Raw genomic sequence first — 137,405 nt, forward strand, 5'->3', positions numbered from 1 at the left:
GTAACTCAGGGAGTTGCCTTATCCGATTGTCACGGAGCACCAATTCCTGAAGTTGAGGCAATCTTCGGAAAGCATCCTTGTGGATATCTGATATGAAGTTTGCAGTCAAATCAATCCTCTTTAAATTGTCTGTCATAGAAATAAGATACAATAGACTTATAAGAATTATTCCTTATAATTCCTTATTTCCTGAAATTTAAAAAAAAAACCCTGCCTGTGTCATTCTTTATGCATCTTTCAGTGAAAGACTTCAAAGTTGAGTTTTAAAATTTCTGTGTGTTTTGGGAAACTTACAAATTATTATAGTTTGGAAAAATGACACTTAAAGGGAAATAAACATATTTTCTACTACCTTGTTCAACATTTATTTATTTCAACACTTTCCTATATGAAAGAAATTTGATATATTGACTTCTTTATAAAATGCACTCAAACACTTTGTCAATTTAAAAAAAACCCAAAATTAAATTGAATATTTGGGGGGGTTTATTACTTTTTTAAAGTAATAAATCTTTTCTAAAGATGATTGCAAGTAACAGCAAAAAGATCAATGATCATTGTAATTTATCATAATTCAGAAGTTTGACAGAGAATCTGCATCTAATGTATGGACCTTTGTGCTCTAAAGTAGCAAAATGCACGTGCATTTATGTGTGAAATTTCCCATAATCAAACATTATATAAAATAGATCACTATATATCTGGTTGATATGAGCCAGAAATAATCAAAATTAAAGCTGATTTCAATAACACTGCTATCCATACTTAAGTTAGCAAAGTCATTTCTGCTGATCTTCTTGATTCTGTTATAGCGTGAATAGAAATACGTGGTTTTCTTAGGCAATGGTGGAACAGCAAGAAGCTCACGATCATCACAGTAGACTGTGGTCCCTAGGCACGTACACAAAAGGCAAGTGGGAAGATCTATCAAGGAATTTAAAAGAAAATACTTTGTTAGAAAGGACATGAATAAAAAATCATACTAAATTACTACAATGAAATGCTCACATAAGCAGCTAATGATCAGTCTTTGTCTATGGTAAAGTTCACTTCCCATTCTGCTTTGATCACCAAATCATATCGTTGCAACACTAAAGTGATTAAATTATTTTTAAAATTAATTTATTTTTCTCCCTGTGCCTAGAATAACAATTAATTTGTTCTAATAAATTGTTTCTCAAACTATAATAGAATATTTGGTGACAGCAACCAGCCAGAAGTTGATTTCCCCTTAAGCTAGCAGATACATACTCCCATCTAGATGGGGGAATAATAGCTGATGAATGATATTTTCTACTTAATCTGTCTCTCTCTGTCACTCTTTTTCTCTCCTCCCTCTCCCTTTTTATATTTCTTTCTACCCCTCTCTCTCCCCCCCTCACATTTACTATTAAATAAAATCCATGCTATTGACTTTGGTATATGGCCTCATTTACACTTCAATTCAGGCAGAGGCATCCCTCTAACAATTTTAATAATTGGATTGTAACACTTGTGACACTGACTTTTTGATACATCTTTTATGAGTATATTGTGAGTATAAATCAGCATATGTGTTTATCAGCTTTTAATCCCATAGAAATACTTTTCTGTTTCATGTTTTCCACCTCCTTGTAGCAGATGGGGTGGTTTGCTCTTGTTATTTATAGGATAGTAGGAGAATTCAGGAATATGAAGATGTTTTTCTTGCAGATTAGTTTTTTCTCCAGGTCAAATTTGGCTACATGAGAGATGTGCCTTCTTAATCTGCCCCATTACCTGTAGGTTATTGAGGTGCCATTTGAGGCAAGATTAAAGAATCAGTAACCAGAGTACTCTTTTATTTTTATGTGATAATCTCTACTTGGACATCCAGGAATACAATTTCCCTAGAGATAAGGATCTTTTCATGCTTTCCCTAACTTTCTCCACAGGACAGATTAAACTGGCTGCAGAGAGTAGGTCTGGTACAGGGAAAAAATAATTCACACCTTGAACTATTCTGGCAAATCTAGACCTAAATGAATACGTAGTTAAGGATGGCTGCTATTTTTTCATAATATTGCAACATAGTACCACAATATGGGGAAAGGGTTTCACCCTGTCCTATTTTTGATCTTGGAGGAGTGGTATTTTTCACCAATGTCTGGTAGACACTGAAAAAAACCAGAGGTAGGGGAAGAATTCAAAAAGTTATCAATAAGAAAAATGAGCATGGCTTAGTGTTACTGAGCCTTGTAGTCTTTTATTCAGTACTAGGCCAATAGCAGCAACCTCTGACAGGAAAGTATGTTGCTAAAAAAAGGAAGACAAAAGAGAAATCTGATTTGATATATTACTGCCTTGAGCATTTCTTTAGTTGATGCACTACTTGATTTGCATTTAGTACTCAAAAATACAATGCAGATACAGAATTCATCATATATAATATTTACAGGATATAAGCAAAATCTTCTAATTTTCAAAATTGAAAAGTATGGGCCTTTTTTTTTTCTTTTTTCTGGAATCTCCTTGGAAGTTCTCATTCCATTTTGATTTGTTTTGACAGTGTATATTTTTGCCTGGTCAAGCTTACTTGTAGCATGTACCAAAATAAGACTATGAATTATTAACTTCACTGAACGCACAATTTTGGAAGCAAGAACTCTGTCTGGGTTTTATGTTTGGAGCTGGTTTGTTGTTTTTTTGGGTTTTTTTTTTTTTTCATTTAATTTTTCTTCTATGGCACTCAGCTGTAGTGTTGGGCATAGTAGAAAGTAGGATTTTCCTGTTACTGTATGTTGATCACCATACAACACAAAGATCCCTCACAGAAATTGATAACTATAGTGAACTTTACCTACTATAATTTAGAGGAGCTTCTGACAAATGCCAAAAATTGCAGTGCAAAAACTGTGGGGAGAGGGATGGATTATGTTTCACAATTTTAATTGTCCTGCAAGATTTATAAAGTTTTATTCCAGTATAGATAGTCAGAAGAACTGAAAATTGTCTCCACTAAAAAGTTCTAAGTAGCTTCCTTTCTTTCAGTTTTTCAGTTTATAGCTTTCATGGTCAAAAATTTTTCAACATTTTAATTATACTTTGTATGAATACATTTATAAAAAACATGTCACAAATCATTATAAGTGAAGGCAGTTGATAATGATATTGAAATGTAAGACAGAAAAACAAGTACTGGTAGCATTGCCAACCATCAGCAAATTTTCAAGTTGTAAATCTTCACTGGCACAGTTGTTTTCACAGTGAAATAATAAGGAAATCTTTTGGTTAGGCACCTTTCTGACTTGGGAGGATTCAAGATAGGCATGTTGTATCTTTCTTCAGTAAGAGACATACAGAAATTATGTACTTCTTTTTCAGTAAAAAAGAAAATAAAATTAGCTTACTCAAAATCAACGCTACACACAAAAACATTTCCCTTGTCTACTAACCATCTTGAGTCTGGGGTCCAAGAACCCCTGACCCCTGTGCTGAAGACCCGTCAATTAATTTTGGTGTTGATGCTTCATCCTCAGTTTCTTCTGTCAATGGTGCAGAAGAATAACTGTCTTGAATTACAGAAGGTAGTTTTGTCCCAATATCTGTCTAGGGAAAATAAAAAAGAATTGTTACTGTTTACTTCCCTTGGAAGCTGTTCCTCTTCCAGTTATTCATATTCTCCCACTAGAGGTCGCATTTTTTCTGAGATTTAGTGCTTGAGCTACATTTTATCCGAGGGCTATAATGAATTCTGATGGTATATAAGCAATTTATGAAAATCCAACATACTGTTCACTTTTTAGCTCAGTGTTTTGAGTGGCTTTTATGTATGCAACATACATGCACATACTTCACATGCATATACTTCATTACTGAGAATATATATTAGCAAAATTATTTTTCCATATTTATTTAAAGATAAATTAATTTGTGATAAAATTGATAAAATGTTGTGAAAAATGAAAATTTGCTACGAAATATCAAAAAGGTGCAAGTCATTTACCATAAAATTTTGAATTGTACCATCATAAATCCAAATCCAGTGTAGGTGTGCAGGCTCTGCTTAGAACACTAACATGATTTAAAAATATTACTAAATAATTCTGAACTCCAACTTTACATACAACTTTCTAATATGTGCAAGACTCTGGTTAACTTCATTCATTAGTAGCTGTATTATGTAGTATAAAAAAAAAGGGATATAGATAAAAATATTGCATAAAACATTGGTTTTAAAACACTTATAAAATTTGGAAGATCCTTGCATGGAACTAGAAAGCTTATTTTTTTTGTCCTTCACTCAACAAAACTAATCAAAGCAGTAAATTTTGACAGGTTAAATCTAATTCTAAAAATGTATTCTGTTGATTTTCCTATATGACAATTTAGGATAAAAATTAATATGTAGCAATTTTCCTGTATCACATCACCTCTCATAAATAGAGTATTGCAGACTTGCCAGGCTTGTTGCAGAGGGGTCTGTGCTAGCAAAGAGGCAGAGTTGTTTTCTGTAATCATCAGATGTAGTTGTGGGATCTTGGCAAGTTACTTTCCCACCATATCTTTATTTCCCCATGTGTAATAATATTGTTCAGCTGAGTCAGAGCCTCTTTTGAAAGTGCACTCTTTATTCTTCAAATCCAAAACAATTAATTAGTGTCATTATAAAGTTTTGCACATGTGAGGTGCTGTTAAAAATGTAGGCAATACATTTAACCCTGCGGGTGCTGCACCCCTGTACTGCAGTTAGCACTCCTTAGCTTTTTCTAAGGCACAGCCAAATATAGGAATTTTGTCACAGTACCATTATTCCAATTGCAAAGGCACCAAAGCCCAAAATTCTGCTTTAGTTTTCATCCACTTCAGCTTTCTAGCAAAACATCACCACAAAACTCTTGAATCCTGAGTTTTTCACCAGACCAAGCATCTCCTTTTTTGACCCCATCCCACAGCTACTGCTTTCTTTGCTGTCTCCATGAAGAACTAGTTGTAGAAATCAATCACAATAGTGTTCATAAGTTCTAATTGTAAAAGACAGATAAAAAGTAATTGCATCCAGACTGGCCAAATAGTTAGAATTTTTAAAAATTGATTTTGTGTGTAGACTATAGAAGTTAAAGGAACTAAACCACATAACATCTGGATTCCAAGCACAGGCAGATCTTTGCCATATTTGATCCCTATTTGAATCTCTTTGTATGTGTATATATATTTAATATGTAACCAGCAGCTCAAGGGATGTGATTCTGCCCTTCTACTCTGTTCTTGTGAGACTCCACCTGTAGTACTGTATCCAGCACTGGAGACTCCAGCACAAGGAGGACATGGGCCTGTGTGGAGCAAGTCCAGAGGAGAGCCAAGAAGATGAAGACAGGCTGAGAGAGTTGGGGTTCTTCAGCCCAGAGAAAAGAAGACCTTATAGTAGCTCTTCAGTGCCTAAAGGGGACCTACAAGAAAGCTGAAGAGAGACTTTTTAGAAGGACATGTAGTGATAGGACAAGGGGGAATGGCTTGAGGCTGAAACTTTTATATATTATTAAATTCCTTACTGTGAGGGTACTGAGGCATTGGAAATGGTTGCCCAGAGAAGTTATGGATTCCTATGCTCAAGGCAAGGTTGGATCGGGCTTTGAGCAACCTGGGCTATTTCAAAGTATCCCTGTCCATGACATGGGGGTTGGAAGTAGAAGATCTTGGTCCCTTCCAACACAAACAATTCTAGGGTTCTATGAACTGTGAAAATTTCAGAAAAAAAACAATTTACATCTCATAACAGACTATCTTGCAGCATAGCTATATATAATTACAAGCAATATTAAGCATTAGGATCCTGGGTTGCCTTAGAACATCTAAATAACTACCTAAAATCTAATTCTTTTGTATATAAATAATTTGGTTTAGGCTATATAATGGCAATAGGTTCAAATATTTTATATTAATTAGTTTTGCTGAAGACAGAGAACATGAAAGCAATAAAAAAACCAGTAAGCACTCTAAACCACACAGGCTCAGATTTTGACTAAGAACATTTTAGGTTTTCTGTATATTCTTTAGTTATATTCTACTACGCCACAGATGCTATTACTAATTAGAGTTTATGGATAAAAATGCCCCAGTACAGTTACCAAGATCATAACCTCACAAAATACAAGGTAATCAAATGAGCATTTGATGACCTTCAGCTGAACTAAGTAACCTGAGTTGATGTAAGAATAAGGATGTCCCTTGTCCTTTTGTGCAGACAAATACACAATGTTACCATCTGTAGCATTGACAGTAGACAGCTTAACCAGGAATGGACTTGGGGACAAATCAAAAGAAGGCTTTGGGAACAAAGGAAGTGGGACAGCTGTTCTCCAAATGGAGGAAGCCTAGAGGGAGAGATACATTCCAGACTTTTATTGACCCAGGTTAGTGCTGCACTAAAGTTCTTGCACATGCTGTCTACCTCTTCACCAGATTTGTGGAAATTAGATAAGAATCCCTCTTCTGAACTTTGGAATTAAATCCAGAGATTTAAGATCTGTTAATGTCTTTATATGCAACTTTTGTTCTATTGAAAGTAATATTCTCTAGAAGAGTATTTTCAAGATAGGCTTTGTAAATAGGCTTCAGACCAAAGATAATTTTCCTTTCACTTGTGATGAAGTTTGGGTCATCTACACTGACTGCATATTTGGGACATGCTTTATGGAACTTACAATTTTGGGATTTGTCATTTACTTTATGCTTTCTGAGGGTTCTTAGTTGATTAATCACTGCAGCTGTTGGGTAGCAAAGCAGAGGTGTTAACCTCTAGTACTTCCATTTCTACAGTTATCTCTTTCTTATTGTAGGATGTTACCTGGAATTGCAGATACACAGTTAAAAGTCTCCCAGCAGTTTCCCTGCAAATGCACTATGTCTGGGGTTTAGGGGAACTGTTCCAAGTAGTTAGCATTATCTATTCTGTCTCCTGCAGTCATGAGTGTCATAAGAAAACAAAAATTATTGATGTTAACTTAATGATGTTACAATTTTTATACTTGTAACAGAGTAGGAGTTCACTGATATATGTGTTTTGCATACCAGACCCAGAGCATGAGCGCTGTTTTCTTGCTGTACATAACTTGGATTTGAACCAGTGACCTAAAGGTAAAAGTCTGTTTCCCATTATTGGTCATCTGATCCATGCAGCTTTGTATCTTTTACAAGTTTGATAAATCATGCAAAATTGTAACAAGACAAAGATGTTTCTTGGACTATTTGCTGTACAGAATAATCCCTCATTTTCCAGATGTTTGTTTATTTTTGGAAACCGGACTTTGCTAAAAAAAATTAAAAATTGAAACATAAATTATTGTATATCACTTAATGGCATTATTTTCCATAGGGTTTTTTGGAGGGAGGTCAGAGCCTGGAATTAGGCAGGGAGTGGACTTGTATTTCATCTGGTACTTCAAGAAATATTCTTTGTGAAAAATCACAAAGCAGGAAGAACATTATACAGAAATACAATAAAGTATGTTTCTCTTTGCCAATAGCTACAAGTCTTCAAATAATAATCTGCCTTCCAAGACAGTTTTAATACACAGCATAAGAAAAAACTGAAGCGGTATCATGTCACCTATCTTTAGCCATCTGTGTGGTTAATAGTTACCCTACTCTGTCTTTGGAATCAATCAAGAGATTTAGAGAATACCAGTGCAGATTAATCCTAGAGCATACCAAAGGATAGTGATATCTTTCCTAAGATTACATGGAGTACCTACTTTTTTCCCCATCCTATATTTATCCAATGCGACTCCATTTTCTAATGAAAGTTCTTAGTGGGGCTGACCAATTCAGAGGCACTTTGAGACCAGGAAGTCACAAAAGCCAAGAATGCAGAAATCAGAACACACCAGTAAGTGATAAAATGCAATTTTATTACTGGTAAATCCAGTTTGCAACTTGCCATCCATAGGCTGGGCATTTAGTTTATATTAGCATCACTTCACAGTCAGTACAGAAAGAGACAAAACTTCTTAAAAGGGGCTCCAGACATTGGCTATAGAAATCAATTTTAGGGTGGGCTCTTCAGTTATCTGTATCTCACCACTGACAGTAAAATAGGCAAGACAAACAAAAGACTAGGAGAGGCTCAGGAGTTTATTTTATGTATCTTTTTTATGTGTCTATTTTATGTCTACATCTTTTAGGATCAAAGCTGATGTATTACATGTGATAAGTTTAAATCCACGGGAGAATCTGAAGTGTGTTCTGTTCCAGTGTTTATTTTACGGCAAAAAATACATTTAATACACAAAAATTCAAAACTTAAAAAGAGGCATTTTAACCTTGAAGGGACAGTTGTTCCACACACTGACCCATCAAAAGGAACTGGTTTCTCCCATAGCTGTTTTGAAAATACCAATACTTACAAGACAATGTCTAATTATGGTAGAAATTATTCATAGAGTCACAGAATGTTTTGGGTTGGATGGGACCATAAAAATCGTCTATTTCCAACCCCCTTGCCACAGGCAGGAAGGTTTGCTTTCCTTTTCAAAAGTGGCCTAAACTTATTCTTGAAATTTGCATTTAAAGACTTATTTTCTATCTTAAAAAGAAATTGAATTGTTAGTCACTGCAGACAAGTGATTAACAAGAGGTATAGTCAAAACCTTTCTGAAAAACTAGAAAAATTCCTATTTGGGGATAAAGCTTCAAATGATAAGTTTGATTCTCTGATCGACTGTGTGGCTGACTTGTACATGACTTGTACCAATTAATAGTTTTTTTTCAAAATGTATATGATGTTCTGAAAAGTCATTGTATATCCACTTTGAAATCTCTTATTTAATTAAATACCAACCACCAAGACAGGAATGTGTAATCCTCTCCCAACTCTGCAGAATGGCAAGAGTGACTTCTTGTTCAAGCATGGCTCCTCTTTATGTGTGTTATGCCAACAGGAGAGACGGTTTTGTCTCTTAAATCTCTGGATTGTGTATACACACAGGCATGAGCAAATATGTGTGTGGAACTCTAGTTCTGAGCTTGTGCAGGCACCAAAATGCCCTATTATTAGTTTGAGTCAAATTCAACAAACTATCGACTAATGCTAATCAAAAGGCATCAAATATTAGACTTTCACTGTGTTTCTTTCAGAATATTTTGTGGATCATATTTTACAGCTCACCTCTTTTGTGTAAACAGACCCAGACCAACCTGTATTTAACTCCCTCACTTTTCTGCTTATTCAGTGCTAGGCAAACCATTCTTGCTTTTCAGCCTCACTGATAGCCTATCTTAGCAATGAAAATATTTTTTCTGATGCTCCTATATTTTTACTTCTTATTTTTCTAACTTAGTTTTTGCTACCTAAAGAAAAATTAACTGATTATATTTAACAGGCACTGTGATATGTGATATGGCAGTGCCATTTTCTTAAGCAGTAGTAGCTGATATATATAAGAATTTCTCTCCACAATTTGTTTTTCTCACACATTTTCCAAACAAAGTTTTAGTTTCAAAGAGGGAAAAAGTTAGAAGCTCACACAATAATTCCTTTGAGAGTCTGGCTTGATTTTATTAATTTTAAAGAAGGAAATCTCTCTTTGTATATGCGTTCAGAGCAGTTGGCCACTTGACTGTGGCCTCTGGACCCTACCATGATATAAATATTAATTCAAAATACTAATGAACTCTAAAGAAAAGGGGAGATACATCAGCTCATGTTTATACTGTTACTGTCTGTTTCAGAAGATAAATCCAACACAAAGCTTGTACACTACGGTGACATTTCTTTGCCACAGCTTTCTCCTTGAGGACCTTGGAATTCTTTCCTTGATAATAGGCTTTTCTTTTACATTGCCTTTTTTAGCCATTATCTATGAAAGATACTGCTATCTTAATGTCTCTATGCACATTTTATTTCTGAGTGATATATTACTTTAAGTTTTTCCAGTAATAATTTCCATTTGGATGCAAAACATTAGCTAGGTCTTCTGTGTCTCACTAACCTGGGATCTTGGAAACCATAGATTTTATAATCTATAATGTCACCTAACACATGACAATGCATAGCTTTGATTGAGGATTCAATACAATTCTCACAAGTAATTCACAGCTACAATTACTTGCCCCCTGCAAATATTTGCATTAAAAAAATATTCCATGTATACATACGGAACCTTTCCCAACCTTAAGATTATTCCAGAATCTATGATGAAAATGGACTTCAAGTGAAGAATATCAAGAGCCATTATCTAGAAACGTTTTCAGAAAAATGTTTTCAATCCAATGAAGAGTGTGTTTATATGCACATATGCACTCTACACAAAAAACAATACTTCCAGAGTATGAGAATTAGCAAAGAAGTCATGAAGTTGGACTCAGTCACTCTTCGTGAACTGCATTAAGACGAAATTCTCATACTAAGCCTGGAACAGTTGTCTAGGGTTCATTAAAAGTTACTTGAGGAAGATAGGTGTATGGGGTCAGGCTGGGATGGAATTAACTTTCCCCATGGCATTGCTCAGTGCTGTGCTTTGTGTTTTCAGCTGAAAAGGTGTTGATAATGCACCAGTGCTCAGTGACTGCTGAGCAGTGCTGGCACAGAACCAAGACTGTCTCTCCAGCATTCCCCTCTCACCAGTATGGCAGGGGTGGTCAAGATCTCAGGAGGGGATAGAACCAGGGCAGGTGACCCAAGGAGCAAAGGGATATTCAATATGGCATCTGGTCAGCAATAAGAGCTGAGAGAAAGGAGGCAGTGAGGGTTGGGGGTGGGCTTTATTATTAAGGTGTTTGTCATCAGGAGCACCTGCTACAGGTACTCAAGTCCTACTTCCCTGGAAGTGTTTGGCCCTCACCTGCTGATGGGAAGTAGAGAATAAATATTTTGTTTCCCTTTGGTTCTCCATGCAACCTTTGTTTTTCTTCATTAAACTGCCTACATGTCAACACAATTTTTTAACCTTAATTTCTTCCCTTGTATGTCTGAGAAGGGGGAGTGAGAAAGCACTTTGATGGTCACCTTTGTAGCCAGCTAAGATCAACCCACCTCAATACATATCCCAAGAGAATGATTCGTTCACTTGTTTTAGAGCATGGTATGGGGATGCCAAGCCTAATTTTAACCAGGTAGAATGAGTGGAAAGGATCCCTTTCTAATTACCTTCAGGTCTTTCCACACTTTGGTGATTACACATTGAATGTGTGATTACAGTACCTAATAGTCTAGAAAAGGACATGCTGACACAGTTGCTTTAGTTTAACTCCTTGAGGTGCACAGGTTAATTTCTACTTCAATTCACATTGAAATTAAAAGGACTAGCACACAATGCATCTGAAGTACTAGAACTGGTCAGTCTCCTGGACCTTCTGCTAATCAGTTGGATACACAACCTTGGTAAAGTTTGCATTTTGCCAATGAGTCTAAAAATGGATTAAATACAATGACTTCTATTTGAACATAGCTGAATTTTCAAATCTTAAATTGAGGACAGCAACAGAAAATGCTATTTGAGTTTTTTTCTCCACTGTTTCAGAAGCCTGAAGACATGATTCAGAGCTCTCTAAAGGGAAATTCCAGTCTTAAAGAGTTACTGCACACAGGCTAGATCTGTTGAAGGCCTGCTGTTTATCTGGGTCTCTGTGGTATTGCTCATCATGTAAACTATGCATAATAAAAACTAACCTGTGACCTTGAATAAATATTGAATTTTACACATAGACCCACTTGTGTTGTTCACATCATTATGATAACAAGATTTTAAGCAGTAAAGTCATAACCACAATCAAGGAATCAAATGTATTCTGCTTAAAACTTGCATGGCATCAGTACTATCAGTGATTAAAATATAACTTGCAAGACTGACATGCCCTATCAAATAGTACACTGACATGTCTATAAAATTTGCTTGATTCCTACAGCACTGACCACTCATATCTCCTGGGATATGAGGAACTATGAATGCTTAGGATTCTCTTGGGTGGTAAATGGTATTAGGAATGTAAGCAAAAAAAAAAAAAGATTTTGGCTAAATATCTAAACATCTATGAAAAAAAGGCTCTCACAGGGAGGTCCATCCATATGCAAAACAAAATTCTGTTCAACTGCTGTGATGGATGAACTTCACCTGATGAATTTTAAAAAGACTGTCTGAAGAGCTCAGTAATGGAAGATAATCTTGCTCTGGAAAAGAAGCTTACCATTTTACCCTGACTCTGCCTATTCCACGCCTTCTAAAAAAACAACCTGTGTTGGGATCTCTCATATCTTTTCTTGTTGGGTGCAACATCAGTCATCCCGAATTTCCTTTCAGCTGGGAAAGAACACCCATCTTAACCCATTGCTTTATCTCTATCCTTCATTCAGAAGCTTGGAAAGGGCCACCCCATGTTTTGGTGTTATAGGACCTCACAGAGAGCACAGCACAGGAGAATCCCACCTACCATTAAATGCATTACTAAGAAATCTGTTGTTTGAATGAGAAAAACTCAGTGATGAGGCACATTCAAAATAACTTCTCCCATTTCCGGGAAGGAAGTAGTTTCTGTAGGAATGATAAAGACTTCACTTCTAAGAGCAAAGAGGGACAGAAACTGTTGTATATTAATCAATGTGAAATAGAGTACAGCGACGAAAATTGGTAGTGACTTTATCAGGAAAATGAGCTCAAACAGAATCAAGTAGAGCACAAGAGTGGCACAAGGGAAAGGTAAGGAAAGGCCAAAGGCAAAGTTCCTTACAGCAAAGTTCTTCTCAATCCCTCTTAGATTGAAAATTTATTTCCTACAAATTATAAGGTTCTGATCTTAGTGCTAACTTTAAGATTATTTTTATCTCTTCAGTTCTTCTATTTTGGAATATAGTTATTCTTAAATTATCTCTGTCCTTTGATTTTAAAGCTTTGATTTTAAAGACAATGTGAAATTTCTATTTCACATTGATGAAAGACTAGCTCCTGTCCCTCCTGCTGTAATCATGAATCTTTCAAAGGATTGTATTTTCATGAATTATGCATTGTTATGTGAAAAAGCATTAAAACATTATGTATAAAAATGAAAATACCATATTATTTAAATGTTATATTTTTTAATCAACTTCTATCACACAAAATCCTGGATCACAGAGTGCTTATATTACCTTCAGGGAAGTTGTACCAGTGTCTAATCAGCAGGGTGAGAAAAAAAATTATTGTAGCCTTTTAGTAACTGTAAAGAAATAAAGGATTGTAAAAGAGGAAGGAAGCACTTAAGCCAACAAAGTGGAATTCCTTGCTTCTACAGGAACAAATATCTTATGGGCTCATACTGTATCAGAATTTCAACAGTTTTTTTTCAGTAATTTTTCTTAATTTCCAGTGTTTAAATTCAAATGCTTTCCCTTTCTTTTTTGTTCCTTCTGCCACTTTCCTAACAGCAAAAGAAAACATTAGCATTTATAGCCTGACACACTTGTAGTGAACATAAACCTAAGGAAACAGAATTTTACAACCTCATTTAATGGGAAATGTTGGAAATCTTGTCTCAACTGGCTCCATGCATCACCCAGACAGGTAAATTACTATGATGATCTCCAACAGAATTTGTGGAATTGCATGGAGACCTGAGGAAAGCATGATACCTTTCACTTACTCTAAAAGATTACCACAAATAAAACCCAAAACAATTAGAATATATTTTGGCTGTGTTTGTAGGTTAGGGAAAAAGTGAATGAACTGCAAAGGCAATTGAAACCACATAAGTAGATTTGTCAGATAAGTATTTTCATGGCAAAGAAAAACTGATCAGTAACTACTGCATTTATACACTTTGGAAAGACAGAAAAGATAAAGTTCTAATTACCTCTACTTGGTCAGACTGCTTGTTTTCATCATAGGCAAATGGATGAAGCAGCTCTCCAAATGGTATGTCATAGAATTCGGAATCATAAATTATTGTATCACTGATAGGGGCAGCTCCAACAGACTCAAAGATAAAAAATCCCAGAAAAATATTTACAAAGGTCTGCATTTTGTTTTCTTTTCTGAAAGAGAAGAAAATGGACAGATTGTAGATACTCTAGTACTGACAAGGAATCAATGACAATTTACTGTCACAAATACAGTACTTGTATATAAAATCCACAATATTTCTGATGAATAATTCATATTTATTTATGGTGACTCAGTAGTTTAATCTGGTTTTCTTCATGAAAAGTCCCTGGAGCTGAGAATTTTTCATACTGCTTTGGCCATACTCATAGTTATATAATTTAGAAAAGACTTATGGAATTTTATTGGTGTAAAAATAAACATCTGAATGATATTTTTACCCTTTCATCTAGCTTCACCTATTTTCATTGCAATTAGATATGAACTTTTGAGAAACTAGAGAAAAGGTAAATTATTATATTACTTATCACAAAAAATAGTCTTTTGTAATGTATAACAATGTAATATTACATCTCTCCTCCATCATAAAAAACACTAAACAGAATCAAACAAACAAACAAAACCACCACACAGTTAGAAAACATCAGAAACTCTGTCATCTCTGGATAAGCATAATCAAAACACTTTTCACCCGTTAGTTGTTTTGTCAGAACATAATTTTACTTGGTGTGGCACATCTGGACCATACTTTTGCAAAGGTCTTGGAAGCAAAATAAAAGTAATATGTGTCTTCCATCGCCCTGTGGACAGTAGTGCCAGTACTCTGAATTCCTTCGTTATTCGATCAACACCTTTTATAAAGTAGTGAGAAATTGTGGTGTGGTGAATTCACCTGTTCTCCTTGGAAAATAAAATTGTAAAACTGAATTACCACCCATTTAAAGTTCTCTAAAATTGAATTTTCACCTATTTAAAGTTCCAGAATTTTGTAAAATTGTAGAAAATTCATGCTAAGCTTGAGCACTAGTGTTTTCCTTGTAAATGATGCATTCACTGTTATCATATAAGATGCCTGACACAAGGCTCTATTCAGTGTTCTTTACTTACATCTTTATTTATCTACAGCTCACATTAATTTCACCAAAAGCACAGTGATGATGAGCAATGCATAAGTCTAATAAACTGTATTCCTTATGTGATGCCATGATAAATACTCTTAAATATTTAATTTCAAAATTGTAGCTACTTATAATAAAGTACAAGAAATATATGAGGCTTTTTTTTAATGTATGTACTGGGCAACAAGCTGAATTTTAGCTTCATGAAAAGAGGTCTTTATAAAGTGGGTTTAGGCATGAGGATATGAAATTCCTCTGGGGATGGTCAGTAACACAAGGCGTTCATTTTTCTCTCATTTTCTTTATTCAGAAAGACTTCAGCTGCTGTTGGAAGAAGCAAGAGTCACTGGGTCTTCTCTTTGAGAAAGCTTAGATGAATTTCACCTTTCAGTATTAGCTTCCAATATTACTAAAAGTATTCTGCTTTATTAAAAAAAAAAAAGTAAAATAAAATAGAAACGCAATCAGTTTCTGAAGTATGCTAGAATTAGCGGGTTTTTGTCGGTCTTTATGTTTCCTGCTGCCTATTTTTGACAGAATTGGTTTTGGTCTTGCTTTTCCTTTCCATGTCATTTATCTCAGATGATTCAGCTGTAGAGGGTGTTATCTATCAATCCAAAATATAGTATTAAAATAATGGTGTAATTTTGGTGTAATGGTGTAATTTTTCCTCTGAATAAACAATTCTTAAATAAAAAATCGTTCACAATGCAAAATTGTTTTCATGTCACAACTCCTAAAAATAAAAGATTTTTAAAGGGTATAAGGCTTGATAGGTATCAATTTTTGCATATATAGGGACAAAATCTGCAAATATCTGTGAAAAAAAAAAAGTTTGCCTATGGTTATATTATCTGCACTAATTTGCAGGGTTTGCATATCTCTATTTCCCTTTCATGTAATATATTGGAATTCACTGTAGAAATATTGGCATCTGCAGTAGCTGTAAGATCAAATATTTTGATGAAGATTATGTACACCTCTCACAGGAAGGAACTAAGACATATCCAGGGAAAAATAAATAGTCTCCAGAATCTGCAAGCTTTGAATCAGTATTAAGCATGATAAAATAAAACAAATACTAGTATTTCCAGCGATAAAAATTCAACTAAGAGAGAAGTGCCAAAACTTACCTTTAGCTTCCACTGTCTCAAATGGGATGGAGCTACTCAGAATGCAGAGCCAGTGCTATTAGACCCTGACCAATGGCAGTAGCATTCTGCAGCTGTGGGAGGTAGCACAGCTTCTACCCTCAGCTGAAGACCTCAGCCCAGGGAGTTTCTCAGACTTCAAACACCTTTAATATACGATTTTGCTGAACTGAATTTTTGGAATGTCAAACAAAGATTTGTTGTAAGGAAATGGCATTTATTTCACATGACAGTTTTTTACCCCTTCCTCTCAAATTTCTTGCTACTCCTACCAATATGGCAATAACACTCTCATTTGTACTCTGAAACAACTTTTTTGTATTACCTGATAAACTACAAATACAAATTTGTCAGTGTCCAAAACCAAGGCTTAAGCAAATTGAGTTATATATTAATATTTTCCCTATATGTAACATCTCTATTTTGTGACTTATACATGATAATGTTTAATAAATTTCCATCAACTGCAGGTATTATCTGGTATGTATTCAGAGGTACCCCCCCCTTAATTTTCTGTAAGTACTTATGAAGCAATGCTCATATAATATACTCTTTCCAGTGTTTTCCTTCTGAGAGGAAATGCCACTTTCTTAATAGATATGAACCTCTGTCATAGGCTGCAAATGATGGGCATACACTCTAGTATGGGCATACACTTCTACTACACCAGAAAAAAGTTTCACTATATTAGCATGTCTAGCTATCTCTTTTCCTATATGATTGTGTTTTCTTTATTATCAGTTCCTACTTAATTCTGTACTTTTATATCATCAGTATTTGTACAACATCCACTTTTTCCTCTGAATATTTTCATAATTTTTCCAACTCTTCAATAAAATATGCCTTCGAATACTGTCAATGTCCAATATTAACAAAAGAACCTCTCCTGTATCTCTGGAGGGGTGTAAGATTCATGTATAAGGCTCCAATGTGCTAAGGAAAATTTATTCCCTTTGCTTTATGTAACTTCCACAGCACCTTTTTTTTTTTTTCCCAATAAGGCCATCCTAGTGGACAAAATTTGCATAAGGCACTGAAAGCACATGAAGAATTTTAAGCCACGTGCCTTGTGGCAAGAATCCAAGATGTTTGACCAATAGGTCAAAGGGTAGAAGAGCAATAGCTCTGTTAGCAGATAGTAGAGGTTACGGTGTTGTAGGACATACTAAATAGCTCAAGGTATCATGTGCTATTTTGGCAATTGAGTCAAGTCTGCAGTGGCTTTTAGTAATATGACCACTCTTGGATGACAGATTTCTTTCTTAGGAAGGTTTAACATTAATTGCTTCTATGAAAGGTCTTAAATCATTAAATCAGGTATTTTTAATTTCTTTTTTCACTGTCTTACCCATTGCAAAAGCATCTTCTTCCATGAAAAATCAGGGCAGTAAGTACAGTGAAAACACCACACTATTGTGTCCTGTTGCTCTTCTCTTTCTTCAGATCAGTAGCCTCAGTTTACTCTTTAATTTAGTGATCTAGTTGCTTGCAATGCCTGTGTATGCTCCTTCCTGACAACAAAGCAAACATCTGTACCTGCTGGAGCAAAAATTTGTCATTCACCTTCCTAGTGCTACTGATAATTGTTATGCTGCTCCATTTGCAAGTAGGTAACATTATTTCACTTTTCAGTATAGTATTTTCTGCTGTACTTGGTTATTCTGCTAAATCCTCACTTCCAATGTGTCTCCTTCATTTACAAAACATATTCTCTCTAGTCAGGTCCAATATTCATTGCTTTCACTTGTGCAAAAGATGCCAATTTTTTATTTTTTTATTGAAGGAAAATTCATATCTGTAACAAGCTATTAATATAATTATTAATGTTTATCTTCATTCTTACACAACTAAATAGATTTAGGTCCTGAAACCTTTGTATCTGTAGGTTTGCTTTTTTTGTTTTATAATACCAGTGAAGTTCAAACCACTTTGTGTCTGGATCTTAACTTTGATTTTAGTGGCATACTGTATTCCTGTGAGAATACAACATGCTTTGCTGGCCTTGTTTTCCAGAAACACTAAGCAAGTAAAATTAATTGAAGGCAAATGTTAACTTACAAATATTGGATTTTTATTTTTTGTTAAAGCTAGGGAAACTAGCTCTAGGAAATCTGAAAACTAGGAAATCTGAAAAAGAATATATTTTATATAAAGAATGTTAGAAGCTTACAGGAATGATGGTTTGCTAAGCACACAAATAAAACAGTTTTGTTTGTTTTGGTTTATGCTTTAAAGAGCAAGAATTTGGAGATTGAGTGGTGTATCTACAGGGGACATGCCTTAGTTGATGCCAAAATTAATGTTTGGCAATTTGTTTGAGCTTGGATGACAGAAGTCCTGACGCTAGCAATCCTGGACCAGATAGAAACCCAAGAGACCAACAAAAAAAAGAAAAAAAAAATATAAAAGAAAAAAAAAGACTACTTAGAGGTCTTGTGGCATTGCTGAGCAAAACCCGAAGCTTAAAAAGCTCACAGAAAATTTGTGCTTGAGTTAGAAACTGATTCAGATCACTGCTTGTATTTTCTGAATCCTGTTATCACAGAAGATAATGAAATTCCTGAGACTGACAAAAGGACATTTGAGAGTGAGCTTTTCATGCCCTCTAATTAGTCCCTTCACTGACACTTGGGCTTTTTCCAGGTCCTCTGGCCTTGTGCAGTATAAGTTACTGTCTTGTGAACTTCCTCAGCTGTCTTTAAATCTTGCTGTTTGACTTAGTTGGGCTTGATTAAAAGCTCACTGAAGTTAATAGAGAGTTCCATCACATTCAGTGGTTTTTGGGGCACTGCTTAAACTGGAAGCATACCCAGCTGTGACCATTGCCTAACACATTCCTAGGCAGAATGCATTCCCACTGCATAATTTCTGGCAGTAGTAAATGAATTAATTTATTCCCCTGTTTTTTTGAGAGGGCTTTGTTTCCATTTCAGTTCTCCCAGTTTTTGGAGGTGCAATGACTCCTAAGGGTGTTCTTGAACTCAGTGCCAAAGCCTCAGGGTCATCCTATTTTTGTTTTTCAAAAGCTTTGATTATAAAGCACTGAACCTTTGATTCAGACTGTCAACATTCACTCATTATAATTTTTTCATTGCTTTCTTTTCTTTCAGGCCTCACAGATTCATCCCCAGGAACTTATGATAAGAAAAAAAATGTGTGAAAAAAATGCTACCTTTGTCATAAAATAAAAAATCCTGTCTGAATCTCATAAAGAGCTTGGGTATTGTACCAACTTTCCCTCTTGTCAGCTTCTTGACCTGCTAGTCTGAACAGAAGCAGAGGTCTTCAGTCTACTGTGACAGCTCTGGAAAATTCTTGTACTGATTTTTAACAAGAGTATGTCCAGAATTGAAAGGAGTGACAGGAGAATCCCAAAATTAATTTTGTTGTTTCATTTTGGCACTTGGCCAAAAGATTCTCCTTGTCTGAAGCTATAGTGTAAGAGTAATAAAGCAAAGTTAACATGTTGATGTATTCCCATCTAGAACAGTAGTAACAAAATAAAAGATCGCCTTCTCCTGGGCCAGGGACCAGTCCTACATAAGAGGGGAGGTAATAAATGAGTGTTCCTGTAGTGGTGACAGTAAGTTCAACTGTTGAGTTGCACAGTCTCTTAAAAGTCACATTCAGTTTCCTCCAAATTTTTCATGTTCTGTGACCAAAAAAGTATCTGTCAGATGAACAAAATTGGGTCACCCATATTGTGTGACAGAGACAATTGTGTTTTGGTCAGAAGTGGGAGGTCCATGAATATTAATTTCTCAAAATATGCTATGACTCATGAGCTTGTTAATGTTAGTATGAGGAAGCAAATGAATGTTTGTTTTCTTTGAGTTTACTGTAGACAAGTAACTGCAAAGTAGATGTAACTCCTTCTAGAGACACTATAAATTCTTTGGAAAGACATGTATTATTGTGAATTTAAAAAAAATAAATTAGGATTTAAAATATGACTTTTCAAACAATATCTTTTTACCTACACATATGTACCTTTACCTAATTCAAATTCATTGGTTTTGGTTTTCTAAATAAAAGCAGTATTTAGTATTCCAGATTAGGCCCACTGAATGAAGAATTTTACTACAGTGCATACCAAAGAGCACTGGATCAAGCATCTTTGACATGCTACTTCTCCCAGTCATTTAATATGAAAATCCTCCAACATTTTCACCGATGTTGCATGATGTACCAGTGTGTCTGCTTCATGTCCAAATAAAAGCTTTTCTCACCTTGTTTTTGTTGACTTTATTATTTCCTGCATCATTATTTATCATTCATTTTCCAATCTCAAATCTGTGGTCAGAATTATACTGAACAAAGGAAAAGCACAATGTGACATTCTGGAATCATTGAAGATCAGTTCAATCAGTTTCAGGGCTAAAATTCAGGCCAGCATTTTAGACTGATTCCTTCTGCAGTACTGAACACTCTTGACTGTTTTGTTTGTTTGTTTGTTTGTTTGTTCTGTAGGCATAGGAAGAGGATGGAGAGGTAGGAATCTGCTTTAATAGATCCCTTGCCTGTCTCAGTATCACTTGCATTTCATGAATTGCTGGACTGTGGAATTTTGTTCACCCTAGGGCCCTGGGAAAAGAAGAGCATCATATGAACCTCGCTGGGACTGGGGAACAAAGGCTGGATAGCAGAAAAACAAATATCTCAGAGAGCAGGAGAAAGGAAGGAAATCATGCGTCTGCAGAAGGGATTAGCATTTCCATTTTGCTCATCAAAGTTAAAAGAAGTATAAAAGAAGGATTTAGCGTGCTCCAACTGTTCCATCCTCTGTGCAAATTAGCATAAACAGCAGGGAAAAGAGAGTTAAACAGAAAATGTGAGATAGCTACAACTGTTTTTGCTAGCAAAGTCTTGTTTAGATTTAATTATTTCTGCATAAACAGTGAATGCAAAGCAATAAAAAGAAACTTTTTAGTGAGTCACAGAAATAACTACCCTTTACGTAGAGATCTACTCAAGTGTCTCATGTTTGCCTGATTTTTTGTTCTTGATAGCAGATTCCTTTTCAATTCACATACTCTTAAAGTCTGTTATTCTTTTCCTCTATGTGTACTTTAATTTTCACCTCTTACATCCATGGTTGATGCAGGCAGATAGCATATGACTTTTTCTCTGTCCTTCAAATATATATTGCTGCTTTTTTTTGTACTGTCTGTCCAGCTGTTTAGTTTTGGATGTGGGGGTTTTTCAGTTGGTTTTTTTTTGGTTGGTCAGGGTTTTTTAAATCTTTCAGAAAAAAAAAGCATGATAATTTTAAATTTGTCAGATGTATGCTTGAACCATCTAATATTGCTTACTAGCAGTAAAATTTCAGAATATTTTCATGCAGTCTGGTCTACCAGACTGATGAATTTCTAAATGAGCATTCAGAGTATTATTTCCTTCCATGTGGAAAGATCATATCTATAGAGTCTCTGATACATCATTGCATTCAGTATGCTTGGAATTTCTTAGTTGTTAAGAAAAAGCATTCTTTTCAACAAAGACCATGCACATTTACAGTAGAATCAAAAATCCATAATTATATCAACAGGAATGGATGGCTCTCACTTTACTTTCAGAAAGGGTGATTTAGAACCTTCAATATCTGCTTCTGAAATTACTAAACTTTGTTGCAAACTGTAAGCAAGATCCAAAACGTGTTACTTTCAATTGCCTAAAGCCAGGCTTGATATAAAATTCAAAGATCCTCCTTAAATACATTGCTAATTTTATATCTCTAACATTTTTTGTATAATAAGCCCATAAGTTAAATACATCATAGCATGTTATTCACTGTTTCTGTATGATATGAATTTTAAAGTAGATTAAAAACTTGTCAGATTGTTACTATATATTGTATACAAATAAACCATATTGTTAGCCTAGAAAAGCACTTTGGAAATCAGAGAAGTTCAATTATTCAAATTCCGCTAAAACAGGTCTGAAATACAGTTCATAATAAATTATGTTCCTTGCATTGCTTTTTATGTGATTAAAAAGTATCAAGATAATATATATTTTTGAAGGATATTTAGTAATTTTGGCTTTGAAACAACTGGGAGGTAATACTGAAATATAATCTAAATTGATGTTGGTGCCAAAGATAAAAATTTTCCCTGTTCCATGCAAATATGCATGTGAGAGAAGGAAAGATGATTTTTTTCTGAAGATTTTTCAGAGAAATCTTAATGGGTCAATTTTTTCTACCTTGTTTCTACTGCTTTAATACTTTTGAAATGACTTGGGTTACAACACACCTGGGCTGGTCTGTCGCGTACGTGCATGCACACAGATATTTGCAGCTTATACCAGAGCTCATTAATGAAGGAAGTTTCAGGAATTCCCAGTGAGGCCAAAGGCAGGAGTCAGAGTTTCAGGCTCACATATTTGGATTCTATTCCACTCACATTTAACAGACCGTCATTCTTCTAAAACCAAATTTACAATTTGCTGTTTAGGAGGTATAATTTGCATCAGTTTTGAGAAAGAGCAGGGAAAGAAATTGCTGTTCTTTCTTTAATCATGGTTGAATATAAGATAGTACTGCTGAGTATGCAAGCATGTGGTGTTGCAAAATGGTTTTTATTAGCATACAGAGACATTGTCTGCTGCTCCAGCCCAGCCTGTGGACTGGTGGTGTTAGACCCTTTCAGGAAAATGCAGTTCCTGGCCCCAGAGATGGAAAATTTCAGTGTGTTTTTGCTTAGCTAAACAAGTACAGTTCAGAGCTGGGTTATCATATTTATCTCTAGAAGACGAATTATATTTTCCTTGGGATTGAAAAATAAAACAGAAACAAAGTTCAATAAGACAAGGACTTGGAATTCAGTAGAGCACAAGCTTTGTGTTGTATGTTAACATACCCATTTGTTCAAATGAATCTGTGAACACTGTTATACTACACTTACTTCATGGATAGAGAATAGAAAAGATTTTATGTAGCATAGTGTCCTCAATATCCTAAGAAAATTTGAAATTGATGTAATGAATTAAAGTTGGTTTTCTCATTTAACATAAATATTTCCCAGTTTCCTATGAAGTTTGAATACGAAATTGTATGCGTACTCTTAGGTTTGCATTTTATATTACATATATTGCAGTGGTTTATGTCCTCTATATGTGTTTACCAAATGTTAAAAAATGTTTATAAAAAGTTGGCATGATCATTTGCATTTGACTGCCTTCAACATTTGCAACATAAAGATGCTCTCTGCTATTATTGAATTTGTTACAAAATGCATGGATAATAATAGCTTGAAGTATCATAAATCTTATAACAGTACAACTCACTAGCAAGTAATTCTCACACAGAGTGATCAAAAAACTTATAATTCCTCCAGACTGTAGAATACAATCTGGGAATTATTAGTGCAGTGCATAAACTAGTCATTTTGAGACTTTGCTCAGTCACCAGTGTGTCAGACATGCAGTTAGAATTCATGTTCTCAAAATATCAGTTGCACCCTTCAATGCCATATATGCATTGTCTCCTTTTGATTGTTCTAGCAGGAGCCAGGGTAGTGGCTCTGAGGACTTGGATCTCAAGGTAAGCTCTACTGACCTTAATTTACATTGCTCTGATCTAGTATATTGGAAATATATTCATTCTCTTAATCTCTTATGGAATCAATTATTGAGTATGGGTCCTGTTAGATGATCCACCTCTGACTATAACACAGAATTTCAGGCTCTATCCAGCTTTTGGATGCTTCAACTTACAAAGCTGAAGGTACAGAAGGAGTGGTGGCACACAGTGGGTGCATGGGAGGTGGGTGCAGTGCTCAGGGAACACGGGGCAGAAGTGGAGGAGCCAGTTGCACAGAGTGAGACAGACACAGCTGGCGTGGGCCAGGGCTAACCACAGCCTGACTGCAGGACCTCTGGCACTGTAAATAAGAGACACATCACCCTTCAGCCAATAGTTCTGTTTATTTGGTTTGAATTTCTCCTTTAAACTGTTTCTGTTCCGAGTAGATGTGGGAACATGTCCTTTGAGACACTAATATAAAAAGAATGTGAAAATCTTGGTTTTTCTCATAGGATTTAAGGAAAACGATTAATTAGCTTTAGTTCTTAGAAAGACTATGGATTTATTTATTACCAATAAATAATGTGGCTGTGAACAAGAATTAAAGATGTTTTTGATCAGACCTTCATTTATAAAAATAAAATGTTTGGAAAACATCTTTAAAAAGTTTGGAGAAAATATCAACACATCAGTTCAGCAAAAGTGCAGGTTGCTATGAACAAGACAATGAAAGAAACTATAATTTGTTAATGAGCAGCAAGTGAATTTCCCTGCTATTTTATGGGTCAGGCAGTCATATTTTTAAAATGATGATATCCAAGAAAAATACTGAAGATAATACTCTGTGCTTATGTGTGTGGTTGAACTGAAGTATTAAAACATTGCTTTTCATCTCTATTTGAAATATAGGTGGCATTTTCCAAAAGTGTTTTTCTAATTTATGCACACACACACACACACACACACACACACACACGTATCCTGGTATCTTCCAAAGATCTCAAGACAGTGTGATCAAATGGCCTTTCAACTTTTGATTAGTGGCATTGCCTTTTAGGAGGTTTCTTTGTTGTGTTTCATTGTGTTGCCTGCATAATGTGTCATTGACCCTCATTGCTTAAAATCAGTATTTACTCAGCTCACCATCTGCATCAATTTACCATGTGGTCTGCTCTGCAAACTCCCTCATCTCTCTGTTGCTGTTAACAGAAACAAGACCAGAACAGGGTCATGAAAGGCCTGCCAATCCACCACCATCAATACCTGTTTTCACACAAAGCTCTACTGATGAATGTGTGAAGGAATCATTCATGGGGAAGATTCAGCTTGTGCAAGTTTCCTGAAGTCTGTAAACCCAGATTAATCTGGATTCATCCAGTTTTAGATTAAGGGAATAACTCCAACTCTGTGCAGAGAAAAATTCTACATCCAGGCACACAGGAAACAGTGTTAAATTTCATTGTATAAATGCTGCTTTCTTTTTGTTTCTGTCCTTTGATGAGCAATGCAGTGATTATAGTGTTGTTTGCCCAGATGTCCACAGTTATTTTGCTGATTCCTTTGGTAGTTAGCTAGTCCACTGTAAGTAACTGGGGAAAAAATTATCTGCTGGCACCATGGCAAAAGGCCTTCTGTCAGCCATATATAAATTCAGGTGGAAACTTTAAAGTTTCCTAACTGTAAGAGCAGAAGAGGAATTGTCCTATGATGGTGAAAAGCCTTTGGTCTTTTTAGTGTAAAATCATAAAAATGTGTTAATTAGATTATGTGATAACAAGTAATGGAGATTTTTGCTCCAAATGAAAAGGGTGTACATGGAGATCAGAAAGGGTTCTTTTAGTATCTGGGGAAAAGGAGTAAGTGGGAATATTCAGCTATAGCCTGTCATAGTCAAAATGGCAGGTAAGGAGTATTTGAAACTGGGTATTTATAATCTATGAAGTGTATCTGAATGACCATGTACAAGGAGAGAAGGGGAAAAAAAAAGAATTGCTGTACTGGAGATCAGAAGGAAGATATTTTAATAGCAGAACTTTATAAAAACACTGACAAGAACTCTGCTATACAGGTATACAAAACAGCATAGTGTGTAGTGCAAATATTCACACCATAGAATTGTGGTATCCACAAGAGGAGTGGGTGAGATATTAGTATCATTTAGGAAGACACATAGATGACATTGTGGAGAACTGTGAAGGAAAAGAGTAAGCTCCATTTCCCCCATTTAAAATTCCATTTTCTTTAATAGAGTTGTCAGCAGGAGACTGGGGAATCCCTACCACAGAGGCTAAAGATCAAGTAGTGTGAATCAATAATCTTGTCCAAGGAAAATGAGCAAAGGAAGATCAGCAAGGAGTGGAAGAGATTGAGGGAAGGACTAAGAGCTACAGAAAAATGACCTGAGAAATAAGAGGATACCCAGTAACTGATGTTGCTGTTTAACCCATAAATAAGATGCAGAACGACCTCTTTTTCACATAATCATTTCCTGGAAGGAAAAAAGACATTCTAGGTATGCAAAGATGTAAGTGTTCACCTCATTTGAAATTTCTAGAATTCATAGATTTTCTTTGCCTTAGTAAATTCTGAGGGACACAGCTGCAGCTGGTGAAAAACATCAAATTTTCCTGTCAGAGTGCAGATTAATGAAAGTTGAGGAGTGAACATTTTATGGTGGCTTAATGATAGCTAATACATAAGTATGATAGGCCAAAACTAATTAAAGAACAGTGCAGTGTGACTTGTAAAACTACATTACTGAAGTAAAGCCATCTCTGAGGTAAATCACTTGGAGCCTGTGGTGAGCTTAGTCTGCTGGCAAAAGTCATTGCTTTCATTTACACCTCCGAAACCCCATTAACAAAGGCAGATTTTGGCCCATGTGCTACTTTAAATAGAATTCAAGGGCAGTTAATAAGTCAGACATGTCTATCATTAAAAAGAATCCTGCTGAGGAGACCAGTCAGCTTTGGTTGCTACTCTATAATGCCAGTGACTGTCACTGTATCAGCTGCTACAGAGAAAGGGTTGTTCCTGAAGGACTTAATGCAAGAGCATTTGAAATGGCTTCATTTCATTATGTCTGGAATTTTATATCATTGAATAAAGATAATAAAGGGAGCAAAGGAGAACTCCATAATACATAGTCTGAGAAGAATAACCAAAGGCAACAAAAACTTTCCCTTTGGCAGTTAGTTTTTTTTCCCTTTTACTCCATGAAACATGAGAACTTTCATTATATAAAACTGTGCTTTCTTCTGAATTTTTCCTTTAGGTTTGCCAGTGAGAGATGATGATTTAATTCTTTCCAGATATTCAGTTGATTTAATATAATTTCTTTCATGTGGAACAAAAGGGGATAAATGGGCACAGATCCTAGAATATCTATTCTTTTTCACAAATCCTTAAGGGTACATTTCATGGAATCACAACATATTTTTGGCACTCGATTCTTGAAATAATTACATGGTGTTTGATTATAAGGCTGTTTATTGGTGTTTGTCCTGTGTGTTTACCCTGTTTTTTTTCTTTTTTTTAATGGACTGTGATGTATGCTTGAATTAGAAATACTATTAAAACAGATATATTTGCATAAGAAACCCTCTTGTCCAGGTTCTCTAGACACAGCTGTTACTTTTGCAAACCCAGAAGCTTTCGTATACTTCATTCTCATTTCATTTCTCTTGGATTATTTCCAGAATAGCTTGAAGCTTTGGTTATGGTTAAAAGCTTCATTTTCCTCCAAATAAAACCAGTTTCATAAAAGTCTTCATTTCATAGTATCTTTTATTCACTCTTGTGCCTCTTCCTCTATCCTGTGTCTTTTACATGCATGCAGTATGTTTCTTTTGTATGCTGCACATATTTAGTTGGAAAAAATTATACTGAAACAAGCATATGTATCACTCAATTGGGAGCTATTGACAGAAAGAACAACCTTGCCACTGTGGAATTCTGGCAAGAAGATGAGTCACTGTGGAGAGGGAATGAATAATCCAAACCAACATTTTATTCCCTAATTAGATTTTGTATTGAAATAAAAATATGTTGTGTTAAGGTTGAGCCAAAAAATCGGTTCTGTGGGTACAGGGACTTGGTAGGAGAGCTGTTGAGTATTTTCTTCTCAGTTTTCCCTTTCCTTTGAAATTCACTCTCAAAATTAACATCTTTTTTTAATGTTCTATATATGATTGAGGTAAGAAAGAGCTTAGGGAAATTCACAGTTTACCTTTTAGCCCTTCCTTCTCCCTTAGTTTTTTTCTATTATAGGAACCCATAAGATCACTCTCCCTGTCTGGGAATGGCTGCTTCACTGACTTAATTGTCCCGAATGAGGGAACAGCTGAATTTTTTGCTATTGCTGTCATGACCATTTCAAAACAGTGCTGCTGTTCTCACTGTCAAATTGTTGACCAGAATCCATTTGGGAACAATGTATCCCAATCTATCTGTATAATAAGAAATTCACTTTTGCATTCCTGGAACCCCAGAGGATATAAGATCAGACATTTATCTGCCTTAAAAAAAAAAAAAAAAAAAAAAAAACAAAAAAAAAAAAAAAAAAAAACTGAAAAATGTTTATCTTGACTGGTAACCTGTTCTTCGATGAAAAAAAAAAAATCAAGTTGTATTTCTGCCATTCTAATACAGTAATTTAAATTTAAATTTGGTCCATATCAATCAATATTAAGTATTCAGTTGTTTTCCCATCAGGAGTAAGATGACTTTACAAAGCCATCCCATTTAGATGGCCAAAGATTTTATATTAAGCAATGTTTGGATAGTTCTTTGAATTTCTTCAACATTTTTTCTATAACCATCAAATATTGACTTTTCTCCTTCAGCATGGACAATTTGTTTCCAGTGTTCTTAGACAAAAATAGGACTTTTTCATTGCATGATGTGAAATGGAGACTAGTGAGAAGCAAAACTTTGCTTTTGATCTTGTAGTACATCTGAACCATGATTCAGCACCTGAAAGTATTTAGGAGACTGTAGCACTTCTGTAAAGCCCAACAAGTAAACATGCCTCTGAAAATTAGTAGACCTTGGAACTTACATCAGCCAGTGTTATGTATCAGTGTCTGATATGTCAGCTGATAAAACTAAGCATATAAGCTGATAAAAAATGGAGAAGCATATGTTTTACAGAATGAAGACTAAGCCTGAGAAGCTGCCAGGGCTAATTTGCCAGCTCACATTACCTCTTCATGTGGTTTCCAACTACTGAAATTGATAGTTGTGGCCTATAATCATATTCCTTTCAGAATTCATTCTAAAAGGCATGAAAAAAGCATGAAACACACAGAATACAGCAATGCTTGATCTGAATAAAGCTCATGGTTGCTATTCACACATCTGCACACTTCCTTTGTGTTTGGACTACATATTAATCTGTGCTTTAGTCAGCATTACAAATACTGAACACTTACTCTTAGCTATTGCTGTCATGCCAGTTCCCAAACTCTATACCAGGCTGAAAGATTATAAATCTCAGGCTATAAGCACCTTTGTGGACTGATATTTTCCAAGATCTCCAACTCCCAGTTTTGCTCCCTAAAAGCACGTGAGCTTCCTGTGTCTGCTTCCCCATTCCTTTACTCTCATGAAAAGGGATGCACAGTAATACTCTCAAGCTACCTTCTTTTCCAAATGTTTTTCCTTCTTCCTCTTTTATTCCCTCATCACAAGTTTTTCCTCTTCCCTTTCTAATCATCCTTTTAATGTCTTTTATTTTCTCTCTTCAAGTATTTGAGTTATTTTTTCTTCTTCCTTATGAAGGTGTAGTTATATTGGTTACATGAAAAATGAAAGATTAAGTTGCTTTGTTACTTTTTCAGATACAGACCACAAGACCCTTTTCCTATATTTGGAAGTACTGAGTAAAAGTGGTAACAACTAAGGCTCCTGCACATATTTTTGAGATCTCTAAGATTTCCCCCTAAAAAGGCAGTTTTTCTACAGTTACAATACTGTGAAAGGGCACTTTTTTAAAAAGTGGGAAAAGGCCATCAATAGGGCTAAAGTTAATATACCTTTCTAAGTAAAGAATGCCATCCACAGCTCTTTTGACTGTGATCTGTTAACTGATTTCCGATTTGTTCATATCACATCACTTCCTCTTCATCACAGTTTCTATCTGCTCCCAGTTCTACAGCTGACAAAATAACTCCATGATTTTGTGATGCAGAGGAGGAAGTCTCACCTAATCCTGGTCCAGGGCTGTGCAAGCTACCTAATTTTATTTCATCTTTTTTTTTTTTTTTTTTTTTTTTTTTTCAGCTGTAAAAGGGATAAGGCTTCATAATATTCAACTCATTTTTAGATAAGTTAAAAGGCAACAGTCTGATGCCTCGAAAGATTCCTATTCTTGAAAGAATAGGAATTTATATTCCCAGCAAGGAAGTTAACTGGGGTCAATAGCTCCGGTAAGTCCCAGTACATCAGACATTTTGTTAAATTTGAAAATACTCTTAAAATTATTATATGTGTCACCACACACACACAGAGCAGGACAATTTAGAAATATTAAATGTTTGCACTTCAATGGGAGGCAAATATTCCATACAAAATGTGTCTTCTAGCAGATCAATGCAAAAAAGTTTATCTAAAACTTTTCCAATTGTCTCCTAATGACATGATATGCTTGTTCTAAGTTTATTTTCTTTTAAATAAGGCACATTAATTCCTCTGAAAATAGTTTCTGAAATAATGAAAACTTAATGCAAACTGTAGAAGTACTTAGTATATTCTCCATGTAAACAATAGTATCTTTCAAAGGAGAGGCACTCTTTTTAGTTTCCTGAGTTTTTTTAAACAAGTTAAATATTTACATGAGCTTTCAGCAACACATATGATTGCTGGGCTGTGCCTAAGCTGGTATGTTTTAAACAGTTTCTGAAGATCTAGAAATGCTGCCTGATGACTGTTTAGACCCAATCTCAGTGATCAGTACAGGAAAAAAAAGTTTCAAACCAACTTTACTGACAGCCTGCTGTTTACCTGTGAGAAGGTAAACAAGAGACAAACACACACTGTCAGAAAACTCTGAGAGTGTTAATTTAGCCACTGCAATCAATAGAGGCAGTTAGAGGGGATAAAAGTGTTTCCATTTCTGCATTCACAGCTTTCCACTGCTTCTTCTCTCTGAAGTCCCTCTGGGTTAATGTCATAGCAGCAAATGGCCCAAGCTTCATGATAGGTTTCCAAAGACCTGCACAAGTACTTGCACATAATTTTAAGTTTGACAGTTTGCCCCAATTACATCTTCATCTCTGTCTGTCTTGCTTTGGATGATTTTCTGCTTTGCATCTTTGTGATGAAATAGACTTCACTGAGTTGCAGAACCCATTTTTGCCTTGATTCCTACCACAAAAGCCAGTGCCTTCATAAGCTGAGCTGCTGGTTATTTGCTTCAGCTCCTCAGTCATAACACAGCTAGGGTGTAATTCCCTCACCAAGCCCAGATGACCTATGTCAGAAGCAGCCCACCATCAATAGGACTTTATCCCCCTCCATGCCTTGGAGGGCTAACATTGGGAAAAATCCCAGTATGGAGCTAGTATTAAACCAGCAGGAAATAAAGCCACGTGAGTGTTGGGAGGTAAGCAGAGGATGTCTAAATATGGGGAAAGTAGGCACCACAGAAAGCTTTGATTCTCTGGGAGCAACTTTTTTCCTGAATAAAAAAATGGGGGCTGTAGTGCAGGGTTTCCAAAAGTCGGAAAGTACAGCTCTAAGTCTTATTAATGCTTTGAGAAAAATCAGAAGAATGGATAATACTGCAGCTGAAATCATTCTCAGTGTTCCTTAATACCTAATAAGTCTGCTACATTGATCCCAGACAGAATGCAGATGTAAATAAAGAACAATGGAGAAAAAAAGGAAAGCATGGAAATTTTGGCTTGAGAACAGAAAATTTACTTTTCTCATAATTTATTTGATTGTCAGTCCAGTGTAAACATATTTATATTTATTTGAGGATGAATTAATTATTTTAGTCTTCTTCTTCATATAAAAATGAAAAAATAAACCTCACACCATGTTCATAAGTGGTATTTTAAATTCAATGTTAAAGAACTTGCACCAAACCAAAATAAACACATAAATAATTAGCTTTTTAAAAGATCCAAACCACTGGGACTTTCAGAGAAAACCTTCATGCACAGCTTTTTCTTCCCAATTTGGTCAGCAATTCAGAGGAAGGGGATCTGGGGACCTTGTTCCTGGCAAATATCAAGTATAACTCACTTCTATTCTGCTGCTAAACAAAGTTGAGAAGGCTTGCTATAAGTCTTCTTCATTAGAAACAGTTCCAGTTATTGAAAGAAACAAATCTTAGGATTCACAAAAGGGCATGAACCTCTAGTCTGGTGCTGAAAACAGCCTCCTCAGAGGAAAAAAAAAAAAAATCTACAATCCAATCTGCTTCTGATTCAGACAGGGTCTTGAGCCTAGATCCTATAATACCATGATGCCTATCCTCACTGCCAGGAGAGAGAATCAGTGATTATTTGAAGTCCTGTAACAAAGTAGAGCATCACAAGGAGATTACCATCTTCAAAATAGGCTTCCTAGCAGTGGGAGCAAATTCAAAGGATTTCATTAACTGGTGAAGGGCATATTATGCTACATGGACATCTTAGCAACAAGAATATTAAGTAAGAAACATGAACATTATTTTTTTCCATTCCTTTCCTCTGGCTGAAATTATTTGCATTTTTTTTTTTTTTGAATCCACTAACATTTCATAAAAATGGTGATAGACCATTTTAATGAATAAAAAATTATTGGAAAAAACCTACCTTCACTGTGAGCTGCTGAGCCCATATGTCACTTTCATTGCCCCAGTCCCTAGTGAAGAACAGCTTTTCTTTGTGGAAGATGTGCTTTTAGTTTCTTCATAAATTTTCCTAAAAAAAAAAAAACTGGGAGTGGGGAGACAAAGTTTCAGAAATAGATTTCCAGATATACTCTACCTACAAGACAGCACCAGCCTGGGTCTGCACAGAGACACTGGGGGAGGTGTGAGCACTGTGAGCTGTGGGGCTGTTCTGCTGCCATGGCTGTTGCAGTCAGGGCAACCCTATCCCTGGGGAATTCCAGGTGGAGCTGAACTACCAGGAAAGGGCAAGACATCAGGACAGATTAACACCACATGCATAAAGATGCCTAAGCGAAAAAACACTGAAGAAACAAAATTAAATCAAGCTGATAGGCAGACAGTTTGGTCAAATGGATGTAGAATCATAGTGATTTAGATTGGAACAGACCTTTAGGATCATCTAATTCCAAGAGCTCTGCCTTGGGCATGGAACCTTCCACTGCACCAGGTTGCTCAGAGCCTCATCCAACCTGGCCTTGAACACTTCCAAGCACAGGGCACCTACAACTTCTCTGAAGCCTTCTCTTCTCCAGGCTGAACAGCCACAACCTCTCTGTCTTCACAGGAGAGGTGTTCCAGCCTTCTGATCAACTTAGAGACCCTCCCCTGGTCTTATCCCACTACTACAAAGATCAAGGTAAACCCAGTGAGAAGAATATACAGGCTGTTGGCAACAGGGCAGGGAGTGTAAGAAAAATCTGTTTTGGCAAAAGTTTTGAATTCATTAAAGTGTAGATTTGCTGGAACTAGCACTGCTAGAGCAAGCACAGGGCTTAGAAACAATATGACTTCCACTAATGGATGAAATAGTAAGTTAGCTAGGGCAGAACATGATGTTGAATTATGGATATTGTTTCATACACTTGACCTGAAGTGGTTCTTACTATTCCTGAGTACCACTACACAGACAATGTGGTGCCCTATATAACCTCTTGTCATGTTTAAAAGGGGAAGCAATTCTGGATAAAACAATGCAATTATGGATAGGACTTTCAGTCAAGAGAAAGATATTAACTTGCTGACTTCAACAGCACCAAGGATTCTCAGTCACTCTTGGCAGAAGACGGATATTAGCTGTTTAACAATCAACACAGAAATGTAGATGTCACAGTAACCTGATTCCAGGCAGGTAATGAAAATAGCTGCAATTTGACATCAGCAAATAGTTTTTCTAGGGTGGAAAAGTGAGCAGCAACTACTTGTAGCAAACATTAGAAACCATTTGGGTTCAGCAAGGGTCACCGAAAATCCCTCCAATGACACAGGATATGTGCTGGAGTTAGTTTTTGCAAAAATGCAAATTAGTTTTCTAGTTGTTTTCTGAATTTTTACCTCAGTGTTTGTGTTCAGGTGTCATACAGGCTGCTGTGGTCTCTGGCATCTATGCATGATTGTTATGGTGCTGCTTTTCCCTCAAAATGTTGAGAAATAGCGGTAGCACACTGGACTCTTGAGAAAGAAACAGAAAATCCCAGAGAACAGTATGGAGCAGGGAGAATCATACATGTGGCTAAATTTTTAACTATGCTGGCAGCATCTGAAAAGGACTTTTCTTCCTGCAGAGCCAGCTGTGTTATAAAACCCCACAGCCTTTTGATAGATCCAGCATTCCAGCCTCCAATCATGCTGGCAGACATGTCAGAAACGTCTGGGTATTTTTCAGTTCTTGAGTCTCTCACTTTGTTTTAATACTTTTCTTCACAGGGCAACTGTCTGTACCCTGGGCTGAGGTGACAGCACATCTGTGTTAACAACCCTAATTTCAAAATTACCCAATATGCAAGATGGATTTCTGCAAAAAAGCACAAGATGTTTGAGGTTTGATTAGTGATGGACCATGGCTGCAGTACGCTTATGGTGACCTGACCTCAGCTTCTCTTACTTGTGAATTTCTTTGTTTCTGTACATGGTATTCCATTCAAAACTGATTGCAATGTGTTCTGACAAGTAAGGGAAGCAAATGACTGCTCTATGATGCCAGCTGCACTTTCAGACAGAATGGCTGAGAAGTGTGTTCCTCCCTTCTTTCAGAGGAAAAGAATACAGTTTTTTTCTGAACCAGGAGATATCTGTAGGAAGTCTTAGAGAAATCTTGGATTAGGAAGAATTAACATCAGACTTTCAAGCACAGTGATGCTTTTTACATTGTATTAGCGGGTCTCCACATTGGGAAAAAGACAATGTGTTTTACATATTCCTTTGTAGTCTTCTGCACAATGAATGAACTGACTGCATAGTGGCTAAAAGGCTATATTGTTTAGTATCACACAATAATGCAATTTTGGCCTGCTATTGTAGTCTGAAAGGAAATTTCATCAACTTTCCCAGGACTTTTAAGAATATTAAAACTGTTGCAAATGGCCACATACATGCAGTAAAGAAGCTTAACCCCCAGTCAGTACTGATTTATTTTGTGAAGGTCACTGCAGCAACATAACTGTTTTTTTGTTCTACTTCATAGAGCTGGCTCTGGGAGAGAGCATCAAGATGTAACAAATTAGCCTAAGTGAGAATACTTCAGATTTTCTCTTTATTAAGTAATTACCAGATGTGGAGTCAGTGCATTGCTCCAAAGGTGTAGAATATAGAGCACTTGGCAGCAGCAGCTCTTCAGCCCAACAGAAGTTTGTCCTAGGATGTATCACGAATTTTCACTGCACTGAGATTAACTGGGATTTGACTGAAACAAATCTTGAACATCAATCTGCTTGCATTCTGGAGTTGTTGCATAGGACAGTACTGACTATTTGAAGGACCGATTTATAAGGATTTTCACATTACACTGTGTTGGAAAAATAGCAGTACAGGTGGTGAAAGTAACTGTTAAAAATTATTTCATCAGATCTTGTGCTCCTGATTCCATCACATAATGCCCTTATCCAGCAAATGGAGTACCTTGATGCTCTAGTATCCCTTTATGATTTTACATATCAACCTTTGCCATATTTAAGCTTAACATCTCTTTGGTAAGGTTTAGTCTTTTCTTCAAGGTGTATGTGGTACCTAAAAGGGTAATTTTTTACTGGATCTTCAAGATCCTTTCTGTATGATTAGAAGTGTAAATAATAATAATAAGTGCATATATGCCTGTGAATATTCACTTTGGAGTACATGTATTTGTTCTTTGTTTAAAGTGGAAATTAATTTCCAAGTACGAGAACATCATTATTGGTATAATTTAATTAGTAGTATTGTCACATCATTCTTTTTCCAAAAATAAATTACTATGCTATTATTGAGTAAAGAACATAACTAAACATGCATACATATTGTAAAGACTTTTTAAATCTGTATTTTTTCATATAGGGTGAACACAGAGGTACAGAAAATACTTTTGTTAGAAGGGTGGGAGTTTCTCAGCAATCACATCAAAAGAACAGCAAAAATAAATGGTTTAGTGATCAGCGTTCTGAATGGGTTATTCCTCTGCTGGGTTTCTATACTAGGTTGTTTCCACAAGTTTTCTGGATCAGAATAAGGCTTGATTTTCAGAGAGAATGGATTGATTGTCAGAAATTACCGTTCTCAACACTTTAAAAAATCTAATTTTAAGAAAATACCTAATCTGCAAAGCAAAAATTATACCATGTGCGTAGTCTTTAAATGCTTGCTACTGACACCAGTCTTAAAATGTTAGCAATAGATGCAAGATAACAATGAGCAACTAATTGCTTCTATCTAGAAATGCAAGAAGACTAAAATAATGACTGATGGATAGTCTGTTGTGCTGGCTAGCAGAAATAAGAATGTCATACTCTCTCAGTGAATAGCTGACTCTAATATTCAAGTCAATTATTGAAAGCCAATATTATAAAATAGAAAAAAATAAACTAGATTTTATAAAATCAGACATATTTCATAAAAACTTGCCTTCGGATATCTCCCTTGTTAGTGAATTGTTAATGTATTGTGTTCTAATAATCTGGACTTCTCTAAAATCCAGTATTATTGTATGCATGTATATGAGTTAGCAGATAGCTGGATACTGCTCTGAGTTGATTGTATTTGCTTAAATGATACAGTTCCTATACAAGTGCTTTCCTAGTTCAGTAAATAATTGGGAGGGGATGTATCTCTTAATTTCTTAATTTTCTCTTCACCACCATTGCATTAACTAGCTATTCAAATTTTTATGAAGTACCTAGTCCATGAAATATGTAATCATTACTATTCTTGGTTGTATCTCTCTGCAAACTAAAATTAACCAAATATTCAATAATGATCCCAAAGTTGTAGAAAGAACCGGTGTCAAAACAAGAAATGGAATAAAACAGCAGAAAACTGGGACTTTGAGAGAACAAGATTACATCTCATGTTCTCTTGTCCCTGGATTTCAGTTGGATCAGTTTATTCCAGTTCTGAAATTCAGTGAATGAATCCCTACAATTATATATATTCAGTATACTGCTTCGGATGCTAAGCGTCATGTACTTTTCACCTTAAAAGTAATCTTCAAAGGATGACAGCAATTTATGGGTTATTTGCATGTTAAGTGGTTGTTCAGCATGAACCACTATCTGAAATGTCAGTGGCAATTCTGATAACTAGTAGTCATGCAGCTCATGCTTTTATTAGCATACGTATTTGGCCAAGTGCACCCAAATTCATTGTGTTAGTTACTATATAACAAAATAAGGACACATAACTTGTCGTTAGGAATTATGTTAGGAGGGTAGGCATTGCCACATTTGACAAGAAAGATGGAGTAGGCAAGAAGTTTCTTTGGAATATTTGGGATCTTACACCAATGATTTTCAAGATATTCACATTTTGAATTTATAGGATAAGGTGTTAAGCACATGTTTCAGGTCCACACAAAATCCCTTCTGAAAGAACAACCTTTTCAGTTATAGAAAAGATATAAGCAAAGAAAAAAAAAAAGAAGTCAAATAAAGCTGTTGCTTCTTGATTTTACTTAGAACAAGTTTCATTCCAGCAAAACTTGTATCTTGGCACTCTCACAGTACAAGAGTGGCACTGCAATATCTTTATATGACAACAGCTTGAAGTAGTCGGAAACAAATCATGATGTCCAATGGGATTGGAGGTTGAATTTCATTTCCATCCAGACGAAGGTATCGGAGGCGAGGGATGTTGCCATAATAACCGTAATCTTCTTCTAGAGCAATGGAAACTGGGCATATCTGAGTACCATTGACACCTGAAAATGTAGATCAACATGTTAGGTTATTTCCATGGGAAAAGTTCATGAAGATAAAATTCACTTAGGACACAAAGTAAACTTCCATTGATGTTAGCACGGGAGACTGTTGCTTTTGTTTCCATTTAAATACTTTTGTTGACTGAAAACAAGCACCTTCATATAATGTGACCTGGATCAGTGAATCACATATTCCATGCTGCAATTATGAATAAAGGCCATTGGATGCATAATTTATCCTTGGGCAAAAGGGATACTGAGTTAGACAACTACATGGTAAGCCTTGAGAAATAGCTCTTTACACTCTGAGTGAGCAAGGCAAGATTACTTCTGAGGGGTTTTGAACATCTTATTTCAATGACAGTACATTAATTTTAGACTGATAATATTCCCCAATGAAAATCTTGCATTCAAAACAACAGCAGTATTGAATCACAGGAACTTTTTGTATAGTCTTTTTAATTTTTAACATCTGTACTTCTCTGTTCTCTGACATTATTAAGTGGATTTGGTTTTAATTGCAAAAATATAGCATGTGCAATGGGATATTTTTTTTCCTAATCTGAAAGCTAACAAATCCTCAAAATTCTACATATATCACGCATAATTTGTTTCTGTACAGATAAAATTTGAAACTATGGCTTCAATCATTACCCGTATTCAGAAGTGTTGAATAGCTTGGGCTTTTTGTCTCCTCTGCACTGTCACTTGACTAAAATGCTTTTTATATTTTGTCTTTAGTTGTTAAATAGTCAGGCAGCTGCTGCCCTATTTCAGCCTCAAAATGACCTCTAGAAAACACTGAAGTGGTGTTTGTTTATCAAAGATGTCAAATTCCTTTGACCAAATTATGATATTTTTTGATTGATCTAACTGCTTGAGGATCTGGGCCCCAGACTAACTGAAAAAAAAAGTGACTGGAGAATGTGTATGCAACAGATTTTTTTGAACAAATTTCTTTACTAAAAAAGAGATAGGAAAAAATTTCTTCCTTTATATTTAGCAATGATACCATGCACAAGTCTTCTGACTACAATCCCCAAAATCAGAGAAATGTTATGAAGTAAAAATAACAACATAACTTACTTTATTTTTCCCCATAACTTACTTTTTTTTTTTCCCTCCACTCTATTTTGAAAAACTGCCCAGATGTTTGCAACATCTTGGAAGTGGACTCTGTCATGGAAACTAGATTAATACATCCAGTTGGCCAAGGCCCGAAACTTTTGTTATATCCGTGATATCAAAATGTGTTTGTTTATCTTGTGAAAACTGATTAAAGTTGGCAAAGCTTTTGGTATTCTTGGAAGAAACAAGCTACAACTTATCTCTATGTGTGAATTTACAACACAGAAAGCTTAAGAATCTTCATTACCAAGGCAGCTATTTAAAGTTTTGGGTGAATCAACACTATCTAGCAGAAAATATCTGCTTTGTTTGATCAGCACTACTGTTCATAGAGACAAGATGGCTTCAAGTGTATCCTAAATCTGTGTCTTCTCTGACCAAAAACTATCTCACTGCACTCATTTTCACTGGGTTAGTTACTCCAGCCTTGAAGTGAGGCAGCAGTTATCTAACCACAGGCCACCTAGGAAGAAGTTATTTCCTGATTATGTGTGGTATTAATTGGTTTGGGTTTTATTGTTCTCTTTCCATAAACAGTAAATCCTACCCAAACTATCAGGGGAGTAAAAGCCTCTCTCTCTTTTTCTCTCTTTCAATACTCTTCATGGATATATTACTGAATTTTATTTAAGCAGGAGGGGTTTTGTACCTTCCAGAGGTACAATTCACCTTGCCATGATCCATGTAGAAGTTGAGTCAGCCTAAGTAAACAATTTAGACTCTCTGTATAAACTCTAGGGAGAGATGACTTCCAAAAGGGGACTGAAAGATCCTTAAGATGGGATGAATTTCCCTATACAATTGTGTATCCCTTTCTATTGAGTAGGAGGTCTCAGACTCAATGGAAAGGGATACACAATTAAATTAGATTTAAAAATCTAGGATAGTTTATTCAAAGAAGATGAATTCCACCACTTGTCAACAAAATTGTTATGTCCTTTAATATTTAAACATGAAACCTAGAGCTGCTGTAAGGGAAAACTGCCAAAGAGGTTCTCATTAATGGCTAACACTACATGTCTGCTAAAGAAGTGCAGAAGATCTTTTTCCAGTAAAACTTACATTTTAGAAACAAAATTTAGATACATGGCCCAGGGATTTCTCCCTTTCTCTAAACATGGAATAATATTAGCTCACAGTATCTATCTTGGCCTCCTGGTGTTCTTCCAGATGAACTTACTGTTTACTCCCTTTCATTTGTCCTTTGATAGCACTGTAATAATACCACCTGCTTACCCTTGCTCACTTGTTACATCATTTCATACTGTTTCTTAGCTTACTTTAACATTCTCTTTTCCATTCTTTAATAATTCACCAGAGCCTCACAAATGTATATCCCAGGTAAATGTGTAGGCATGTGTGTTGTAAAATGCCATAGAACAAATGTGTTGCAAATCTGTTAGAGCCATAATTAGTTTGGGACTTAAGTTGATTTTACTTCCAAAATTAGAATAGTTTTTTTCCTCTGTGAGATCCTTAGGAAAGGGATTACAGGTGAAATTCTTGTTCCACTGAGACAAATGATGAGGCTATCATTGGCTTTTCTGGGCTTCAGAAGAAGACCTTGTATCTTCATAAATGGTCTCCGGAGAAATAAGGCCGTGCACTTATATGAAGAATTGATATTACAAAATAGCATACAATAAAACATAGGCAAATGGTATTTACATAGAAATGCTGATGTATGAACTCTTGGAATGACAACAGTGTAACTATGATTCACCAATAGAAAACAAAGCAGTGATTAGCAGTTGTGAAGGAACACCTGAGAATTAATGTTATAAAAAGGGCTTGTACTGCGCACATAAAAGTAAACCTTCAGCACAACTCTTTTGTGAAGAAACCAGATCAGGACTTTACAAATTTTTTTTTCAAACCTTTTATATTGATTTTCTTAAAATAATGAGTGATCTGGGTTTAAGAAGACGAAACCAAATTAACTGAATTAATGTCAGCTATTATTACTCTGGCCTGATGGAATTACATTCCTTGTTTGCAAACTTTTAAGATATTATCTATTAGAGCAATGTCTCATGGAGACAATGCCATTATCTCTTACTTCTTGAACAATTATTCTATGTGGTAAAATACTCTTACATGATACCCAAGTTTCATTTAAGGTATCAGGTTGCAACTATTTTATATTCAGTTACTAAGAATTCCTTTTTTTTTTTTTTTTTTTTTTTGGCTAAAGTCAGTTAGTCACAAGCCAACATGTGCTTAAGTTGACAGTGATTTTTGAAAAGTGGTAAAAGCATTAAGGAATACAAGATCTGTGGAAAAGCGTCATGATTCACTTTCACAGGTCATGTGTCATTGGAATGTAAGGCTTGATTTTGTACGTACCACAAAACTTAATTTTCATGGACTTAAGCTTTGTCAAACTTACTCAGGGAAGGAAGAGGACCGGACAGCTCTTTAAATACTACTTAGACGCAAAACTGTTCTTAAACTGGACAGGCTACATTCCATTGATTTCATGTCCACTTGAAGTGACAGAATAAAGTCTGCACCTGAGGCCTTGCAGTGAAGCAATTTAAATAAATCTCTTAGTAACCAGGGGGCAATTAAATATGTTCAGAAATAACGTCTGCCATAAGCTTTAGCTCTAATTAACAGGTAGAAGTCTTGCAGGCCACTTAAATGTGTGCCAGTTATACAATTTTCTTTTTATTTATATGATTTCACATTTTTATTTTGCAAAATGCAGTGAATAAATATAAATTATCAAGAAGTATCTTCCTTTCATAGGTCTTTCTTTTGTGCAAAAGCCAAATCACTATTTTTAGTATATCTTTGGACTACAGTGGCACAAAAAAGTGGTAAAGGACCATGTATTCAATTAAATCACCATGATGAGAAGATAAATATAGAAACTTGGCTACCTTCTGTGCAGTGGTGAATAAAGTCATCATTTTTATTTTGGCTTTTGGCATGAAATGAAATACTTACTGATTAGATACTTTCTTCATATAGATTATGTAATGTCCCTGACCACCACACTCCCTCTATACCTGGATGAATTTGGAAACAGTCCTGGAAATGAAACTATTAAAACCAACAGGCTTTTGTTGCCTTGGGTACAAAGCCTTGTCTCATTTACACGAAATTGAAAACTTTTGAGGACATAAATCTTAATAGAACAAATATGCTGTAAAATCAGTAAAACACAAAAATATTTTGCTCAGAGAGGTGGTGGATGTCCCATCCCTGGCAAATTTCAAGGTCAGGCTGGACAGGGCTCTGAGAAACCTCATCAAATATCCCTGCTTATTGCAGGAAGGTTGGCATAAATGACCTCTAGAGATCCTTTCCTTCCCAAATTATTCAATGATTCCATTATTTTAATCACTTTCTCTCAAAGAGCATTTTTATAGTTAAGTAGACATTTAAAATGGATATGGTTTAAAGGGTTCCACACTGGTAATACACACTTACTTTTGATTTTGTTGTGATCAAGATGAAGGTGCTCAAGGTGAGCATTGATTGGTGGAATTTTAGTGAGCTGATTGTGAGACAGCTGTAGGTCTAGAATAGATGAAACGTTAAACCCATTTGGAGGGATACCATCATCAGATAGTTTATTGTAGTTCAGCCTAAGGAAAGTCACTTTGGGTATTGCGCTGAAGTAGTTTTCTGGTATAACTTCGATGGAGTTGTTGTCCAAAAACAGCTGCAGTGTATTAGCTGGAATGCTTAAAGGCATTTTCTTGAGTGAATTTTTTGCTATGTTGAGCTGCATAAGGTTGTTGAGTCCTTGGAAGGTGTCACTTTGAAGAGCGCTGTCCAACAAACTGTTCTGGTGGAGGTCTAACATGGTAAGGTTTTCCAAGTGGCTGAAGACTCCTTCTGGGATTTTGGAGATTTTGTTTCTGGCTAGTCTTAGCTGTTCCAGACCCACTGGTAATGGGGCAGGGACCTCTTCCAATTCGTTATCTTCAAGGAATAAGTAAAGCAGTCTTTTCAGCTTGCTCAACACACCACTCTCAATTCCACCATTTGTGATCTTATTCTTGTTCAGATTTATCCATCTCAGATGAGTGGCATTTGCGAAAGGCTTCTCTGAAATTGTTTCAATTTGGTTGTTTTGAAGATAGAGGTACCAAATTCTGGCTGGAACTGGAGGTATTTCTTTAAGTCCTTTGTTGTCACAGTATAATGCATTGGGGAAGCTAGGAGGACAAAAGCACTCCTGTGGACACTCAGAAGTATAGCGAGACCAATGACCAGGATCCAGATCATCATAAACTTGTCTCACAGTTCGAGTCCACACAGAATTGACCAAGAATAAGAGCAAAAGGCTTGTGCAGACCTTCAGAATCATGGTGTTAGCCTTGGAAGGGGAAAAAACCAATTAGCTGTTTCCCAATAAAACTCTCTAGCAGCATACTAGATTAACAAAACAGTTTTGCATATAAAATAATATTTCCTTTATAAACAGCCAAATTCTGTCATCTAGGGTATTATCCATCGTCTGTTAAGGAAAAACTGAAAAGTAATATAAAAGGTATATGTGCTAAATGTTGATAAATATTTTCCTGATTCAGTTTAGACTCCACATTGGCTACCAGTTTAACTGACGTTTATGCAAGTATCATTTCCAAAAATATGAAAATATTGATCATTTTTAGACAATAAATCAGTACCTCTTTTAAATTTGTGTAAGTTTTCCTGTACAGATCTATAATCTACATTATATAATGGTTAATCTTCAGAAAAGCTATCATTACCACAAAGATATAAATATTAGTGTACTCAGTGTTCCTCCTTTTAAAATTAATCATACCCTCTTCTCTTTTTTTGCTCTCTCTTAAATTATAATGGCATGTGGATCAGATTTTCCAGGGTCTTTTGTCTTTATTGAAAAGTGGAAGATCAAATAGTGTTTTAACAGCTGTTTGTTGGGCATGTTCTTAAAAGCTTGGAGGGAGTATGTTTGACTAATCCATTCCCCACCTCGTTCACTCTCTCATATCCAAAGTTACAAATTTCCTTCCCTAAAGCAAACAGATAAAACAAATGCCTGCTCTAAATGACACAAAAAATAGTCCTAACCAAATTCTATCCACAAAAAGCAAGTCCTGACCAAACTATTCATATATATTTATGCATCTTTTAACTATTTTTCTTACTTATTTGCTTTTTTTATCCTCTTCCACGATTATAATTATGAGCAAAATTATCACTGATAATTTACTCAGAAAGGAAATATTTGTGTAGCACAAAAACAGTGCCTTACAAACTCTGTTATCTTGCTTACTGGCTCATGGAGATTAACAAGTATTTTGCAATGCAGAGGCAAAAGACTGATAGCTGAAATTTCTGGTCAAAATTAGGAGGTTGATTTTGACAAAAATATTATTTAAATAAAAAGCAAGTTCCCTCATAGGATTAATGCATCAGTAAGGTTAAGAGCTCAGTTCAGTTGCTGCATATGATATATAGGAATTTAATAGTTTTCAACATTGTTATTAGTAGTAACAAGTGCAGAATCCTATAGCCTTTCCAGCCCCAGAAGCTGCTATCTGGAAGCATTCCAAAGAAAGGGACAAATAAAGTCTTTTAAAAGAATAACATTTCTATTTCACACAGTGAATTTGCAAGCTTCTTACTCTGTAAATATTCATAACCTTAATAACACTTAAAAAAAAAGAAATATAAAGCAATTTACCTTGTTAGTCAAGTTCCTGGAGCTAACTGAAGCCAGTTAGAAATCACTGTAAATTCACCGCTTTTGGCTGCTAACCACTGTGTTTGTTTCCTGTCCTCCTAAGAATTAGCAGCATATAAAACTGGAAGTACATACTAGTATTCCCAGATGTATTTCCATGCACACCTTATTAGCTATTGCGTCTAGTTTGACATTGTTTCAGAGTTTGGGCTTACCTCAGCTTTCTTGGATCTTCTTCTCTTTCTATTGGTCCCTGTTGTTAGACTGTAATAGCTTGAGTCAGGCTACAAGCCGTGTTCTAGGAATACAGCCTCATATATACGCATCAGTGCTTACAGCTTTTAACCCCTGAAATAGCTAAGGCACCTCAGCACCTAGGCAGGGAAAGAAGGAAAGCCTGGCCTTAATATCAAGCAGCCACTGAGCTGAAGGCATTTGATTTTTTATGTTCTATCAGATGACAGGAGCTGGTCTAGATGAAGCAGGTAGCCCAAAGTGTACGTTTATTCACCATTTTTGTTAGAAGATACTTTACATGCAAAGCTGACTTACATCATAACTCATTCTCATAATACCTGACTTGGCCACAAAGGATTAAAACCAGTGCCATCTGTTTCTATGAAAATATTTTATTTGATTTTTATTAAATGCAGATGCCATTTAAAGACAAAATTCTTGATTAGGAGAAGAAGAGAGCAAATGCATTTGCTAAGAATTTTTTAATAACATATTTTCAGTTCTTTAAAGATTAAATCTTACCTTTTCCTTTTTGTTCAGAGATATTTACATGTATTTCTACAAAGTTATAATATTCCCCAGTGTCTCCTGCAATTTTCTTTTATCATTGATCTAAAGCAAACTCTTTGCAGGCAACTTGCTCTCCAAAGATAGACACATATTTCTCACATTAAGTAATTTGGAAGATTTTTGCTTTCCCTTTTAGTCCAAACTTAACGTAACAACTTCATATCAGAAAAACTATTCATGTTCAAAGCCAGAACAATGGCATAAATATTTTAAGGGAAAAGTTAATGAAAAATATTGAAAACATAAAATATATTCTGGTACTTTAAATTAGTTATATTAGTTTTAAAACTTAGTTGCATAATTATTTTAATTCTGTTTCATCTATTTGATTTTAAACATTAAACGTATAACAACCTATTTCATAATTTTCAATCCCTTGCTTCTTAAACTCAGAATGTCTCAAAAGAAGCACAAAAGACCAAAGTAGTCAAAAAAAAGGAAAGCAAATCTTAAATACATGGGCTGCTTTCACTGACTTCAGTAAGGCTAATGTTAAACACGCAATAAATTTTTTTCATTAGTTATGTTTGTACTGCCATGTTTCTTGTTTATGAAAAAATGCATCCTTATCATCAGTAATTTTTGCATTGTTTATGTACTTAAAAACAAAATAACTGCTGAAGTGTTTTACTCTGCTAGTGAACCAGGCCCTTCAACACCTCTTAAAGATTATCAGGGATTTCTTACAAAGCAGGTGTAAAACTGATTCCTTCATGCATTCTAACTATTTTAATAATTTAAATTAATTTACATCTATGCCTAAAAATAAAGGTTCTAGTTTTAAGCAGATCTCTAATTATAGGACAAAAGCCATCAAAACTGCCTATTTTCATTATGAGTGTCACTTTAAACACCTAGAATTTAAAATGTTGAAGACTTGGACCTCCTGCAGCAGAGCTGGTACTCCGCATTACTGACAAGGATTCTTACCAGCTGGAGTCCATCCAGGGGAGATAGGAAGAGGCAGAGGCACCACTGTGTGAAATCTAAAATAGTTGTATGTCTAATTATGAGCCATTTAAGGAGGCTTCACCACGAAAAGTGCATCGATGATTCTTGCAAACAACAAGTAGCGCAGTATAAAACTGCTTTGCTTTTATGCTAAACCTTCACAAAGCATGTAGAGAGAATATGGAGGCACTGAGGTCTCTTTGCCAGTAAAGAAAGAGCCAAGTCCATCCCAAATGTTGTACTGAAGGGTCTAAAAGTGCAAGTCCTGATGGCAGATGATCTGCTGTGACACGCCTAAATGCATGTTGCCAGATGTTTACATTTAGCAACAACAAAAAAGATTAATTTATCTTACTCTTCATGGTGGTCTGAGTTTACCTGCTATTTTTATCTACTAATCATGTCCAGATATTTATGATGTTATCACAGAAGGGATTTACTCTTTACCTTGTGGCAGGCAGTGGTACTATTTGTATGAAATACTGTTCAGCAAGGGGTCACAATCTGCCCTTTGTGGATTTAGAGGCCAGGTATTTGATCCTTATCAAACACACGTTTCCATCCCATTCAAAGGAGGAGTCCTTCACTAGGGGAAGAATATAGCAAAATACATTTTCTAAGACTTTCTCAATAATGTGAATTTCCATTTCTTCTGATGCAAACAAAGCAGAGAAAAAATTACAAGAAATGTCTTCAAAATCAAGAAGCAAGAGTGTTTACAACTGCCACATGTATTTTCTTACATGCTCCCAAAATTTTTTTAAATATCTCTGTAGAGACAAGTGATTGACTGGGTGTCTAAGCAGACTTTGCAGAAAGCCTGCTTTCCATGAAGATTCAAGATTATGCACATATCATGCATTTTGTGTTGAATCCTCTGTCATCTGGTGTAAAATATTTCTTATTTAAAGGTTACACTCTATGGTGATAAAGTTTAACAGACTAATAAAGACCATGGCCAAGATTTTAAAAAATGACTAATGGTTTGGGAGACTTTTTGTTTTGCGGATCCAAGTAAGACTCTTTCCAGAACCTTATTTCAGTAAGAGACAGCTAAGAATTTTGTGTTAATGAGGTAATTTTTAACTTGAGAAGCTGAGTGATCAAAGGCAAATATCAGTGAAACACAAACTGCTCCTGAGACCATGAACAATCTCTCAAAAAGTAACAGTATGAAAGATATTTGCACAACAATAAAAGGAAGTGGAAAAAATATTACAGTAAAAATACTGTGGATACCCACTCTGAATTTCGGAGATAATTTCTAAGAGATATTGTTGGGTTTGTTCTAGTTTGAGAAAGATGTCGGAAGCCATTACAGGATTTTTACTCCATGTGTCTCCTTTCAATCCACACTGTTAATCAAGAGAATTTGTATTAAAAAATTTATAAAAAAGCAAGGAGCATCAACAACTGCAGGGGGTAGTAACATTTCTTTGAGAGGAGTAATGTACATGCTTGAAACTAAAACAGCTCACAACCTTGAGAAAGACTAAAAGAGTAAAAAAAAAAACAGACTAGAAAGACCCATTGGGAGGAGAAATGGACAACTGGGAGTGCTGTTTGGAGCTGTTCTGTTTTAGCATCAGAGCTGCTGACAGTGAAAAAATGCATTACTTTCTTTCAGTAATGGCTGCCATATGTCTCAGATTGAATTCGAAGCAAGGTCTGTTAAGCATCAAGCATGTGTATAGTTCATCACCAGCAAACCCAGGAGTGTACTGCAAGCAGAGCATACTCATTAGCCCTGTGCATTGCTCCATTTAGCAGAGGCTGCAATCCAGGGTGCCTTAATTTGGGCAGTACTTTACTAAAAACTATTTGCCTTACTCTACAGGACAATCAATTCATCTGAAACAGGCTCTTGAACTGTCTTCATGGTTACTAGAGAAAAGGTAACACTTCAAAAGCTGAAGACAGTAAGTCCAGTTTGTGTTCTCTTATCCTGTGCACCAATGGTAGCTCCAGATACCTTCATGGAGGCTTGTCTGCCTCTTTCACTTCTGATGACAGGCATGTAGTGATCTGTCTCTTTCAGCATTGCTGCTCTGAGTTGTACTCAGAGTCAAAAAGACAAAACTTCTATTTCCAAACAGTTCCCTGACCACCAGACAGTGATATATCTCAATTAATAATATCTTCTGCTCCTTTTAAAAAACAGCCAAAGGTCAGCAAGATGAAAGAGTCTAAAAGAAAGCAGATGACTGAGCCCTTCAGGCTAGCCCAAGGGACACTGCACAAAGATCAAAGGACCAGCCCAGATGTTCCAGACCCTGCTCCTATGGATGTATTTTACTCTACATCATTCCTAGTGAACAAAAGAAATTAAAACAAAACAGACTTAGGAGCAGGAATGCTGCACCTCTACTAGAAGTCTAGAATTACCTGCTTAGACCTCACAGTGGAAGAAATTGCATTTCTTATTTAAATAGGCATTTTTTGTGCATATACAGGCAGCTGAAGTATAGGGAGTTTATGTGGGGAGCTTTCAGTTTAGATCAGAATACATTGCTTAAAGAAACCCTGGGGAACAGTTTGACTGGCTTAATTTGTTAAAAGGAGATGTCACTTGATCTCTCATTTATATAGGATTTAGGAAGATAAGATCCCATTCTAAACATCCAGAAACAAAACTTTAGCAGTTTACTTTCTGCACAATTTCACTCCCTTATCAAAACTACAGTGCAAACAAAGTAGCTTAGCTGAAAGAGATCATTGCAGAGCAGGACATTTCAGAAAAGAACAACCATGGAAAAGGTCTCAGCTTTTATGGGAAATATATTGGTCTCCTGAATATGCTACATTAAATAATTTTTGGCACTCTGTTCTCTTGCTTTCTGGTTTGAACTCTTTACCAAAGTGACACCAAAAAGGTTCCATAAGATAATGCCAAAATCTGATATTTGTCTTGGCTTGCTAGGTTTACTTTAGCTACTATGGAAATGTTACTGTCAATCTCTTACTTTACTTTGTTTTCATGATTTCAACACTGAAACAAATCTATCCCACCCCTGGGACTCTATTTTTAAAATGCTAAATATATCTCAAATTAAATTATCTAACATGCATTTATCAATTACACACATATATTGAGTTGCTGGGACAATGTGTAGCTATTTAGATGATTTATATTTTCCAGACAACTAATGGTAAATGAAAATATCTATTAGTGATCTGATGCCCATTCTGTAAACATGCAGAAGTTCTGAACCATAGACCATCAAGGATTAAATATTCTGAGATAACATAACAACAGTGAAACCAAACTGGTTTTACTATCCTTTAATTATATCCTTATCCTTAATTTATGTTAACTTCTGTTTTCTTGTTTAGTCCTGTTATTAAAGAAGTCCAAAAATATTTTAATTCATCTTCATTTTAGATCCCCACAGTAAGACAATAGATTTCAAGAAGTTTAGTTATACAAAGTTCTGTCATCTGAAATGAATGACAAGGTTTGCATAAAAGAGAACTTCCACAACTTAATGAAAAAAAAATTTTATTCCCTTTACAGTAATGATCTGCTACAGTGATTTTGCCACATGAGAAATTCAAAGTTCAGGGGCTTTTTTAATATTTAGAAAGAAAAGCCAAATGGCATAAGCTATATGAAAACTCAGCTCTTATTTTCCATTAATTGTAGTCATTTTTGCTCTAATTTTTAATGCAGATACTCTTGGGAAATACTGAAATTAAACATTAGACTATGTGATTTTTATTTTCTTAACTTGCTATATCAGTCATCACTTTAATGAGCTGGCATTTCCCAAAGCACTTGAGTTTTCTTCCAGAGTCTCAACCTCAAGCTCAAATCTCACTCACCATGACTACTCCAGTCACTGATTATCCTTTCAGATGGAATACGTTGAAACTAAGTCTTTATTGTGTAGATGAAATTCCTCAACACCCAGCACTTTGATGCAAACTGACACCACCTTTTTCTTTGAAGACAGCTCTGGAACCCAGCTCCGGGCAGAATTCATCACCCATCCCTGTCCAAGCACCTGTCCAGAGCCCTAAATAATGACCAAAATAACCCTAAATAATCAAAGGGGTGTTTTTCAACACTACCTGCCCTTTTCTTAGATGATTCCATGCTCTTCATGGTGGCAGCTGGGAATCCCAGCAGTAAATGCTTAGTTTCCTTCTGCATTTTCTGTGTAATATATACCTCAGCTGTGATTTCCATTAGAAGCAACACACCTTTCCTTCTTCTGAATTGAGGGTGAGAATTATAATATTGCAGGGGATGGTTCATCTTATCCAAACTTAGGAAGATGAACAAAAAAAAAAAAATCTCATTTTTATACACAGGTAATCACAAATTCTTCAAATCAATGCAGCATTGCACATAATTTTGAGAACTTACTGGTCTTGCTGTTTATTTTTTTTTTTTTTTTTTTTTGACAGCAAAATGGCTGTAATGATGAAATATAAAAGTGAAGTTCAGGAAACTTTTGTTCATGTAGTTTAGAAACCAGTGTGTGTAGTAAGATGGATGGCAAAATCACATGATGTGATACTAGAAAGATGATGGAAATAGGATTTTCGAAAGACTTGTTTATCTTCAAGACAGCTTATTGGTTTATAACGTATGGAATTGATTTATAGCGTAAGAAATTTATAAAGACTTCCAGTACTTCTGTCTGAAATATTTTGCATGATGAAAGTGTTATCATCAACAGAAATATTTTTACAAGTATTATTTAATAGGTTCCAAAGTGTCTTTATAGTTATTTGAATATGTGCTCTGGTCAGGTTGACCAAATACTATGACAGACTTGTACGCATTGCCCCACACTGGGATTCACAGAATAAAGACAAAACTGCCTTTTTTTTTTTTTTTTTGCACAATGCAGCTTTCCTCTTCTTCAGAAGTCAAGTGCATTTGACAAAATCCCTTTGTTTCTACATTGCCATATGGAGAACATAAATTATATTTATCTTCTCATGTATTTACCTCATTTCTTCACTTCCTTCTTAATTAGACTTTATTTTCTGCTTTTCTTTAACAATTTTATAATAAAAAGGTAGCTGTACCACAGAGGTACCACATAAGAGGGATGATACTTTAAAAAAAATTATTCTAGTAATCACAATTTGTTAAAAATATTGTGTTACTTGATCTGTAGATTAAGAATTCAAATTATGAAAATGAAGATAATTCACCTCTTAAAACAGGTAGAAGGGGTTACACCCACCAAGCATCATTTTATAGCACAAAAGAGTAGCAATATGTACATTTTAGCCCACAGTCACAATCTTATCTCAGAACAGTGTGATAAAAAGTGCTCCAGCCTCTAAAGCTACTTTTCTTCACATAATGAAGTGATAATTTGCCCTGGTACTTGAACCTGACCTTTCTACATTCAAGGTGAGTGTCCTAAAGTGCAGCTAGCACTCTTTTCTTTCTCATTTCAACTGATGAACTTTTCAGACTAAGTGGAAAAGAGAGTTATTTCTGTGTGAAAGCCTTAAGGCCTACAGATCAAGTTCTTTTTCTTGCAGATGGAAAGCCCTTTAACCAATGTCAGAATCTGGAAAAAAATTAATAACCAACATGTCCTCCATGAGTACTCTGTCTATTAGGATGGTGGCATGTTTGCTAGTGCTGTCCCACATGGGAGAGTTAGAAGGGATGGATCTCTGATTTCACTGCCACTACTCAGTAAATCACAAGTGTTAAAATGGGAGCAGATTTGCACAAGCCAGAAAAGGTATAGAAAGAAAGTTCCTGCCTATGGAATCTATATCCAAATCTATATCTAGATCAGCTAAGTCAAGATTCTGTGAGTATCGTAGGAGTTGGAATTATGGACCGGAACCTGAAACAAGAAATTTTCCACATGAATTTCATGCTAAACTCTTCAGCTGTAGAACTGGTTAGTAAAATTGATATTTTTCCCCATTGGTTACTAGTATTCTTAGAATCACAGATTCACAGAAGTATGAATAAGTTTGAAGAAACATCTGAAGGTTGTTTAGTTCAATCTCCTTCTAAAACTAAGTCTAGCTTCAAAGACAAATCTGTCCCTTAGGACACTGCCCATGCACGTTATGAAAATTTCTGAGGATGCAGAGTCCTCAGCCTCCTTGGGCAATCTGTGACACTCACTGGGAAGAATTTTTTGCATGTCTAGCTCAAATTTCTCTTTCTGGAACTTTCTCTTTCACCATGCACCCTAAAAGAAAAGTGATACACTTTTTCTGTATCACTCTTTTCGGCAGTGGAGACTGCAGTAAGACATGGACTGAGACATATGGTATATTCAGAGAGGCTAAGGGAAGTACTTTAACCTTACCTGGAAAGAAGAAGGTTGAGGGAAGTTCTCTTAAACAGGTTCTAATCTATCATGAGTTGGACTGTTCTCAGTCTCACTGTTCACACTCTCATTTTGCGTAAAAGTATTCAGTGTACTGAAACAAGCTGAAAAGAATAATACTTTTCCGTTGTGTTGTTAGATTACAACAACCAGGTGACGTATCTCATTATCAGTTTGTGCTCTAGAAGTTTTAGTGTTTAGTATATTTTTCCATGAAGGGAACACTTGGGTTAAAAACTCTCTGGAAATGGTTAAATACCATTTCTCATTCAATTTTCTTTTCTTTGGGGAGTTTTGCATGCACTTCCTTCTTCTTTTTCTATGTTACAATGCCTAGGTGCTATTCCATAGTTTTTCCCACCCTGATGTGTTCAGAAAGCCCCAGATTTAGACTTCATTCTGCAATGAAAATTCTAGCCAACTTGTAACATATTTTACTGTCAATCCTTCCTGTACATGAGTAATAATGCAGCAACATTTATGAATTCCAAAATGAAAAAAAATAAGGAGGGAAATATTTATATTGTTTTCTGAATCTCTCCTTTTGTTTTAGTCCTAGGTGTCTTTGTGAATTGTGTTTTGATTTTGAACATCTGGAACTGGCAACGTGCCAACTAAATGGTTTGGTATGAATTAGTTTGGGGTTTTTTTCAGAGGTGATAGTTTCTGCTTTTGCTATAGAAACTAGCAAAGTTTCTGTTTGAGTGTTTAATAGTCTAGTATTTGAAAAGAAAACAGTACCCATGGGATGATCTGGACTTGCAAGCAAGCCACTTACAGCTCTCAGTTACTAACACATTTATTTTACAGTGTTCCAAGATGCTGACAATATTTGGACTATTTAGTCCTGGGTGGAACATACTACCATGTCTTTACCATGTGTAGCTGCATTTTACTCACCACCTGTGGTTTCTGAGAGATTTCACTGTTCTTTTGACAACACTGAAACATTAATTTGCACGTTTTCATAGTGCCATAATTCCCATACTGCAAACTTCATAAGGTATCTATTTATTGGCCAACACAAGTGTAGTAGTGCATGTTAAATTATGTATACAAACATATTGAAATGTCAAAGTAGAGAAAACAGTTTATTTAACCTTACAATAAATTTTAATATTAATAGAATAGCTTAGATTGTCTTGTCCTAACCTGGTTTTTTTTTGGTTTTTTTTTTTTTTTTTTTTTTCATTTTATAAAAGAAAGAAACATAGTTGTCAACTATATGGACAAAAGGACACTATTTGATATGTTTTATTTTCTACAGTCTGGTTAAAAATAGCATGCAAGTAATTGAATAAAAATATTTGTATATATGATTTATTTTGAAATAACAATTATACCAGCAATGAATAAAAAAATTTATCATGACAGTTAAATGAAAGTATGACAAAAAGAAGAGTAAACAATTATTTAACCTGAATATTTTTTTCCTTGTTATCTTTCATGTATTCCATTAATATAACAATGTCATAAGCTCTGAACACATATTTTCACAAATTTTAAATTGTTCGTATATTGTTAAATCAATTTTTCCTTTGCAATGGGTAACAATATATAAAAGGCAGGATTATTAGGAAAGTTGGACAGGAATCTTGTATGGACACACGCCAGCCCATACTGCTCACTATAACTCACAATGAATCCCACCTAACTTCCCTGTGAGTCTGGAACCTGCTGGCATGTATTGCATGCATGAATATAGATTTTTATGAAGTTGAATCTCTTTCATCAACTCATATAGCCAGATAAAGACATATTTTGCATCAGATTTGGTAATTCTTGTGCTTTCTAAATAGAACCATTTGTAAAAATATGCACACGTTCCCTTAAGTTTGCCAAGTCCTTGCTAAATATTAACAAACAGAATGGATAATATGCAGATTGACACTTGCTTTAAGGCATATCCTAATTTTAAAGCACTACCATGGTGTGTTATTCCTGCAGTTACTGCCCCTGGAAGGAACTGGATGATCACAGGTATCTCACTCCAGTGAAATCTCAGCGGCCACCCGAAGGCAGTTGTACATCTCCTGTGGCAGGTCAGCCCGAGTGAGGTTGTTTCCATCCAGGCGCAGATGTGTGATCCTGGAATAGGTCGTCGGTCCAACTACCTTACAGAAGCTGCTCAGTGGGAACTCTGAAGCAAAGAGAACAGAAATAAGAGGAAAACATGAATAATTAGGACAAATAGGACAAAACCATTATTTTTCTGCTTTTTTTTTTTTTTTTTTTGATTTAAGTTGAAAATTGTGACCTTAATTCATTTTACTGTTTTCAATATTTTGCATTTACACTGATGAGAATCAATGTAAATTTATTGGAACTTGAGGGGCTTGTGCTGGGAGAGGCTCTTTCTGTTGGTTGTGAGAGGTTCAGAATTTCAAGACTGAGTTTTTCAAATGCCATTTTCTTCCAGTACACATTTGACTTTTAGACTTCAGATTTCATATAGACGTCAAATCTGGCATATAGATAAAAGGAAAAATCACTCTTTTTAAAAAAACTAGAGATGCAGAGGGATGAATCAGTCAGTTTGTGTACATTACAATGGAAGGGTAAAACTGTTTCATAAGATATTGAAGGAAGTAAAAAATTTCTGGAGAAATTGAAACCATGATACAGCTTTACTCTAAAGTGCAGGCAGTCCAATGGGTGTCTGTGTATTTTGTATGCATTTTATTTTACCTGTTTCAGAATGAAATTTGGGTCTAGGGTTGGAGAAGAGTTTTACATTTAAACTGTGCAGTTGAACCTTTTCACATCAGAATTAGGTGAGTCTGAATGCAAAAATTACTTATCAAATATATATATTTATTGTAATTTATATATCATGTTATATATGGTCTCTATTCAGTTGAGGTATTATTTGGTTCTCATAACACCAGATAGATCTTGAATGGAAATTTGTCTTGTGTCCTATGATCAGTATGAACTGTAAGCTAGAAATTACATGAATCACTGAAATTCTCTGCTCAATATGAAGAGCACACACACTGTTCTGTATTATAGAACTCTTTCATGCAGAGAAGATCTATCCTCAGGAGAGAATGTATGTGAATATATTTGATGTCCCCTGCATACCACATTGTGTAATTTTGCAAAGAGGGTCTTCATTCCCTGTTTCCTTTGTCAGACAGAGGATTAGTCTATTGAAAAGCTCCATAACTACTAAAGAAACAGTCTGAGAGACTTGCTCTTCTTCAGAACACTGACATCAGATGAATTCACACAGAAAATACTTTAAAAGGTTAAAGGGACTCCTTAAATGAACCCATGAATCTCATAATTTCTGAGACATCAGGTTAGTATTATCAAAATCAAATGACATTTGATTTACCTTTCATAAGTCACCTTATGTGTCTTTTCTATGTGGCTGCTTAACTCATCTAAGAAAGTATGATCAAATTGTAGTACTAAGGGAAGTGGAGGAAGTACCTTTCATACCTTCTCATTAACTTTTGGATTAACATCCTTCTAACTGGATTCTTCCAGGACTTGCATTACAATAATTTTCTATCACTAATGAAACATGGCTTTTGTAAACTAAGTATAAATGTACAGGCAGCTCTTAAGAGCATAGGTAATAAGAGCATAGGTAATTTTTTGGACAGAGATATGATGTTAAGAATGGGTAAAGACTCAGGTACCTGCCACAAAGTAAGTTGTTTTGAGTAGGGGTTAAGGAAATATAATTTAAAAGTCAGATCTTGATCTCCAATTTCATTAAAGCAAATCAAAGCAATTTCCTAGATTTTGTGTAGTGTGCAGCCTACTTTTGGAAGGGTGTGAGATGAATGGCATCCTTTGGGCAGTCCATGTTGTAATATAGTAAAATTTTAATACTTCATACCAAATCTAATGCCCTTCTGGCTCAGAATGTACCAGCAGAAACAAACTAATGATTCTTGTTAATTAAGATCATATGATCTGAGAGATGTTTATAGGATTATGTCTGTGTGGAATTTTGCTGAATAAAACCATAAATTCCTGAGATTTAACTCATTTTCTTGGGCTATAGGCTATATCATTGACTATTTAGTTTCAATTTTCTTCAGATAATTTGGGTTTAATTTGTAAAGTTTAAAATAAAGCTGAATTCTAATATTGATTTTTTCCATCTTCTTGACATTCAGGAATGACATGGTAAGTATATTTTTGCTGACGACAAACACTTAAAAACTTCATAAATATAATTTTAGGGTTTTTTCCCATATTGTTACTTTTGAGCATAAATGCTAACATTTGGTTGCAAAAGAAGGTATGCTTACAGAAGCTGGAGAGATGGTTAACTACTCAAAAGGACATAAACTTCATACACATAAACCACAAAATTTAATTGCAATAACAAAATTCTGATCTGTTCTGACTGTTTATGAGGCTAAAACTACTTGGGAAATGGATGGAGAACTTGTCCTCCCAGAAGTTAAATGAACTCAGTCATGGACTTCATTGGGATTTTGTTCCAATATTTGGTCCGCATCATCTGAATGTGGATATCAATTTTTTTATACTCTTTATATAATTTTCAGTTGTTAAAAGCATATTAAAAAAAAAAGTTTCATTTTAGTTGCAGTCTCTACTAGCAGAAAATAAGACCAGTGGTTCTTATGAGTGCGCTGGATGAGCTGTTATCTGTATAATCTGTATGGGGAATTGCAATCCTTTAGACTGAAGTACAATGGCATCAAATATCTCAGTAGTTTACTTCCTCTTTTGTTACACTTATTAATGTTTCAGCTGAAAAAATGTCTTCCTGAATTTATGAAATTCATATTCAGCAACAGTGTACCTGGATTTTTTTCCTATATATTTTCCCAACACAGAATTCCTGCATAAGCCAGACACTGAGAGAATAAGAAGTATTGGTTGAAAATTGGATTTTCATCTAAGAGTACAGTGGGCAATCCTAACAGGATCTGAAGTTACACTGTCATTATTGTTGGTTTGTTGTCCACTAATCACACGAGACACATTTTTAGATAGGCCATGTTAAAAAAATCCTTTGGGAATTGTTGGAGTGAGCCGGATAAAAGACAATAAAGCACTTCTACAATTTGATAAATAGTCTCTTAACTGTCCTCTGGAACATTTTCATACTTCCCCTTTCATACTCCATTGATGTAGAGTATCCCCATTATTTCCTGGGGTTTCATGTGGAAGCAACAATTTTCTTCTTAATCCCTTATAAGTACAGATGAAATATGGAGAAGGCCATCTTTGGACCCTTTTCTTGTTTCACTGAACCTCTTTGATTACTGAAATTTTTTTTCCATCCTGCAGAGTTTCTTTTTGCCTTGAGGAGCCTGTAACATAAGTCTCTGTGTGTGTGTTTGTGTGTGTTTGTGCACATGCATATGTGTGCTTATATAATAATAATGTCATCTTAAAGACATTTCAATTTAGAAACTACAGTTTAGGTTTGAGCTATGGAGAAAGCAAAAGCTTTTCTAAATCCTCCATGGTCCTATTCTAGCTTGGAGATCCAATGAGCACCAAGTACAGTAGATAAAACTGTAGATTTGACACCTACAATCAATATAATGGATTTATTATGTGCTTCAATTTATTAGAAATCAGAGGAGTTACTCTGAATCTGATTTCTTAAGAGTTTGCTATCTGCTTCACCCATTGCTTCTTGCAACACAGAGGGAAACAACACATACTAAGGCAAAACCAATTCTAATACATATTTTGATGAGCTTATTCATCAGTTCTTGTTCAAAAAAGTCACTCAAATAAGGGTATTTCTCAAACAAATTATTTCTTATGAATGACAATGCACAATGATTGTAGCAAGTCCATGGTGAAACTCATGGACAGTAATTTAGAGAAATATTCTTTCCAGTAATATCAACAAAGTTGGAACCATATTATTCTTTCTTAGACAAATATAAATGTTAACTGCAAGCTTTAAGGTACCTGAGAAAAAGGGAGACATAGCAATTTAAGAACTATGGAAAAATATCTTTATGTTAGTTCTCAGTATAATGAAAACTTCAAACTAAGCAAGCACAAACTGAAAGATTATACCTTTTGTGTATCTGGGGACAAATTATCATTACTCCTTAGACAGAAGTCTCTCACTGCATATGTGTGCCATAGGCCAGTGCATGGAACAGAAGCTGGCCTAGTTTACTTTCATAAATCACTGGTAAATCATAACAATTTATTAAACAAAGGAACTGGTTGTTGGTTTGAGTTTTAAATAATCACAGATCAATCAACTCAATTTCCCAAAAGACTAAGCACTCATAGCTGTAAGTCAGGTGTCATGAATGGTGAAATCCAAAGGCTTTGTTTGCCCTATATTAAGGATTATTTCTAATTAATTTTTATCCCACATTGTCAATCAGCATCTTAGGGAACTATATATTGTGCCTGTAAAATTAGATAGCTGAGAAATTGATTCTTGAAGTCTGCTAGAATTTATGATAAGGGAAAAAACCCAGTAAATCATAATTCTGGTGCATCAGTCCATAGGGTAGCAATGATAGTGTAGCAGTAGCTGGTGAGCATCCACTCCCCACACCATGCCCCTGAAAATGCAGCTTGCCCTGAAAAGCTAAAATTGTTGTCATTGTCCCTGACTCTGATGTCCTTGGAAAAGTGAACACCAGCCAAGTTTGGTACCTGGTTAACTTGCAGAAAGCTCAGATCATTCTAAGCAGGGAAAAGTGCTTATATCACATGAGAAATTAAAAATCATAATTTTTAGCTGTTTTAGGAGTGGCAGAGTATCTGGTAGAGTTCCACAGGTTGCTGTATGCCTTAGGTGGGAACTATTAACTCACTGTTTTCCCTCATGAAAACAAGAAACTAAGATGCACTAGAAAAAAAAAAAAAAGCCACTGAGAAAAATGAAACATAGTAAATACAAAACATGTAAAAATATCTTGCCCTCGGTCTGGCAAGATCTCCACTAAAAATACTTGGTTTTAAAGTCTACATCTTCATGGAGTTAGCTATGTATGGAGTAGCTAACACTGATACTCTTAATCCTTGATGGATACAAGCAGACAAACAGAAGGGAGGATTTTGTGGTTTACTTTATATCAACAAGCAAGATGATATAAATCTTCCTGATAAACCACAGTCATATTTGGAACATCTCCCTCTCCATCAGGGACTACACTGACAGAGGTGCAGCTGGAGAACTTCTGGCATGGTGGTGAGGCCTCTCCAGCTCTGCAACACCTCCTTGTCAACCGAGGAATGGGACAGCCTTGTGAGAGCCCTGTCTCTGCAGAAACCTTCATGGTCTGATGAAAGTTGTGGCATTTCTTGACTTCAGAAGGAACATTTTTCAGATTGTAAGAGAATGGAGACAAACTTGCCTGATCGTATGATGTGCGAAACAGGAATGAAAAGAAAGAACAGGGGCAGCTCTTTGGATTTCAAGAGAGATTTGGAGGGATGCTGCATGAAGCAAGGGAGGAAAGAAACAAATGCAGTTACTTTGATGTATCTTTTTCACTGCATCTTGTGCCTGCTATCTTATGAATTTGTTGTTTTCTCCCTTTCTCCTCCCTCCAGCATTTTGATTAGCAGCTCCTGAAAGGTTATCACAGTCATATCCTCACCTGACATCTCTCTCTTTTTGTCAGCTTAAGAATTTTGAACATCTTTTTGCACTGATCAAACTTTTCAATTTTTTTCCTGAATTGTATAAGACAACTCCATTGGCGTCTATGTAGTTACTCCAATTTACACAAGACGAGAGTCTGAGGAAAAAATCCACATCAGTATGAAAGCATAAATTTCTCATTTTAAGGATATATTGACTGTATTCAGTAAATATCTGTCTTTTAACATGGATGTGGACAACTATTAGGTAAATGTTAGCATGCTAACAGTCTAACCAGTACTATTTTTTAAGACTGGTTGGTGTGTTATTTCAGATACTTGCATTGACCATCAGTATCTAGTCTGTGATAAAGATTAATGAATATGTGTAAATTTAACTTACTGTTAATTTTGTTGACTTGGAGGTAGAAGTTTTCCAGGTTCTCACTGACAATTGGAATGCTCTTCAGCTGATTGAAGGAGAGATCCAACTCAACTAGTGATGTGATGTTGAAGACATTACCTGGTATTCCAGAATCTGTTAATTTATTGTGGGATAAACGTAAATATTGCAGGGCTTTAAAACCTTGGAAGTACTCATCGGGAACGTTGGAAATCTGATTATTATCAAAATACAGCATGAGCAAGGAGTGAGGCAGTCCTGTCGGTAGCTTTGTAAGTTGATTGAAGCTTAAGTCAAGATACAAAAGTGAATTCAGGCCTTTAAAAGCCCCAGAAATGGAATCTGCTTTCAGCTGGTTGTTCTGGAGGTGAATGACAGTCAGATTCATCAACCCCTCAAATGCACCAGGATTGACTTTTGTGATCTTGTTGTGACTTAATTGCAGGTCATCTAGAGTTTTGGGAAGTGGTCCAACAGCTTCAGTCAAATTGTTGTAGTTAATGTGAAGTTTCTTCAGGTTCTTTAGTTTAGAGAAGACTCTTCCCTTAATTTTTGAATTTTCCAAATGGTTGTGATCCAGGATCAGCCACTGTAGGTCTGTTACATTGTCAAATGTGTTCTCTTCAATTCCCTCAATCATATTGTTTCGAAGATAAAGGTATTTTATTCCACTTGGTACAATTGGAATGGTTTTCAGCTTAAGATTGTCACAATACATGGCAGTAGGGTAGCTTAAAGGACAATTACATTCTGGGGCACAGACTGCTGCGGATGGCCCAAAAGGATCATAACCATAATCATCTCCAGGACCGTAGTCATACTGGCAAAAACTGCCACCAATCAACAGCAGAAAGACAGCTAGAGATTTTAAAGTCATCTTTCTAATGTGTCTTGTCCCTGTATGGTGAAAGGGAATAAACAGGATATAGCATTATTTTTTTATCTCTCTCAGCAATATTTGAAATTTTACCGCATAAAGATTCTATTTAAAAACTAATTACAGTTCCTATTTAAAGTTTTTAATGAAGAAAAAAATATTGGGTTGTTAGTATTACATTGTTAATACTATATTACTGCCCCTGTCTTGTATAATCTTCCTTTGCAATGCAAAATTGCTGGCCATTTTGCTGTTGTAAGTAAAACTTTTTTTCATATCTTTCCGCCTTCATTGACTAAGTCACAAGAAAGATGATGAAGTACAAGATTTTTAAACTTGCCACAGAAGTTTTCCGTTTTGATGAAGGCCACATTCAGAGATAGTGCCACCATTTAAATTCTACCAAGCATTCCTAATGTGCTGAATTTTCTCATTTCTAAACATGTGGCTATTTGACTTAAGTTTGAAAGAGACAGGGAAGTTAAAACTGAGGGTAATGCTCTCATACATAGTGTGTTGTTAAGATGTGTTGTTGTGATGCACTAAAGGGAATTTCCTACAATGTGTGTAGCTTGAAAGGTCTTTTTCTCATGGATTATGTTCTGTAAAGCATGGTCCACTAAGTTTCAAGCAAACAAATAGGAATATAAAGCATATTATCTTTAACATGCCAAACAACCAGTATTGCATATGTGTGCAGTGGATCTGAAATGACTGAATCTGACAGTGGACCTGAAATGACTGAATTTCAGATAGTGAAAATGTTCTTGCAAATTCTTTATACAACAAAGGTCTTGGTTACATTTTATGCCCATTCTAAATTAATTGAACAATAAAACACTGGCTTTGCATAGTTAGTTTTTCAGTTCACATACAGCAAAAGGACATTCGGTGTCTTTGGAGATGTTTGTGATTCAGTATATGTCGGGTGACTTAACTCTTTAAGGCCATAGCTTTGTCATCAGGTACTCCACAAGATGCCAATTAATCTGGGAAGGCTAGTACCTTGTTTATACCTCTTACTGGCTAGATAGATGTTCTGCTGGAAAAGTAAGTCTAGAATCAATAAAGTCAGTGAGCTTACTTTGATTTTCAGTAGTAAAAGACAAGGCTACAAGTACTCAACTACTGTTCAGAGACTGAGAGGATTAAGAAAATCCTTAAAACCTTTTTTTTTTCTTAAGGAATTTCAGAAAGTATTTGAAGCCTGTAAACAGACCACAAAACATTGATCTCAGATCTGGGCAATCTTCCAGCAGAGTAAGTTAGTCTTGGTATTGGAATTGTTACACAGAGGACTTAAAGTGCAGGGCCATAGCTACAAAATTTTCCCTAATTCTAAATGTCTTTGCTTCTATTGACTTCTTAAAAGCCACATCATATTCTAGTGAGATAACAATCTCATTTAAAGCATCTCTAGGCAGGGCCTATTGATCTTGTTCAGTACAGTACAAAGAATTTTTTTAAAATGTTCTTATGTTACTTCCACTCAACAACTCATAAAGTCCCATTGCTAGATATTAAGTTGCTGTCCCCTGAAAAAGGAATCTGATTGCATATCATCTCAATGGCATTGGTCCCATCACATTTACCTAATTACAAACCCCAGGATAATCATTGAAATAGTAGTTGTCAGTGTAATTTTCTTTCATGTCTTTCATTACTGCATGAGAACAGGCAACATGAACATGAGCTCGACCTTTAGACCCCTGCTGGTATAAATAAGTACAGCTCATCTGAAAGCAAAGACTGAAGTAAGACAATTCATCTCAACATCCAGTCCTATTTAGGTACTAAACATTACAGAAAGGAAATCAAGTACTTCTGTATTCAAAGTATAAAAAGAGGGTAATGAATTCCTTGGACTACATTCTTTGGCCTTACAACATTTTTTACACACCTCCTTAATTTTATAGTTTTAGAATAACATAGACATTTTAAATTCAAATTCTATTTTTCTTCTAGTTTCAAATCATATCTGTAATGCTAAGTTTCATTATTGATATCATAGTCTTACAGTCCTTTAAATAGAGTACAAAATTTCACTGCTCTGCAGAACCCTAGAAGTAACTAAAAATGTTACATAGCAAGTGCTTTGAATTAATTTATCAAAATGTTTTAGAATTTATGTGACAATTCTGTAGTTAAGGGGCATATGGGCATGTGTGTAACATAAAATTGCAAAGTAAATAGGAAATTTATTTAACTTGTTTTATTAATGCATTTCTCATTCAGGTATCTGAATGTTTCATTGTCTGAAGTGTAAAAGGTTAATAGATCATGCTTGTTTTTTGCACTGAACTACATAAATCCAAAATATGAAATCAGAATACATTCTTTGATGTTTATCTTACAACATAAACATGCTTTAATTAATTGCCTGTGCCTGTTCTAAGGAGTTGTGTTGCAAAATACCTGTGAAAATATTTGTGAAGTTGCTCAGGCAACTTGCCAAAACATACTAAATGGTAAATCCATGATTTTGGGAAAATGCTTGCTGCATTAGTGTAGAAATATTATTCAAACTATGTTTGACCTTGTCTATATTTCCTTATTAATTTATTGTGAAACAAAAGAAATATAAAATTGTCAATCAACTTTAATTCTGTAGCTTAACTTATACAGTTTGCAAAAGACTGTAATTTTAAAAGTTTCACTAGTGTATTTAAAATGTGCTTTAAAACTGATTAGAAATTTTAAAAAATACCTAGTGTTTCTCATTGTTTATGTGATTAATTATTTAAATATCAGGATACGTTGTCTTTTTCTAGAATGAAGCAAAATGATTTAGCAAATGGGGTTTACGAAGCTCTCACTATTATGAATGAAAAAAGTAAACAGTGAGTACTCTTACAAATGTCTTTGTACTGTATGTCAACTCTTATTCCGATGTAGAACAAAACAGACTGTAAAAAATTGCAACACTGATGTACAAAATCTGTGAAGCTGTTTGAAGGAAACTGAGATAGTGAATCGACAGTGAAACTGTTGATTTGTGCTCAATTTACAAATTGGCAAACTTATCCTGTCATATTTTCGTTCCCATTGCAGCTACATTTAAACAGCTGAACATTACGGTTAAAGCATGCAGCAGCACTTACCTTACTGCCTTCAAGCTGCTTTCCTTAATTCCCAGAGCAGATGCAATAAGAGGCTGTATCGACCAATATATGCTCTAAACAGTGTCAGGAGGTAAAAGTCTGCCAGATCCTCTGTGTTACAAGAGGGAAAAAAAAAAAGCCCTAGTCACGCTGTTCTCTAAAGCTGCTATGTCATCATGGTGATCTTGTGGTGTGGCATGTACAAAAATGCAGCTCTCTAATGAAGTGCAGGTGGATACCATATTTTGTACAAGGACAACCCATCTGTTCCTCCTGTGGGATCAGAGAATGATATTTCACAAACCTGAGAAAGTTAAAAAGCCATAGGTTTATACAAGATTTTTTTTTTTTTGTATTTCAGAGGGAAAATATGTTATGTTGTAAAAAGAATTGCAAACAGGCTTTTGTTTTCCAACTTATTTTATACTGCTAGACATGAACTAACACACAGCACTCAGACCTCAATGCTGCTGTTCTTCTTCAGCCAAGTGACTCATTCATTTTTCTGCCTTTTTCTTTAACTGTCTTATGACCACAGTAAAATATGTTTAATGAAAACTTTAGCCTAAGAATCAGATTCAAAATTATCTTTGAATCATACCCTTTTCCACATTGCATACTGAGTTCAAAGATTACAGACTTGAGTCCAAAGATTCTTCTGCAAATCATTGGAATTGATTTGGTCTGGAGATTTTTGGTGGTTGAATGTATGTTTGTTTAATGAAAACACATCCCAGGAATGGGTTTTGAGCAGTTACTGTAAACTCACTCCATACATTCGTTCATTTTGCACTTACAGTTTTCTCCTGCTTTTTCAAAATCTGGAACTACTCAGCTTTATGTTGTCTGTTTCTTATTCCATGGATGTAGTTCAAGAATGCATCTTAAGGCTTGGATGAGATGTTACTTTCACCAGGCAATGTTGAAAAATAATATTAAGAAAGTAACAGTTTAAAGTAGATCTTAATGCTTCCATAAGAACTTTCCCTTATCTCTAAATGGAGGATGCCTTCCTTTTTATGAGAAACATCTTTTTTTTTATAGATTTGTGTAGGGACAACTGTCAAATGTGCATATAGAAAGCATGCACAAGCCATTTTAAAATGTCTTGTGTGTTTAATTGCATTTGACTGTAATTGTTGGGGGAGAAATTCAGGGATTTTGTCCATTTTCAACTTATTATCTTTATGAAAAGATGTAGTACAGAATGTGTCTGGGCTGGACAACCCTATCAGTTTCCTGAAGAGGAGCTTCTCCCAAAATTTGCTGCTGATGCATCTCAGTCTCCAGAGCAGTGAAGGCTACTGGGAGCAGGGAAAAGCCATTGCCCTTCACCAAGAACAGGAAAGACAACAAACACTTAAAGAGCTCTGTGCTTCTGCAATGCCCCAATTTGCAAACAATTAGCTCCACATAGTGCAATGTTATGCTTTTGGAGTTCTGACATGGTGCCTGTCTCCCTGGTGTGGGAGAACCATTTACACTCTGGGAAACACGTTGGTGACGGATCGTTACTGCATTACTGCTTGAATGGTGCCAGGAAGTGAATGTGAAGCAGTGGGATTACACTAGTGAATTAATCTAAGTGAAAAACTGCATGGTATCAGCACTAGAAATGTACAAGTGGACAAAGCTGCTGTTGTTCTGCATGTAGACAAATGGAGACCAGATGGAGTTTCTCATGCACAGAATGATATTTATCTGAAAACTACTTCATTAGCTTTAGTTGACCAAAGAAACCTCAGCTGTGACTTGACTGCAAATGTAACAACAAGCAGCACTCAGCAAGAGATCAGTTGGAATAAAAAAATATTTTTCATGCAGAAAGAGATAACCTTTAAGATAATATCAAGATTTGCTCTATGGAAGAATATATAACAAGGTGAGCAATGAAGCATAATATTTGTAAAGAGAATTTAAAAATCACAGGAAAGGCATTAATTGTGCTTTCTCTGACTATAGATTTGTTTTGAAGGACAAGCCCAACATTATGATAAATTAATGTATATTTTGAACCCTCAGTAATAGGTGTAGTTTTGCATTTGCAGTACAAATAGAATTGAACATTGGCTGCAAGTACAGGATAATCCAGGCTTATTATGCTTTTGGCACAGTTGTATTTATGAACCAGCTTTTTCTGTATATCAAGTATACATCCTTTTTCTCATTCTGATAACAGAAATACAAAACATGCATATCTTTTTAGCTTAAAAATCTTATTAAGCAAACATGATATTTTGAAATTAACATGGTAAAAGCTTGGGTCACATAAAGTTCAGCTGACACTTGTTCATTCATATAGTTCCTGTCTTGCTGACTGTTTTAAATTAGCTATGTAAATTGCACAGTCAAGATGAAGAATCACATGCCTTCTGACGTTAAGATAAAAAACAATAGATTTTCCTCCCTTTTTAATAAGATTTTTTTCTGTCTCTCCAATCTGTTATTTAATACTGCCCTTTGGCATAATTTTTATGCTTTTCCTAATCTTACTGTTCTAATTCATGAAGCTATCACCTCATAAGCCTGTTTGGGAGAGCAGGTAGGTACTACAACTCAGCAAAGGAAGGTATTGCTTCTTCTGCAACAGAGGGTGGGACTGAGGTTCCGTGATTTCTTTATTTCTGGTCCTATTTTGTATTCTGTGCAGTAGTTCTTTTGTTAGCTCTCAGAAGTCGTTAAACAGCACGTGAATGAAGTCTAGCTAATTTCCAATGAATACACAAAATAATATGTAAATTCACCTATGTCATCTAAGTTGTAAACTGGTTATGAATATGCTTCACACTGATGATGTCAGGCCATATTAATATTTCACCTTTACAACCACTGTGCTGCAGTTTTTCTTTAAAATTCATTTTCTTTTGTACCTTAATTATTCATCTTTCTTTGATGGGAAATATGATCAAAACCTATTATAATCTAATTTTCTTTGTCTTGTGATATATGAATAGAAATATTTCTTTTATGTGATAAAAGCCCCTTTGTGTTTTTGGTTTTTTTTTTTTTTAATTTATATTTTCATGGCTGGAGATGGCCAAGTCTAATGGGTTGTAATGAAAGAATCTGAAAGCAGAGCTCACTGAAAGTCAATTTGCACTGGCTGAGACCTGGCCATGCACTCAAATATTCTTGAGTTACAGTGTCACCATTTTGTTTCTACACTGATCAGTGATATCCTCTCTTTTTCTCTTGTAAAACTGCCTTCTTTATAGCTTCTTTGCACTTCTGCATAAATGGAAGTACCTCCGAATCTATTTGGATTTAATACCCTTTTCCCCAAAAGACTTAGGTTACCAAAACTTAATAGATACTATCAAAACCAACTCCTGCTTTGTTTTCATCTTAAACCTGTGCACACATCTGGTACACAGAACCATGAGAATTGGGTACCCAGTATCAGGAGTAGAGTATTTTTGCCATAAGAATATATAGCTCCAGAAAAATTCCTTGTGGAACTTTTCACACTGCCACAGGAAATGAGCAATGAGGTTTTCTCTCTGATCACTCAGAATTTAAATTAAATATTACTCTCAAGATGAAATGAAGGTTGGCTCATTTTATTTGGCTACCTGCAGCAGGGGTTAAGAAACCTCCATTAAGGGAAAAAGCTGTTCCATGGACACCATGCAGCAAGCCACTTAATTATAAAGAGGCAACATAATGTTCATATATGATGTTTTCTATGTCTCTAAGCAGTGAATATACAGCATGTTAGCCAATATATAGTGAATAAACAAAAATATGATATTGGCACAAATCTCCAGGAACAATTAGTTAAGTATTTCTGTAGAATTCTGCAGCATTTTGAAAATATTACTGAAAGCTGACTCATATTTAATGAGTTCCACTAAAAACAATTCAGTTCCAGATTCTGGAGGCTGTAGGTGCTTATTTTTTCATCTGAAAACTTCCATTCCTCCTAATTGAAATTTTATTTTTTTCAGCCTCTACACTGGACTTACATGTTAAATGGAAAGTGTTAGAGCACATACTATAAGCATTACAAAATTTGTGGTGATCCAAATCCTTCTTTTCCTTTCTCCTAAAAAGGAAATACCAGCTATGGAAACTTACAAAAATGGTAACAGTGTTACAACCTATTAGCAGACCGCAACAGATATTTTAGTTAGCACGAATCTTTGTTTTTGTCCTTCCGAAAGACTGCTCGCTGTTTTGCTTCAAACTTGACAGTGTCTATATTCTAGTACTGTTGTCCTCCTCTCCGTTGCTTTTCAGACTGTTTTTGATTTGATTCAAATAGTCAACAACAAAATTTCTTTGAGTTGATCCAAAGTCTGATCAAAGCTTTTTTTTTTTTTTAATTAGGACTAAACATGAAGGCAAGAGTCTGTTTTTAAACCAGACTCCTTAATATATCCTGTAGGTTTTGTCATAACATTTAATATCTGCTGATCCATGTATAATAGAAAATTAGGTGGCCTTGGAGCATGAGACAATTCAAATGATTCCTAATGTAAAGAATCCAAGAGTATCTCAAGGAGCTGTTGAATTTGTGGGTACATTGTGGTTGCATGTAAAAATTATAGCAGCATCTCTGTATTTCTATATTGTAAACAGTACAGATAATTTATGGAAGAGTTGGACTTGGCCAACTTGGTTAGTTCACCACCTATTATTTGTATATGCTAATGTTGTACCAACATAGACTTGCTTTGAAAATCATTGGATACTTAGCAGCATCTAAGCATTATCAATGTCAGTTTGCAATCAGATCACTACAGCTTAAGGTCAGAAGAGATGTTAAATCATCTGGATTCTGTACAACAAGAATATAGCATTTGGACTTCTGCTAGTTTATGTGACCTTGGAGTTAAACAGATCCACTAAGTCATAATTCATCTTTGCCATGACAGTGGGACAGATTGGGAGCCACTTAATATGCAGCTTTCAAAAATACTGCCCATTGTCATTTCTAAAATGAGGCACCTTGGACAAATCTATAGCAACTACAGAAGATGCTTTTACCAAGTTTAAAACCTCAGCAGCAAGTAAAGTTTGAAAGATAATATCTATTATATCATTGGCTACCTATTAGTATCTATTTTGACATTAGCTGTCACTTAGTTCATTACCCCCTGAATGCTGTGTGAGATTTTTACATTATTTTCCCTAGGACTGGTGGCAGATTAATAGCCTTGAGGTAGAGACAGCATTTACCTATTTAAAATCCATGAACACATCAGTGTTCTGGTATTCCCAGGTTCATGAAAATGGACTGTGAATGAAGCAAACTCTTACATGTCTTCCTGAGATGTTTAAGTACAAACTATTAATGACAACCAAATCTAAAAGTATTTCTCACTATCAAACATTTTTGTTTGTTTGTTTGTTTTTTTAGAAAGAACATGATATAATAAAAATACATCAGTCTGAAAAACAGATCTACTCCTTTCCAAATGCAGCAAACAATGATTATTTTTATTCATACTCCATTGCTAACCATTGGCTTGTGTCTCTTTAGTTGCACTAAAGATAGATATATCTACTATATATGTGTATAGTAGTAGTAGTAAATGATGTACTATTATAGATAACATTACTAGAATTTCTCTTCCTCAAGAAAATCTGAATCCTCTTCCAACTGTCTTCTGCCATATGTACAGGGACACTATTATTTAATTTGAACCTTTCTTTTTTTCTTTATGTCTCATAATGTTTTTCCCTTCTACTTACATTTTACTTTTCAAGTGAAATAAAGAAAGTTATGGTTAAAACTGCCCTTTTTTGGGTGTTATATCAAGAAACAAGAGGTATATGAAGAGGTATTTTTATTTTTCTTACAATTTTTTCCTTCCAGACAAATTTGTTCATCCTTTTCCTGTTTAGAGACATTGAGCTCCTCTGAAAGACTGGCTGGAAATATGCTTTTGGCCATATTAAATGGTCAGTTTTGGCAACCACAGATTCCAATCCAGTGATTTAATTGTCTTTATTTTTATCAAGAAATCTGGAGTGGATTAACCTCATGCTGTATGAAACAAATTTTGTCTTAGGAATTGTGCAGTGTTGAGAAGCTCTACTAATGCTTTACTACATGGCCACATAGCACTGCTAAAAGCATCTCAAAAATCAAATTTCCCATTCAAAAAGCTATTTTTTTTTAAAGTTACTCCACCTTATATCTCACTAAGATTTCCTCCACTTCTCTGCAAGCTGCAGACTATCTATTATTATAAATAGTGTCAGGTATGTGATGTATCTGACATTTTGGTCCTGGGAGATAGCAAACACAGATGTCTACATGTGAGATAAGAGTCCAGGCACTCCTCAAGACAAGTGGGGATGAAATAAACAGTTGTGGAGCCTGGGGAGTGATTCAGTTGTCCAACACAGACACAATAACAGCATTCACTTACCTAAAGGTAGACCTCCAGTATTATTTGAGCGGCTCTCAGGTGTCCAACTCACCTGTATAGATTATGGAAGATGACTTTAACACCTGTGCCCTTTTCAAATGGTAGCTGGTGGCAAAGCAAAGAACTTCAAAGTGCTTAATAGCAAGACATCTGCATTTAGGCAGTTGCCTGTGGTCAAGGGGTTTCAGTCAGGTAGTGCAAGGACATCTAATTGTTCTCTGACATGCCCTGGGCTGCACAGCACAGCCAAGAGGGTCTGGCTACTGTGACTCAGGATTCTGAGCAGACTTGTCCTGTCCTGAAGTAGCAGAAGGACACCAGGCACATATAAGCAATCCAGAATGATATTAGACACTTATCTTTTGGAACATTAGTTGTGCCCTTGGAGCTCCAGTCCAGGAAATAATCAGTCTCCTAAGTAATAGCTTCACTTTATGTAAACTGTCTGAACAGTATTGTCCAACAATTTTCTCCACAGTCCTCTCTTAGCTGTGTATTCAGCAGAATACCTGCAATGAAATGTTGCAGAAATAGAGCCAAGCAAAATGGGATGTACAAGTCTGGAAGCAGTCATGGTCTATTAACCCACAGGTATTTTCCACTTTTTTGCCACCTCTAAAAATCACACTAGTAAAAAAAGCCAAAATAAGCAATTCTCTGAAAGGTCAAATAAAAATTTTGAAGACAGTTCTCTGATTCCATTAGACCATCACCTGAGGCCTCACTGATCAGTTTTCTTTTTTTCAGTCAATCAAAGCTTTTCATATATAACTGTATCAGTTGTATACATTGGAAAGGAGAGAAACTATTTATGACATTTTGTGTCACAGAGTCAAGCTTTGTAAACTTATTTTGAATGGACACAAATGTGCTTAATGTCTAAGTTGATCTCCATCCAACTCAAGAATGACCCAGCTGCACTAACTTTTCCCTCATCCTGCAATTTTTTAAGGAGAATACAGCATTTCCCAATTAAACCTGTTCACCTCCCATAGATTTCAGACTTCTCTCTATTTAGCTTAATTCTCTTTTCTTCATCTCATATTTTTTCAGGCTTCAGCAATCACCTAGTTAATGTATTTGGATAATTCTGTATCTGTATATTTTTAAAAATGTGTGTCTGTTTGTTAAATGGTAAACTGAATTGACCCAAAACCTGGAATCAACATCTGGCCCTTTAGCTTCTGAGTAGACCTTTTAATGCTTCCATACTATTTTAATTTATATATATATATATTATATATAAATACATAAATACTTTATGCTAAAAAAACAGAAGAGCATTTTGAAAGATGCTGCATCTTTTTGGAATAATGATAGAAAGCTAACTCAGAGGGAATGTCTTCCCTTCTCTCTTCTCAACTGGGTTGCAACGGCTTCTGGGTTGTGTGTATGGAAAGTACTGCAATCAAATTCTGTAACTCTTCCCAAGTCTCAGCTGTTCAAAGATATAAAAAACCCAGAGATTAACATTACCGTGAAGGATTGCAGAGAGCATTATAGCTGAATGAGAAGAAAAAGTAAGGAAAGCATTCAGGTAACAGGCAGCTTAACAGCATTCTCAGTGTTTGGGTAGATAAATGCAAAATATTAATGTCACAAAAAAAATTATTGTATAAAAGGAAATTGATGACTTCTCTCTTCTTTAGGTTTTACCTACACTAATAAATCACCTAATGCCCCTGAAAATGGCAAGTTATTCTTTGCAGTATTAGTATATAAGAATGGGATTTTGCATGATTCTAGCCTGAACTAAACAATTCCTAGCCAGGGTTTGGGACTTATCACTCTCAACATAGAGCTTAAATTAAGCCACTGCGTTTCATGAGGCAAGAAAGCCTTACAACAAAGATGAGACTAAGTCATGTTCCAGCCTTTGAAAATGGCATGATTTCACTTAATAACATAAATGTAGCTTTAGACTCTAGAATATAACCTAAGCCATCAATAAGAAAGTAGACATTCAGGTCCTAAGGTTTGCTGACATGCCCTGATCCACAATTTGAATTTTATCAGATTATAATTTCGTTATTTCCACCATTTTATCAACATTTATATGTGTTTGCCTGTGTATGGTTGTATTTATATACACTTTTGCCTTATACTGAGGTTTTGAACAAGATACTATGGACTATTTTTAATTTTCAAAGGAGAAACAAATATGCTTGAGAAACAAGATCTGATTCCAAGATTTAGGAGAGGAATAATATTTAAGTGGAAAAGCTGGTTTCACATAGAACTGCTGACACAAACTTAGCTACAGCAGTACCAGTGAGCAACACTATAATTTAGGCCATTTTCCTACCCCATAGCAGCTTCTAGAGAGACACAGATAATATGACTACTCAGTTGTAGTATGGCAAACCCATTGCTCCTATTCAATTTCATGAAAATAGAATGACACCTGGGATCACATATTTGTAATAACTTCACTCATAAAAGGAAGGGTTTTACACTGTGTTTTAGCAGTTAAATCTTTACCATTATTATGGACCTTTTAACACAAGCATAATTAAATAACCCTGAGACCCATCAGATATGTGTTGTCTCAGAATGGTTATTTTTCCAGGGAGTCTACATGAGGGCCATTCTTTCAAACAAGTAGGGAATAGATGTGTGGGTGATGGCCCACATCAAAATGTTGAATCAAAATGTTTGATTCAAAGCTTGGTGAAGGGAAGGAGGTGTTTGCTTTACCAATTAGCAGGAAATCTTTCTTCTGAAAGCCACCGCTAATGACTTGTCACAAACATCAAAACATTTTTAGAGAAGTGCCTTCCAAGGCTTTGGAGAACAGGGCTTGTGTTCCTAATTAACTCAGGTGATGTTGTAGATGTTACTCCAGCTTCATCCACATTTTCCAGCCACACTGCCTCCACCCACTGTCCAGCAGCTGTATTCCATCTGAATCCCAGTCCTAGCTCTGTCCTAGGTACACTGTTCCTAATTTTGTACCTGGCATTGTATTATTGACTTGCAGTCTGAGCTTGACCTTAAGCCTGCCCTCTCAGGGACATCTTTTACAGTCACAGACTGTCACAAACAGCTTTGCTGTGCTTCATGGGGTGCTGTGGCACTGTTACCTCAATCCTGAGGCTGCTGCCCTGCCTTATGTGACTGCTTGCTCCCAGCTTGCCTTCTCCTGCACAGCTGGTCTCTCTTGCTGAAACCCAGCTGTAAGCTCAGGGAAAAGACAAGGAATTGAGCTAAAATGTAGCTCTTGGACAATGAGAGGTAGAAATCTAGGTGGAGAGAGGCTGTGGAAGAGATGGTTATGGCAGCAAGAGCCTACTGGTGTACTCAGTGTCCTGTTATTGCATTTGGAATCACAGAATGGTTTGGTTTAGAAGGGACCTTTAGAGATCATGTAGTCCAACCTCCTTACAATAAGCAACACCTTCCATGAGTCCAGCTTGCCAAAAACCCAATCCTACCTGGCCTTGAATGCTGCCAATGATGAAACAGCCACAGCTTCTCTGAGCAACCTGTTCCAGTGTCTCACCAGCCTTAATTTAAAGAAAATCTTCCTCATGTCCAACCTAATTCTACCATCTTTCAGCTTAAAACCATTGTACCTTATCTTGTCACTACAGGCCATGGTAAAAAGCCTCTGTATTATAAACCTTCATTATATAGTGAAAGACTGCAATAATGTCTCTCCTTAGTCTTTTTTTTACCCCAGAACAATTCCAATTCTCTCAGAGTTTCTTGGGCAGGAGAGGTGCCCCAGCCCTCTGACGCTTCTTGTGGTTCTCCTCTAGCCTCACTCTATCAGCTCTTTCCTGTGCTGAGGACCCCAGCACTGTATGCATAACTGCAGGTGGGTTGCTCAGGAACGTGGGGAAGAGGAGCAGAATCAGCTCCCTGCATTCCCTGATGGCCACACTGCTTTTGATGCAGCCCAGGATATGTTTTGCTTTCTAGGCTGCAAGTGCACACTGCCGGTTCATATGCAATTATTCATCCACACATATCCCAAAATCTTTCTTTGCAGGACTGGTCTCAGACTATTCATCACCCATTCTATGCCAATGCTGGGATTGCTTTGATCCTCACGAGGTTCACATATGTTCATGTACTACATGCTCTCATACCAGCCCAAAAGCTGTCCATGAGGTAACCAAGGGGCTAGAAAGCTCTTTTATCTCAACTTCCTCACTTGAAAGGTGAGGGAGGGTGGAGCTGGGCTGGAGGCATCCTCAGCTTCCTCCTCTGTAGGACAGAGCTTTGGTAAATGGGACATGTCTTCTTCAATTCATATTAATGCTATTTCTTTCTGCAGAATAATCTAAAGTCCTTGTGCTGTTGCATTTTTTTTTCATACTGTGAGACCATTCCCACTGTCTAAGATGCAGGAAACATGACATTCCTGTGTGTCAAAATTCTAACAAGGCAGTTCAAAGGGACTATCACCACTTCATTGTAATTTAGTCCTTTGAGAGCAGTAAAGAGCTAATATATTTAACTTTTTCCATAACAATCCTATTATCTGTATCTGTTATAGAGAAATTCACACAATCTTCTCTATCTCTCTCTAATCTACACATGCAGATTGGCATGTCTTTAAAGAATTTGGTGCTGAAAATGAGCAGTAAAGGATAGAAATCTAAAATATAGCCAAAAGGCTAATCTTTTTGCTTTATTTTCTTGATGGCATGATGGAATATTAAGTGACTCGAGGTTTAAGATCTCTCAATCACTCTTGGTTAGGCAACACTTCAAAGTCAGCCCTTTGTTTCAAGAATTCATTGCAATGTATCCATGTTTTCCTTCCATGTTAGAATTATGTGTATGGACAAAACTCCGATATTCTCAGAAGGGAATATGAAATGCTTTTGAAGCATTTCAATTGTCTAGAGTTTCTAGCATAGGCAAGCAGTAGTTAGAACTATTCTGTCTTTCATGTTGAGATTATTTCATGCATCTTGAAATTTCTTTTTTTTTTCTTCACTCTGGAATTTGGTTTATTCTTTACAAGCTTTTGATTCCTGCAAAGATTCAATACCTTGAAATGAAAAGATTAAAGGATTCAGCATCAGAATGCTACATGATTAGCTTTAATTGGCTCTGAGTTTTTCCTGTTGTAAGGGCTTTCTAACATGCGCTTAGTAGCAGACACATGGTCCCTATTTTCCATGACTTTAGGGATTTGAACACTTTCAAAAATTACTCTGTAGAGCAGTACTAGCCTAATTAATCTCAATTAAAGTCTTCATCTGGAAACAATAATGTAACTTGTATAAACTTGTAGTTTCAAAAATAGCAACAAAATTCTTAAGGCTTTTTTATTCAAATATAATATATGCTTTAATACACTAGTTGAAAATGAATAAAAGGTGTAAGTATGATTTATCACAAAATATATACTGCAATGCTGGTTAGACAATAATATAAAGAGTTGGAAAAATTTTGCTTGATTTCATGTTAAATATGAATATAGAAAATTTTATAAATTGTAATAATTCATACAGAATCACAATTAGAAGGGACCACCCTTAGTGTAAAGAAATTTTTCCTCATGTTAAGATGAAACTTCAGGTGGTTTAATTTATGTTCCTCTCCCTGTCGCTGGGCACCACTGAAAATAGTCTGGCACTATCCTCTTGAAACCTACCTTTGAGATATCTACAGGTGTTGGTGAGACCCACTCTCAGTCTTCTCCTCTCCAGACCTAACAGGCCCAGCATCCCCAGTTTCTCCTTATAAGAGGGATGCTCTTAATCACCTTTGTAGCCTATCACTGGGCCCTCTCCAGTAGGTCCTTTTCTTTAGTGTCCTGAGAAGCCCAGAACTGGACACAGCACCAAGACTGGCCTCACCAGGGCTGATTAGAGGGGCAGGATCACCCCCTCTTGACCTGCTGGCCACACTCTTCCCAATGCACCCCAGGACATCATTGACCCTCCTGGCTGCAAGGCTGCTGCTGGCTCATGGCCATCCTTGCAGAGCTGTTCTCTAGCAGGTCAGCTCCCAGTCTGTGGTGGTGCCTTGAGCTATTCCTGCCCATGTCCAGGACCCTGAATTTGCCCTTGCTGAACCTCATCGGTTTCTCTCTGCCCAATTCTCCAGTCTATCAAGGTCCCATTGAATGGCAGCACAGCCTTCAGCAGATCATCCAACAACCCCCCTCCCCAGTTTTGTATCATCAGTGAAATTTCTGAGGGTTCATTCTATCTTTTCATCCAGGGAATATCCAGAATAAAGCAGTAAATATACTACTGTCCATTCTGCCAAAAGCTAGGAACAACACCATCTATCAATTAATATTTGTGCATCTAAACAAAATATCATGCCATTTATGACTAGAAATCATAATTTTCAAGTATTCACCTTCTCTCCTTCTGGGAGTGAGCCAAAGGAAGTACCTGGGCCATTTCCTGGCATAAAAATTTCCTGGATAGAGGTGTTTTAGACAGTTCAGGATTTTTTTTTTTTTTTTAAAAACAGCCTTTTGTATTTATAGAGTGGACAGTACCTTTTTTTTTCTTTTTTTCTATTTTTTTTTTTAGTTTACCTTCAAAATTGATGCCCATCTATATTTTTTCAGCTCCTCTGAGTGAAAATATTGGAATTACTCATGTGGGTAAGTGTTTGCAGATGCAAGGCCTACAATTATTGCTGCTTTTCAAAATCTTCTTCACTTCATGCAGTGGAGGTACACATGGATAGATATAGAAACACAACCATCACTGCTTCTCATCACGCTGTTATAATTTTGTTATTATTTTTTGCTGTAGTCTAAAAAGATGTGTGAAATATATTAATAAATATATAATTAGAACAATAAAATGTCTTGCAGTTTTTTTTCTATTCTTTCTCCTGCAGATTTAAGTCCAATTCACCCAGGCAGTAACAGAGCATTAACATTCTTCTGGTCTGCTGACTTAAGACACCCACATAGAGGTAATCTCCAAAGCTTTCAAGCAGCATAATGTACACACTGAGACAGAAAACTGCCTGACAAAGCAGTTATGGAGAAACCACTTCTTTAAATCTAAGAAAGGAAAGTGTGGTGTTTAACAGGCAGGGTAAACAGCCTTCAGTAGTGCCTGTATCCAGACTGATCCTCTTATGCACTTATGGCACAGTAACAGCCCTGAACTTCCAGAGCAGGAAGCAGGGCAGGAGGCCAAAGGCTGGTTTGTGTCACTTAAAATGCAGCCATTGATGAGTCTTGCTGTTTGAGTGTTTGTGTTGAGTGTAATCCAAACAGCTAAACAGTTTTTGTGCCTTTTCAGGACATCCACAGAAAGTTTGTTCTTTTGCAGATGGAGCCGCTGGGGCGTTGTTAAGATAATGTTTTATGCTAAAAATTATCAACTATTTTTAATTTCACAATTTCATTTTGAAGATGAGGCAGTTAATATGGAACCTCTATCTCACAGTCCATATTTCCACTCCAGTGCTCTGCAAATTTTCACTAACATGACTCTTTAATTTATTTTCCTTTTTCTTGAATGAACTGCTTTCAGCTAAATTAGGGCAACTCTTCAGAAAAAAAAAAAAAAAAAACACAGATGTAGGCGGTTCTCTGAAGAAAAACTGACTCCAGAGCAATGTATGCATATAGAGAGAATGAGAAAAAAACCATCCTTGTTCAAAGCAAATGCATTTGATTGTGGGTGTATAAAAAGACTATTGATTTCACAGCTCTGCACCTCTGACTTAATAAAAAGAGAAAACCAAAACAACAGATTATGTGAATTTGAGTAATGCAGTAACTTTGTTACTGTCCCTCAGTGACACTAGATGGCACTTCAGAGTAGTGGTGGGATCAGAAAGTCTGTAATCTTTTTTAAGTATTTTGCATATGCTATTAGAAATACATTAAGTTAATGCTTGCTTTGAACAAACATAATTTTTCAACTTTTTCCTATTTTTTACACATAAGTGAGTGTGAGGTGGAAAATGTTCTGTGTTTTAAAAAATAGCTAACATAAGCAGAAATAGATTATAACAGAGAGGTTTACTAGCAGCTCAAAAAAAACCCCCAAAAAACAAAACAAAAAAACCAACCAACAAACCACACCCACCCCCCCAAAAAAAAAAGCCCCCAAAACCAAATTATTGGCCAAAGACCTGTTATCAGACCTTGTGCTTAGATAATTTTAGAAACAGTTTGTGGAGCCAGTTGAAAAAATGTATGGTCTTGGAAATGACAGCAACACACTGATGCCAATAATTTAAGAGCTGATCCTTTCCTGGAAATAAAATTAGATTTAGTATCATTTATACATCAGCATTTGAGTATATGATAACTGTCGATAACCTGGTGCATTATAGGAGAAACCAGACTAAAAGATGGCCACACCCTTGTTGACAGTAAGGGATAAGATGCCTTAGGCTGCATCAGGAACAAGGGTATTAATTATTCTTGATGTGTTTGAGTCCAACAGTTGTGACCATTTACTGTCTTCATACTTTACGAAGAAGTTGAGGATGCACTGCAGGGCCCAAAGGCTTTTTACTTTAGTTTTCTTATTTCTTTCCACCCAATTGTTTATACATTGTTTGTGTTTGTTCTTTTTTTTTTTTTTTCTTTTTTTTCTTGTTTTGTTTTTAAGTGGAAGTACCATCTGTTCTTTATTTATACGAAAAGCAGTTTTAAAAGTATTGGGCTTCCCACTGCTTTGAAGTCTCTGCAGATGCTGTATGTAGATAGAATCCCATCAGTCAAATATTATTGGTGTGGCTGCACAACTTATGGAAAACCAACAGCAATTAGTTTACCTTTCAAATCTGTCATGATCTTGCTTAGGTCTTTTGTTAAAGGATTTGCTTATTTTGTTTCATTGAGAAAGACTGGGAATCATGAAAGTCCTGCTATCTTTGCAGCCTTTGGTTGTTAGAAGGGAATGTATTTTATGAGAAATAACTTATGCTTTAGCAGTAAGCTGCAAGCTTGATAGGGGACATATCATGGGTATTACATAGGAGGACCAGACTCAGATATTTTCTTCTGGACTTGTTGAAGTTTGTTCTATTTTGAAAGAAAAGCCTTAGTATGTGAGATGTTAAAACGATGGATGGAGAAATGGAGAGTTTGTGCATATGTTTGCATGATGCTTTATGTAATTGCTATTATTTTTTGTGTGAATCTCTTTCTGTAATAATGTACATACAAACTCAGTGGAGTTTCTCAGGCTAAGACAATGCCTTTGTTCTCGCTTGAAATGCCAGTGCTTAGTTTTCTCCAAGAAGTCCCTGTCTGCACAATAGCCGACATCCAACCAAGAACCAGAAGGAAAAAAAAAATCATAACTGATGATTTTCTGGAGTGTTTTCCCTCCTCTGACAGAAAGATATCATACACTGTTTGTTTTATTTAAAAATAACTCTCTGAAAATGTGAAATCCAGAAGAAAAACAGATAGAAAGCAGTGAAATAATTGGCTACTATATGAAGAAGATAGCCCAGAAGAGTGCAAATATGCTTTTTTTGTGTAGTGGTTATAGTGAGTCATAATTGTTTCCAATTATTTACTACTGAATAAATGACAGCTATAAAAAGACTAAATTTGTTTGCTCCTAAAAAAATACCTATGAGAGTTAGGCATGAAAAAGTTCCTTGAGGCAAAAGAATTTCACACAACTTATTCTTACTTTAGCTATCACTATGCCAAAGATGTTCATTTTTTCAAGACTTATTTAAATTTCTGACACACTTATGTTATTCTATCAAAACAAAAGAAGACAAACACTTTGGAGTTTGCCTGTATTACATTATTCTTTAATATAAATGACATATAAGTTTTACAAATTAGAGAGATTGACTTTGGAGTATTAAGAGTCTGCAGAAGATTCTTTTCAGGTGATGTTTTTATTGCGTATATGTTTAGCTTTGAAGATTGACAGTAGATATGTGCAGCCTACCTTTGGTGTGCTTGCTACCCGCTGGTATGGGTTGAAGAATCCCAATTTACAGAGGGCTCCAAATCACTCTAAATAGATACATCTAGAAATGATGTTCCAACAATGTCCACAATAGCAATTATTTCACTTCATATATTTCTATACTTATAGTTTTTCTTCTAAAGTCTAAATTCCACAAATTTGTTGGACAGAGGAGCCTGCATATCTCTACTTCACAATTAATTCCTTTTTTTAAAAAACAAAACTAGTAAAGGATGCTGACAAATGTACAATGCAGAACAAGTGAAAAGTGAACTGCTATGGTTTTTTGTTTAGATAAATATATGGTTTGATAACAATTACTAAACCCTTATACCATACTCTGCAAGACAGTACAGTCATAAAAACTGCTCTTGTGACTAAGGTGAGAAGAATTTGCTCTAGAGAAATTTAGTCATCGAGCTCCAGATATAGGTTACAAGATTTTTACTGCAGACTACTCAATATTTTATTTGTTAGGATGATGTTAGGCTAATTCTGAATAGCATTGCTCTAGAAGAATGGCAAACTTTAAAGAACTATGTGTACAATACAAATTTATTTTATTTTTTTTTCAAAAATAATGACATTAGCAACAACTTTATTTGCTTCTGCTAAATAGATACATTCAGAATTATCTTATAGTGGATATTTTTAAACCTCCAGGGCTTGAAATAAATTTAAAGGAGGTAACTCTTACCTTCTCAAGTCTCAAGATGATTTGAGAGTCTTTTTCCCCTCTGCTATTTTTCTCTGTGTGTGGCTATAAAAATAACCTCAATCAATGTCTTTTTTTTTTTTTTATAAATCATAACTTGACAAATATTTACTCCGAATTTCATATACAGTGGAATCTGAAAACCTGTAGCATTCAGCAAACTGAAAAATGCCACAGAAAGCATGCTGGAAAAGAAGGCTGAAATAAGTCAGTTTAAAGCACAGTGGGCAATTCTTATTGATGGTATGCTCGCTCTTGTACATCTGTAATGTCTCATTTATTCTACCTCAATGGATCATCTCCACTTTAAAGTGAAGTTTCTGGCATTTGGCGTTAATTGTTAGCAACGGTTTTTTGAACAGGCCTATAATGACAGATACTTTAGCTGGAACACAACCGAGCCCCATCTTTAGACATCTATTTGTAATTTCCAATCTGTACTGCAGAGCGTTCATGGATACACCGGAAAGCAGAGGGCTGGATTTCCCAGTACTGCACGGGGTTGCTGAAGAGGCTCACACCGGAATAGCTGGCCTTTTTGGTGTTGTAGCCAAGAGGGCAGAAGTCATTGATACCAATGGAAGCAATTTTGTTGTTATGAAGATAGACCACCTGCAAAGCATACAAGTACTGAAGTGAGAAATTGAGTTATCATGGCAAATAAGATACATTATTTCACATTAAATGTTTCATATGTGTTTTGGCAACGTTACACAACTATGTCTTCTTTCCAAACAAATCCTTGACTCTGTTTACCTTTTGAAAAACCTAGCATACACCCAATTGACATAATTTCTTCAGAAAGTGCACAAGCTCTTCACATTGCCTTGTGCAGAAAGTGCAAGGCTATCTAATAATGTTGCTATCAACTGATGGTACTGTAACCAAAAGAGGAGACAAAGATGTGAAATTATGAATGCAGTACTGTGACTCTGGAGCATGTGCTGTATACAGAGAATGTATTTGATGCTAATTGGTTTCTCTCTAGCTCCAATATTTTCATTCTCCTGAGTGCAACTATACAGGACTCAGAGCCAAAGTAACCACTAATGACAATTTAAAGTAGCTGATGAATATTATTTTGCTCCAGATTCACCACTTCTGGAGAATTTTTCCAAGCAACATGTAGTGGATAATTTACATTTGGGAATCTTCATTCTTTGGGAGCTTTCTTTCCTGTAAAATCTTAGCCTGGGTGAAGACAGGTTTAGATTGCTCCCAAGATGTAGTATTTCTAGGTATCTGACCAAAAGGACCTCAAAAATACTGATGATGTGAAATGCCTGTTTTGTCTATTTGCCCTCCTGATGGCACTGTTTTGTTAGATAACAAAGGAAAAGTTATTGGGAAAGGTTGCAAACCACCACTTAATAGAAATGAAAAAAAATTCCCCAGAAGAAATTATCTTAGAAATTATTTTTTGAGTAAAGAGGAAACCAAATACACAAATAATCCCATATTTTTATGGCTCTTCAGACATAGAGGGACAACAAATGTAGACTCCAGACCTATACACTTCCATAACCATTTCCACAAAAATTTCAGAGTGAGAGTCTTCCTGTCGTATTCAACATTTCCTTGATAATTCAAGCATTTATGAAACTTGCATCAAGTTAAAAATAGTGTGCACATTTCTGTTCAAGACTGAATAAACACACAAATACCATTAGGAATCTTTCACCTATTGCTCTCTGAGACAGTATGATAAACTTTACCTGTATATATTTGTGATCACCCAGTCCACTGGGTACTCTGACAAGTTCATTGTTGTTCAAGTGGAGCTCCCTCAGATGAGGTACATTGTTAAGAGAGCCATTCTCAACTGAAGAAATACTGTTGAAACTGAGACCTAGTCTGAAAAAGTTAAAAAAAAAAAAAAAGAAAAAAAAAAGAGGAAACAAAAAAAAATAGTGTTAAACTTGCTCACCTAACTATCTTTCTTGGGTTGATTGCTTCTCTACACTGCTACTGGCTACTTTTCAGAATTATATGTGAGCTAGGTAGAGCTAGGTTAAAAAAAAAATTAAATAAGTTTGACATGTGATGTGAACAATCACAATTATCATTATGTCATTCAACTTGTGCTTACGATACTGCATCCTTTGCTATATGACTAATCCTGGTGTAGATACCTACTGATCACCTCCATAGGCACCATTTTTTCTTTAGAACCTGAAATACTGAATAAGTGATACTTGTAATTTTGGGAGCACTGTCTGAAGCTTTTTGACAAACTACTTAACCCATGTTCCCAGAGCTGTCAAGCTTAAAACTCCACCACATCTTTCGAAGATAATTAAGTAGTTAGAGCCACGTTGCATGCTGGAAACAGAAGCTCTGTCATACTTCATGATCCCTTTACTAGGACACAGAAGTGGGACTTACACATTTCTCCTAAGTTCTAATTTAGAGTTTTCTTCACAAAAACATTCTTTCTGCTTTACACATCCACATATTAGATTTACAGCACAATTTAAGTTCAATTTGGACAATCTGTTTCTATCTGTGTATTTCTGTTTTGATAGTATTTTGGTTTGCAATCACTAAGCTACAGAAATTTTTCAAGAGACTCCCATAATTTACAGTACTCTGTGTTGCAGTAAAGAAACCAGTGACAGTACTTCAGAAGTTGTCATCATCAGGAGTATTGTCATTTGCAAAAATTATTTCTATGAAGGCTAAATTTAGCTCATGTATTTTTGCTCTGCTTTTCTTTAAGCATTTTTTTTAATATTGAGGGGGAAAATGCTCTGAGATTTCCTAATAGCTTAATCAATAAGAGGCTTTAATACAAGTAATAAGAAACCTCATGTTAAAATAATTTGCTAAGGAGTACTTTTAAAGAAAGCCTTCTTCACAGTTATCTAATAACCTGTAATTCTTTATGGCTTGTAGCAGTTTCAGAAGTCAGGGCCTGAAACTAGAACAATATCACACGACTGAAAATTCTTGCTTGATCTTTATGGCTGAGAGGTTTCCTAGTATTAATTAGTATTACATATAATGCAAATAGTCTTATCATACTAATTTAAATATGGCAATGCTTTCAAACTATTTTGAAATGACAAAGGAGAGTTTAATGAGAGCTCCCACTTTCATCAATATGAATTTACTTCAGTCAGAAATCAATTCACAGTATCCCATCTCCTAGATAAAATTTGATAATGAAGAATTTTCATTTAAAGCTATTAGAATGAACTTTCTTTTGAATAGGGTATACCAAAATTTAGGTAAGCTTGAGGAATTGGATACTACAGAGCAATTCAGTCTGAAGTTCTACAGAATGCTTACGATGGACTTCAGTGATGGGTACTTATAGTGAATGCCTTTGAAAAGATTGGAAAAAGAACCCTCCACATTTTGTCAGAGGGCTATCAATTCTTGTTTGACACATATCTAAATATGTGCTCTCTACAGGTCTACAAGCAGATGTGTCAAACCTGGGAGACCAGTACCAAAAAAACCCACTTCTGACTCTCATATTAGTCTATTGAAGGAAAATAGTCCCTTTGCACAGTCTTTTAGGAAAAGAATGAAATTATAGGAGTCTGTAGTGAAGTGGACCTAAATCCCAGAAGGAGTGAAATTATATGTAATTACATCTCCTCTAAATGTCTTACAAAAACTCTCAGTCACCTGGGGCTATGCTTACAGATGAAGTAAGTCAATACTGTTGTGTAAAACAGAGGGTGATTTGGAAGGAATATGGTCTTCATTGCCCTTCCCATAGGAAAAAAAAGGAAGAACTTGAAAAATCATTCTTGCTTCATGCATTGATATATTACTTCATTTTTTTATTAGTGAATAAGTAACATTTTCCCAGCACTTCAGTAGATCTTGTCCAAGTATTCTAAATCATTGAAGAGAATAATCAAAAACATATCTGAAAATTGAAGAAATTCTCAAATACTTTTACACCTTCTTTCTCCAACATCCCCGCTGAATCATTTCTACTATGTTTTTGAAAGAAACTTCATGATGCTCAACACCATTATTGTCATTTTGGGATTAGAATCATAGAATCATTAAGGTTGGAAAAGACCTCTAAGACCACCAAGTCCAGCCATTAATGTGGCCCCACCACATTCACCCCTAAACCATGTCCCCAGGTGCCACACCCACTTGCCTTTTGAACACTTCCAGGGAAGGTGATTCCACCACTTCTCTGGGCAGCCTGTTGAAGTGCCTGACTACCCTTTCAGTAAAGAAATTTTTCCTGATACCTAATGTAAAAGTCCCTTTGTTTGGTTCAATTTTCACTGTATGGAGCTAGACCATTTAAGTAAGTTTTATTAGAATATAGACATTAGTAATATCAGATGTGCAATGTGAATGTCCTCTTGGAGCTCATTCCTGCATGTAATCAGCAAAGTCTTTTTGGGTTTACTTTCAGAAGATTATTGGTTTTTCACTGAATCACTCAGTGAAGGTTTTTGAAAGAGTTAGGAGTAATTTTACATGGAAAACAAACAAACAAAAAGGACAAATATTGCACATCTACTAGAATGCAAGAAAACTAAAAAGAGAATGAACAATAGACCTACACCAAGCTCTTGCATGAAAGATTTGACAGTTTAGAATTCCTTAACACAGCCAGAAAAATTACCTGTTTCTCAAAGTTTATCTGTGCCTTAGGGCAGCTATTAGACTGTCAAGCTCGAGTAGGCATGAACAAGGTTGTCTGACCTTGTCCTAATATCTCTGAAAACTTAGACATATAAAAAAAAGCTGTGGTTCTTTATGGTAGGCTAGAGCCCTTCCATAGCTCCCTCCTTTCCTCATCTGTCTGTTATATTTGCTCCTTGTTCAGCAATCTGTGCTCTTCCTTACCTCCCACCTTTGCAAAAGAGCATCACTGACTATGCTTAGGTTACCCACTTAAGCACAGGGCAGAGTGCTTGAATCTCATGGTCTGGTGATTGAGGTGAGCCCGAGAAAGTAAAAGTCCTTGCTCCCAGCTCGCGCAGCCAAAAAAGAAGTCTGAACGCGTAGGGTCGGCTTCTCAAGGTTGTTTATTTTCTCTTATCTATAGCATTCTTTCTCTGGCCTGCTGAGCTCTGTCTAGCAAGTTGGCCATGGCATTCTGTCTGTGCTCTGGGGTGGTGTTTACATTTTATACTAAAAACTATGTGCACTATGTTTACAATAACGTGCCAATATCTAACATCTATGTTGGACAGTGTGTCTCTACCTTAAACCAATAGAAAAGCATCACCATCACAGCAAGACATGGAGGGCAAGAAGAAGGAGAAGAAGACCAGGACATGCCCAAATCCCTCCATCTTGTCCCCTCGAACCCCATTCTAAAAGCCCCAAAACTGTACTTTTTCACCCTGTGTTAATTCAACTACCACACTACTCAAACCCTTGTGGCTTGTAATTCCTCATACAAAGTTGGCAGTTTTTTCCACAGGCTAAAATCAAAGCCACAGGTGTTTTTGACTTCGTGCCAAGGTCTCCAAGCCCCCTGCCAGGGTCTCGAGACAGCCAGGGCAGCCAGAGGGATGTCCTGGGTTCTCACACTTAAAAACTTGGAGCCTGCTCTGAGCAGCTCCACATTTCCACATCATGGTCAACAGAATATCTTGTTCCATACAGTACAGCCACAATAGAAGTAGCCCAAGTTTAGATATTTTTAGGACTCCATTGGCACTTGCTGTTTAAAACTTTATGTCTTTAGGCAGACTTCCAACAATGTTGTCCATGTGATGTTGCCTGTGGTGTTTTCCAAGTGTGAATGAGAAAAACAGAAAAACTGTGTCATCTGCAGGGCAGCTCACAAGCACTACAACCTGCACCTCCAGTAATGTAAATTACTCTCTACCTGAGAGGTTATCATCTTCTTTTGATTTTGGAAGTTTTCTTCATAATTTCTCTGAAGAATGTTATAATCTATTCTAAGCCTCTGTAAAAAAAACAATAACTGCTTCACAGTCCTCTAATCCACATTTATAGTATTTTTATTTTTTCATTAAAATCTAGGACAGATTTTTTTTTTTTTTGAGTCGGTGATAAAATACTAACATAAAACATAAGATGAAATGTCTTAATTTATAAGATCTGGAAAGCTGTTCTAAGTTTTATATCTTGGAATTTTCAGATTCAAAATAAGTATTAGGTTATTATATACTTCATTGCACTGAACTGCTGTCCAGGCAACTATAAATAGTTGTAAACTTAACTCCAGTTACTCAGTAATTTTTCTCTGATTTCTGTTTTCTACCCTCATTAAGACAAGCAGAATGATGAAGATAAAAATATATTAATCCAGTAATCTGGTTAAAAGCCTGGTTATCAGTCTTTTTAAAAAGCATTTTCATAGTAATTTTTTGAATACTAAATTATAAAAATTATTGTAGTAAAGGACCATTTTTCTCTGCTACATGTTTTTTGATGTGGATGAATTCACATCAAACCATTCTGTATAAGGGCTTTTTGGGAATTGTCCTTTTTATTTTCCTACAGTTAGTGAAACATTCAACAACATATTCACAGATTAGCAGAGTAAAGTCACTCTGACAGTAACAATTTTTCAATTAAATTTTATGATTTTTTTTTCCTAATTGTGTTCCTGGACTAATTGCAGACTTGCCTTTCTTGAGAAACAAAGGAACCACTGTTGAAAGAAGTTTTGGTTCCCATGTACTTTTTTCCTCATTTTCCAGGCAAACTGCATGAGCATTGCTGTGTTCCAAGAAAACTGCACAAACCAAAGATGGACATGAAATGAAAAAAACATGATATAATTGTTCTGGGGTTTTTTTTTGTTTTTTTGGTGCTTTTTTTTTTCCCTGGGTTTTTGTTTGTTTAGGTTTTTGTGTTTTGTTTTGTTTGTTTTGCTTTCATTTTGTTTTTTTGTAAATCACATAAATAGTTGTCCTGAGCATATAACACTCATAATTGAAAACAGATGAAAAGTTTTGTCAGAAAAATAAAAGAAGTGTTTGTTTTCTTCAATCTGTACACAAATCCTTAGAAGCCTTTGCTGCTAAATTATGATTATTTCAATGATTCTAATACTCATGAAGGCCAGACTTATGTTTTATAATTGTGTTTGTGGTGATTGCAATTTCAACTAATATTTTATGTGAAAAAAAGAAATTAATTCTTACTTTGCCAAGTTGGTGAGTCCAGAGAGACTTTCAGCATCAATTTTGCTGATTTTGTTGCCATCAAGGTGAAGTTCAGTAAGGGATGGAGGAAGGCCTGAAAGACAGAACACCATCAAATTACTTTTGATTAAACTGGATTCTTATATTTAAAAAAAAAAATACTTGTACTATAACAAGGCTCTTTTACAGTTGACAAAATATTTTTCTAAACATGCCCATGAACTATTCACTAAATGAAATAAAGAACTTTCACAATCAGGGAAATTGAAAACAGATACTACCCACTTATTTAGCATGAAATGAGATCAAGCTCCTAGAGTCATTATAAAACAGTTAACTCTTGAAAAATACCTAAATTAAATTCTTATCATTTATTAATTCTAGCCTTCATGATTATGTAAATGGGACATGGAAAGATGCCTCATTTTAGCCAGATTATCCACATATATAAATATGCAAACATGTGGCACCTAGATATTTAACAAGAAACATCAGTAGAAAATGCAACTGTAAGTATGAGGCAAAATAATTTTAATGTTATTTTAGTTAGGGTGCATACTAGTTTACAAATTCTGTTTATTAGGAAAAAAAAAAAAAAAGAGGAAACGCATTTTACCTATCTGAGGTCCCTCAAAAGAACATCCAAAACAGGAAATATGGGAAGAAAAAAAATAAAAATCAGGATTATCATTCAAAAAGTATTCAGCCATTTCAAAACAATCTGTTGGCTGAAGTATGAATCAATAGAATATAATTTCCTCTGTATTGGAATCATTCTTGTTTGTTTTGTTTTTAAGAAATTACATGAAGTTGTTCTTATTTTGTAGGAATTTGCAATTAAGTACTTTGAAAAATAGCAAAAGTTTCTGTTTTGTTATAGGGACAATATTTTTGGTTTCAAACCCACAGACTTGTGGAGGGCTGGTTTTATGCTTGTACAACTTCAGTTGATTCTACATGAGTTTACAGTTGTGCAATGTTAATCAGGCTCAATAACCAGACTTGGAGGCTGAAAACATTCTTCCATTTTATATTTCAGCTATGAGACAAGAAAAGCAAAATAACATAAAATGACATTTCACAGTGCACCTCTCATGGATCTTCTTGTAACCGAAAGCCAAAACTTTCCAAACAAATAAAAGCCATCCGGTTTAAAAACAGATACTTTAAGGACAGACTCAAAAAGCTTCCATAATATTTTTTCCCAACTGAGTAGAAGTTACCACATTATACCTGTGCAATTCTCTGAAATACTAATTGAATTTCTTACCCTTTGGGATGCTTGTGATGTTGGTGTCTGCGATGCGGATGTAGGAGAGCCTCTTCATTCCCTGGAAAGCTCCATTCTCAATGCCTGAACTCTTGATTGGATTGGTGCCCAGTTCTGCAACAAAACATGGTTGTGAGCTGTGCTGCACTGTAGGTACCTATATTCGTCAGGTCAAAGCTAATTTGGAGGTACAATTTATTGGGGCATTTGTTGCCTTTCTACATATAATCACAGATCAAACCAAAAATAGCATCTTGAAAAAACACTCAGCTGTGTTTGTTATAATTTCTCATGCTCATACCTAAGACAATCACTTGATTCAGTCCATTAAAGACAGCTTTCCTCAACTTGGAGATCTCATTCTCATGAGCTCGTATCTCCTGGAGAGACTTCGGCATGTTTTCTGGGAGTTCCTTCAGGTTGTTCTTGGACAGGTAAAGTCTCTCCAGTTTCTTCAGAGGAGCAAAAGCTAATGGGCTTATTTTGCTGATTTTGTTGTTGACAAGGATCAATGCCTGTGGAGTAATAATCAAGGAGATCTCAGATGATCACAAGGGAAATTATTTTTGTGGTGAAACATTTTTAAATTATTATTATTATTATTATTATTATTATTATTATTAGTAGTAGTAGTAGTAGTAGTAGTAGTAGTAGTATTCTCTAATGCCTTTTGAGGTCTTCTAATGGCAAACTTGGTGAGCTGAAGAAGACACAATGCAGTACTAAAAGAAAGATTATAATCTTCTGAAACAGTGAAAGGTAAGTCCTATAGAACAAATACAAGTGTTACTTTGTTGCTGAGACTGCAATGCAGCTTCTGTTATCATCAATAATTTATGTTTAAGAATAAGTACTATCATTCTATTTGAAAGTTGTGAAGAACAAGACAGTCACAAAAAATTTAATTTTTGTTTAGGTTTTTTTTCCTGATTTTGTTTATCCTAAGGATACTGTTATACCTTACCCAACATCACACAACCCTTCTAATCAGTTTCTCCTGAACAGGAAATTCTATTACTCAGTAGAGTGAAGGCACAGCCCAGCTTAATAAAAATATGCATAATTTCACCTCATTCCTCTTAGTCTTATAAAAACAGGGGAAAAATCTGAAGCATCATGCTCCAAGTCCTGCCATGGGGAATCATGGACCATAGTTACTTTGCCTTCCCTGTCAGTGCCTAATCCAATTCTCATGACTGTGATATCTAGACTCAGGGTAACTCTAAGATTATCTCTCTATACAGCCAGGGCAGAAAGACCTCCATGAAAGCACTGTTATCTGTAACAGGTGTTCTCTGCATGCCTCTGAAATTTTACATTACTTCTAAATCTCATAGATTAATTAACCATGACACAAAAAGGGAGAAGGCCTTGTTGTCAGGAGATAACACAGTAAGGGAGAGTATTTCAAATACAATAGATACTTGAATGACTCTTATCAGTCCATCTGTTTGCTATCTACTTATCAGATTTAAAGTGCTACATGATTTTGCAGTGGATTATGTAGAATGGGTCATATAAATATTAATATAATATTGATTATTGATATAATATCTATTTATATTTATTAATAGGGCATCTTTTTTCACCACCTCCATTGTGCTAGTTTCAGAAACAGAAGACAAAAATTGTTGTAAATACGATAGTGAAAATCAGAGCATTTTCATACACTTTGAATATTTTCAGAATTACATTTTATTCTGTTTCTTGGAGGAAAATGGAGTGTCTGACTGATTCCATAATCAGTTAAGTATTAAAACAATAAGACTATCAGTCTCTGTGACAGCACCTCTCCATCATGGAAACTGGAAAGAGGAGTGGGAGGATTGAAATTTTCCCCTGATGGATTCCTCTTGCAGATCACCCTGAGCAAAGCCAGCAGTGTGTACTGGACATGGTTTCATTGAGAACACGTAAAGCTGAACATATCTGGTTTTAATTTTGTATTCTAGCTAGAAATAACTCATATGCAAGAGGAGGTAGAAGAGGTCACCCACAGTTCAGCAGAGTATTTCCCTGACAATAAGCCCATCCCAAAATAAATATGTTGGTCAGTGGAGGCCCTGGCACCAGCTCTCTTTGATTTGGGCCTGTATGATAGAATCTGACATAATTTGAACACATGGATACACATTGGGAGTGGTTTTCTGATTCATGACTGCCAGAACTGTGATAAAGATGTAGATTCTGCCCATAGTGAAATTCAGCTCCCTGTAGAGTATTAGGACATGGCAAACAATCCAGTTATTTATAAGTGGTACAGTTGGAATTATGCAGATTAATCTCTTACATCATTTTTATTTCAATGTGCTACTGCTAATTACATTGTTCTTTATTTTTATTAATTTCACCATGTATTTCTTTCCTAGATCTCTGAATCAACACCCAATGAGTTTGGGCTCATGTTATGAGTATTTGAATTTTTTATCCTCTATTTTGTTTTGTACTGATTAACCATTTGTCTCAGCTAAAAGTCTGCCTTTTTTGGATTTCTTTTAACTATGTTATCTTTTAAATAAAAAAAAAAATGGGCAAGAGTAATCACAGCTGATGACTTGGTGTCAAATATTTCTTGATCGAAATAGGCAGGCATACATTCATCTAGGCACTGTAAATATTCTCTGAGTTGTTGATTATTACATCTCTTCAGAGTGGAACTGATACCCCTGACCAAACCCAGAAGTTATCTAGGTACCTAGAATTAATCTGTTCTGCTTTTCCAATGCTTTCTCCTGAATATATTAATGTTATCTTAGGGAAATACACAAGTTTTTTTTATTCAAACACTCAAGGAGTCTCTCACTTAGAAATGATGGTATTCTATCAAAGGTATGTATAAAACCACTAATTTCACAGTGGGAACACGTGTTTGGTGGTATAAGGTGGGAAAGCACCACAAGTCAGAGTTTACAACTTTTTCTGTACCAGAATTTTATTTCCCACTTAGACCCCTCTCTGCAAGTCCCTGCTCCCAGTATTTTAAACCTGCATTATTTTCCCATTGTTGTGCAGCTGTAAAGAAGGAAAAATAAACCCACACACTACAGTTTGTAAGAGAGGTTTTACTGTCTCCCAGAGCAACAACAAATGATGAGGATAACACACCAGTATAGCACCTGGCAAGCCATAGCCCTGGATTCCTTTCCCAATTCACAATGGCTCTATTATATCCCACACTTAAAGAACTAAGTTATTAGCCTTGCAGCAATGCTGTTTACTTTCCTCAGAATGTGTCCCATATGGTTTGCATGTGACAAAAGCTAAACCAAACCAAAATAAAATAAAATTAAAAACTCAGGGGATTTAGAGGTCAATGAAAACAGGAACTAGGGAACAAAAACCTAGGGAGAACATCTGCAGGCAGTGTTACAGAGGAATGGATCTTAGGCAAAACCAGGTTACATGGACCAGCTATCTGGAATAAAGCCCAGATGGCATGATGGGACATTACTTTCAGCATGTTAAAAGACATGAAATTTTTGTACAGGGCAACAAGTACTTGGAGAGAAAAATAAGTCATCCTGAAATGCTCAAGAGTGCTGGAGCCCTCGGTCACAGATATCACTTGCAATGCTGCTGGTATGAAACAACTTGGCAGAAATGACAGCTTAGAACAAAAGTCACAGGAACTAATGCCCTTATTTGAAAATCTACCTTCTTCTACACTTTCACTTTTAATGGAGGAAAAAGAATATTTCATTTAGAATAAATATACTCCCTAAGCCCTAACTTCCTCCCCACCCCAAAATTTTGAAGCATATCATAAATTAACAACAAAAAAGACTGAGCATACGAATGTACAGCTTTCAATATGATCTGATATGGGTGCAAAAAAAAAAAAAAAAGAAAGAAAAAATAAAGAGGCAAAAATACATCAAGTATTAACACATCAGTTTGTTAGGCTTAGACATTTCATAGCAATTTCCCACAAATAAGAGAAAACTCAACCTCCATCCTCATTTTCCTGAGATAAGGTTTTTTCCTTTGTCATAATACAGCATGTAAAATGCACAGTAAACATTGATTCAGTTATAATATTGCACCACCTTATCATGACCAGCAGTTTAAGTGGCATTCAGAGAGGAAAAAAAAATTAAGCCTTGCTCCAAATATGACTTTCTCTTTTAGTGAAACACCTCTGGTATTTCTGTAGTCAGGAGAAAAAATAAAAACCAATGTGTGACAGGAATAGATATTGGCTACATTGAAGTCAGTGGGAGTCTGGCCATTTAGCTCCCTCTGACCTGGTTTCCACATCAAATATTTATTCCCAACACAAAAAGGAGGATTCACAATTCAGGAAAATTTTGGCACCCATGTTGGCAGGCTTTTGTCAAAATACACCCTGACAAACTGCAGAGGCAGCGTGTGGCAGTCAGGTTGGAATTGGCATAGGGTTGTTCTTGCGGTTACTAAAACTTCCAATTTTTTGCCCTGTTTAGGGGTAGGGAGCAAGGAATTAAATTTTCTGGTGTAATTTCATTACATGAGCATCTCAGGAGACTGTTCTGAGGGGTTTCAATCCCCAATCATCTTAATTTATTATAGTTTGAAGTGAGAGCCTTGCCAAAACCAGAATTAAAATGGAAAATTACCAGCAAACTTTCATCGGCCATATTACATAGTGATACACCTGTTTTGCCAGCTGGGGATGGAACTCTTATCTAACATCAATTCTTTACTGATGCATGCATCCTCCAGGGTTTAAACTGAAAAGTCAATCCCTGACCCAATGGAATTTCTTTAATTTCCTGGGTTATGTATTACATTATTACCAGTTTCTTATTACAGTTCTGCTAGGAACAGTTATATCTTAAAAACTTTAACTTCAAGAGCCAGGCATCCTAATAAAAATAATAATAAAATTCATCCCTTTTGTTTACCTTACATTTTCAGTTAAGTCATACTTATAACCTGAGCATAGAGTCAAGGTTTTCTTCCAAATCATTATGGATGTATGTACATTCATGGAAAAACTAAAAAAAAAACAAATAACCCAAGAATAAAACAAACCAACCAACCAAACAAAACTTGCCAAAAAGCAGAACTTGACGTTCTTCTCTAATCATCCAAACCTAGGATCAGAGGACATAGCCAAGAAAAGCAAGGAAAAAGGGATGACATGGAAGCAATAGAGATGAATGAATTGTCAAGGAAGGAGATGTCAAGGCACTGAATAAGCAGCCTGTCAGTACAAACAGAAGCCTGTGGAAAGCAGTTTAATCACGTGCACAGGGCCTTGTTGAATAATGCCACAAAGCAAAGGATCCTGCTGCAGACCTAGTTTGCCTAGTCTTTGAGCTCTCACTAATACCTCTCAGGCAACATGACTCGCACAGATGATGAGGAAACAGGTGGTTCTGCATTTTCCTTTTTCTTTCAACCCTGTCCTTGTCTACTATGACAAGAAATTTTGGTCATTCATTAAGTTTATTACAATTGATCTGATTTTTAAATTTATTCTATAAAAATTTCCTTTTTTCCTAGTATAAATTTCCTTCTAGCCTAGTATGCTTACTCTCTCCAGAATTTTAAGGACCTCAGAATAATTTTGTCCTGTTTTTTTCCACACATGAAAAAAAAACCCTTACCCATTGTACAAGAAAAATGTTTTCTGTGCATGTGGTCTGTTTTATACTCTTTTCTGTGGAAAATCTGTTTCTTAAGCACAATGCAAAGGTGACTAGGAGGAAATGAAAATTCTCTAAGGGAGTGCTGTATTTCAGAAAGATTAACCTTTTGTTCCCCACCTTGAGTATTTGTTAGAAACCTAAAGCTGCACCTCAGTCCTGCCACTGGTGATACTAGGAACTGGGTTCAGAGGTAGAACCTGGACAGGGATATCTGTCTTTGTTTTTGCACAGTATGATGGTGGTTACTGATTCTTCTTTCTGTGATTTACAGAGACTAAGTGTTTTCTTAACTTCTTTTCATGTCTGGAAAATGGGAACTGGAGCTCTAATGAGTCATCAGAAGACTGGATTATTTAATTAATATTTTTGATGTCTCAGGGGGTTTTCTATATCTCTGAAAGATCTTAGGCTTTTCTTCAGGTTTGTTTTGTTTTGTTTGGGTGTTTTGGGGTTTTTATTTTGTTTGTTTGTTTTGTTTTGTTTTGTTTTTAAAAAGATGGCATGAAATTTTCTATTGCCATACGTTATTTTTCCATTTGCTGTTACTTCAAAGTGAGTTTCAATTTCTGTGCCTGCACATATAGTGTTGATAAACCTCTAGTGTGGATATGGTCATAACTTTAAGTTCCAAGTTTAAATCTTTTATCTCTTAGATCTTTTCCTTCAGTTTAAACAAAGTTTGGTTTAGCATTTTTGTATGTACAGCCATGGCTTTGAACAATTCTGCTAGCTTCAATTAGATAATGTTCTATTTGATTTCAGGCCAATAGTGCATTCATCTTCTTTCACTATACTAGCACTAAGCCAATTGAAAAATTCTTGTTGGAGAAGCATGTAGTCACTATCCTGTTGTTTGTGCTGTTCTTACAGTGATCTAACACAGAGCAGTTTCTTTCACCTCTTTTTCCAGGTGCAGGCATTCTGCTGGTTTGCTTTGGCTTTGCCACACAGCCTGCAACTCCATGTGCTGTTTGTGTAGGCTCCTCCTTTACTCTGCATGAGCACTTACTCATGTAGTATTTTGGATTCTTAATTGTGTCCATGGGGTCAAAGTACTGAACTCCATCCAGAAATGTCAGTTTGCCTGGAAAATTCTGACTGTTTCATAGAAATAGAGACTTTTTTCCTGGCTTTTCCGATAGCTTTCCTGTCTGACTTTTTTGCCACAGGTCTAAGTCATAAGCAAGTTTTTTACATAACATCAGACAGTTTTCTGAAAATGTGAAACTCAGTCCTCAGCCCTTAAAAAAAGAGTCTTCATTTTTTCCTCTATTCTCTCAAGTCCTGTGCTAAATAAACAAAACCAAAACCACAGAAACAAACAAAAAATCTTTCATTTTCAAATACAGTGAAGTCTCACTGAGTTTTAACAGTACAACAGTAATAGTTTAGGCACTTTTTCCTGGATAATTTAAAGCTATGAAAATAACAAGTGCACTATAACTGTTGACTTGGTTGTTTCTTGGCAGAAAATCTATTATTTGCAGGTAAATATTCCTTTAGCTGTGTCCTCTTCTAATTGCTTGCCATATTTCCACAGCTGCAAGTTTTAGCTGCACTTGGGAAATCTACTTAGAAAAATTTTCAATACTAAGAATATTTTGGTAGATTCTAATTTCTCTTTCATCTCCAGTGCTGTGTACTCCAGTGATGTGTGGTATAAGCAGTTACACTTGTACTGAAAGAGAAGCCATGAACAAGTTATAGGTAAATCCTTTCTTTTCTTGCTACTTATTCTGGCTTTTAGTACCAGTCAAACATTAGGTTCACCCCAACCTATTCATGAAAATCACTTCTAAAAATAATACACTTGTGGTTGGTGACAGCTATGGTATTAGGAAGGTATTTTAATAGATTATTTAAAAGTAACAAACTGTATAAGCTGTTCATTTTTTCAAGATCTATGAATATAGGGGTTTAAGGAATCATTCCCTTAAGTGATCATTCAAGCAAGAGGTTAACTCCCGTTTCCAATTTTAGATTTTGAACCAATATTACTGTTAATTTTCGTAAATCTTCTTGTTTTAGTCGAGTAGGAAAGTTTAGTAAAGTCTAAGAAATTTTTGAACATCACACTATCAAATGTAACATTAACCCAAGCCATGTTTCTCTGGGATAAGATTAAAAAGCACCTACATTTTATATATGAACCTCACACACTCATATATTTTAAAATAAATGAGATAATAGAGCTCTGTCAACAACAATGCTTTTGAGTTTTACTTTCTAAAAACAATACTCCCTCTGAAAAATATTTAATTGAAAGCTGGGGAATGGGAATCGTTCCCAGATATTACACAGGAATATTCCTGCTGAGAGCAAAGATGGTGCCTAGTTACATAAATATACTGTATGACTAAATTATTTTTTGAGGAGGAGATAATAGAATCATAGTATGGTTTGGGTTGGAAGGGGACCTTGAGAGAATCATTATTGGTTCTTGAGTAAATCCAGGAAAATAGCAGTTTTGAAGGTTACTTGTTAAAATTTATAAGCATGTACTGGGTACTTTTGTGAATAAGCCAAACAAATAATTTCTTCCCTGAGGAGTTACTTATTTAATTCACTATTAAATTGTATCTGTTGCAAAAAAAAAAAAAAAAAAAAAAAAAAAAAAAAAAAAAAAAAAAACAAAACCCCTTAGAGTTAACTTCAATGAGATAAAATAAGTTCACAACAGCATAGCTCACAGCAGGATGTGTAATTGAGACCTGGACCAAGTGCCAAGTGGGTAGAAGTCAAGTGGGAGCAGTGATTTTCATCTGCAATACCATGTTCTGACTCATTTAATACAGTGTCATGAAGAAGGATTGCCAAAAGATTAATTTAACTGATAAGAATTTTGTCTCTTTTAGCACCTCATAGATAATCTTCACTGAAGGACTTCTTTCCAAGGTGGAAGAAAACCAAAACAAATGGGCAGGAATTACAGTGTCAAATCTGTCCTGTAGCCATAGAAGGGAATTGAAAAAAAAATCTGGGGAACAAATTGTCTCATTCTTAAACCTAGACTACTGAAATGTGATGTGGAAGAATGCGTTTTGTTGACTTTAGAGGTTATCTATGGAGTTAGATCAACTATAGACACCTATGCTAAAATTAGATGACATGAATGTAATCATGATTCACTCATGCAGATCCCTTCATTATGGACAGTCTGGCATTCATATTTTTTTTTAATTGTCTTCTTGATGTTGCATTTATACAAATATTTAAGAGGGACTTTGGAAAAAATTCAGAGGTACAATTTTATAAGTTTTTCCCAAGTATATGTGGTTGAATGTAGATTCTTGTTTGAAACAGTGATTCTTTAGGTGATGATATTGGCACCAATAGTGGATGAACAGTGGGAGCTAACTTTTTTTTTTTTTTTTTTTTTTTTGTGAATAGAATAGAATAGAATAGAATAGGATAGAATAGAATAGGATAGAAAATAAATAGGCTATAAAAAGCCAGGCAAGAAGAGACAAATAGGATATTCTTTATAATAATAAAGGATCAAATGGAGGAATACACAGAATAAAATAAGTTGTTGAAATGCTACAAAGTAATATTTTCAGGCATATGAGTGAATTAGGATATTACTTTCAAAGAGAGAGAATAGCCCTTTTCTGCTCTGCAGAGAAAAATATTTCAACCAAATTTAGGTAAAAGTACAAGGTATGTATTTTAAAATGTTGATAAAAACTATAGACAGGGAGGAGGACCTCAGACAGAGCAAAAAAAATTTAGAAACAGAGAGGGAGGTAGCTGTCTGATGGAAACTTGGAAAAGAAGAGGTGAACCAGAAAAAAAAATGTCAGAGAAACCAGGAAGGAAAATACTTCAGAAAAGAGGAAACCAGACATGTGTTATAAGAGACTGGCAGGTAAAGAAGGATGAGGATGAAGCTTTGCTTGGAGAAGGTTATTGCAAAAACACAATTTCATGGCAGGGCAGGGGGCAGAAGAGTAATTTGGAAAGATTCTTGAATTAAAATTAGTACAGAATGTCTGCTGACAAACGTGGCACATACAAATCTCTGTGAGCCCAGAGGTAGGAGGGGAAAAAGTACAGTAAGAAGTGAGTGAGGTGGCAGGGCTGAGATGGAAATAACCAAGTATCTGTGCCAAAAAGACTGAGAACATAAATAAATATGTGAGAGAAGCTATGGTGGAGATCAGGGTGCTGAATGGACAGGATACAGGTATGAATAGCTGAAAAGAGGTGAGAAACTTCTGTAGTTTGGCAAGAAAGCTTTCAGGAGAGAAATGGGGATATAAATAAATAAGCTGGGCTGGTGGAAGAAGATCACAAATTATTGAATCAGTTTTCCTTAAAAAATGCATTACTAGGCCAAAGCCACATTTTCTCCCCAGTTTTGTTGGTAAATATCAGTACATTTCTACACTTACATGAAGATTCTTCAGGTTCTTGAAATCTCCTTCTTTAATTTCAGTGATTTTGTTGTTCTGTAAGTCCAGCAGAGTTGTGTCTGGGGGAAGGTCTTTTGGCACCTTTTCCAGACCTAGTGACAGTGAAAAGAACAATTAATTTTGAAAGAAACTTTAAATAAGGGACAGTGCCTTTCTTAGTAGCATTTTTCTTTCGGTAAACACCATTTCTAGAACTAATTTCCTGAAGCAGCTTATGAAGACTTATTTGAAAGTGTTTCTGTCTCCAGCCAGTCAAAGAAAGTTTTATTTTGCTAAGTTGAACTAACACTTATTTATTCACATTTCCATTATGCCTTTTCTGAGAAAATATCTGAGGTATAGCTTGAAGCAAAGGATTTAGTTTGGGAAAATAATTACTAACATGTTTTATTCCACTGAATTGTGTGGATAGAAAATCCTTTTGGACAGAGATATAGTATTTATTATTTTCACTGGGTCTTAGCTTTTGTAGACAGAGAACTTTTCCAGCTTTTAAAAGGTACTAGGCTTTTTGAAGGAAGTACGATAGTTAATTATAATAATTTCCAGAAAAAAAAAAATACAGTTTATTTGACAGTAACTGAGTAAATTGCAGTAAAGTCCACCTTAAAAAAAAAAAAACCCAAACTACCAATCCACCTCCCCCCTTTTCTTTGAATTGAAACTATGTCCAAGTTTTCTGGAGAACAAATCTCTTGGTTTCACTACAGCTGCCAAAAGAACATCAGACAGTTTAAATTAAAGACTCTCTTTGGGACTATTTTCTGAATAGCTGATATGTAAGTCTGATGAAGTCATGGAAATGAAATTATTTAGTGTTAAATAACACTTGCTTTACCCAGTTTTCCTTTCATACTGTGACTTGGAGTAAAACAAATCTTTTACAGTCATTCTGATTTACCACAAAATTAAAATGTTCTTTCCTAACTAGCTTTTTTTTTTTTTTAATAGAATGTGAAATGCTAAATGAATAGTTGGTAGGAAAAAATTTCTAGATGCTAATGAAGTCTCTATATGGGCATGTATCAGAAGTGGACTTGTCTGGGTAAAATTGTCTTTTTACCAGTAAAGGTTTTAACTAGTGTTCCTGAAGCTATATTTGAACTCTTCTGGGAAAGCTCCCTCTGCAAGTATTTCCAGTGTCTCCCCAGAACAATGGTGAACTGCACAGTATTCTTCTCAGAGGAAAGAGATATACATATATATGTTATGTTTTTAAACCTATATACTAATCCCAAGCATGGCAGTGCAAATACAGTGGGATATGCTTCCCAGAGATAAGATGCTGTGCCCACCATGGCTGTGGAGATTCCACACCTGGAGATACTCCAAAGTTGTCTGAATACAGCCCCAAGCAACACCCTAAGCAGGGGAGTGGCCTAGATGGTTGCAAGAGTTGATGTCCAAATTCAATGATTCTGTGATTCTGTGATACTTATTGCTCATCAAATGTGTTTTCACACACAGAATGAAGGTTTCTCTGTCAAAATCCTATGTTCAATAAAATTCCTCTTTCAATCCTTTCATAGAATATACGTGTGTATATGTAAAGGAAAAAGTATGGTAAGATAAAAAAATATTAAAATATTTGGATCAGATTTGTATTAAAACTGAGTGCAATAAAAATTTACCTGTCTGAGTTTTAATTACACCAGAATTCAAAAGTTTTAAAAAGCAGAATCATGCAGCCTGGGATGAACTAGTAAAAGCTTCATAAACTGACACCAGCCAAAACTCACATCTCATCCTGTTTACCTTACTGATGTTCAGTGCACAAATATTTGATACAGATTAAGGTTGCTCATATTACTAAAATAACTTCTCCTCATTTAGGCATGGACTTTGTTCTTACTTCAACAGTTGCAAAACCCTCATTACTTCCAGAAGTGTAGTACTAGAGTTCCAAATATATAAGAATATGATACTGTATAATTTGCATGTTGGTTGTCTTTGGACAGTTTCTGTCTTCAGTGAACAGGACTGATGTCAGCAACTAAAAAATTCTTTCCCAAAAAACACTGCATTTTCAAGACCATAATTTTGTTATAACTTCCTGCACTTTAGCAACTTCCATAGCGTTCTTTACATATGAAAAAAAAAAAAAACCAAACCTGAAGGGTTTAATTGCTTATATTCCAAGTAGCATTAGTATGTTCTGGTTGTCAGCACGTTTCTATTAGTAGGCTGGTACCTCTAAGAAGTGCTATGGCAGACATTAGGGTGCAAGAGCTATGCAGCCAAGCTTTATGTGAAGCCCTTGGAACATAATTTGCAAGGGCACTTGGCGAACACTTGGCTTGCCACTGAAGGGATAATTTGCCAGAGACTAAACTTCACACACAACTTCCATCTGTAATTTTCAGTTTCTAAAAGCTTAAGTGTTATTCATTAATATGGCAGAACTGATAATTTCTCAGAGCAATAAAGTTAAGCTTTCAATGGTTCATATTATAAAGATAAGACAAATTTGATAATCAGAAATCCATTTCTGAAAATTATTTATAACATCATTTTCCTGTCTTGTACTAGAAACTAGAAGGTTGTACAATACAATAATTAGCTCTGCATGCAGAGTACAATTGCCATCACTTGGAGTTGAACATTTTTAATTACTTATTCCATGTATATTGCAATGCGTTTCCTGAAGCTCTTTTTAATTTTTTTTTCAAAACCACCTATAGATATCACATTTCTTTTTTTTTTTCTTTTTTTTTATTGACTTGTGTAGGTTTTGAAGAGCAAAATGTAGAAGAGTACAGGGTGCACACCATCTACTGAGGAGACCTTGTATTATCAGTGAAAGCAATTGAATACATCCTCTAGTAGAAACTTACATCATCTAAAGCTCTCCAGTAGAGAAAGAGTTTATAAATGGGTGATTCTAGACACCGACTTGCAAAATCAGTATTTAAATAATTCAGGACTAAACTGCATTTGAGGTGTAAACTAGATCCACGTCTACCTTGGCTTGTGCTTCAGCCTGCAGTTCCAGGTCTCTGTATAAGTTGATGAACCTCCAGAGAGATACATGTAGGAGGAGCATTGGTGTACTGCAAACTCATCCCAGTGCTGCAGGCTCCCAGCCCTGGGAAAAAAGCTTCAAACCTTTCTGGTCAACAGCAGCCAGTTCACATGAATGGGGGAGCCTGAACTGACGTGACAGAGTTTAAATCAAATGGAGAAAATTGAAATCCCACTGGAAGCTCAAATGGTTACTGGGATAGAATTATCATGTCCCAGAAAGATTTTTTTTTTTTTGGTTCTTCCGTCTGGGATACAGAAGCTTAGAGGGGAATTGTGGGCTGCCCTTACTGAGAGACTCAGGAGATGCCCATGTACTTCTGAAGCCATGTTGTACAGTGTGATTACACTGTACATCCTACAACTGACTTCTGGAGAAATTTATGTAATGCCAACCAAAAAGAAAACTAGTGTCAGAAAATATCAATTGAGTTTCCTCTCAATCATTTTAAGAACAGTATACACAGATATTCCAGCTGTTGGCTGTGAAGTTTTTATACATTAAAACTTGCTTCTGGAAAAGCCATATGAAAATCTCTCATAGCAGTCTGAGTTTTTATGTCAATAATCAGTGATACACAGTTTGGTATTCAACTCCCTGGAAGTATTTCAGGCTTCTAGTTCCTAAGATGAACTTATAACTGATTAAAAATTTAGATTCATCTGTCTTTCCCAATGTTAAATTGAAAATACATATATACATATATCTATGTATTTTATACATATTTTATATGTATAAAATACATAGATCCTCTTTTGAATTGTGGTTGAATAAAACAAAGTCAGTTATTATTAAAGTTGGTAAATAAATTTTTAAAAAATCAATTTATTCACAAATAATAAGAAATTATATAGCTCCACCCTTCCAAAAATCTTGTTTACACTGAGATTAAGAGCTTAAAGATTCTGGAAATAAAAGATATTTAATTAACCAGTTCACGTATCTTAGTCAAAATACCCTTTTGATTTGCACTAACATATTTCTTTGGGAGAAATCATTTATTCCTTATAGAAGCTTAATAGCCATCAGTTCCTGTATCCCAGCTCAGATCTCTAATACCCCTTTTTATAAGCAAAATTTTTCCTATTTTCCTGCATTATCAACCTGGATCAAACAATTATTCCTGCCAGTATACATTTACATGTGTAAAAACGTATGCACATTAAAACACATGAAGAACAGAATAAGCCACAGAACTACAAAATGACAAAAAATTGTGTAAGGAAGTTTGAATATTTCCTTTTCTTAGGATAAGATAATCTTTTAGTATTCATGACAGAAGTTTTCTTAACTTTTTTGTACACCATCAAAATTTATTCAATAAAATCCGGAATAAATGGATTGTTAACCAATTTATTTCTCACACAAGAAAGACTCATCCACAGTCACCTTTGGTGGGGCGATGTTACATAGACCAGGAATCTCTGCTTAGTGGGAGGTTGGAGAAGGTAACTTTGCAGAAATCAAGCTTGTCTCTGTGGGAGCTCATCCTTGTAGCTTTTTGGCATCATACCTTAAGCAAATGGCAGTGTCTGGCTGTTTAGCTGTGATTGCCTCACCTCCTGGAGAGGACAGAAGGTTGGTGGGTCAGGAGATTTTATGAGATGGGAAATTAGGCAGAGAAGGGCCAAGACTGGCATAATTCATCCCTTACCTGTTCCCTGAGAGAGAATCAATCAGTGGCTAGCCATCTCCCGTGTAGCACTGCACCAGCCCAACTGGCACATGCTGCTCTTCAGCCAGCCAAACAGCTGTAGGAGGTGTAGCAAGAATTTGGGAATAGTGTGAGGATGTTATGGGTTTTGGTGTACACAGCAGGTTTTATTTCTGCAGCTGAAGGAGTACCCTGCTCAGCTACAGGAGCTGAGATCAAGTGGCCATGGAATCTTTTAAACCACAAAGGAGAAGGGAGAATTTTGAACCCTCCTGGTTATGCAGAGGTTTCAGTCCGCTGCTCCAGCTTCTCGGCAGCGAGAGCCACAAGTTAGTCTGCATCCTGGCATGGAGCCACATTTTTGCTGAAGCCATACGACTGTGCAAAAAAGGAATGCAAGATTTATGGGGCCAGCGAGGGAGACTAAGCAAGTAGAAGTCTGAGTCTGCAGCCCAGAGATGAGGGTGCTTTCCTGACAATTGCATCTTTCCCACACTGGGACCACAAAGCCTAAATAACAAATATGTGAACAGTGACAGTGATAAACAATTTTTACAATTTTGTGGTTTGATTTTTTTTTGGTGTGTTTAGGGTATTTTGGGAGATTTTTCCTCCACCTATCCGTTTTACAGGCAGCAGGGATGGGGCTTATTCCTCTGAATAAACCTTTGCTTTCCCAGCTGGAGAGCACGGGCCAAAAGGCAGAGAGACATCTGAAGGCTGTAGCTCAGATACACGTGTTATTACATTGCAACACTTACGATTATTATCACAGGGGCCATAAAATAGGGCTCGTTTCAAGACTCTCTTAGTTTCCGCGAACAGCTGCTGCCAGCTGAGGAATTTGGACTGAGCTCCACGTAATTCCCAGCCGTGATCACCAGTGGCTGCACTCCCAGTGGAGGCAGCCCCTCCAGCAGCTGCCTGGGCTGTCTCTGCACTCTGCTGTGTGCTCTCCTTGCTCCAAGCCCAGCTCTGCTGCATCCCACTGACGGGCAGCACTCCTCCCAGGGGTGAATGACCTTAGCAATGCCCTGCGTGGACTCTGGGGCAAATGAGGCAAAAGGAAAGTTTACAGGGTCAGGATACTTAGTCACGGACAAATAACTGGATCCAAGGACTGCTTTCTGGAAGGATGGCAAGGAACTGCTTTGAATGCTTTGACTTAGAAAAGTTTACTGATAGTTTCCCAGGCTATGTGCTACAGTATTTACTGGAAATTTGTTCTCTATTGTGTGGGATTTGCAAATATGAGAAATTTCATTATTTGCATCCATGAAATAAGAAACAGTTGTCTTTTTCTACAGACAAGTATCCACGGCTCCTTCTCTCTCCCACTTTCAAGCTCTACTTTCTCCACTCTTACTATTAAATCAGCAGTAATATTTTTTTTTTTCTAACAGATATAAAAAGCACTATGGAATGCATAAGATTCTTAAAATATATATTCTTGAAGATGATTCCCAGCTGTTTTTTAGATATTTTTCCTGTTCAGTAGTCTGAAAGTCTCATAAGATCCGTTTTAGGCTTATTTTTATCACAGATTATTGTTTTTGTATATGTCTGACCCTTCCCATAGGAAAGAACAAGAAAACAAACTCCATTCCCTGCTGAGATGGCCCCTCACAAGGGTGGACCTACTGACCTATTACTACACAGAGTATTTTTCCCCCCAAACATTTATAACATTGCTTCCCAAAACAGAGTGAGAAACCCAGGAAAATAAAAACGAATTCACACACACTGTGATCAAACGCATAGTTCTCCACTGTGATAGTGCTAATAATTATAAAAGCCCTAGCAAAGGTATATAAGTGAATTCATGGCTTTATCTGCTCTTTTCCACCTCCACCCACTCTGAGTAGTGAACACTATTTCAAAGCATAACGAATATTGAAAGCCACAGCTGTTATGAATTATTTTTCAGTGCTAGTCACATTTTTGGTACAGAGAGAGTTATTCTCCTGGCTCCAAAAGTTAATACCTAAGAGTAATGATATATTTTTGAAGCTAAAATTCATGCAACTTTTATTTCTGACTTTTAATTACAATGATCTCAAATATGCCTTCTGAAGAACACTAGCATTTTAGATAGACAGAAAAATATTCTGAAATAATCTTTAGACTTCAGGGATTAAGACATTAAGTGAAATAAAAATCGAGCATTACGAGTTTTCTAGTTAACTCCTAGAATCATCAGCTTTATATTTCCCACTGCTGTGGTTGCAGACATAAAACATCCCATCAGACAGCAGCAACTGACCCATGTGATTCATGCAATCTGCCAGCACCATGTGTATAATGGCTTTACTCAAAGTGGATGCAATGCAGATGTGCTATCTATGAGTACTCATGCAGTAAGGTGAAACATTTATTCCTTCAGTAGACATAAGAGAGCATTTCAGTGACTCAGAAAAGTGAGCATTATCTAAAAAATTATGTTTTGAATGACCCTTTGGAGTAATGCAATTTGATGTTTACCTCTGCTGCAGTTTAAGTTAGCAACAGGCAACAGACAACAATTTGAGGATAGTTCTCTCAATTTTTACTTTGGGATTTACCAGAATAGGTCTAACATAATGTCATAAAGAATCATCTTGGGGAGGTCTTCTCTGGTTTCAAGTAAACTTACCCCTTCCTGTTCTGACTACATGGTCATTACACAGTCCTAGTTTATAACCTGAGGGCAGAGATGTGTTCCTGGTTATTTCAGGTACTTCTAAACATAACACAGCCATTTTTCATAAATGTTTTAGAATTGTTGTCAGCCTACTCTCATGCAAACATAAAATGGAAGAAGCTGCTGTGGTCATGTCTGGACACAGTGAATAACAAACAAATTTTGGAAAAGAATTTCCAGACTGAATTAGGAAATCTACAGACCTGCTAGTTCCTTCTTTTGACTAAAAGATGTTATATATACCCTTGTAACTCTTATACATATTTGCTTTGTAACTTTTATTTTGTCAGACATTTAGTGATAGAGCTTCCCCAGGTCTTCTGTAACTCTAACAGTCATCTCCAGCCCAGAAGATGTAAACTCTGTGCCACAGAGTGAAAGAATAAAGAAGAGAAAGTAAATTTTATCCCCCAATCCTGAAAATATGAAGACTCTAATTTAATTCTTTGCTTTTACTCCTGTATCTCTTAGGTAGAGATACTCAGCAATGAGTTTGATCATTGCACCACTATGGACACTTTTCTTCCATGTCGCCCTAAAATATGAATTCATTGAGAAACTCTTTAGTTTCTCAGGCCCACTCTGGAGCAATAGAAGGGAAAATATGTATTCTAGCATAGAAACTGAAATCATTCTAGGCTTTCACGTTTTAGGTGGTAGAGGAGGTGAAAGCAGAAACTGTTTCTGGGATGTCTTATTGCACATTTCTGTTGTGTAATGTTGTATTACAGGACCAGACTGTAACCCCCTTTACTCTTGTACATGTTTTAAAAGCTGTGACATTTCTATAAATAATTTGTCCATTTGGGTTTTTTTTGCCCTTAAGTCCTTTAAGTTACCATCAGGTGGGCAGAAGTGGTTTCTTGCTTTCACTGTTATTTGTAAATTACATTCCATTTCTTATTAAAGTTAAAACTGTAAGCATCCTCTCCTTAACAGATTTTCGTAGAAACTAAAAACACTCCAGGTAGGTCTGAGGTAACAAACACAAAGATGGTATGGGATGCTCTCCTGGATTCCTCCTCATATGAGCATGCATGCAGAGAGTACATAAATTCTTTAAATACTGCTTTTCCCCTTTTTTGATTCCTGTTGACTACATACGAGGTTTGCAGTAGAGTTACCTATATAGCAAATGTAACCTCACTAAAATCAGGGTCATTTGTAGAGAGCTGTTTGAATCTCATAATTGCCTCCATAAGTTGAAAACTGCAACACAAATCCAATCTTTTTTTTTTTTTTTTTTTCTCCTAAAAAACCCATACAGGCATGGTCCTTGGTCTTGAGGTCCCTGTGTGTTGTTTATTTTTTCCACCTCTGTCTTTGCAGAGAAGCCCAGTAGCAAGTTTTACTCCTTTGTTCAGCCTGGAGAAAAGGAGACTGAAGGGAGACCTCATTGTAATTTACAACTTCCTCATGATGGGAAGAGAAGGGGCATCACTTTTCTATGGTGATCAGTCACAGGACCCAAGGGAATGGCCTGAAGTTGTGTTAGGGGAAGTTTAGACTGGATTTTAAAAAATGCTTCTTCACACAGAAGGTGTTTGGGCACTGGCACAGGCTCCACAGGGAAGGGGTCACAGCACCAAGCCTGAGAGAGCTCGAGAATAACTTGGCAATACTCTCAGGCACATGGTGTGAATCTTGGGGCTGTTCTGTGCAGGGCCAGGAGCTGGACTTTGATAATCCTGATGAATCCTTTCTAACTCAGAATATTCTGTGATTCTGTGATTATCTATCTACTTTATTTTCATAGTGTAAAGGACAACAGTACTCTGTGTGAGCATATTAAATACAATGCAGCCAAAGAGACATATAATTCCAGCATTTGTTAATATTTTTTTTTGTCAGGGCAGACATAGAAAACTGGATAAATAGTTTTTTTAAATGGCAATATATTTTGAAGAATAAAGTTTTTTGTTTGAACTTTAGGAAAAGACTAAAATATATGCAGAAAAATACTTAATTTTCCTGGAACCTGATTATCTTCTTTGGACCACTTCCTTTTAATCAAAGATTCAGGGCGTGTGTAAAGCAAAATATAGACCACTGAGTCGAAATTTGTTAAGGCTGGGACACTCCAATCTGGGTTTGAAACTGGTGTTTTGAAAATCTGCTTAAAACTAGATTTACAAAATACCATGGTAACTGTGTGAACAGAGTTTTTCTGGAGAGCTGTGTGCTAATACCAGAAGTTTCTTGCTGCTATAATTGGTGACTTTTCACAGGACCTGATTTCCTAGATCTCCTCCCTGTTGCTATGGGTTCTCAGTGGGAAGGAGCTTTTGGAGTCTTTATCTCTTCCTTGGCTGGGAACCCTCCACAATTAAATACCAGAGGTTTTTTGTTGTGAAAACACATGTATTTTTAAAATAGCTATATCTTTTACCAAGTAATGCTCCCTTCAAAGGTGTCAAGAAGATTACACACATACCAGTCACACCTGTTAGTCCGTAACAGTAGGTCATGTAAGGAATGATTATTTAGCATTTTTTAAACATTGTAATCACCTATAATCACTTATCATTTACTCACATTTTGCTAGCTATCTATTAGCTATTTATTAGTACATTGGGGGATTTTAGAAATGAACAATTGTGACAGAGCAAGTCAGAAAACAGCCACTTCTTGTACAACTTAGACTTGGCAGTCTGTATTTCCATTCCTGCCACTAGGCTTTCATAAATGACATTTCCAAGTCTGAAACAAGCAAACAAATCTAAGAAAACTAAGACAAAAAAAGAAAACACACAAAGCTGGTCACTGTTACCTTGGAGTAAGCAGTAAATAAGGAAGGGATGTACTTAGAGTGGATTAATTTTCAATTAGGATCATGTTTATGAGCTGAAACTGGAACATCAGTAATTCAGGTAGTGATGCAAGCAGGCCTGTCTTTTACTGCCACAGTGGCAAAAGAGAATGGCTTTTTGTTAATATAAAGTAATCTACATCCAAGACAATATTTTTTTCTTGACAATTTTTCAAGTATTTTTTTTCAGAATTTACTGAGCACAGGGCTTTACTTCATGGTTTTTTTTGACTTCCAGGTCATCCCCAAAATGGTATCAAAGCAGAATATATACAAAAAAATTTAATAATCCATGCCAAATTTATCACAAAACAAAATGGCAACATGGGTTTATTTTTCCTTGCCTTAATTTTAACACACAAAACCTCATTAATCTGAAAGTAAGTTGCATGACCTCCAGTGGTCATTGCCCTGTCTTGGCAGTTTGGTTCTCCAAGAGGGATGTATCCTTTTCATCAGTAACATCCACCTCAGACAGGATGAACCCTTGCATGGGCAGCCTACCTCACCCCATGTCTATGAAAGGAAAGCACACCTGTCTTAGGTTCTTAACATCCTATGATAATTCCTATAGATCCTCCAGTCTGATCTCCAACATGTTGAGGGTATTCCAATTCACCCAGTCAGCATGTGGAATGCTCAATGGCTTGTGCTTGCTCACAGCCTAAATTATGTTGGGCTAAAGAATACCAGTTTTAAGGCCATGGTCTTGTGATGCAGATACCATTCTCAGTATAAGTTACAGAATACTTTCCCAGATTTCATGGCTTCATTTTAATGATAATAATTTGGTAAATGATCCATTCTATGAAGCCAGGGGATTTCATGAGAATATTAGATTCTACTAAACATAAAAGGAGTAAGACTTTAAATTTCATTGTAAGACGAAAAAAAGAAAAAAACTACATAAAAAATGGAATAACTTGTCTAAAGCCCCATCAGTGACAATGTAAATTCACAAAAAAAAAACCTTTTTTATTTAAAAATTGCATTTGTTAATGCCTGGCCACTTAAGGATACATGCTTTCTTTTATTGCATGTTTAGTAACCTATAGGATTAGGTAAGATTATTGAACATTTAGCTTTAAAGATTATGTTTCAAGACAAAGTATATTGCAAAGGAGATAATTTCCTTTATAGTGAAAAATGAGGTGCTCACATGGAGTCAAAATCAGAAAAATGGGTGTTCAGATATTTCTGGAAGATTTCATACAGTGAGATAAATTATCTTTTGTCAACAAATAAATTGCCACGTCACGATGGTTCAAGTGTTGAAGAGCCATCAGTTGATATATTGAGACACTCTATTTGCTCAGATAAACTGCCTCATGCTACCAGATAATAATTACTGGTAATACTTTACATATCTGTGAACCTTTCATCTCCTGATCTCAAAGTGCTTTTCAAACACACCCTCCAGCATCCATGCTGAGCTCTAATGTACTCTTCTTTATATAAACTGGAGAAACCCTGCATTTCTGAGCTGTGGGCAAAATTTGAATTTTAGCTGTAATACTGCTTGAACTGTGTTTGCTGACATGTCTCTCTCCCACACCTTTAGGAAACCACAAAGCCTCTGTGGATACTCCCAGTAACACAGATGGAGAGACCCCCACTATGTCCTGTAACTCTCCAAGGAGGGCAAGCTCATTGCATCCTGTATAGAGACACTGCTCATTTAGAAGGGGCTGCCAGACTTATCTGAAGGTGAAAGAAAGCCCTGACCACCACCTCTGAGTGTGCTTGTGAAGCATTCTGCATCTGCTGCAGGGATGAGTAATCACACATGCATCCTCCTGCCTACCAGGGTGCTCTGGGATGAACTTTACTTGAGACTCCCTTTGGGAGAATGAGACTTTAAATGGAACTGTTAATCCTTGCTAGGGTTTCTGAGAGGCATTTGCCTGCCCATCTGACTGCACATCTTCCCTGTACATATTACTTTAGAAGAGGAAAAGTGGCCTCTGAGCAGCTACATCAGTTACTTTCCATCTGTACTGTGCTCTAATAAGGAAGATGTCTGTGATTCCTATGGAAAGCCTGGATATAGCATAGCAATGCCTCATACTGAAGCATGATCAAAAAGTGAACCTGTGGCTCCCTTTTAACAATAGGAGGTAGATTAATAAAAGGCAGCACTCTTATAAAGATAGCAGAGTGGCCTTCCTTGATAAGATACTTGAGCCTGTTCGCAAAGGTAGTACTTCTCATGAAATGTAGGCACATGGAGTTCTGCTTTTGATCCATAACCAAGTAACCAAGTAACCAAAAACTTAGAGAGAATTCTTTTTCAGGATGTGAGAAGGCAGAATTATCCTTCTTGTCAACTCAGCTCTTGGCTGGGAGGCAAAATAAATTAATTTGTAGGTGTGTGTTTAGGAAGATGTGACTGAAGTTTAAGACTATAGGAATACAAAAATTCAGCTGACAAGGGTGTAATTGGACTACTGGGCATTTTTTTTTCACTGTTTTTATTGAACCTGGATTTTATTTTTTTATTATTCCCATCCAGTGTTCATGAGAAAAGGGGCAAACCTGATCTCTGGACTCTGGATTCAATAGTTCTCCTGTGGTTTATTCACATAACCCTCTGTCAGATGGTTGTTTTTTTCCTTATGAAGTAAGAATCTACAAATACCAAATGCCCATTTAGGCACAAAAGAAACAGGCTGAGGAAGAGGAGACGTTTCCATATGTTGCCCATGTTAGGGTCCTCCAGCTGCCTTGCTCTGGCATGGCCCCTGCACCCATGGGCTCATGGCTGTAAACACTCCTTCCATGCCAGAGAGTGATTCAGGTTTCAACTTTCCTTTGTGAGAATTTATTTAGGAAGGTCTTAATATGCCCTTTTGAGGACCATTGTTACTGCCTGAAATTTTTCTTCAACTATTATCTATGGGACTAGATGACTAAATCTGATAATTTTGGAGGATGGATGTAGCTAATTTGGTTGGGTTGGAAAAGCACAGAGTTGAAGGGAGAGGGAGGCCAGGAGCACATGTTAATAGGGAGGCAGAATTTTCACTGCTTGTTTCAAGCCTTCCATGTGCAAATTGCGCTCCTGATCCCTGAAACACGAGCATCCTTCATCCCACTGCTCAGGAGCACGTGAGCTCGCCTCGACAGTTTGCAGCAAAAGGCTAGCAACTGTCTTTTCTCAAGTCAGTAGGTAAATATGATTTTGCCTGGGTCTGTCACGCAGAAGTGAATTCAGAAGAGTAGAGGGCAGGTTTGCCTGTGAGCAGGTGATGCACAGCTCTCCTGTCCCTGCATGCAGGGCAGCCAGCAGACTCATGTCTTCATGAGCCACCCAGCTGGACTGTGTCCCATCAGAGGCTGTTACATGTGACAAAGATGGGTAAAACTTAGTGCCAAGGCTGGCACTGCTTGATAAATACTTCCTTGAGCTCTGCCAGGGAAGTATTATTTATTTATTTTTCAGGGCTGTATATTTTGAGCCCAGGGAGATCTCTTTTCCTGTGTACCCAAGGGCTGGATGCTATCAGCCCAGCTGATCCAAAAGCACAATCTTTTCATTGTATGATATGCAGCATGTGGGTTTAAAGAAAGCTCAAAATATATCTCTTTCTTTTCACCCCACATGAAATTATTTGGGAAACACTGACCTGGGACCTTAATTGCTGTATTTCTGAGTCTCCTTGTCAGTATGGGTCTCTACTAACTCTGAAGTATCTTATGCAATGGACTGTAAACCATGTGTCTGTGAAGAAGTGCATGACCAGAGGAGCAAGTACAGGAGCAAAGGGTCCTGTGTGAATGTCTTTACTTTTTCACCAAGTGAAAGCTCATTACATTCTGCAGAATTGAAACACACTGAGAACAAGATCTCTAAATAACTTAAATTCCATCAGCATTACTAAGTGTAACAATAATAAAACCTAAGATTTTCATGGCATGTGGGGCAACCTCCTCCCCACTCCCCATTCCATGTTTGCTCTCTCTGGCACCTAAATGGTAAAAAAAAAAAAAACCATCTTTCAGGAGGGTTAGTACTGTGGAAGCTTTCTGAAAGTATAGCTAGGTTAGCCCATGTTGTTTTGTGCAGTTTGGTTTGCATTGCTCACTGAGTCTTTGCCAAACATATCTGTTGCATAATTGCATGGCTCACATTAATAAATTCACAGAAGTTTCTAAAGTTATATAGCTAAAGTTTTCCCTCCTTTCTGTAATTATACAACCCGCAAAACAATGAGACTCAGGTCCTAATTGGTGGATTTGTGCCATGATTTACAGTAACTATCAAAGCCAATGTTATAACAGGAAAATAGAAATACCCAGGTATACATTTAAAGAGCTAGGAGGACTAAAAGAAAAAAAAAAAAAAGCTCTATAAAATCATGAGAAGTTATTTGTCTGTTTTCTTGTGAGCAAAACCAACTCTAATTGATTTTCTGCACTGTAACTAACTAAATTTATACTAATTAACTAAGACTGAATTACACTGGTTTAAACTAAGAACAGTCTCACCAAAGTCATCTTCATTACTTGAGATTTCTGCATGGAAAAGTCAAATACAGTGATGGCAGACATGGCTTCATAGCCTGCTACTCTGACTGTGCACACAAGCCCTTCCCTTACATAAGGGAGTAAGGAAAGTTTGTGAGGAATGTTCTCATGGTTTCAGCTTATACAGTGTCTTAGAAAGATATTTAATAAGGAATTCCATGCTGTGTTCATTATTTTGGTGTGTTTCCAAGCTTTTTACTCCAAAGAGCTGGTTCCAAGATATATGATTCAGTTGGTTATTTCATGCTCATGTATTCCTATGGAAATGGGATGAGGCACTATGTTGAGGCACTAGACAGTATGATTAAAGGTGTTGGACATTGGACAACACAATTTAGAACCTTTTAAAATGTTTCCATCCCCACATCTAACTTTACTGCATTTATTTATATTAATCTGAAGGAATACTTTGAAAAGTTATTTTCTCTGCAGGAGAAATCTGTGGCATTTCAAAGAACAAATGAAATGTACACATTCAAAATATACATTTAAAAAATAATCAAACATTCCTCATGGTCTCAACAATGCCCATCTTGCCAGGGCTTTGTGGCCTTCTTTGTATAGCAGATTCTGGATAACCACAGCTGTAGCATATTTCTTTGGAAAAAGCCAGTTAGGGAGTGACAGTCCATGGCAGCCTCAAGGTCCCAGCTGCTAGCCCGTGACTAGAAATCGAGTACAGAGCCTCTGAAGATGCTTTTGGGCTTACCTAGGTCAGAGCACTGCACCACGCGAAGATGGCACTGGCAGCGGAAGGGGCACACCGGTCCAAACCCGGATATGACGGGATCATCCGTCGGAGCCATGTCGGCTGACCCCTCATCCTCCAGCATAAAGTCAAAGAGGCCCTGCTGGTGGAAGGGCTTGGCCAAGCATGCTGGCAGCAGGAGCACAAAGAGCAGAGCCAGCCTCTTCATGGCTTAGTTCATCGACTCCCAGCAGAACCTAGGATTCAAAGCAGCGGATTAATGACAAAAGTAGAAGTTTCCCATAGCTGCACAGTTCCTCCTGAAGGAGGTCCAGCACATCCACCAATTGCATAACTGTTCCTTTCAATAAAAGAAAACTGAATTGCAAAAATAGGACAGTTATGTGATAGGAGTCTGGTAACTGCTTGTCAATAGGCCTTTTTTTTTTTTTCTTTTTTTTTGCTGAGCAGTTTGAAGGCAACAGTAAACACATCTGTTTGCATATTTAGAGTAATATGTTTTAGAAACAGACAGCGCTGTCAACTTTGTTATGCAAAAGAGTCAAAGCAATAAGCCACATTTTCTATGTGCCTATTTTCTGCCAACATAACAGTCTATTTGATTTCATTAGCATTTATTTCATAGCAATGGGTTTGACTCTGGGGACAAACCTGAGGTTCCCAAACTCACTGTAATTCAGTATTTCATGTCTTGAGAAATATTTTTAAAGTATCGGCTTGCTGTGTGTTTTAAATTATAGCCTAGTAAAACTGACTGAGAAAGAGTAGGATTTAGTGACAGGGTGGAAAGCGAGGAGAAGATCTTTAGTTGTTTAAATGCACTATACTTCTTTCCTAGATCAGACAGCACAATAAAATGGAATACAATGTTGTGTTATATTGAATAGTCTTGGCTTTCTTTCTAAATTTTGACATCCACCCTAAGAATCCTCTGCTCTGCACTGCATAAGCATTTGAATTGATGTCTGCAATGTTGTGTGCACACTTTCTAATAGGACTTCAGGGCTTCATTCTGCAGACTTTCATGGTCAGGAGCAACTTTATACAAGTAAGTATTGACATGTTCTCAGGACTTAGGCTTAGATGCATTTCAACACACTCTAGGTTGTGCTACCTGTCTTGTTGTCCATTAAGGAGAAATTGCACAACTCTTTGCAGGTTTTGTATCAAGGCTGTAAAGACCAGCAAATTTTCTGAATATTATTTCCTTTTACTGTGTATTTTATATAATGAAGTCTATACTTTACTAATTTTAATTGATTTTTAAAAAGCCACCAAAAAACAACAAAAGCAAAACAAAACCAAAAAATCCCTCCAAAAAATAAACAAAACAAAAACCCACCCAAAGCCACCAAAATGAAATCTGCCTTCAAATTGCCAAGAGACACAAAGGCAAACTTGTCATTTATATAGAAGCTTTTTCTTAAAATGGATGGCATAGTCCTAAACAGAGATGTTGCTCTTCGTAATGAAAGCAAAACTGTCCACTTGCTTCTTCAGGTCGATATCTTAGAAACACCTTGCCTGTGTGCTAGCTGGGATTGTTTCTTTTTCTAGAAGAAGCTATCAAACAGGCTAGGGGTGTGCTAGAGCATTTTTCAGCTCCATATTGATTATTGGATAATAAAACTGGGAGAGGCAGAAGAGGAGGACTGCCTCCCTCTCTACTTTGACATATGGAACCTACCACGTAGATGGCAAGAATGAACAGATGATATTAGGTGAGAGTAGTTTACTGAAGCCTACCTTTCTAACATACTACAATCAGGTGTTCTAAAAGAAATTGTTAGTTTTAAGAAAAAAACTAAGTATATAAAAAAGCCATGAGATTGGATTTAGATACAATTTATATTGTTCCTGTGTTCATTTTCCTTTATGAATTTCTACCTACATGTGCCAATAATACAGTTCTCCAGAAACCATTAGGTCTGTTTCTTGAGAAGATTATTAGGTTGCCTGATAAAACATGCTGGTGTCTTTAAATCATAGCCTATATTCCTGTGATTTACCTGACAGAAAGATATGTATCTAACATCTTCAGACATCCCAAAGACTTCAAAGTGAAACCACATGGAGTAAAACACTGTTTATGTTGTCTCTTTCAGGGACATATTTGTTTTCTTAGTTGGATATGAAAGTACTTCTGTTCCTGGAACAGACACCTTACTGCATGTACTGAGGGGGATCACAGACCCCAACACCAGCTAGAGAGTTTTTAGTATGTCCTATCAGCCAGTGCTGTGTAAACTCATGGCATGTAGCAGGGGCAGGCTGTGTCCCCATGTGGATCATCTTCCTGTGCTTTCTCCTGCCCTGGCTCCCCCCAACACTGGTTGTGTGTCCCTTTCTCTCCAACACCCCTGCCAGTGCAGGCAGAGTGCACAGGGACACATCAGGATGTCACAGCAAAGTGCTGCTACTGCATGGCAGTGAGCTGTTACCAGGGTTTCATCTAAAACATGATTTTTGAAAGAATAATCATCATGTGCAAGTTATTGTAAAATAACAATGCAATTTATTAATAATCTCAGATGAGGAGAAAAATTTGCTAAACCATCACCATTCATCACAATAAGCTGCCTTGTGAAAGTGACCAATAAAATATTAACCCAGTACAAATTAATTTTCAGAATATGTATTAACAACAATAAACATTGGGAATGCTGCACACAAATTTTTGAATGGCAGTGGCAGTCAGGACCTTTAAACACCTTCCTCAGTGTTTTTTTTATGTATTAATATATTTTTAAAACATTTTAAAATATTTAAAACTTCTTCATTCCCTCTCAGGGTCACTGTTCAAGTACCACCCATCCCAAGAATGCACAATCAGGATCTTATCCTGAAGTTTAATTACTACCATTCAGAAAAGCCAAAAAAGAAAAAAAAATGTAAAGGCACTTTGGAAGTGTCTTCACACTTATCTTCTTATTCACATTAATATTGATGACTTCATTTTTGTCAGTTAAACCCTGTAGCAGGCCTGTCCTTTGGTCCCTGTTTTGTAAAAACTTTAATGAAATCAGAAAAATCTGGCTATAAAGGAAAACTGTAGGACAACAAAGGATATCAAGTATATAATCTGAGGATACAGCAGAGAAAACAGGAGACACAAGCTACATATTAATCAGGATATAGGAACAGATATCTTCAGTCATATATGCACTCATTCTGCACACACATGTATCTGTTCCTATTGTTTGCATGTGTAATTGAACATAAACAAAAGAAAAGATATACACACAAATGTACTACCAAGAAATGTTTACACTTCACTTACAAAAAAAAAGTAGAGAGGACAAAAAAATTCTGAATTCTGTGACACAATATTTATGTCTGCAGGACATAACTGTTTAAAATTCCTTTAATTATGTGTTTACAATGAAGAAGAGTTTTCCACAAGCAGAGGAAACTATACCATAGGCTTGGCCACATTTCACTTTAAAATACCACTGAAAATGTGCTTCATCAGTTCACGTCACCACTGTATTGGTGGTCTTCTTATCAGTTTACCTTAATATTAAGGTTAAATTATTAGTCCATCTACCGTCAGAAATCTCTCAAAATTCCACAAAGCCAAGTAAACAATATTTTCCCGTTTCAAAAAATTCCCCTCCATTTTATGTTTTGCCCATTTTGTGCAATAAAGTCTACATATGCAAACATAGGAGTTGGAAGTTTTAGAGAATAAAACTCTGTTAACAGGAGTTTCAGATGCATGAATTTTCTTTTCTACTATTTCATTCATAAGAGCCTCCTTTAATCATGATTCCCTTGTTTGTAGCCTCTAACATAGCACTTTCTAACATTACAAAGGCATGCACAGAGCCTGTTAAACTTACTACTACGCATTTTTTCTCTGAAACTGAAGTTATATTCATCACTGCCTGAAATATATATGAAGAAACACATGAAAAAGAAATCACAGAGTGCAGTTTAAAGCAGAAATGTAAGCATACACACATTTTTTACACTCTGTATCACCAATTCTAAACACTGGATTGCAGAGAATATACTGCTGTAAAAGTTTACAGCAAAGAAAAAGAAAGGACTATAGCAATGCTTATACAAATCAAAACAAGCGACAGAACAGTCAAATAAACAGTAGGAAATCTGCACAGTCTTTGAGAATGTATTCTCATGTTTCCAAGAAACAAAAGTGCTGCATAGAAAACTTAACATTACTAAACATTTCAAAGGATTTTTAACTTGCTTCTCTTAAAATTCAAATAGTTCTTGCCATAGACTTGCCCGAAGTTTTATTAGCACAGCATAGTTCAGGAGAATTACTAAAAACCGTACCTTTTAATCCAGGGATTTGCAACAGGAGCTCTCAAAGCAGAGATGTAATTAAACTAAATATTCAACCCAGGCAGAAGGCTTTGCAGGTGTGGAAAGGAGGAGGGGGTAAATTCAGCTCAGTGACTGTCACTTGGTGGAAAACCCTCCTGCTTCTATTCCATAGCACAGTTAAAAAATGTTTCTCTCAATGAACACAATCCAGGCTGACACCCACATTAGATCATATGGTAATGATATGTCTCCTGTATTGCAGCCAGAAACTTTATCAGCTCTTTTGCTTTCTTTTCCTCCTTTTTCCTTTTCATTTGCTTTATTTCTCTTTCATCTGTTTACAATCCCAAACTACTTGTACATTATAAGACAAATTCTTAGCTGTAATTCATCCTACTTACTTTATTTATGTCCCTACAACATATATTTAGGAAAGTTTTCTTGGTTTAACTATGGGGGGTTTTACAACTCATTAATGAAAAAAATGTTTAGCTCTCCTTCTTGTTTATAGTATCTGGAAATCAAGGAAATTATATAAAATTAATCTTTGAGTTAGGCAAACTAGAGATTAATATCAGAAGAAAAGGGTTAGCTTTTAGTAAAACTATTTAAACAGATATCAACCTGCCTTTGCTTATGCTATAATCATTGTCAAACTAAGTAGTATATAGTTTGATATATTATTATCTGGTCTAATAATAGAGTTTGTATGTATTTTTTCAAACAAAAGCATGGTTTTGATAGATATGAAAATCATGTTTTCATTAGTAAAATGATTCTAACATTTGTGGTTAGAACTGCTTTATATAAACTTTGCTTTTTTTTTTTTTTTTTTTTTTTTTTTTTTTTTTTTTTTCCACTGCCTTCTTACCAGGACAGCAAAACAGAGGGGAAATTAGCTTTAACTGATTGGGTTTTGTGTTGGTGGTTTTTTGTGTGTTTTAATTTTTTTAGTGTTTTTTTTGGGGTGGTTTTTTTGGGTTTTTGTTTTTTTTTTTTTTATTGTTGTTGTTAGTTAGGGTTTTCTTAAGAGACAGAAGAATTTTTTTTTTAAACATGGGAGGGAAAATGCATCTGACTTATTGTTTAGATTTATGTTTTATTTTAGTAATTTCTGGTTTTATGCAAATGTTACTGGAAGCCAAAATGCAATTTCTTTATTCCTACATAATTTTGAAAGTCTAGTGAACTGAAATGAGAGAAAATACAACAATTGCTATTTATTTAGTAATCCAAACACATTGTGAACATGTGTAGCTTCACTGTGCTGTTAGCTGTCCTATCTAAATACTGAAGGCTTGTGTCTTGTGTTTTGACTTGCATCCTTTTTATTTCTGCCCCTAGGCAAAGACCAGGTGCAAATCTGAAATTAAAGCCTGTAAAGTGATGCTTAAAAGAAGTCAGAATTTTTTAGAAACATAATAGACTGTTGAAATTTTAGTTGCCCTCCTCATTTAAATTCAAGAAAAACCCTTATGATAGACCTTAAAATTGTTCTCCTTTGGTGGAAGAAAGCATGGTACAATAATTGTCTCTTAGTTTTGGTCTCTGTAGAACAAAGGTGTAATCAGACATCTTACATTACAGATTCTTTATATAGCTCACTTTAAAAGTTAAGGATCAGTTATTCAACCCTAGTCCTTAAGCTAACTTCTCTTCCCTGCATCTCCATTGGATTCAAGACTGCTAATGTTTTTTGTTGTGACATTTTCCTATATATGATTAGTGGTGTTCCAAGCTTTCATGGTTACAACAAAGCCTTATCTTTGTCCAGAAGTGTCTCCATGAGTCTTGCTGAAATCTTGGCTGCATCTTAGTAATGTCAGTTATTTGAACCTTGGTCACCAGCTGCATCTGGTGTTTAAAAACATTTCAAAGCAAGATTTTGATGAGGAACAGGTCAGGGTAAACTTGTTGTCAGTTTGCTTCACAAAACCCATTCATATGCTTTTGCAGCACAGCCTTAATACATTTGTTCTGATATCTGTCATGGGGTTGAAAGGTGTTGTAATTTAATGCCTCAGTAATTTCTTTGGAGGCAGAGGGGGGATGAACAGCCATCTCTCCTTCTCCTTGTCTTAGACATTAGGGAGGTTCAAACCAAAATATGAAGATATAGATGGGAACAGGTGGAGCACAGGGTGTCTGCTGGATGGACTGGGGGCTCTGTTTTCTTTCATGAAGTCCATTCCAAGAAGCTCAGAGGGGAAAAGATGTTACAAGCTTTAGGAATGATGAAAATATTTATGTTACCTGTTGATACCCAGAAGTAGAAGAGCTGTGTGTTAGGTGTCCAGCCCTTCCTGAAATGGAAAGTGGAGTTAGGTGGAACAGAGCAACTGAATGGGAGAGGACTTATGACACTGAGTATTGAAGTAATACCCTATTTATAATATTGATGTAATAACCTACTAATTGTTTTGAATCAAGGAATCACAGAATCATTTAAGTTGGAGAAGACCTCCAAGGTCATTGAGACTAAACTTTGACTGATCACTACCTTGCCAATTAGACCATGGCCCTAAGTGACAAGTCCAGTCTTTTCTTGAACACTTCAGGGATAGTGACTCCATCAGCTCACTGGGCAGCCCATTCCCATGCTTAACCACCCTTTCCATTAATAAATTCTTCCTGATGTCCAACCTGAACATCCCCTGATGCAGCTTGAGGTTGTTTCCTCTTATCCCACTGCAGGTTGCCTGGGAGACCAACCCCCACCTGGCTGGATGCTCCCATCAGGCTGTAGTAGAGAGTGATAAGGTCACCCTGAGCCTCCTTTTCTCCAGGCTAAACAATCCCAGCTCCCTCAGCTGCTCCTCTTAGGACTTACTCTCTAGACCCTTCACCAGCTTCATTGCCCTTCTCTGCACACACAATATTTTCATGCTTTCATGGGAATGCAGATCCTTTCTGATACAAGTATTCCTTCAATCCCACTCTTTGCCCCCTGCTGCGTCACTCAGAAGATAAACAATCATTAAAAAAAAAAAAACAACAAAGAACAATATTAAGTGATTATATAATTCTATGTTCCTTGTGACACTACACAGGGCCTAGTGTCAATCAGCTATCCTTCTCAGTCTGACCTACTTTGACTACTGCTTAGTCAATATAAAAAATCATCATTAGAACAGTCTTGGTTTCTTTGTGATTTTATTACTCTAATTTAACAAACTTTTAGGGCTACATGCTGCTCCAAATACTGATTCCCAGAAAGTTACAGGCAACTGCATGTTAATGTTATTTATATAACAATATTTTTATTAAATTTTGATGGATAACATCTGCTTCATTTGCTCTTGGCTTATTTTGTGGACCTTCCAAAGGGCAGTGGTGGGAAAGAAGGCAGGAAGCCTGCCTGCTGGTGAGTGCTTTACCTGAGTCCAGTGGAAGTCTCTGCAGGAAAGAGATGAACACTACCCTGTAAGGAGAAAGCATTTCCTGGGGAAATTGCTCCTGGAGCTGGAGGAGAGGCATGTCCAGCAGGCACCCAGTGCTGCCAGAACAGGTTGAAGACTCCTCAGAGGAACTGACATAATCTGTGCCTGGGTGCAGAAAGAAGGGCTTATTTGAGGGAGTCTGGGAAAAAATGGGTAACATTTATTGCAATCCAGAAGCTCCTGGAATTAAACGAAAGCAGGACAAGATCTGTTCTGCAGGAACATGGTGTCCCATGTCCCAGAGATAGTAATTCTAAGTTTTCATCGGAGAAGAAGGCATTTTCTTGGACTGCCTTCTAATAAATCCCAGCTTTGATGATCAAAGACTGGTTAGCATTGTTGTGGTTGTTGTGGTAAAGAAGGGCAGGAAAATCTGCCTCAAAGTCCTCATAAAACAGAGAGTTAAGTGCCAGTCCCCATCAGGTAAGTGTTGAACCCCATCAGGAAGGGGTAAAACCAGATCTCTCACTTGGCTGCCTCATGGGAACCCTCTCCACCTCCTTGGTGTCTCACACCTGGGCTTTTATGAACAGCTTCCTAGCATTTCACCTTCCACATTCACAAGGTACTACAGACTGTCTCTTCTTTCTGCACTAGGCATAATAATGTCTTCCAATTAAGTGCAGTAAACTGTTCTTCACAGTTAGCAGTGAAGTTCCTTTACTAAAAATGTGAGTAAATATGCAACCCAGCTTAGTAAACATTGATCCAGGTAAATATTGACCTAGGCACAGCCTAACAAGGTAGTTAAAGAGAAGAAATGTAATTTCTGGATATTCTGAGTATGAAAGTTTCCTTCAGTGCTCTGTGACCTCAGAAATTATCAGCCTGAACTCCTTCACATTTCTACAGATCAAAAGGGCTAATGTATCAGACTTTGGATGTGTGCTACCAGTAACATTTTATTTATGCTTCTGTGAAAAGCAATGCTTGTACAACTGTTTGAACAAAATGCAGTCAAACTTCAAAAGACAGAGCTCTCTTTTTGGAGGACTAATCTCTTCTGTCACTGTCTATCTTCCCATCTCTCCCTTTCCCACTCTGCAAGAGTATGTACTGTTACCTCTCATGGTCATCTCTCTCCTCTCTTCTGAATGGAGTCTCTGGAATCTATAGGTCACTCTAGGAAGCTAATTCAAATTTTCCTCAGCTGAAGAATCTGACATGTGATCACATCCTTCACTTTGGTCTCTTTTCTTTGGAAAGGCCTATCTGCTCCTAAACTCGACACTGGTTTCATTTCCACTGGCTTTTCTATTCTCTCCTGAATAAAATAATGTTGTCCAGGTCTTTCTAGCGGTTTTGAAGTTAACCACACATTGATGTAGCCTTACTGCTCACTGCGATTTCAAACACTCTGAACTTAACTTCTGCCCTTGAGGAGGAAACATTTCCTGCCTAATCCTCATGTTTTTGTAATGTAGATGTACATTTTCAAATTGATCTTACCTCTCTCCCTCAAAAATGCAGGAAATAGGTAAAACTAGACTTTGTATGAGTCCTACCAACTCCTAGCCACGCTACAAGCAAAGAATGGGGGAAAAGTAAGTGCTTGTGGACCAAAGATCCCAGAACTTCACTTTGACTTTACTTCTTCACCTTTAATTAAAGAAATTGAAAATGCAGGTTAAAAAGTTTGCTCTCACATACATTGATAGGCAGAATATCAGTACTCAGGTGTTCCATTTGCTGTGCTTCAGTGATAGACATGTTCCTGCCTGGTTTCTAGGTGAGCATCAGCAGCCTTCTGCCCTCCAGAAAAATGTCTTAGATGAAAGAAAGAGTGTGCTAATATCAACAAAGGTTCCAGGAATCTACAAGTCCCTGAGAAAGACACTTTCCCAGAAAAGAGTATCATTTTGGAAGTGTGGGCTGTGAAATAGGAAGTGATGACTGAAGAGGAGAAAGGTTTAGTTTAGGTAAGAGGAGATGAATTTTCTTTCCAGTGAGCAGCTTTTTCATCAGATTTTGGCCTTTCTCTATATATTGCAGTATCTTGAGTTGCAGTCCAATTTCCAAGGTTCAGATGAAAAATCCAAACCTTAATTCTCATTTTGATGGCCCTTAGATCATGCTCTGGATAAGCTTCGTCATCCCAGCTGAATTACACAATGCCCTAGAAAAGGATGACAGTAATTCATGCAAATGTTGTAACTGTATTCCTTGCATGTACTCTTTTAGTCATGGGTTATGAACCAGCATTTGAAATGAGGCACATCCTGTGCAGCTCTGAACAGCCTATTCCCAGATTGTGAAAAACATGTGAATACAAGGGTCAGCCTGGATTTCCAATTTAGTCATCACAGAAAGTAAACTTGTTCAGGGGGAGCTAGTGACTGTTTTACCGAGGAAAGTCCGGAAAAAGGAGTGGAATAGAAAAAAAACAACATTTACATAAGGCTTTGTGTCTTTTCTCTGTATTAAAATGTTCATTTTTGGCAATCTGTTGAGGAAAATAATTATAAATCAGCCAAACATATAAAATGGTGACTTTGAAAATATAAGCAATGTCATCACAAAACTTACCAGTTTTGTATGGACTGTGTGTTGTCATTAAAGAGGAAAGAAGAGTGAAATGGAAGTTTATAAAAGAATGCAGTAGAAGCTTTCAAACTGATTTTCACAATATAAAGACTTAAAAATAAAAGTCTTAGGTATTTTGGGAAGAGTCTTTAAAATATCCACTGCATTACCTTAAGCAATTGGAGAGTCGTTCACTTTAACTTGCCTTAACCACATATGAGCTTTTCTTTGACTACTATTTAAAGTATATATATATATATTTCCCTTTTATTCTTGTAAATAAGCTCTTCAAAGGATTGTGCTGACTAAGAAATTCGCTGATGTTCCTCAACAGAAATTTTGCATAGCCAATCTGCATAAAACATGGTGAGGTTTACTAAAAGAAACAGAGTTTAATTCTACGTGGAAAAATGTGATGGCAATTCCTTCAGTTACTGAATTAGAGCAGAATGTTAATCGGAAATCAGAAAAAAAAATGAAGGCTATCATTTTTCTAGACCTTTTTCTGCATTACTCATTGTTTTATTTCCTTCTTCACAATTTGTTTCTCAGTTTACCTTCGGGAATATTTTGTTCCAAAAAGACTGGCTACATTTTAATTTAGAGGATAGCACACATCTATCGTGTTCCAGATGGATAAAAGTTAAACTATTCTTGTTATGAATATTCTTGTTTTGCATTTATGTCACACTTTTGGTTTTTTGGTTGGTTTATTTTTTAGATCTGCATATGTAATCGATGAATTTATGAGCATGGTGGGACACAGCTCCAGAAAACACAAATCATACCATCTTATTGAAATTTCAACATCCTGTGTTTTATGCCATTTCAGAAATTAGCCACTGATTTTCTTGACTCATCTTCATCTATCAAAATATATGAGGAACACAAACCCTTAGAGGTCTAAGATTTGTAAAAGTGACTAACAGTTTTTCAAAATACCCCTGATAGATTTAGATTTTCAAAGAGACTTTCAAAGTGCAGTTTCTGAAAATCAGGTATTGCATAATGCACTGGAGGATGGACACAGAAAACAGATAGACATCCATGCTATGCAACAGCTTTTGAAAAGATCAGTGTATTGTATCAGTTAGAAACTATATACTAAATTTAAGGATCAACACATTGTGCTTTAATTGTAAAAATTAAATAGGATGTTTCAAAATGCATGTATCCATTTTTTATTGCAAGATAGAAAGCTTGCCTCTGAAGAAGCCACATGTGCCTGCAAGCAGAAATCTATTCAGAGACTATTCTCCGCTTAGAGATCAAAACCCACTCCAAACTGGATCTTGAGACTTGGATGGGTTAGAACAGTTATTTCTCAAAATGTTGTTCACTGTGCTCCTGCACACTGTATCTCCTTCAAAAATTTTGAAATCAGCTTCACAAGAGGAATAGCCTATCTTTCAGTCACAATTAGAAATTTCATCTCTCTGAGGAGTTCAGCCTGCAATGCCATTCATTCTGGTGTCAATTTAAAATGAGAAAGAGTTGACAAAAGAAACAATGGAATTAAGTCAGAGAAAATAAACAATTATTACACAAATTATTAGAAGTGAGAAAAGCAGGTTTTAAAAATACATCCAAGAAAATGCTAGTAACTTGTAAACTCTGTAGAACCTTTTAGGCCTTACAAAATCCTTATTTTTGTGGCTTTATTTTGTTTGGTTGGCTTTTTTTTCCCTGCAAGTCCCACTATGGCTATAGGTTAGGTCATATTTTAGCCTGAAGGACTCCTGATATTAGTGTGAAATGCCTAACTAAAAATCACCATCATTTTGTCAAGGGCATATCGGGGATGGAACCATATATAGTTTAGAATGAGTCCATTTTGCAACCCTCTCTTCCTTCCTGTGTCCCAGAGATGTTGCATTCCCCCAGCTTCAACAGAATAAACCTGTATTATGGACTGCGGTAGGCTGGCAGGGACAAGCTAGGGTTACTTAAGTTTAGGATTAATTTCATACATCTTTGTTTTGTTTTGTGGCTTTGAAGGGCTGAACCTGAAGCGACTGGGATCTCTTCTCCACTTGGTTATAACTGTTCCCAGGAAACACAGGAGACAGAATTGCCAGCCTAGCCTAAGAGGCTCAAAGACTGATTTGTGTGTTGAGCCCAGCTATCCACCACAATGACAACAAAATGTTGCTCCATGTGTAGATCTCAGTTTCACCCCTAGTCACTATGGCACACAGACTCATTTCTGAATATGTTCTGACTCCCATCCACAAATGTTGCCATTTTATATGAATTTAGTACAGAGTTATGGAGCTGGCACCATCTACTGAAATTCTCCCTTTTTTCCTGCAAGTCTCCCCACAGCCTCTCCATTTTTGTGTTCATAGAAACAATTTGGTGCTGTTTTCCAAGTCAAGCAGCCTCTTTATATAGTTTCTTTTTCAAACAGTGAAGTCGTAATTTATTACAGCATGTTTCAGATTAAAGGAGAACAATATTAATGATGCCAAAAAAGTATGAAATGTAATTGTCAAATACACTGGAGACAGCAAAATGGGTTTTTTAGTTCTTAAAAGTATTTGAATCTTGAAAGAAGGTTCAGCCTGTTTTAGATTATAATTTTTTAATGGCTTTTCTTAAAAGGTATATCTCAGTATATTTTATTTCTAAAAACCAAAGCCATAATATGACCTTCTCTTTGTAGTAAAAGATCACTAGCTGTAGATTATGAAAATTCACATTGTTGTATTTCAGGTCAGAACCTTTTAAAAATAACACTAGATATCTTTCATCAATTAAAAAGAGTCAAATTACAGCTTTATGATGAAAGTTTGTACAATATTTACCAGTCTGAGAATTCCTGGGCCTATTCTGAAATTTACCTTCATTTACCTTTTGCATAATCTAGTTTTTAACCAAGACATAAGGGTATATTTTCATCTTGTATGGTTAAGATGTGATGTGCATTTAGGGATCTGCCAGTTTGTAGACTAAATGAGAAGGAATTTTATTTTGGTGGTGTGGATAGATAAATCTTGTGTTGGTGCTAAGTGTGATGATAAAAAATATTGTGCTGATCCTATGATTCCTATAACTATGAACTCTTGACTCAGGGCAGCTGACAATTTTATAGTAAATTACTACAAAATGTGGCTTAATTAAATATGGAATTTCTAGACATTCAGAGTACTTTACCCTCCTTTTTTCCTTAGTTTCATTTTGTTTGTATAAAGCTGGTGAACAGAAGTGACTGATGTGACATTTGCAACAGCTTTACCAATCTCTGACCTACAGTGTGTCCTTTTCCCAGATTTTCAGGCTTATCTTAAGTGTAAAAGCTTAATTTTGGTTTAGATCTACTCCTTACTGAATTTTGGATTTTTGTGTTAGTTTTTCAGAAGTCCAAGACCCATAAATACTTGATTACATAAGATACAGAACTCTGTGCATCTGTTTCTTCTTTCCATCTATTTGCTCTTGGAGAACAACATGCTCCATATAGGCAGTAACTGGGCAAAAAGATATTTTCTATCACCATGAAAAATACTTTTACATCAACATGTATTTTGCTTTAGAAACTGTAGAATTAAACTATTTTATCTGAATATCATTTTGTTTGTCTTTGTAATAATCCATCTCTTTGAAGGCAAAAAGACACAAAATCATCAGAGGAAATCTGATTTTCCAAATTGTGTGTTGAAAAAGTACAATAATATTTAATAGAATCAAAATTGATGTTGTATAGTATTTTTAAAGCAACCAACAAAATCAAATGGAAAATCCATGAAAAATTCTAGTCTTGCTACGAACCACTTTTCTACATCCTGTTCCATGTAAAAAATTCGGTGGAAGCAATTCCATTCAATACTTGGTTCTCCTGGACTCTGAGTAACTCCTGTACAAGCACATTTATTTTATTCCTATTTCATTCAGTTACTCAGCTTTACTGACGGTTAGCAAAGCTTTCCCAATATCTCCCAAACATGAGTATCTGTTGCAAATTAAACCAATTACACGTTGTTCTACTTTCTGTGAGACATCTCATTACAGTCTTCTTCATAGCAACATTTTGTGTACTTGAAGTGTCATCCCTTCCTTCTTGTTCTCCAAACTGCCAATTCTCTATTTTGCTTGCTACACTTTTCATCCAAATCTTCTGATTTTTCATTTATTCTTTTATTTATGATTTTTAAGGTTTCTTCCAATCCATTTATGATTCTCCCACAGATTCTTTTAATTAAAATGGGGTACTGGAAGACTGCTCCAAAATCTCCACAGGCACTTCTCTTCAATAAAGCAGAACCCAGAAAATCATCTCTGATCAGATTTGAGCCAAGTTCCATAGTGTGTGTCTTGGAGGCAGAGGAAGTGCTCAGCAGCAAAAATATAGATATGGTGGGGAGGTTTTTCCTGAACACTTCTGCATTTAGCAGCAAATGAATGACACTGGACATCCACTTCAAATGTCTGGAGTAAGAGATTTTTCTGAGACTTCACAACAAATAAGTCATGCACAAAGATTGCTGTCTCCTTGAGGCATTGCAGGCTTGGATTTCTTCAGTTTGTCTGGGGTAAATATTGCAGAATAAAATTTAATATAAGGCTGTGTCCAACCAATTAAATCTGGGTTTACAACAGTAATTTAAATTGAACTGATTCAATTCTTTTTAGCCTTGCAGAGATTATTTGAAAATGTTTCATGGGAAGCACATATTATTTCAGAGAAACCTTGTGGTTAGTTTAATTTGGTAAAAAAAGATATTCCTATCTGTTAATGTGTCTGAAGTTAGAAATTTTGGAGTAAATTTGCAATGCCACCGAAGCTGGGTTTTCCTTTTCATTGGTACAATGAAAATGTGGATGCAGATTTTATAGCAATCCATTTCACATGAACCATTTACTTAAGAGAACATATTAATGCTGAGACACACATTTGTATGATTTGTAGGCATGAAAGGATAGCCAGGCAACTTTAAAATTTCAACTCAACAGGACTGTAGAATCATATAAAGACAGCACAGCTGTCTTTTCCTGGAATTGAAGAGCCTGTTTGCCATCCAGATATTTAATTGTGAAAGCCCTTCTTGGAGGGTGGATATGGAAAAGGCAAAGTAGTTGTGTTCATTATATTTTGTAGTAAATGTCACTAAGTGTAAGGCAGTCCAGTTAGCAAAAATATGTATGCCTTGAAAAGTTTATGCTTTAGCACATAGTGCTATAAATAATAGTGATACCTAGGAATAAACATCTATTTTGAAAAAAATACATCAGGGGAATAAATTAAAACATTAAATAAATTAAAGGAGGAAATCAGAAGATGGAAAAGGGGGAAGGAGAGTACTAGATGGAGAAAGATTAAAATCCTAGATACACCTATTGCTCACCAGACTGAATCACTCAAAATTCTCCTCCACTGAAACATATTTTTCTGATATCTTCTCCCATTTTTCACCAAAGAGACTTTAATAATATGTACACCTGAACATTCCCACAGGGTAATGTTTCTTTCTACTTTCTCTCACAATGACAAATTTCCCTGGTCACTCCTAGAAAAAGTAACCCATATTGTTACAAGGCAAATTCTATGCTCCAAGTTTCTTAATTAAAACGTGGACTTCCTAAAAATCTCTAAATGACAGGTAACTGACAGAGTGGAATGAACACTGGAATAGTATCATTAAGTGCTAGACTCCTTTCAAGCCTGCATGTGGCACAGAGGCCAGGGGAAGCAGCCTGTCTGCTCTCTGACCTCTGCTGGACAGGGCTTTGGCTGGACATTTCACTGCCTGCCTTGTCGCAGTTTTTGGGTTTCTCAGAGTAGGATAAGAAGAGTAAGAGGCTGTCAGAGTTATGTTGGAAAGCTTTTGTAGCTTATGTAGGATAGGCCCCAAGGGAAGCAGAAGTCTCACAGACATTCATAAATTAGCAAGCAAATCTGTTTATTAGATAAGCATTGCATGTTTTGGGTATTTTAATAAAGGCTTTTTCCTCAAATATTTATTTCCCATATTTAACAACTTTTATTTGGTTTATTTAACAAATAATGCTACTCTTTGGAGTAAATTATTCACTAAGTGATTTTTTTTTCTCCAAACTCATCCAGTTTTGCACATAATTTAAAAGAAATCATTTTTTTTCCACAAGCCACAGGAAGTTCAAAATGCTTATTTAAAAGAGGGCAATGAACGCTTCCCAGTATGATGTAAAAGTAAAATAAATACCATTCTCAGTCACATATTCTTCAGACAGACACAAAACAGATTATATGAGAGGCCAAGAGAAAACTCCCTGCATTAATAGGCTGAGAAATTAAAATAGTTTGAATAGTATTATTATAGTCCATTTGCTCAAATTATCAGAGTACATTTGCTCAAGGCTATTTTCAAGGCTATTGCTCAACGCTATTATTCACCAGATACACGTCTTTTGCCCTATGGCAGAACACTGAAACACTTTTTTCTTACAAAAAGTTTGGAAAGAAAATTTTCGTGTGAGTGTGATATTCTGAGTAAGAAACATAGTAATATAGAGATGTTTTTTTTGCAACTGATTTTTATTAACAATAAATTACAGTAGGAAAGACTTAGAAACACATTTCCCAAAATAAGCGTCAATGATCTGAAATAATAATTTTCCTCTGAACCCAAACTCAACTACATTCTTGCATTTTAAAGATTCTTTTCACAAAATTTTGTGTGAGTGAGTGTTTAAATTTAAAGGATGTAGCAAACTTCTTCATCTTATTGCACACAAGAGATTTTTTTCCTTTATTTCAGTTGATGTTGGATAGGACCACAAATAAATAGGTCAATTTTGCACATCAGCTCAGTTGTGATTGTTCAGTGGGACATGTGGGAAAACTCAGTCCTTCTAAAATGAGACCACAGATCTAGATATAAGCATATATTTTGGGAATTACATTAGAAAAATTAAGCTACTATGAAATCATGTATGAATAAATCATTATGGGAAGGGTAGCAGGTATTTCATGTACTGAAAAAGTGTTGGCTTGCATACACGTTAATAAAGATTTGTATTTTTATTTCTGCAGAACATGTTTAAAAGGACCATAAATTTCACTAATTTGGATTTAGCCCAGATTGCATTTTTCTCCACTAATTGTTTAGACATCATTTCACATCTCCCAGCTCTAGTATCTAACACATTATCCTTCCATAGCCTGGCATTCTTCATGTAAGGAATATCTTAGAAATAGCGTGTAATATGCTGCTGTGTGTTCATGATGGTGAGTTTTATGTTATTACCATGGGCAGAGTACCAGGCACTTATGGTTAAAACACGTTTAGTAAATTATCCAGACAGAATGCACAGGCTTCTTGGCAGCACTACTCTTTTGCTTATTGCTTTTCAGTGTACTAGGAGTACTTCTAAATACCAAGTAGGAAAAGTTTTTATGCCAGAAAGCATATTTCTGCCACCTAAAAATTGAAACAATAGAAAATTTAAGGCTGTAAACTTTGTTGGGTTTTGACTAGAAGTGTTTCTTTTCAGATATATATCCAGCTGCATGAAAACAAATCTTATTTGTCATTTCAGTTCTCTAGGAGCTACACTACAAATCTAAATATTAAAATTATATATATTTAAGTGACATTTGAAAGGCTGATTTTTATGTTCCATCCTTGCGATCTTTTAGAAAATGTACTTTGCATTTTGCAGCACTCATGGAAATACAGGGATATTGACAAAGGCAGCAACTAGAAAACAGCAAAAATCACTAAACTTGAGTAACATTCTTGGCATATGACTTGTCTTTCAAAGATGGATCATTTCTGCCTTTGAATTGTTCACTCTCAGCGATTTTAAAATATATTGACAGTTGTTGCAATTTCTGCAGGACATAGCACTCAGATGTTAATTTGAACCAACTTCCATGTGTATATAACTTCAGGACAAACAAACACAGTAAAAAAAAAGGAAAATTGTTTACAATATGCTTGAATATTTGAAAATATTTTGCCCTTATATACACCTAAATGTAGTGCTAACTCAGAGCTCAGTCTTGCTTAAATACCTTTTAATTCCCATAGGTGTGTGCAATTTCCAGCTCATGCTTTTTCATACAGAGATTTCTATCGACAGGTGCTGAATCTTAGGAACAACTTCACATTTTCTAAATACACTTACAGCTGTTTGAGATTTTGGATATGATTCATGGAGACAGGCAACCCCGAGGATCCCACAGATAAATTATTGCTTGCATTAGTCTGAGTTAAAATTATACCTTATAAGATGGTCATAAATATTAGCCAATCCACTCACTGTAAATATTGGGTAACATACTGGTTTTGACACGCACATTCATATTTCTTGATTCACTTTATAGATATGCCCAAGTGTGGACACAAAATGAAATTGAAATTGTTAGCATGGAATAATTTTCTTCCTCTAAACACTAAAACCTAACCCACATATTATTAGATATGTTGTCTGAAATCTTAGCTCAGTACTGGTTTGCTCATTACTGAACAAACTTGCTGAACCATATCTGTTCATGTCGGAAAATTAAGGCACTTTTCTGGGGCTTGCTGATGATTTCCCAGCAGCTGAGCACACAATTGAATGGATGAATTCTCTTTATTTTACTTAAAAGCCATTGAATCATTCTTCAGATTGCATGGACCACATCAGTGTAGGTTTAAAAAAACAGAAGGCTGCAAACTATTAATGATTTCATGAAATATATGGTTTGCCTGCTGATAAATGTTAGAGACAGTAAGATGCCTGGTTTAACATCTTTAGCACTGCATATATGCTACCTTTATAAACATCCTTTGGAAGTGCTTTGCTGCTAATTCTACTGGACCTTCATGAACGTCATTTGTAAACAGACAAAAAAGGAAAGTGTCTGAGTTACTAAAAAGTGTTAGGGCTTGCTAACTAAAATCCTGTTAGCATTCTATATGCTTCCTTAAAATTAATTAATGAGCAGACAGCTGACAAGCTAAGAGTAAAGATAAAAATTTGGGAATTATTAACAGAAAGTAAATGAAACACAGTTTTATGCATCTTGGCTACAAAAAGTCATAAAATACTACTTCTGTTATGACACTTGCTTAAATATTTAGTAGAATAAACCACTTTATGCATAAGAGAATATGAATACAAATATAACTGCAGTCAGGAAACTGTATAACTAGAAAAAATTAATTTAAATTGAAGCCAGAAGCATGGAGATGTCCTATTATCCTTTTTTCCAGTGGGAGACTGTTTTTTCATATGTGCATATCAGCAGGGAACCTTGGCCTCTCCATGGGTGTAGGAGTCTGCTCCATCTTGTCATTTTTAGACCAGATGCCAAAGAAAGTGGGCTTTTCATCATTAATGACAAACATTTTGCTACTGATTAGTGATTTGGGGCTCTGTCACTAATCGCAAAATTTTCTGATTCCACCTTTTCCACTGTGTGCACAGACAGCTTTCCATTGTTTTGTGTTGCTATGGGAAATGAGACAACTTAAATTGTCAACTAAAATTGACAAAAGGAAAAGAGAAACTAGACATGAAAAAATTCAAATCAAAATAGGAAGAGGATTGAAAGTTACTTCCATTTAATATAATCTTAGTGGTTTGTGTTGAAAGAGACCTTTAACAGGATCTCATTTTCCTGCCATGGGCCTGGACACCTTCCACTAGACTGGGTTGCTCAACATCCCATCTAACCTGGCTTTGAAGACTTCCAGGAATGAGGCAGTCACAGCTCCCCTGGTTAACCTGTTCCATTGTCTCATCACCCTCACAGCAAAGAATTTCTTCCTAATATCTAACCTAAAGCTAGTCTTTTTCAGTTTGAAGTCATTCCCCCTTGTCCTGTCACTACATGCTCTTGTAAATAGCCCCTCCCCACCTTTCTTGTAGGCTCCCTTCAAGTACTGGGAGGCCACAATTAGGTCACCCTAAGCCTTTTCTTCTCCAGGCTGAAAAATCACAATTCTCTCAGCTTCTCCTCATAGGAGAGGTGCACCATCCCTCTCATCATCTTGGTGGCTTCCTCTGGACTTGTTCCTACAGGTCGATGTCCCTGTGCTGGGACCCCAGAGCTGGATGCAGCACTGCAGGTGGGATCTCACAGGAGCAGAGCAGAGGGGCAGAATCCCCTCCCTCCTCCGCTGGCCACGCTGCTTTGGATGCAGCCCAGGACACGTTTGGCTTTCTGGGCTGGGAGTGCCATTGCTGGGTCATGTCCAGCCTCTCACCCACCTGCAGCCCCAAGTCCTTCTCAGCAGGGCTGCTCTCCATCTGTTCATTCCCCAGCCTGGATTGATACCAGAGGCTGCCCCAGGTGCAGCACCTGGCACTCAGAAACCGCATGAGAGATTTCATGGACCCATTTCTTGAGTTTGTCCAGGTCCCTCTGGATGGCATCCCATCCTTCAGGTGTGGCAAAGGCACCACTCAGCTTGGTGTCATCAGCAAATCTGCTGAGGGAGCGCTTGACCTCTTCATCTATGTCATTAATGAAGATAATAAATAACACTGGTCCCAGTACAGATCCCTGAAGGACACCACTTGTCACTGATGTCCATCTCTCTGAGCCACTGATCCCTACCCTCTGAATGCAACCATCCATCATCTGCCTTCTTATCCATCTAAGAGGCCACTCATAAAATCCATTGTTCTTCAGTTTAGAAGGAGGGATGTTGGGGGGGATGATGTCAAAGGCTTTACAGAAATCCAGATAAATGACATCCTCATTCTCTCACTTGTCCACTAATGGACAAATCACAGAATATCACCGGGTTGGTCAGACAGGACTTATCCTTGGTGAAGCTGTGCTGGCTGTCTTGAATCACTTTCTGGAAGCTGAGAAGACTACAAATGAATATTGCCCCTTTAAGACCAATATTTTTCCTTATTTGAGGTAAGGTGAAGCATTTATGGTAGTTAATGTAGTGAAACAGTTCTTGGTGTTGTTCTGAGTTCTAAATGAGTATAGTGATCAGAGGTTCAAATTCTTCCCTATCCAGCAAGGATAGATAATAGTACTATCCAAACACAAGAGGCTAAGTTTGGGCCTCAAAAGGAAACTGAAGCTGCATTCCTCTTGGAAAAAAAACAACCAAACAAACTTATTAAAAATAATTCTGTCACAGCAAAAGACCCTCTTTCAGAGTAAGGCCAGGGGCATTTTTGAGTCTATAGGAGGAAGGGAATGCTAGCAGCAGTGAGAACCACTCTACAAAACTCCCAATACATCATTTTGAAGAGCCAGCTTTGGTTTCCAACCCCAATATTTCAGATTTCACATCTAATTTCACACTTCCTTTTTTCTTTTCAAAAAAACCCAAAGTATTTTGCTTAAAAACTATCTGAACTGAGGACAAAATGGCAGCTTTTATTATGAATGTTCTGCTTGTTTTTTGGTTTGAAATACTTCCTGAGGAAATATAAAGACATTTCGTACCTCAATAACATGAGTAATATACACATTGTTTTGAATGATTTAGGTATCAGAGGATTGTCTGAGCATCTTTAATTTGAAGACCATAAGTGAAAGCATTCTCTAAGGAGTAATATCATATCTTTAGGCAAAAAGGTCACTCAAAATGAAATTTTCAGATAATTCCTGCATATTAGTAGTAGTCAGATCTCAAGAGAGTTAGTAGATATGAAGGCAGAAAGTCCAATAAAAACAGCAGAATAGGCACAAGTTCTTTGTAAACCCAGTATTACCCAAAGCCAAAGGCAAAGTACACTGCTGTCACTACTTATACAGCATTTCAACTCTTAAAAGAGCAAAATAGTGCTGTGGTTTAGATGCCACACTATCATCAAACAGCTGGGTTTGCAGGGTTTTTTATACTGGAGACGAAGAGGGAAGTATGTGCTGCTGTTTTTAGGAACTCCCTTTTTTTTGCTACTTGCCTATGTACA

The 137,405-nt window shown here is 36.1% G+C and overlaps 4 protein-coding genes across 4 annotated transcripts in view; all 4 read right to left on the bottom strand.

Annotated features, from left to right (window-relative positions):
- The window catches only part of EPYC (epiphycan), a 19,572-nt gene extending 3,492 nt beyond the window's left edge, over positions 1–16,080 (bottom strand). Inside the window, exons 1-5 of the mRNA XM_053978029.1 lie at positions 16,060–16,080; positions 13,780–13,960; positions 3,414–3,567; positions 766–924; positions 1–129 (exon numbers count right to left, since the gene is read on the bottom strand). The exon at positions 1–129 is cut by the window's left edge and continues 74 nt beyond it. Coding sequence (XP_053834004.1) covers positions 1–129; positions 766–924; positions 3,414–3,567; positions 13,780–13,947 — 610 coding nt within the window. The 5' untranslated portion in view covers positions 13,948–13,960; positions 16,060–16,080. The remainder of the gene's footprint in view (positions 130–765; positions 925–3,413; positions 3,568–13,779; positions 13,961–16,059) is intronic.
- Positions 16,081–37,474: 21,394 nt separating this feature from the next.
- KERA (keratocan) lies at positions 37,475–43,099 on the bottom strand. The gene is made up of 2 exons (XM_053978405.1): positions 42,214–43,099; positions 37,475–37,647 (listed from the first exon to the last, which is right to left on the bottom strand). Exons 1-2 carry the CDS (start codon positions 43,097–43,099, stop codon positions 37,475–37,477), a joined length of 1,059 nt encoding a protein of 352 aa, XP_053834380.1.
- A 10,500-nt stretch (positions 43,100–53,599) lies between these two features.
- Positions 53,600–64,712, bottom strand: LUM (lumican). Its single transcript, XM_053977781.1, has 3 exons — positions 64,475–64,712; positions 60,497–61,393; positions 53,600–54,667 (listed from the first exon to the last, which is right to left on the bottom strand). The coding sequence occupies exons 2-3, from the start codon at positions 61,371–61,373 to the stop codon at positions 54,513–54,515; spliced, it is 1,032 nt and encodes a 343-aa protein (XP_053833756.1). The 5' UTR covers positions 61,374–61,393; positions 64,475–64,712; the 3' UTR covers positions 53,600–54,512.
- Positions 64,713–80,561: 15,849 nt separating this feature from the next.
- DCN (decorin) lies at positions 80,562–119,742 on the bottom strand. The gene is made up of 8 exons (XM_053978607.1): positions 119,596–119,742; positions 115,294–115,529; positions 99,872–99,984; positions 90,146–90,359; positions 89,845–89,958; positions 88,575–88,668; positions 83,178–83,316; positions 80,562–82,074 (listed from the first exon to the last, which is right to left on the bottom strand). The coding sequence occupies exons 2-8, from the start codon at positions 115,499–115,501 to the stop codon at positions 81,880–81,882; spliced, it is 1,077 nt and encodes a 358-aa protein (XP_053834582.1). The 5' UTR covers positions 115,502–115,529; positions 119,596–119,742; the 3' UTR covers positions 80,562–81,879.
- Between the last annotated feature and the right edge of the window lie 17,663 nt (positions 119,743–137,405).

This window comes from Vidua macroura, chromosome 5 (genome assembly GCF_024509145.1).
Source record: "Vidua macroura isolate BioBank_ID:100142 chromosome 5, ASM2450914v1, whole genome shotgun sequence".
Classification (NCBI taxonomy): domain Eukaryota; kingdom Metazoa; phylum Chordata; class Aves; order Passeriformes; family Viduidae; genus Vidua; species Vidua macroura.

Bases quoted from the DNA above. Each gene is read 5' to 3' on its own strand.
- KERA (XM_053978405.1), bottom strand. From the start codon at position 43,099: ATGATTCTGAAGGTCTGCACAAGCCTTTTGCTCTTATTCTTGGTCAAT. The intron at 37,648-42,213 runs GTAAGTGTGTAT...CTACATTTTCAG, and splicing joins TGATCACAACAAAATCAAAA to GTGTCAATGGTACTCAGATA.
- DCN (XM_053978607.1), bottom strand. From the start codon at position 115,501: ATGAAGAGGCTGGCTCTGCTCTTTGTGCTCCTGCTGCCAGCATGCTTG. The intron at 99,985-115,293 runs GTAAGCCCAAAA...CACTGTCACTAG, and splicing joins GGTGCAGTGCTCTGACCTAG to GTCTGGAAAAGGTGCCAAAA. The intron at 88,669-89,844 runs GTAAGAAATTCA...TCTGTCTTTCAG, and splicing joins CATCACAAGCATCCCAAAGG to GCCTTCCTCCATCCCTTACT.
- LUM (XM_053977781.1), bottom strand. From the start codon at position 61,373: ATGACTTTAAAATCTCTAGCTGTCTTTCTGCTGTTGATTGGTGGCAGT. The intron at 54,668-60,496 runs GTAAGTTAAATT...TCTTTGCTTCAG, and splicing joins CCAAGTCAACAAAATTAACA to AGTTCCCACTGAGCAGCTTC.